Source organism: Spea bombifrons, chromosome 10, assembly GCF_027358695.1.
Source record: "Spea bombifrons isolate aSpeBom1 chromosome 10, aSpeBom1.2.pri, whole genome shotgun sequence".
NCBI lineage: Eukaryota > Metazoa > Chordata > Amphibia > Anura > Pelobatidae > Spea > Spea bombifrons.
Window position 1 is genome coordinate 24,521,905 of NC_071096.1, and position 144,179 is coordinate 24,666,083.

The 144,179-nt window shown below is 39.6% G+C and overlaps 4 protein-coding genes across 7 annotated transcripts; all 4 read right to left on the reverse strand.

Moving 5' to 3' along the window:
- Positions 1-348: 348 nt before the first annotated feature.
- On the reverse strand, positions 349-58,044 carry RASGRP2 (RAS guanyl releasing protein 2). Its single transcript, XM_053449726.1, has 17 exons — positions 57,978-58,044; positions 43,791-43,907; positions 39,749-39,851; positions 37,396-37,446; positions 37,146-37,277; positions 30,441-30,591; positions 20,081-20,254; positions 19,607-19,723; positions 18,827-19,108; positions 14,961-15,038; positions 14,616-14,723; positions 7,345-7,460; positions 6,791-6,932; positions 4,981-5,017; positions 3,823-3,981; positions 2,910-2,976; positions 349-586 (listed from the first exon to the last, which is right to left on the reverse strand). The coding sequence occupies exons 2-16, from the start codon at positions 43,858-43,860 to the stop codon at positions 2,918-2,920; spliced, it is 1,779 nt and encodes a 592-aa protein (XP_053305701.1). The 5' UTR covers positions 43,861-43,907; positions 57,978-58,044; the 3' UTR covers positions 349-586; positions 2,910-2,917.
- Positions 58,045-60,056: 2,012 nt separating this feature from the next.
- Positions 60,057-83,453, reverse strand: PYGM (glycogen phosphorylase, muscle associated). The gene is made up of 20 exons (XM_053448762.1): positions 83,104-83,453; positions 80,716-80,817; positions 79,829-79,907; positions 79,147-79,250; positions 73,480-73,611; positions 72,501-72,612; positions 71,142-71,224; positions 70,633-70,776; positions 70,463-70,555; positions 68,193-68,339; positions 67,728-67,891; positions 67,486-67,600; positions 65,340-65,441; positions 64,716-64,863; positions 64,201-64,259; positions 63,540-63,681; positions 63,030-63,237; positions 62,088-62,222; positions 61,866-61,932; positions 60,057-60,685 (listed from the first exon to the last, which is right to left on the reverse strand). The coding sequence occupies exons 1-20, from the start codon at positions 83,344-83,346 to the stop codon at positions 60,533-60,535; spliced, it is 2,532 nt and encodes an 843-aa protein (XP_053304737.1). The 5' UTR covers positions 83,347-83,453; the 3' UTR covers positions 60,057-60,532.
- A 17,345-nt stretch (positions 83,454-100,798) lies between these two features.
- On the reverse strand, positions 100,799-116,684 carry SF1 (splicing factor 1). 3 transcript variants are annotated; one of them, XM_053448572.1, is made up of 12 exons: positions 116,546-116,684; positions 114,244-114,369; positions 112,159-112,234; positions 108,940-109,092; positions 106,705-106,794; positions 106,373-106,556; positions 104,874-104,989; positions 104,681-104,788; positions 102,713-102,905; positions 102,212-102,395; positions 101,962-102,126; positions 100,799-101,736 (listed from the first exon to the last, which is right to left on the reverse strand). In XM_053448572.1, the coding sequence occupies exons 1-12, from the start codon at positions 116,547-116,549 to the stop codon at positions 101,408-101,410; spliced, it is 1,728 nt and encodes a 575-aa protein (XP_053304547.1). In that variant the 5' UTR covers positions 116,550-116,684; the 3' UTR covers positions 100,799-101,407. The 3 variants fall into 3 exon arrangements, with proteins under 3 accessions (XP_053304547.1, XP_053304548.1, XP_053304546.1); XM_053448573.1 differs by lacking the exons at positions 112,159-112,234; positions 116,546-116,684; XM_053448571.1 differs by lacking the exons at positions 114,244-114,369; positions 116,546-116,684 and having other exon boundaries at positions 112,159-112,481.
- A 10,820-nt stretch (positions 116,685-127,504) lies between these two features.
- On the reverse strand, positions 127,505-136,318 carry MEN1 (menin 1). 2 transcript variants are annotated; one of them, XM_053449178.1, is made up of 10 exons: positions 136,195-136,318; positions 133,604-134,393; positions 132,517-132,725; positions 130,178-130,306; positions 129,103-129,143; positions 128,792-128,879; positions 128,573-128,709; positions 128,298-128,406; positions 128,072-128,224; positions 127,505-127,947 (listed from the first exon to the last, which is right to left on the reverse strand). In XM_053449178.1, the coding sequence occupies exons 2-10, from the start codon at positions 134,376-134,378 to the stop codon at positions 127,588-127,590; spliced, it is 2,001 nt and encodes a 666-aa protein (XP_053305153.1). In that variant the 5' UTR covers positions 134,379-134,393; positions 136,195-136,318; the 3' UTR covers positions 127,505-127,587. The 2 variants fall into 2 exon arrangements, with proteins under 2 accessions (XP_053305153.1, XP_053305152.1); XM_053449177.1 differs by lacking the exon at positions 136,195-136,318 and having other exon boundaries at positions 133,604-134,407.
- Positions 136,319-144,179: the final 7,861 nt, after the last annotated feature.

A 144,179-nucleotide genomic window follows, 5' to 3' on the forward strand; every position in this document is an offset into this window, starting at 1 on the left:
AGAGGGTTAAAAGGCATATCCTGGGGCACAGTGGCATATAGGGGGTATAAGGCATTTCTGGGGCAGATGTGCATAACTGGGGGGTAGGTTGGAAAATAGAAGGAAATAAAACCAAAATATTTTTCTCAATCATAGCTTTTATTAAAAAAATTTTTTTAATGAATTAACATTTACTGGTAAAACTTTTTTCCTATAGGGTCGTCTTATATTCAGGCTTTTTCTTTTTTTCCTAAATTAATATTAAGATTTGGGGGGTCGTCTTATAATCAGGGTCGTCTTATAATCGAGCAAATACGGTACTTTGAACTGCAATTTATGGAACGACAATGTGCCTATATCAAAATTGTGGGTTGCAAAGTCCATTTTCAAGTAAAGATTTGATTAGATCACTATTTACACATTAAGGAGAAAATGAACGCTCTAATAAAAGGGTTTCTTTGCTATAGCACAAACATCTTTAGAGTTTAATGAAACAATTAGGAGCACAAGCAATTAAAATACATTGTCTGAGGGAGGACAGTTCTTCTCGATGAGTATCTCTTATGAAGTAATGTCATGCACTCTCCATCTTATGAGCGTTGTTGACCTGTAAGAAGCAGAGAAGGCATATTCACCCGAAATGTGAGGTAATATTTGTTAGACATTCTACCACCTTCTCCTGAGTCAGCAAAGTGGGGAGGAGCTAAGGAGGTATTGGGGTGAGGATATCCCCCCTAGAAAAAATCCTGCGGATGCCCATGCTACAAATTATATGTAGCCCATGCTACAAATAAATATGAAAGGGAGGGTGTACCAAAATTTCAAATAATACAAAAATATCAGAGTCGGCTTAAATGAGTAGATGTTTCCCTAATTGCATGATGCCATAATGTGTTTAAACTGAGAGACTGCAGGGCAGTTAACATTTCAACTCCCTAGCATCATCATTCTGGCCAAACTAAACAGGAGAAGTCGTGGAGGTTGCCCCTACAGAATGCATTGTGAAGTTGGCAAGTTTAAAATGCAACTCTCCTGCAACCCACCAATTCCCACTTTTGTAAATAAATCCAAGTCACAGAGAGACTGTAAAGCAAACAATTTATTCCTGTGCTGTCTTGTTACTTGTTAGAAATCTTCAACTATGCAGTCACAGTTTGATGCTTTGAGTGCACTTTAATGAAACTAATGATCTAAATGACTCTAAGTAGGTGAATCAGTAATTTGTGCTGCAACTATTTGCTTACATGCATTTATCATGTAACATAAAATATTATTACACAGGTGTGCAAATTCAGGATGTGGTGGGCAGATTGATATCAATTTCACTACATTGACAATCTTTATTATTGTTGATATTCATGATTACCCTGCAGTTAAGTATTTGTAATGTACATTTTTTAATTTGCCTTACAAAAAAAAACCAGAAGTGTGCTGAACTGAGTCTGGAGAATAGTTTTTGAAATCTATGGTGTCTATATCTTGTAAAATAAAACTGTAGTTTCATTGACTAGAGCTGTTTTCACATTTATGTTATCATTGTGAAAAAATATCTGCTTAACAAAAATGTTGGCTACCAGTACAGATTTAGTGAACAGTCTATTCTGTTATGTGTGGATAACTAATTTAGCAGGGTTTGTCCAAAACCACAAGCGCAGTTCAAAAAGCAGGGACAGAACCACTGTAGACATAAACACCTAGAATTTGACAGTGATAAGAACTTTTCAGCTTGGTCATTCTGCCTTTTTTCCTCTGCCTTTATTCTGCCTTTTAACCTCAAACCCTATTCAGTTCTGTTACTTGTCATCCATGGGAAGTCAATAACTGTTCTAGGAATTTTAGTGGAAACAAAGAGCAGTATCCGTTTAGTACTCTATCCTAGTTGTGCCTATGGAACCTTAAGTAGTGAAAAATATTTCTGTGACTGGGAGGGGTTCTGTAGTGAGATGAAGCTATCACTAAAACCCTCATGAAAGCATGACACCGTACTGTTGTAGACCATTAATCATATTACTATAAGGTGCACATTATCTAAAGGAGGTAAGAGGTGCTTAAAATCAACTAGGGTCCCAAGGTCCTCCTGGTCTCTATGCATACCATGCTAGCATTTCAGGTTCCCAAAACAGGACATCATTGGGGTGGAGGAGAGGTTGGAAACAAATAGAAGGCATGGTGAGAAGCAGTGCACAAAACTAAACTTACCACTTTGTGTTGCAGTGAGGCAAAACTTTGGCATATGGTGTCATATGAGTGCACAATTTTAATGTGACGCAAAGGGTCACATGATGGCTGTCATTAATCTATGATAAAGCTTGGCCAGGGAAGATCTTTTGATTATAAGCAGAACAGGTGGGCAGCTCAGTAGGACAAATCCTGAAAACTATTCCTGCCCTGCAGAAAACAGGATGGTTTGGAGGTTTGCTATATGTCTCAAAGTGTACCTGTAGCCCACTACATTTCAACAGTGCATCTGTAGAACCTTTTGTATCAGCACTTTGTACCTAGCTATTAATTTCCTTTAGATTTGTGGCATAGTATAAGTGCTATAAGCATATTTTAACTAAAGAATATTTTTATATACAAGCCATTTTACATCACACACCTTCAGGTCGCTCTGGTAATCACGAGGAGGCCCAGGTACTTAAGGGCAGCGGCCTCTTGATGACCTAAGTGTGGCCGACTGCTAGATATACATGGCCACATGCTAGGTTTTTACGCTCATGTAACATGCAGTCAGGGACTGCACAGCTTGTGTAAACTTCCCTTACATGTTTTTTCCCCATTAATTATATCTTTTGTGTTTTGTTCTATGCATGTGTCTGTTACATCTTTCTGTCACATTTCCCTACGTCTTTATTATATATTTCCTGATAAAACCCTGTCAGTACCACAATGTTGTACCTGCTCAGCATAATGCCAGAAATTGTACTTACCTTGCTGGTTATAAACGATCATCAAATACAGAATCATCTTCCACCTTTGAATCCTCCTCTTTTAAAGCTGGAAGAACAAAGGGGTGGTATGAATAAGCAATCTGTTCCTCAAAACACAGACAGGATTTGATGTAAAGGGATACCATTTTATCACAACAGAAAATAATAATTAAAACTATGTATAGCTTGTGCTATTCATCAATCAGCATAATTTTGGGGATATTTAATGTAACTCCGTTAAACACCAGACTCACATAAAACTGCTGTTTAACACCAAATGACCGGCGTACTTGTTATTCAGCGAAGTGAGCGCTACCAGACACAGCACTAATCACACCACTGGAACCACCCATAGGAAAAACCCATAGGGTCTGCACAGATGTACACAAGGTATAATCAGTACACAATAGGAAAATAGAATTGGCATGTTACCTCTCTTAAAAAAAAAGGGGAATATCATTTCTAAAACAAAAATACTAAAAATACATTTTAAAAACCTAAAGTGCCCATGATGTCACAATGATATCTTTAGGCATAAAAGCTAAAGGCAATAGAGAGCCCTGGGGTTGTCAAAGATCCTGAAAGAATCTCAAGAAAAGTCATGTTCCACAAGTGACCTTATATCCATCTAATATTGTATTCCCTGATATCACAAACTTAACCTCAAATTGCCAATTTCTTGGTGTTTTATAAAACTAAAATATAGAGAAGTACCATTTTCTCACTTGATATGTGTACATCACAATATACCATCTAAGGTTTAAGCAAAACAATACATTTTATATATTGTAAATTAGATACACATACATATATAAATGTTCTACACAACACAGAAGAGCATGTTTTTTCAAACCAATATAAGATATCTTCTAAAAATATATAGTGTCATGAGATATAAGCAGGTGCTTAATACCTGGCTGTATTGACGTCCTCTTAAACGACCGTGGCAGGGATAAAGAGAAATGCCGAGAATTGTTAGAGGACTCACGCTTTTCACTCATACTTTTAGACTTCTTCTTGCACTCTACGGAGAGATGATCTTTACAATGCTTGTGACAAGTGACTCCACAGGCTGTGGAAAATACAAATGGTATATATTAACATACCTTACATAAGTAGTGTTATCAAAATAAAATTACAAACCTTTTCCTCAAAAATCATACCCAAAAATCTGTATGCAAAAATATTTTTTCTGCTAAATTCGAGATTTGATAATAAAAAGGGACTAAGCTGGAACACAAATCCATAGGTAAAAAACTAAGATTATATACCATATTTTAACAGTAGAGATTAAACAAAATCCCCTGGAAAAAGATGAATATGCACTTCTGATTACACAGATGGCCAAGGTATCAATTGACAGAGGTTTCAAATATACATGTGCTAGCAAAATTTAAACTTGCTTAAAATCCCCAGCTATTTTGTACCAGCACAGGAGGTAAAGACTCCAAATACAGATACCTGTTGGGCTGTAAGTGCATGTGTGCACACAATCCTCTCCACTTGTATAACGTGTTATACCCACCCGTATTAGACAGTGTCTGTATTACATACTGTGTCACAAATTTGTATAGATCATTTACCATGATCCTTATTATTATTATTTATTGTTTTATATAGTGCCATCAAATTCCGTAGCGCTGTACAATGGGTGGACAGGACACAACAAGTAGTATGTAACATAACAATTTGACTTACAGAGACAACAAGTGAGGAGGGCCCTGCTCAAACGAGCTTACAATCTTATCAGACCAAACAGACTTCTTGGGAGTGTATCTAAGCTGTTTAGGGGTTTAAATCCCACTAACTAGGATAGTACATGTGACGGCCCTGGGTTAATCGGTGCCGTCTGTAGTAGTATTGTAACCATCCGGGGTGAAAATATGTTTTACAATGTGGTGTTTGTGTGTCCTTTGTTCTCCCTCATGTCCTACCCTATCCATGTGCCACAAGCCCTGCCCACGGAATAACAGAGGTTATGTTGGCATTTTTAACTATATGTCTAATATTAAAAAATGAGTTAAAAAGTTGTACTGTAAATGAAACATTCAGTGCTCCACTAAATACTCACATCGACACTTCAGTCCCTTCTTATAAATTCCAAGTATCTGAAAAAAAGACATAAGTAATTGTACCTATGTACATGTATGTGTGTTAGTGCATCTTGGTGTCTTTCAGCTTTATAAATTCAAACTACTGTACAAAAAAGTCAGATGAATATGTTGTTTTTTAACTCAATATGTAGATCTTTTTAACTCAAAGGAACTGTTTTCCAATAGGAAAGTCACTTGTTCAGATTATTTAACAAATGGGACAAGCACTGAGAGAGAGAGGGTATGTCAGTATGTGAACATGTATCTTTGGGTATGTTGGCTTGTTACCAGTAGGGTACCTCAGGGATCTGTACTTGGACCCATTCTCTTTTTAGGTAAACTGGAAACATGGTCAAAGCTGTGGCAACTGGTATTTAATGTGGATAAATGCAAAGTAATGCATCTGGGGCATACAAACCCAAGGACAGAATATAGAATATTTGATACTGTCCTAACCTCAACGTGTGAGGAAAGGGATTTAGGGGTAATTATTTCTGAGGATTTAAAGGTAGTAGACAATGAAATAGAGCAGCAGGAACTGCTAGCAGAATGCTTGGTTGTATAGGGAGAGGTATTAGCAGTAAAAGGAGGGAAGTGCTCATGCCGCTGTACAGATCACTGGTGAGACCTCACTTGGAGTGTTGTGTACAGTACTGGAGACTGTATCTCCAAAAGGATATAGATATGTTGGAGAAAGTTCAGAAAAGGGCTACTAATATGGTTCACGGATTACATGATAAAACTTATATAGCCTGGAAGAAAGACGTAAAAGAGGGGTTATGATAGAAACATTTAAATATTTAAAGGAAATCAACAAGATAAAGGAAGAGAGTTTATTTAAAAGGAGAAACACTACCACAACAAGAAGGCATAGTCTTAAGCTGGAGGGGAAAAGGTTTAAAGGTAACATCAGGAAATATACTTTACAGAAAGGGTAGGATGCATGGAATAGCCTTCCAGCAGAAATGGTAGATGTTAATACAGTGAAGACATTTAAGCAAGAATGAGATAGGCATAAGGCTAAGCTAGATGAAGGATAAGTCCAGGTACTAAGGAAAGTATTCAGAGGTTGGGTAGACTGGATGGCCCGAATGGTTCTTATCCGCCATCACTTTCTATGTTTGTATATTTCTCTACAAAAAAGGAACAATTTAAGGGCCACTTTGCCACAGGAAGGCACGTCTTTCACCTGTCAGTATCATCTCTGCAGCTGCACGAGAGACTAGAGAAGGTAAGTGAGCAGGAGGAACGGGGAGAGTTCATGGGGCACAGACAAGAGAAGGTCATGGGATACATTATAGAGAGGACTAGGTGAATAACAGAGACAGATTTATAATTGAGCAACAAATTTAGTTTCCAAAGTCTGGAGTCTGTACAATCATTTAATATTATATTTGTTTTCTTACTATTTTAAAATTGTTATATTTTTTTCCCTTTGATTCCATTTGCAGCTGATCACATAAGTCAGCAATCAGGGCTGTACAAACATAGAAACCTTTATGATGGATTTGCAGTTTCTACCTAACAAGCAAATGTTACAATCTGCAAAAAATCTGCATGATCAATAGCTTAAGTAGATGGCTTAAGATATCCATGCTCTGATTAGGGTGTTTCAACTGAGTCAGCCATATAAAAGTGGGGAGAATTTGAGTTTTTTGAGCTAAGACAAGGTGAAAGGTGAACCTATAATGCGTAGAATACATACAGTGATATATATATATACGTGTATACATACGTATATTGTTGTAGCTGGATTAATGAGGGCAATAATTGTCACATTATACCAACCAGATTTCCACACTGTTGACAAGACACAGGTCGTATGAACGTCCTCTCGGAAAAATTGTGGATAAATCCCATTTTACAATCCAAGACTGAACTTGCTCTCAGGAAATAAGATGTCATCTCTTGCTTGCTGATCTTTCCATCTCTACACAAAAGATGCAAGGAAACTGAAATAATGTTGAAGAGCTTCTTGTTTATCACAATTGACTTTGGCTTTCTCATACTTCTTTCTATATATATCGCATCCACAACTGAGAAAATGTACGCATACATATCAAAAACCACAAAATAAGCTTTTTACACAACTTGCCAGAATGTGGAACTTACTGACAAAACAGGTGTATGATAGACAGGTCTTAATAATTTAATTAAGAGGCATTTATTTAAAGGGTATAGTACTTCGGTACATCTCAGGATATATAATACACCGTGACAACATCTTAATGTTTAGCAACACTTTGTATTTTTCTCTACACAAAGCATTTAAAAATAACATTATAATATAAGTCACAGAATATTTAAGACAGCCAGCAAAATAGTGGTAAGATCATACTCACTGATTTTGATCAATCTCATCAAAAGCGCAAAGATAAGGGAAGTTACTACGAACTGTGTGGAACTCTTCTTGTGAGATGTGACCATCTCCATCTTCATCAAAAAGTCTGAAAACTGACTAGAATAAAACACAAAATAGATCATGCATGGGAATGGTGCATGAACAAGTATTTTTTGTTAATTTTGGATTTGCCAAAAGTCTTTCAGAAAACAGGTCTAAGAATTAGTACAGGATGATAAAACACGGACATGGTATTGCAATATTTCAAAACCTTAGATTCAACAAACATTACATTTGAATAGATGCCAATCTAATTAATGAATTTTCATGGATTAAAAAAATATTCAAAATGTATAGCTCATAAATGGCAAATAAATTAATTTGTAGTGACTCTGGTTATGCTGAGTATGAAATACAAAATAAAGATGTATGCCCCATTACTAGCCCAGCAATTATATCCACTAGGGATGATTGTGAGGAGCGGGCATCTTTTTCTTCTGAGTAGGCATTTGAAATATTCCACTCATTGCCAACTTGGAAATCAAGTTTAAAGTGGTAGGCTTCATACTGTTTTGGTTTATGGAGCTGTCTCCTTTTCTGCAGCTCTGCTTTTTCTCTTGCCTCTTCTTGTTCTTCTGTATTCTTTCTTCACCTACTTCTCCTTGGTATCAGCTCTGTTATCCAGGTCCTTCTGAAAAAGGACGGAGCCTCTACGCACACCCACTCCCCCATTGGAGGTACTGGGAGAGGTTGCCCCCATGGTGTATGTGACGAGAAGCCCTGTACCCCGAATAGGTACTTCCGCCAAGTTGTGTTTCCTTTTGCCGAGACACCAGCGGTTAACCCCTTGCCGCTGGGTGCCACTGCACCAGAGCTGCATTGGCACTGTGGCTAGCCGTAGATTAGCGTATTCAGCACACACACTGTGCTGAAAAGTGAGTTATTACAACAGCCAACCCCACATTGTCCCATAATAATTCCAGGCCACCAAAGTCATAGCCCTCTGGGGCACATTCTCTTGCAGAGCTCGTTATCGATTGTCCAACTCTACCTCCTGTTGGACCAGCTTGTCCAATATGGATATCCATTACTCCTGGGGTCGCTGGCCCAGGACTGACATCCGTAGATCCCGCTGGTCCCGGTGTATAACAGCCTCCTGGTGGGCCACCTCCCATAGTGATCCTTGAATCTGTTGCCTCAGTTCCAGGTATTGCTCTGTAGGCAGAGCAGTGGTGTAGCAGGGGAGGATGATCCGCAGCCAAGTCCATGTCCCCGTCAAGGTGACTGAAGTCTGCCATCCTGACTATCAATCCCGGTAGAAAGGAAGCATCCCACTGCTGCCACCAGATGTGACGGGAAGTCCTGTACCCCGACTGGGTACTCCTGCCAAGCTGCACTTCTTTATGCCAAGATACCAGGGGTTAACCCCTTGCCGCTGAATGCCATTGGCACTGTGGCTAGCCATAGCTTATTCAGCACATGCTATTACATATGCTAATCTACAGCTAGCCACAGCGCCACTGCAGCTCCGGTGCAGCGGCTTCCAACTGCAAGGTGGTTAACCGCTGGTGTCTCGGCAGAAGGCAGAGAAGCTTGGCAGGAGTACCCAGTCAGGGTTCCTGTCACAGTGTACACTGTGGCTTCACTCTATTAAGAAGTAGTGCAAGAGGCCAGAATTTTTCAGACGGATTTGCCAAGAAAGAGAAGTAGAGCTGCAGAATAGGTGACAGGGGCATGGAAGCAGCTGGCAGAGATATAGGGAGACACTGACAGACAGAGAAAGTGAATGAGAGTATGAGAGAGAGAGTGAGAGAGCGTTAGAGAGAGTAAGAGCGTGAAAGCAACTAAAGCATAAAAAGTTGTCTTTTATTCTTTTGTTTTTTTCTTTTATTAAGAGCCAAAGTTTGGGGGGCCATCTTATTATCAGAGTCATCAATTGGGCAAACACGGAAACAGCAATGCTAGTGGGTATAATTTAAAAGCTCACCACATGGCTAAACTGCGCTATAAAAGGTACCTTTCTCCTTTTTTGGAGAAAAACCCTAACCATGGCAAGAAATCTTTCCTCATTACTGTTAATATATCACCCACCCCAAGTTGTTTCTACATGCTGTTGATACACATTTAAGACACTGAATAATAAATACCAGATATCCCAAATTTGGTTAAACACATTAAAACATGGGGGGTATAAAAATAGGCAGAAAGCCTTTAAATCCAGACCTCAGCCAGACCACAAAAAAAGCTCTGTGTAAAAAAGTGAAATCCTTTCACCAATTTCTAAAGAAGACATGCCACATCCCTTCACCAAACACTGATGAAGTCAGCTAGACCTCTGAGTGAGCCAGTCAGAAGTTACTAAGAGCTTTTTAGCAAAGTACTGAATAAGTTGCTTAGGAAACTTCCACAAACTGTATAATAAGAAAGTCTGATAGCTACCACAATTTTACAGAAGGAATAGACCTTATTTCTTTGACAATGGAGGAAAAATTTTAATGGTTCTGCAAAAAAGTAATTACAGAGGGAAAGACAGGAAAAGGAGAAATGATTGTTGAATAAGGTTTCTAGACATTTTTTCCCCAGAACTGATAATGTAACTACAGATGCTTGTTGCTAAAATAGTTATGATACTTCATAAACTAATGAAAATGTATCTAGTGAGACCTGTGGTAAATTTAAGGAACTGAAGTACAGATATAGCAGAGTGTGAAGCATCATTTACATGGGCATCCACAGGATTTTTTATGGTGGGGTGAATATTGTCCCCATCTTTCCCCTGTCCTACCCCAATTCATCCTTACCTCATCTCCATTGCCTACCTTTGTTGGCTGATGAAAGGGTTTTCTTGGTGAGAGGTAAATGTTAGTTATCCATTACTAGGAAAAATGATAGGACCAGGGTAGTAGCTAACAGACCATCATGTAAAATCAAGCAAAATCACTACTGAATATTATTGTTCATGCAGTCAACAAAAGTGTTTGCACTGTAGACTTACTGTAGCCCCAGGGCCGGCCCTACAATGGAGCCGACTGGGCGGCAAGCGCTTTTTTTTGAAGCGGAGGAGAGAGAGAGGGGCACCGAGTGGTTTTTGCTTACCCGCTCGGCGCCCCTCTCTCTCCTCTGCGGCGAGTCTCCCTGTTCGGTCTCGGTGCCGGCTTGTAATGCAGAGCGCCGGAAGTGACGTCAATTTCCGGTGCTCAGCATTACAAGCCGGCACCGTGGCAGAGCAGGGAGACTCGCCGCAGGACTATTTAAAGGTAAGTACCGGGGGGGGTAGATTATGGCGTCGGCAAAGTTTAAAATGCCGCCCCCCGGCATCGGCGGGGGGGGCGGCATTTTAAACTTCGCCCCAGGCGGCGTTAAGTCTTCGGCCGGCCCTGTGTAGCCCCCAAAGCCTGATCTACAGTTACCAGCTACTATTCCTACTATTGCAGGCTCAAGCTCATGGGGGTTGTAGTCAAGAAAAGTTAATGTTGTGTTGTGTACTTCTGAAGTGTTACAAAAGGAGAGGAGTCAGATGGGAGTAAAATGGTAACATTTGGCAATCAAACTGTTGTTATTACATTTGTCATGATGTTTACCCACTAAATGGATGGCTGAGAATCATAAGCTGCGCATTCAACAGCAGCTGCAGTCACAATCCATAAATATTAATAACTAAGCTTTGACACTGCAGTTGTTTTCACTTTTCCATGATGCTTAACACACCAGACTGGCTGAGAGTCATGGGAACTTGAGTATTAACTAACCCTAACTGCAATACATGTGTGAAATAAAACTACCTTATGTCTGCATCCTACAAACTGTGCCTCTGCCCAGGAGTGAAGGGGAGGAGACCAGCTTAGATGAACAGCAAGAGGGAAGATCAAACCACTCTGACATCAGAGGGGTAACAGAATTAAAGAAAATGGTATTTTTTTCAGACTACAAGGTGTATTTTCTCTCCCTGTCTATTAGACCTACCCTAAACATCTCACTCTCTCTCTCGCTCCTGCTGCTGTTTCAGTTGGCATCTTGTTGCACCCTCCTCCCCAATGCCCATGATTATCTTGTTTGGCATCAATAGAATGATAGTCAGGGGACCAGTTGCACGCACACAATATCATTAGATCCTATTACAGGAACAAAGACAACAAAATAAGAGAAATGATTGTTGATTATGGTTCTGAAACAACAGTAAAAAATGTATATATTGTCACACTTTTTTCCTAAAAAAGTTTGAGTGATAAAGATATCATTTTGTGATTGGACACATTGATTACAAAATGTTTCAAAAGAAGCAAAAGACATTTTGCATTTCTAGAGCGTTGGCTTGGTGAAACAAAAAAGAGTGGCAGCATTAATGCAATACTTAAAGAGGGATTAGAAAGTAAAACACTGATATTGGCAAGAGGTTTCTACTTAAAGTTGTGGAGACAAAGTATTTGTGTGAGCATGGGCTGGGCTTAAGAGGGTATGGCAAAATTATAGGAAACCTAACAATGGCAATCTTCTAGGAGCCTTAAAAATGATTTAAAAAATGAATCCTTTTCCTTCAAGGACCTTTTCCTTCAAAGCAAATTAAGGGTTTTAAAAGTTTTCCCTTTGTCCTCAACAACCTTTGAAGTGATTGATTGTACAAGTTATGAAAATGTTGCTGCAAAAAAGGCATACAAGCAGCCGTTACCAAGTCACTTAACCAAGCAACATCCACGTTGACATATATCCTGGTTGCCCGTTATTCCATCCTGGACAGAGATAAAGAGATATACCAAGCAGAAACATTAGTGCTTGGTAAATCCAGAGCTCCAGTGGTAGTGTTCCTATGCCCACTTTAACCTTTCTCACATATCCTGTCAACTTTCAAGCTCCTAAGTATCTCTTTTTGACCTCTGGCTTTTTTCCAGATTACACTTCCTGCCCCTTGTCTCATCCTTTACCTTATTAATCATTATTCTTGCCGGCTGCCTCAACAATTGGACTGTTCCTACTGCTCCTTTGCCCGTTCCTTGGCACTTTGCTTCCAGAATCCAGGCCCCTATGCTTACGTTCCTGCCTGGGTTACTCTGTTTCACTTTAGACTGCTTGGATCTGAGATGTTCCATAAGCGGTGTTTTTAATTCTTCACTGGTAGTGCAGAAGCCCACACCCAACATCACATTTCTATTGTTTTCTACTATGTTGATTCAGCCTCTCAGCCTGAGCTCGTCACTGAAACCTGTTTAGAGCTCTACCTTATTTTTTTAAAATTACCATCACTCATTCCTGTAACTTAGATGAAACAAATACATCAAAAGAAAAATGCAATGTTAAATTATCCAGTGATTTCATTTGCCCCGGTACTTTGGACCTTACAGATTCTTAACAGTTTTGTGTGTGTAAGTTACACAAATAAAACACAAATAATTAGGGTTGTTTCTTGAAATTATAATTTCTGAACATGGAATCCAAAAGTCAACCAAAAGCATATGTTGAATAAAAATGCTGAATACAAATTATATTTTTTACACTGCAAAAAAGACCTGATTATTAAATTAACCAAGAAGAAAGAAAAGGTAAAGTGTAGCAAAGATAATTTGGTGCATCAATTAGTATTTGTCACGGAAGCCCCCGTGCCATAGGCCCCTGGAGGGGACTGAGTGCCAGCCTCCTTCCTACAGACTATGGGCCCTGGTATGGAGTGCCAGGTTTCCCAAAGTACCAGAGACTGTGGAGCTCAGACAGATTGGGTTTCTGCATTTTGGGAGGGGTTTTATGTGTGGTTCTTGTTTTTCCTGTTGTAGGCCCAGTGTATAACATGCCCTCTTACCTGGCCGTAATCCTCTGGAACTGTTAATCGGCTAGGACCCGAGCACTTGCCTGCGGACTTTAACCCCTCATAACCCGGACACCATCCACCGGAACGCTATTTTGTGGAGTTGGCCCACGGGTGGTGGGATGCAAACCAGGGGTGGTTCAGAGAGGGAGCCGCCTGTAGATTCCTGGCTGATGGGACTTCCAGGAGATCATTTATGCTGCTAGGATAATTTATTGTCCTTTTCAGCACAATAGCCGCACGATGTAGCTCAACTCCGGCTAGCCACAGTGGTAAAGCAGTCCTGTTGCTGTGGCATCCCTCCTTCTCTCTGCAACGCTGGTTCTGTCTGGCGGTGAAGGGGTTAATTGTTGGTGTACCGACAGGAGGAAGCAACGTTTGGCGGGAGAACCCAGCTGGGGTACAGGTCGTTCCCCTCACAGTATTATTGCATATAATTGTATATATTGAGTTTGGTGTCCAGGTATTTGATATGGTAGTTTGTCAGTATACAGTATAGTATTGCAACAACTCTCAATATATACCTTTCCCATCTATAGTTACTCACCTGTCAGTGAGCAATATTAATTCCTTTTAATTCCAATAATGAGAAAGAATAAAAAAGTGCCGGGGAAACTAGAGTAGGTACCATACTTTGATATAAACAAACAGATATGTATGTTTCTTAGTAACTGCAAAAATGCTTGTGACATCCTGCTGTTTTGTTACAAGTTTAATTATGGCAGTAATATTAATAATGAATTGTTGTACATTAATTATGTGACTAATGGTATGTTACTAGAATTCTATATTGTAGAAAAGATCCAAGGTAACATTGCGATGTTTATGCAAAATATATACATTCTATTTTCGCCACAGCTTTTGGTAAGGGCTTTATAAAAATGTGTAAATGTTTATGTAAATACTTTTTAAAAACAATTTAGTTTCATGAGGTAAATCTGAAATATGTGTTTACTATTGTGCCTCTAATAGAAACCTAAAATACAGAATCATTTTGAACATTTGCCATTCCGAAAAAAGAAAAAGCCACCTATTTACTTCCATGTTGGGATGCTAGTGAATGCTAATTAGTGTTTTTTATCTGTAGTGTTTTTAACCATACTGCAGCAGTGCAATGCCAGGGAATATGCATTGTTTATGTATAATGCATAATTCAATGTGTAAAGAGACTTTCCAGAACCTTCACTGATTTTCCTATACATTATAAAATGATAAAGGGCCAGTCAAGCTCTTCTGCAGCAGAAGCTCACAGGGGTTTGCGCTTCATAATGTATAAGGATGTCAAATAGCTGAAACCCAACTGCCCTGCAAACTCTCCTGTTAACTCTATATTTAATGAATAGACCCCTCCTTTTATGTAAAATGTAATCCTGGTTTTTAAGGTCCTATTTCATGCAAACAAAAAAAAAACATAACACAAAATAATCGTGTTTTTCTGCAATAAAAATGATATACCCGTATTCCCAAGATATACATACCTCCACCATTTTCTCTATATGTTGGCACAGCAAAGCCTGATCTGGTTTAGCTTTGAGGGAAGCCCATTCTTCCAATGGAGGTGATGGAGTGGATTTTACATTTGTTTGCTAAAGAAGAAATTGTTAAAAAGTAAATGTTTGACAGATGACAGAAATACACTCCTCTAAACCTATCAAGTTTGATACAATTTTCTCCCATGATTATCAAACATCAACACATCTTCTCTTCTATTTATGGGTCTAGTTTAAACTCATAATGGTTATTCCTGATCTGTAGCTGTGCATAGGTTCCTAACGCCTCATATTGCTCCCTATTTAACACTGCCTCTATATATATTGTCTCACCGAGGAACGCGCTCTTGGTTCTCTTTGAAGAGACAGTTGGTATATTTCTTCTTCTGACCGGTATTGGTCCAGTGATACCTGGAATCAAAAAATGACAGAAAGACTGAGCAGTGTATACAAATGCAGGAAATTAAAAATGTGTCTCTATTTTGGTTTTCACTAATTCACTTGATAGATTAAGGGGCAGCTGAAAAAGACAAATAACATTTTATTAATTTAATGTCTTCTTAATGTGGTTATTATTAATACAAGGTTGAGTACGTTGAGTATATACCCTAACAGCAACCCCTGAACCTTAACCTAAACTAATCATACAACTCTTGAAAACTACATAATCTCCAGGAATTTCCCACAAGATATACCACCCCTTACCTTGTTTCAAAAATATTTTTTTTCCAAATCTGGTCGTTCTGCCCCATGTGCTATTTCGGGTATATTTAAAGCCGACTAATTCAATTTACCCCATCAACCATATATTTTTGAAAACTAGACACCTGAAGGTATTTCAAATGATGGTATTTTAACCCTTTCCATGCAGTAATTGTACCATCAGCCTTTGTCAAAATTTGTGGTAGTAATTTGTTTTGTATTTATCACACAAATTGTACTTCAGGTGTGAATTTACAACTCCTGGTACATGTCACTGTCAAACAACACCCCAATATGTGTTCAGCAACATATTTGCGATTACAGTGATACCACCATGCTTGGGTTTGTCTGGTGTTTGGGGGCTAAAAGGTCACATTTGGGAAGTTCGCTTTCTTTTTCCATTATGGTCAGTCTGTGCCTATGCCTTATCTTTGAACCAGGCCACTCCAATCACTGCATAGTTATTTTTAAATGTTACCACATTTTTTTAGCTTTTTTTTCATATTTTTTTTTATTATTTTTTTAAATATTTTACTAATCACATCGTGATTAGAAAGCTGGGCTCCACCGACTTGCATGGTTGAATACAGTAGAGTTCTCAAGAGGATCTGGAGAGACCCTCTGATGAACTTTTACAACCTGGTTATTTTTTTAAAGGACGCGCCGCCATCTTGCGAGTCTCTGGCAGTGGCAGTTGTGACCGCTCACCAGAGCGGTCACAGCGTGTCCTGGGGTGGGTGATCGGTGTTGCTGAATGCCTCGCTATCAAGGCATTGACACCTTTGTTTTTAGCGACATTCTTTTAAAACGGACGTTGACGCCCCTGGGAGGGGCCAGACTTGGCCCCTGATGCCAATCTCGTGTGTTGCTGAATGCCTCAACATCGAGGCATTACAGCAACACTGTTTAAGTGAAGAAAGTGTTCATAGATTTAATTAAATGACGTGCCAGGCACATAATTGGTCATTACCTGACTATTTTTGTGTGACGTGCCTGGCCCATCATTGGACTTTAAGGGGCTAAGCAGCCAACACCTGAGCTCAGGTGCACAGTTTGTGTCAATACTGCAACCAAGTGATTTCTGCTGAACGTCTCCAGTTTCCTTGTCCTGCTCGCAGTTGCCACTGACTATCCACCAGTACCTTTCAGATCGTTTCTTACCTGCTGCTGACCACAGGCCTGCATAATGAGTTTGTTCAACTTCCTGCCCTCTGGTACTGACCCTGGATTAGACCCTTTGGCTTCTCCTGACTACACTTTTGTATCCATTGTTCCTTGGCTACATTATCTGCTATCAGTTCTCCTGTCATAATGGTGTGTCTGGAAGATCTGCCCTTTTGGGGAAGTGCTCTGTGAGGCCTGGTTGACAAGAGGAAAAGCAGATTAAGAAAGAAGACAAAAAAGAGGCAACAGAAGTGAGAGAGCATGAGAGAATGTGATAAAGTGTGAGAAGGTGAATGAGAAAGTGAGAGCATAAGAGAACATGAGTAAGAGTGAGCGTGCGAGAGCGTAATTGTCAAGGCTCGCGTAAGCAGGTTGGGTAGGAGCCCAGTTGCAGGGAATACCAGAGGCTCAGTTTGTAGCCCACAATGCATTATTACCAGAAGGAAGGTACAGACAGGCGAAATGAAACACACCACAGGCTGAATAGTAATAACATATGGTCTGTACTGGAGAAGCTGGCAAGACAGGTATGTACAGGCTGTAAATCTTTTGACAGAGTGCTGTGGCTGGAATGTTAACATGGAAGGAACACGAATAGGGGACAGGCGCCTCGGACTCAGATAGAGAACAGGCGTCTCGGACTCAGATAGGGGACAGGTGCCTCGGACTCAGATACCGGACAGGCGCCTCGGACTCAAATAGGGGGCAGGCGCCTCGGACACCCGACTGGAAGGTCCTTAGACAGGGAACCGGACACACAGCTGGAAGGTCCTCAGAGTCCTCAGACAGGGCACCGGACACATGACTGGGCACTGGACACATGGCTAGAGGAGCAACCTTGCCAAAAATGTTCACCCGATGAACTGCTTGATCATGAAAGTATTCATAAACTCATTCACCAAATTAACCAAATGACCAGTGGTAAATGCACCGATCAGCCATAACATGACCACCTGCCTAATATTGTGTAGGTCCCCCTTTTGCCGTGACCCGTTGAGGCATAAGTGCCACTAGACGTCTAAAGGTGTGCTGTGGTATCTGGCACAAAGACGTTAGCAGCAGATCCTTTCACTCCTGTAAGTTGCGAGGTGGGGCCTCCATGTATGCAACCTGGTGCCATGTTTTCTTCAGGTAAGCAACACACACGTACCCAGCCATTCACATGATGTAAAAGAATACGTGATTCATCACACCAGGCCACCTTCTTCCATTGCTTCATGGTCCAGTTCTTATGCTCATGTGCCCTTTGTAAGCACTTTGGGCATCCTGACTGGTCTGCTACGCAGCCCTATACACAACAAACTGTGATACACTGACACCTTTTGATCAGAAACAGTATTAACTTTTCCAGTAAATTGCGCCACAGTCACTCATCAGTTGGATTTAACCACACGGGCCAGCCTTTGCCCACCACGTGCATGTATAAGAATGTCTTGCTAAACATTGTTTGTGGTACTTAAAGTAATAGTCTTGTCCCAAAAAATATATTTGTTGAACTCCATTTTGTATAAAAACTCAATTTTCCATTGAGTTAATTGCATTTTAATGCATGCAAATAGTTGCAGGCGTTTTTAGTTAGTAGAGTTAGAAAATTTTACTTTTGAAGTCATCCCCGGCTGCCTCTACTCAATATAACTCCCAGTTTGGTCACTGAAGCAGAACATTAGTATGTTACTTGTTTGTGTTAGATATTAGTTTATCGTTGCTATCATATATATACACTAGATCCTGATCATGCAATCATATCACTGTCCCACTATCCATCTATCACATTTTCTATTTACACCTACCCATACCCGACAACAGGAAGGGAAGGGGCACCTTAGTTGGGAAGGAAGTGTGGCCATTTATGGATGGAGTGGGAAGTCCAACACTAGTATTTATATTATATCCAAGCACACATCTTGTGGGCTGGTCAGGGGAGATTAGATGGTTTCCCCTGTTTTAACCATGTATCAAAACATGTACTGGTCAGTTGTAAACTGTGTTTTTCACTTGCTTGGTCAGAAATGCTTTTGACTTAATAAAGGGAGGACTCCCGAAAGCTCGTCTATTATTTTAACTACTGTTAGTCCAATAAAAAAGGTATTACAAGATTCTGCAACATTCTGTTTTTTTGCATTCCCAACCAGACCATTATCTCCACTGCCTGCAAATTGATGTCAATTGGGCTGCTTGAAGGACAGTCCTGATTTTCTGAAAACAGAAACAGGCATGTCTACCTAAACACTCATATGCACACTCAAGTTAAGTTTTGCATCTTTCCACTACTATGTATTGCATTGAATATACCTGTATTACCATTATTCTCTTTCTTTAATGAAGTAACTCACCGTCAACAAGTTGAGTAAATCCGAGTTTGCTTTAACCGGAGGCTCCAACCTCTGAGCTTCTGTAAGCTCATGAACAACTTTGTACACCTGACGCATTTTGGAGATGTTGATGGTACGTTTGGCCTTGTCAGTCCAATCAGGTAGTGCCACATGTAGAGCCATAAGATCTTTCAGGTGAACACCCAATGCTGGGAAGCGGAAACCATCACAAACTGCAAACCTGCGCCTGTATCTTGCATAGTTATCTGAGGATGTTAGAAGCTCCAAAAGCGAATCAAATACCTTGGTACAGATATAGAAAGAGATCATTACAGTATATTAGATCTGCAGATATGTATCTGAGTTAATAAGATAGGATGTCCTTAAGACCATGACAGTATTGTGAATACTTTGTAAAGAAACTAAAATTCTTCATCTTTCAGCTTCTCAAGAATTAAAAATGATTGTATTAATATTTTTCTATCATTTTTAAAATGTTAATTTTAATGTTAGGCATATACTATATATGTAGGGTTATTATGAAATAACCAGTCATTCCAAAAAATCTTAGTAGAGAAAGCCTTATTTCCAGGTCACTTTTTTTGTGGCAAGTTGTTTTCAACAAGCTTGTCAAATGTGGATACATTGCAAAGAACATATGAGAATATGTAAATATATATATATATATATATATATATATATATATATATATATATATATATACACACACACAACGGTATATATACAGTCTTTAAATACAGTTTTTAAAACCTGTTCATTTTAAAAAAATCAAGTTCTTACCTTAGTGGTTTCTGGACTGATATAAGAGTGTGTATTCTTAAGACGAGCGATTGAGCTATGGCTGAGTCCACCCACTACAGACATAAGAGTGTTGAAGTTCTGTAGCTGCAGCAGCCTCTGTAGAAAGTATAGTATAGTTATTGACCAAGATGAATCCCAACTTTTTTCGATCCCAACTTTTTAAGATAAAGTTACATTCTCCATTATGCATTACATATTTAACACAGATGGGTTTTACAGAAGACACATTGCAACACAATTTTGACAAATCAAACTTTGTGAGCCTACTTGTACCCATGACCAATCTCTGACCTGTCTGCATCCTACTGTTCTCTCCTATAGAGACTTTTACTTATGCATTTTTATGGCATAGTGGGGCATCAACAGTCTTTAGTTTTATCACTTGCTGCAGATTATATCTTTGGGAAATATATGCTTGTGCCTAATAAAAATATGGACTTGAGAGTTGCATACCTCTGCGACATGCACAAATTGTTTAATGACAGCTGCCCTCTGTTGTGGAGTATGTTTGCTGAGCACCATGAGTTGGATCCACTGGGATACACCATTAAAAAGGGCTATGAACCTCTCAAGTACAGGATTTCCCACTGTGCAACCATGAAGGACGAAGCTGTGATAGTCTTGAAACTGAGGAACAGAAGAGCACAGTGAGTTAAACTTAATGTACAATAGGTTGAGAGTTATAAATTAAATGTACAATTATGCTGTGTGATATGAGGCAGACTAGATACTGTGACTAATTTCATTTTATATTTTAAAGTAATGTATTCAACTGTTAAGTAGTTAAGTAAAAGGATAATTAGAAGGAATGGAGTTGTGGGAAAGCATAAGAGAAACAACTATATTAAAGTCCATTTAGAATATAAACAGTTTTCGTTTGACTCTGTTAAACAATGCAAGATTGGCATTTAGGTATCATTCACTACATCAATGTAACCATCGGCACATGTAATTCTGGTAGCTCAGTTTAACAACAGTTCAGTAAGAATATTTCATTTAGTGTGTATGTAATGTTATTATTTCCTCTCTCTATCTGACTTCCGGATTGGAGCCCTTTCTTCTCTTAGTATCATGTCAGCTTCTTTCCCAACATCCCTACTTTCTCTATCAGTCGAGAAACAACCATGGTCACAGGGTTCGCAACTGCAACCGGACCCGCCATTCTAGGGGGCACGGGCACTAATGTTAGCACCCAGGGGCGGGCTGGGCTAGGGGACAGGGGGGCAATTGCCATGGCTGCCTTTAATGCGGGACAAAAGCCTGCAGCAACCGTGATCGCTTCCACAGAGGCCCTGCTGCTTGCCTGTGTGTTGCTCACTGTGCGAGCAGAGTCTCTTGTTCCACCCAGGACAAGCAGGAACACAGCGAAGTCACGTGACTTTACGTCACATGACTCCGCTCCATTCAGAAGGATGTAGCGGCAGAAGTCTGCAATCGGCACAGAGTGATCTGCAGTTCAGATAAGGGGGTGGGGGAGGATGTATGAATGAGTATGCGTGATTGAGGGAATGAATATCTGTGGATGAGTGAATGAATGAGTATCTGTAAATGATTAGTATCTGTGAATGAGGAAATGAACATATGAATGAGTGAATGAATGTTTGTGAATAATAAATGAATGAATGTGTGTGTGATTGCATCGATGTGGGGGAAAGCATTGTACAGGAAGGCTGTTTGATGATACCACAGGCAGGTTGTGTGGGGGTTGTGTGGGGGCAAAGGTGGTCATATGCTTCCAATCTAGGTGTTGGGCAGATCCTGTGAGTGCAATCTGGGTGCTAAGAGGGGACATTAATTCACGAGCGGGTGCTATCTGGGGCATCACATAAATCAATACTAAAGGGGGTGGGGGGTTAATAAATATACAATGTGGGGGCAATACACATGGGTGTGGGGGGTATTAGGGTGACCACATCGGCCATATTTTTCAGGACACATATAACATTTACATTCTGCTGACCAGCCTAGATAAAATGCTGCCCTGCAGTATGTATAGACTCATGGAAGGAACAAACTTGTCACATATACATCCCCCATACTGCAGGGCAGCATTTTATTTATGCTGGCGGCATAAATACACAAGGGTGGCAACTGGTGCAATTACACAAAAGGGGGCAAAAACACAAAAAGGGGTGTCAACAACAAAGCAGAGTGGAAAATACTTTTTTTGTTGTTGTTGTTGTAGCTTAGCCCGTCTGGTGGGTGTCAGAGCCTGTCCTGGTGTGTGTGTTTGGTTGTCGGTGTATCAGAGCCTGTCCTGGTGTGTGTGGTTTTGGGTGTCAGTGTGGCAGAGCCTGTCCTGGTGTGTGTCTGGGTGTCAGTGTGGCTGAGCCTGTCCTGGTGTGTGTCTGGGTGTCGGTGTGGCAGAGCCTGTCCTGGTGTGTGTGTCTGGGTACAGAATCTCTCCACAGTCTTTCAATTCCGAGGTCAATGCTGGTAGATTCTCCTTTTCAGTTCACCACACTGATTTTCTATGGGGTTCAAGACTGGGGTGATCATGGTAGGACATGATTTTGATGTATGTTTTGGATCATTGTCCTGCTGCAAGATCCAACCATTGCCCATTTTAGGCTTTCGGGCAGATGCAGTGAGCTGTTCATTTAATATCTGTTGATATTTGGTAGAGTCCATTATGCCATGTAGCCTAACAAAATACCCTGGTAAAACAAACAGTCCCAAAACATTAGAGCCACCACCATATTTAACTGTGGACTTGAGGTACTTTTCCCATATGGCTACCTCTCTGAGTACACCAATCCCACCTCTGGTGTTTATTGATGAAAAGCTCTATTTTGGTTTAGTCTGACCATAGAATCTGATATCATTTGACGTTCCAATAATGTCTAACAAAGTAAAGTTTGATGTTGAATGAGAGTAGAGGCTTTTTTCTTGAAAGCCTTCCAAGCAACTTGTGGTGATGTAGGTGACATTGGATTGTAGTTTTGGAGACTTTATGACCCTGAGACCTGAGACGCAGCTAACTTCTGCAATTCTCTAATACAATATAGGACAATACGCCTTCTTCCAGGTTGATTCATAAAACAATAATTTCCTGATGGTGGAAACGGGCATTTTTAATGTTTTTGCTATTTTCTCGTAGCCAATTCCCAACCTTTTGCTGCACATCACAGCTATATTCCATGGTCTCACACACTGCAACCCTCTATAGTGGAGGGCCTGGATGACCCCTGCAGACACTATTCTGCCACCTTAAAGCTGCTCTGCCAGCACACAAAAAGCACACAGCTTACAGTACCTCTCTGGTGCTTCCACAATATGCGAACAGCCTCGATTTTACTGCTAGGTCGAGTGATGTAACCCCCGCTGCATTCCTGCGGTCCAAAATTGTTCACAAGGTCTAAAATTGTTCACCTCAGTCTAACCTGCACACCCTGGCAATTCAATTCATCCCAAAGGTGTTCAATGGGGTTAAGGTCAGGGCTCTGAGTAGGCCACTCGGGTTGCTCCACACCAAACTAGTCAAACCACATATTTAAAGGACCTTGCTTTGTGTACAGGAGAACAGTCATAAGCTGGAAATGTCCTTTCCTAATACTGGTGCCACAAAGCTGGAAGCATACAATTTTCTTAATATAATAGGGCCTTGCTCAAACCATGTAAAATAGTACAGGATGATTATCCCTTTTCTACCAAACTTTAAAGTAGGCTTTATGCATTCCAGTAACGTTCTTCTGACCAGTTTAAAACTCTGTAGTGGGTGATGCCACAGAGGTCAGGTGATTTTTACATGCTATGTGCTTCAGCACTTGGCATCCCGCTCTGTGACTGTGTGTGTGGTCTAGAACCCCTGGATGGAGCAGTTAATTTTACAAACTGACCTGGGCAAAGGTGGCATCCTATGACTATGCTAGGTCTAAAGTCACTGAGCTCTTCAGTGCGACCCATTCTGCAGCCAGTGTTTGACCATGGAGATAGCATGCCTATGTGTTTGACTTTATATACTGTTAGTAACGGTTGAGGTTGAAACAGCTAAACGTAAATAGGAGGTCTGTCTGCATACTTTTGGTTATAAAGTGTATAACAGTTTGTTGGGATATTTCATAGGTACTATTGCAAGAAATTGCAATATTACCATTTTATTGAATGTTTGGGCTACTGAACATGGCATATGTGATTCTTTATTTTCCATTAACTGGCAAACAGGGAAAAAATAATCAATCCAACGCGGTCAAAAATGTATGTCCTCTATTATTTATTATCCAAGGACTGTATGTCCTTTAGTATTTATACCCCTGTAGGAACACAACCATGGACCTATAAACATAAGCATGACATCAATTGAGGTAAATTACTGAAAGCATCATTCTGGTATACGAAATTGGTAGGGCTATATGGGGGACTGTATTATCCCTTAAATCATCTGTAAGGGATAATACTGTGCCCTAACTGTTTATCAACAGTAATAAAACATTCCTTACAGTGGGTGTTCGGACGTGTTTATTCATGCAGGAGTTTGCCGGGTGTCACAGTTTCATCTCACCAGTATTCATTACGGATTATGAAACATAGAATTTGATGGCACATAAGAACTATTCAACCCATCTAGTCTGCCACTTTTCCCTTGGCAGTCCCTGATAAGGTTCTCTTACAATATGCACCAACATGGCCCTGCATAAACTATACGTTAGGTGATGCTATGAAACCTTGTTGATGGGAAGTTTACTAATGTTGTTCCTTCATAACACAGTGATAACACGGGTTAAGTCCAAAAATCTTGTAGTTTTCCTGTTGCCACATCGTAACTCTTACACAGCCATCAGCTACTGAGTCTCTGGTCAATTAGAATTGGTTAATGAGCAGCTGCTGCAGCTACACTATTGAGAATTAGCTTTTTTGTCTTGAAAAGTAGGATCATTTATTGGTGTATTTTTTAACTTAAATAGCATTGAGAGACTGATTTCACATTCCCTAGCAATATAAAATATATTCTCCCCTTTGTGGACAAATTTGGGATAATCTTAAATCTTTTCAGAAACCTAAATTGCCTGTTCCATGCATTTGTAGGAATCTCCGATAACAAGGAGGCACCCAATGAAACCAACCAAAATGCATGGCAAAAAATGCAGAAATGTCATTAAGTTATATTCGTATGCTTGCCTGCTGTAGGTGAGGAATATGGTGGTGCTGTATAAAACAATAAATAATAATAATCTACATCCGCGATATATTATATTCTATGATGCTCTTTGGTTTTAGGGCCAGTGCATCACCCTCTCCTCTGACAGTTACAGGTACCACTTGTTGCTTGTGCATGGAGCTGAGGACATAGACGTCCTTTTTAGGGAAACTTTTCAGACTGTCACACAAGCTGGGGTGCCAAAACAAAATAAAAATCTGAATAGGTTTGGGCTGCTGTAGTACTTCTCTACCCAGAGGTGGTAGCCTTTGTTCAAATGGGGCAAGAGAAGCCCCCACACTATCTTGCCACTTGTGTTTAGGGAGTCCAGGCAGCCAGGGGGATCGATAGAAATTCACTTTTTCTGTTTGAAAGGCAATCTGCCTTTGAACAAAAGAAGGGATTCGTCAATGGGTCGGGAGGTGATCAACAATTGCCTCTTAAGCTTAAACGGTGTCGCTGAAATGCCTTCATAGCGAGGCAATCAGTGACACCTAAAATCCACCCCAGGACACTGCAAGAGATTTTTCCTTTCGCAAGATGGCAGCGTCAATTGAAAAACAAAAAAATTCCAATTGTCTCTTCAGACCCTCCCAAGAACTCTTTGGACTCCATGTCCCAAAATTTAAAAACATAAAAGAAAAATGCACTCCCAAATGTGATGTTTTAGCCCCCAAACCACCCAGGAAACCTATGCATGGGTGGTATCACTGTAGGTGATCTTTCTGAATGCATATTTGGGTGTTTGCCAGTGACTTATACCAAGAGCTGTAAATCCGTACCTAAAGTACAATGTGTGAAGAAAAAAGCCACAAAATGACTACCATAAACTTTCACAAAGGCTGATGGTAGAATTGGTGCACGGAAAGAGTTAAAATACCACCATTTGTAATACCCTCAGGTGTCTGGTTTTCAAAAGATATGGTTTGAAGGGGAAATTTAAATTGGGCTGGTTCAAAGATGTCCCAAATAGGACATGGGGGCATCCTGCCTGCTGTCCAGATTTGGAAAAAATGGTTTTGAAATAGCAAAGCACTACTCAGGTCAAATAGTAGAATCTATTTAGTAGTTTTTTTCATTAGCTTTTGTAGATGAGTAAAATATTTTCAAATACAAGTGAGAAATAGTGCTTTAAACGAGCACTGCTAAAATGTTAAAACAGCCTTGGTCACAAAGGGTACAAAAAACAGCCTGTCCTTAAGGGGTTAATATCTTTAAAATTCTCAAGCTTCTTCTGCTTGAAGGATTTTTCCACATATCCACTACCCGCTCAGTAAAGTAAATCTTCCTTACATTAAGTAAGACTTTATTACATTAAATAAAAATACAAATCTCAGGAGTTAGCTGTTAGGCTAACATTTTGTATTGAATTTAGAACAGCCAGTACTTTTGGAAGGTGAGATTCCCAATTCTTACTGTGCAATTCAACTTCATCCATGTATGCGGCTGCATAGAGCACATGCGGCGTTAGTATTCTGTCCATCATTCTCCAGGGGCGTATCTAGAGTATTAGGAACCAATATGTGCCCCCCACTTTAAAATGTAAAGACACCCACAAAAAAATATTGTTGGCAAGAATATTTATTTCATAAATTTGTAAACTGTATGTGACTGGGAAAAAAACTAGAAATCTGAAAAAATAAATCATTAACTTATAAATAAATTAAATAAGTTTAAATAACTAGCATTTACTGAACAGATATGGCACAGCATAACTCCCATCACTATACACTGACCATGACATTGATGGTAGTGCAACATAACCTACATCACTATAAGATAAGCCAGACATTGATCAGGTAGGCCTCTGCCCCTAAAATAACCTGCCTGTGCCACCTCTGCCCCTTAACAGCCTATCTGTGCCACCTATGCCCCTTAACAGCCTGCCTGCACCACCTCTGTACCCCTAAACATCTGCTCGGTCAGCCCCCGGCTTTCCCCTTAGCTACGCCTCTGTCACTCTCTGAAATGTGGCAGGGGTACCATGCAAGCCGAAAGTCAAAACTGTACTAAAAAAAGCAATCGGGTAGAAAACTTTTTTTCCCTTGCTGATACTCACCAGTAGCTTTTGGTTAAATTTAGTGCAGTAAAGTACCGGGTTCTCCCAAGTCTTTCAACTAACTCCTCAACTCTAGGCATGGGGTATGTATCAAAGTTAGAAATTGCATTGAGTTTGCAATAAACATTGCAAAACTGCCCTGTACCATCAGGTTTTGATACAAGCATAATTGGGCAATTTGTGACTTCTCAGTTACCCAAATATTTTTCTTGACTTCTGCTCTGAGCCTTGGGTATTCTATATGGTTTAAAATTAATCATTATTCTCAGTTCTGTCAGAATGTCATGTTTAATCACACTAGTTCTTCATGGGACTGGAGAGAACACCTCTTTATTTAATCTAACAAACACCGTTATTTCCCTTGTCTGGTTTATAGAAGGGCCTCAGAGATATTTACTTCTGGATCACTATTGCTCTTTTCAGCTAAGGCTGAAGCCTCTGAAGTAACTTTCCTTTCTATCCATGGCTTTAGCAAATTTACATAGTGTATTTGGACTTCTTTTAATCTGCCTGGTTGCCTTACTTCATAATTGCCATGCCGAGTTGCCAGGAATTTGTTCTCTACTGTGGACCGCAGCACTAGCAGTCTGTCTCCTGGTTGAAATACGTGAATTCTAGCCTTATTATAGGTATTCTGTTAATATTGTTGAGCTTTTTGTATGCGTTACCGGACTATTGGCATGATGGTTTCCATGTGTTCTTTCATCTGGTTTATGTGTTCTATTACACTGTGATGTGGAGTAGCTTCTTGTTCCTAGGTTTTGTTCACTATGACAAGTAATCCCCTGGAGTGTCATACAATAATTTTAAAAGGTAAGAAACCAGTTGATGCTTGGGGTACTCCTCTAATGGCAAACATTAGATATGGCAATAGAAAGTAGGGCTACAACAACTAATAGAAAAAATTGATAATGAAAATTGTTGTTGACGTGGGGGTCCGTCATAGAAGCCCCAGCAGAAGTACTGGGCAGCAGTTTGGCGGGAGGCCCTTTTCTATGCCAGCATGACTGTGTCCCAGTGCACAAAGCAAGGTCCATAAAGATATGGTTAGACGAGTTTGGTGTGGTAGAACTTGACCGGCCAAGACAGAGCCCTGTCCTCAACCTCAAGCTGTTTTAGCTGCAAAGGGGGGGACCAATTACATATTAATGTCAATGTATTTAGAATGTGATGTCATAAAAATCCCTGCCGGTGTAATGGTCAGGTGTCCCAATACTTTTGTCCATATAGTGTATACATACATACACACACTATGGGTATGACGGAGTTTTAATTACTTGAAAATAATATGATTAATTAGTAAATACTTTTTCTGAATGTATTTTGTGAATTAGTGAATATGTGTGTTTTGGCATAATATATTGACTTTGGTATTTGTAAGATTCTGACATTGTCCTGAAAATTATGTACATAGGTTTCTTTTGGTAACATATAAACTGCTTATAACAATGCTGCTTAAAACAATAGCAAGATGACCAAATTGTTGTAGCCATTGTGCTTAAAACTGGAAACCACTCGTCAGATACCTAATTGTTTTTTTTTGTAAATAATTAAAGGGATAGGAATTTAATTAAATAATAATAGTTTATTCAAGCCATCTGAGTGCCAACTGTGTGAGCAAAGCTCTCTGCAGCAATTAAATACTTATAGGACATTTCTCTAATAACATAATGGTTTAACCGACACTTGGGATCAGTTGTCAGAAAAGACATTTTAAGAGACAACATATTCGGAAATTAGAACTGTCCTACAGTCACCTAGAATAAAGATTGATGCATCGTTTTTATGCAGTTCCCAGCCATACAAAAATATGCCCTTGTGTATTCCCAGGAGGCTAAAATTATAATCCCCCAAAAACCTTAACTTAAAAATAAATAAATAAATAAAAAAAAATAAAAAAAATAAAAAAAAAAATATATATATATATATATATATATATATATATATATATATACACACACACTAATTATAGTGGAGTAATATCTTAATTCTTATTCTTTTTTTATTTGGACATTATGTAGCACCCCACTCCAAAAAAACACATCACAAGCTGGAAGTCCTCCAAATGTGGAAGCTATTAGATGCCTATTAAAATCCAATCAATTTCACTAATTAGGTATTATAATGGCCAATGGCTGTATCAAGTACAACTAAGACTGGTGGGACAACTTTATTACCAGTGCCAACAAATGGTGCTGTGAAAAGTTTCTTGGTTTACATTTTTTAGTACATCTTTTTACTCAATCCCTAAACAGGTTCAAAAAGGGGAAGAGGCAGAGGTCCCATGGTGAGATGTTTTCATTCCCTGCCCATACGGAAAATTCTGAGGCATTTTTGATTCGGGAATGAAATCCGCTGCCCGGTGCCCATATTCTCTTTTTCTCACTCTCTTACACTTTTATGCTCTCTAAATGTTTCCCTACCTTCTCTGTCGACTGCTACTGCCAACCACTTCCTCTTCTTCTGTGTCTTTTTCATCCTCTATCGCCTCCCTTCTCGTCTCTCTTCTCTACTCTATCTTCAACCTTCAATCCTTAAACTGCTATTTTCTTTCTTTGTCGGCATCTCCCTGGACATAACGCAGCAGGAACTTCCGCCAACATGGCGGCGCTGCAGTGACGTCCTCTCCGATCCGCCAATCAGGAAAGGGGACATCAACCAAAGTTCCCACTGAGGGCAATATGACACGCTTGCGGTGATGTCCTCCCCCGATTCTCTGCTGCATTATGTCCATGCAGATGCAGACGAAGAAAGAAGATAGCAGATTAAGGATTGAAAATAGAATACAGAACGGAAAATATGCGGAAGAAGATACGGAAGGCAGGGAAATATTTAGAGAGTGCGAGGGAGAGTGGACAAGAATGTGAGTGTGTGACAGAGTGTCAGGGTCCGCGTACCGGACCCCGACAAAGTCACTCACCAGAGTAACCGCTATCTGCTGGTACTGGATCCAGCGTCGCACCTCCAGCTTGTTCCTCTGCATCCAGCGTGACTGCTTCTAGGAGCACGCCCTCAACAAACTTTGTGTGTCCCAGAACGGAGACGGCGGGAACGCGTTTGGTTGATGTCACGCATGGGGGCGGGGCGTCCACCGAGCGGCAAGTTTAAAAACTCTTTCTGCTGAGTACCGCTGTTTAGTTTGAGTTTCCTGATATCCTGATTTCTTGTGTACCGAACCCAGCTATTCCTTTGACTCCGCTGCCTTCCATTTTCCTGACCTTGCCTACTAAACAGCTTACCCTGATTTCTTGTGTACCGACCCCGGCTATTGATTTTTGGACTACGCTGATTTCCGTGATCCTGACCTCGGCTACGTGTACTGATCTACGCTGCATTTAGTGAATCTGGCCCTGTTTATGGTTTTGGCCTTGGGTTATCCTGCATACTGGGCTCTTCCACCTCCCACACCTTACAGAGAGTGAGTAGATGTGGACCCATCTCATTTTCGGGGCTTCATAGGAATTGGCGAATTTACCAAACTTCTGTAAATTTGCACGAATCCAAATGCACAAATCTACTATTTAGTGATTTATTTACTTTTTACACCACATATGTAAAGTGGTATATAATGGCACAAATATCATATGTAATTCCACATCTATTCTGTGTTTACTCACCAAGATCTTAGAGAACGAGTGAAACTCTAGGTGTGTTAAATGTTCTGCAAGTTCAGCTGGATCAAGGTGATCAAAGAGGAGGGATGTCTTTCGAACTCTGTCCCCACCTTGTGCTCGTTGTGTCACTTGTCGTTTCCAGCCATAGGATGGGCTATAACACAATATCACAAAGTAAGAGATAACAGATATGGGTGTAAAAGATACACGTAACACACAACAAAGTGTCTATCACATCAAAAAGTACACATACATTTCTTTGAAAGAAGTTTTGCAAATTAAAAAGGTCCATTCATGCACAAAAGGTGACATGCTAACTTATAAAAGTATCATAAACTATTTCTGGTTGTCAGTATATGTTTTGTCAAACTTATTTTCTCTGGGTGCTTAGGAATTATTTTTCTGGTTTACACTGTATACACAGCTCTCTAGCCTGCTGGAACAGAAGGAAAACAATCTAACCATCAAACTATAATTTATCTGAAAATGAAAATGCCAAAATATAAATCAAAAAATAGTATCTCCCCTCCCACTCTGGCCACCTACAGTTTTTCTAACCCTAAATATCTTATCTTCTCTTATTCATGTCTCTCTTTCCATTCTTTTAGCTTTCCACAAAACATCCCAAGCCCTCTGCAAGCCACCATCTGAAACCATGCACTGAGTGTAAAATTGGGGGAAGTACTTTTTCTATTACTATTAACATGTTGGATACTTTCCGGATTTGTTATTGTCACTCATGCTAATGCCTATCTTGTTTGGGGAAGTTCATAGCATTTTCCTAATTTGTATATATTCCTTTATTACAATTAAAGCTGTAACTTAGCTTTTTCTGTGTCTGAGAAATCTGTGTGTGGCTTGTATTAATGGTAAACAAAAAAGTTAGCACAATGTAATACACACACACATGCATACACGCACTATTACATACACTATCAACATTTTAGTTAAATTAAGAACAAGCTGCCCTATAAACAGAGATGTGTTTAATAACATGCACTTGGCACAATACACAATATTTTAGGTTCCAGAATTAGGACACCTTTGTTGGAGTGTACAGAGAATTGTCTGGGGACAGGATGATCATCTTACCTTACTCATCAAGACACCTTGTGATATATTGTAGCAGAATGTCAGGACCTGAAGTCACTTTGTACCATTCTGCTCCAATACATAGCAGATGGCCAGTACAGATCCTATGATCGCTTCAATTATACTATGATGACCTCTGCCCACAAAAGTAGGACAGTGGAGCAGCTCCGTGGGTACCATGCCCTAAACTCTGGACAATGTCCAAAACAAAAGGTTTGCCCAGGGCACCATGAGAATTAAAGACAGCCCTGATTTGAATCGCTGGTCCTTCAGACTAAATGTTGCATTAAGTTCCCAACTCTGCCCCATGCAGCTATGCCAGGCTCTGGAAAACTTCCCTCAGATTACACTCTTTGTTGCAAGTTAAGTTGTCTAATGTAAAAACAAATATGTCAATAAGGCATGATGGGATATACCCATATTAATGTTATTAAAAGAGCTTAGTGGTGTACTAGCAAGGGAAGAGTCAGGCACATAGTCAAGGGAAGAGTCAGGCACATAGAATGCTTATCAACAGTGGAACTAGTTCCACTAAGGGCAGCAAGTTTCTGAACCTGCTTAATTAACAATTTATGTTACAATTTGTAGAGACCCCAACCAGAATGGATGCCTGTCTAGATCTGGTAATAACTAACAATGAGGAACTTATCTCAAACATCAAAGTAAGAGAACACTTGGGGAAAAGTAACCATAACATGGTTTCATTTGAGATTAATTCCAAAAAGCAAATGGGTAACTACCAAAACACTTAATTTCAGAAGGGCAAACTTTGGCGGGCTAAGGTATGTATAGACTGGGATGGCTTGTTCTCTGGACTAAACACACAGGACAAATGGAATATCTTTAAGCACACATTGCAAAATTACGCATCTCAATATATACCAATGGGAAACCATTACAAAAGGAGCAAATCAAACCAATGTGGCTTACCAGGAAAGTAAAACGGGAAATAAGAAATAAACGAATGGCATTTAATCATTATAAAAGCGAGGGATCAGCAGTATCATTTATGTCATACAAAGATGCCAACAAAGCTTGCAAAAAGGGCATTAAAATTGCTAAATTAAAAATTAGAAACTAATTGCCAAGGAGAGTAAAACTAATCCCAAGAAATGTTTTAAGTATGTAAATGGAAAAAAAGTTAAAGGTAGAGAATGTGGGTCCTTTATTATCTTAAACAGGAAACTTGGTTAGTGATAACAGAGAGAAAGCTGACATCTTAAATACCTTTTTCCTTCTGTTAATACCAAGAAAGAACCAATGACAGAGCCCCATTACAGCAAACATGGGATTGGCTGAGACAAGAAAAAGTGCTCACACTATTAGATACTGTTATGGTAGACAAGGCCCCTGGACCAGATGGTATACATCCAAGGGTACACAAGGAGCTAAGCCTAATTCTGGCCCAACCATTATTATCGATCTTTAGGGATTCTTTCAGTTCAGTAATAGTTTCATTAGATTGGCGCTAGGCAAATGTGGTGCCCATATTTAAAAAGGGATCAAAATCTCAACCGGGCAATTACAGGCCAGTAACCTAAACATCAGTATACATTCAAGAACATATCTTGATCCAAAATCCAATTAGTAGAAGTAAAAATGGATTTGTGAAAGACAGGTCTTGTCAAACCAATTTATTAGCATTCTATGAAGAAGGTGTGGCTGTAGAGGTGATTTATCTGGACTTTGCTAAGGCATTTGATACGGTTACACATAAAAGGCTGAACAAATGAACAGAATTAGGCTTAGGGGCAAATGTCTGTATTTGGATCGAAAATTGGCTAAATAGAATGCAGGGGTCTGTCCTAGGTCCTCTTCTTTTTAATTTGTTTATAAACGATTCCCCAAGCTGCATTGAGAGCCATGTCACAGTTTTTGCTGATGACACAAAATTAGGCAGGGTAATTCAGACTAACCTGAGTTGGGGACTGGGCGTGCAAGTGGCAGATGCGGTTTAACATAGATAAATGCAAAGTTATGCATTATGATAAAAACAATAAAAATGCAACCTATACTATGAATGTAATATCCTTGGGGAAACTGCCAATTAGAAGGATTTAGGAATAATGGTAGACAACATACTTGGTAATACTGTGTAATGCCAATAAGAAGCTGCAAGGGCCAATAAGGTCAGGGCCGGCCCGACAATGGAGCCGAGTGGGGCAATTGCTCCAGGCAGCACTTTTGAAGGGGCGGCACTTTTGAAGCCCCAAGCCCCTTTTTTTTTTTTAAGCGGAAGAGAGAGGGGCGCCGAGTGGTTTTCGCTTACCAAGTTGTCAGTACCCGCTCGCCGCCCCTCTCTCTCTCCTCTGCGGTCTCGAACAGGGAGACTCGCCGCAGGACTGCTGAAAGGTAAGTGGGGGGGTAGATAATAGGGAGGGAGAGTAAGGGAAGATAATAGGGAGGGAGGGAGAGTAAGGATAGATAATAGGGAGGGAGGGAGGGAGAGGAAGGGTAGATAATGGGGGGGCGGCATTTTAAACTCCGCCCCAGGCAGCATTTTGTCTTGGGCTGGCCCTGAATAACGTTTTGGCATGCATAAAATGAGGTATTGATTCACGGGAGGAGGATATCATCTTGCCTCTTTACAGGTCCAAGGTAAGACCCCATCTTAAATATGCGGTACAATTCTGGGCACCAGTCCTTAAAGGACATTATGGAACTAGAAAAAGTGCAAAGGAGGGCTACAAAATTAATAAGGGGATTGGAAGATACTAGTTGTGAAGAAAGACTAAAAAAAAAAAGTTAAAATTATATACACTGGAAAAACGGCATTTTAGAGGGGATATGATAACATTATATAAATATACGCAGGGCCAATATAAAGAGCTCTTCAGTGACCAGTTCATTAACAGAAATGTACAAAGAACAAGAGGTCACCCTCTGAGACTGGAAGAGCGGAGATTTCATAGATACAGGGCTATAAATAGAAATAATATTTTAGAGCTTCTTGATCCAAGGAGAAATATGATTGCCTTTTGGAGTCAAGAATAATTTTTCCCCCTGATGGAAGAATTTGAAGTAGCTTAATTAGGGTTTTTGTCTTCTTTTGGATAAAGAGTTAGGAAGGTTTGGTAGAATGGTTGAACTTGATGGACTTAGGTCTTTTTTCAACCTTATGTACTATGTAACTATGTGCGAGGAAAGGGATTTAGGGGTACTCGTTTCAGAGAACATAAGGGTTGATACATAATGCAATAGAGGAGCAGGAAATGCTAGCAGAATGCTTTGTTGCATAGAGAGAGGATTTAGCAGAAGAAAGAAGGACGTGCTCACAGAGCACTAGAGAGCAGTGTTCCCTCTAAGCTGTGCGCTTGTGCGCGTGCACATAGCTTTTTTTAGAGAGTGCACATGTCCAAAAATTGTGCGCACAACAGTTTTTCCCAAAAAAAGAAAATAATAATAATTTTTTTGAAACTTTATGCGGCGCGGATATTGTGCGCACAAAATTTTTGCTCTGTGAAACTTTTTGCATAAGAGAAATTTTCTGCGCACACCAACTAAGAAAAATTAGATGGAACATTGCTGGTGAGACCTCACTCTGGAGAATATAGATAATTTGGAGAAAGTTCAGAGAAGGTATACTAAAATCATTAGATTTATTTAAAAGAAGAAATACTACCACAATAGTAAGACATAGTCTTAAGCTAGAGGGGCAAAGGTTTAAAAGTAATTTCAGGAAATATTATTTTACTGAAAGTGTAGTGGATGCATTAAATAGCCTTTCAGTCAAAGTGGTAGATATTAATACATTGAAGAATTTTAAGTAAGCATGGGATAGACATGAGGCTAAGCTAGATAAGATAAGGACACAGACAAAGGAAAATATTCAGAGGTTGGGCAGAATAGATGGGCCAAGGGGTTGTCTATGTTTCTATGTAATATCTCTTCTGGCACAGCAGCTCTGCCTGGCCTCTACTTGCCTTTGGAGCATTTGAGAATTTCCTCTGCACCCAACAGTCACCCTGTTCCAATCCTTTGGGTAATTAATATGGTCCTGATAGGCTCAATCAGAATTAAAGACTGGATATGTAAATCTCAACATATTCAGTCTTCCCAACAACATCATCCCACTCTATTCTTAAAAAGCTCTGCCCTAGAGACCCACATAATGTGTGATGCAAGATCACACTGTGTATGTTAATATGCACGTTGTTCCTTATATGGGTGTGGATGGAACATGATTTATATGGTGGCAATCTTTATTGTATGTATATACCAATGAACAGCCCCTTATGCTCCCCTTGGTCAATCACTCATATTATGTTGTTATAGGCCGCTTCATGCACTTTGGTGATCATGCCTTTTCCTATTTTATTCACACATTTCCTTTTGAATGCAGCTCAATAGCCTGTCCAGTGTCCACACTCCTCTACATACGAATATCCAGGGCCGGCCCGACAATGGAGCCGAGTGGGGCAACCGCTCTAAGCGGCACTTTTGAAGGGGCGGCATTTTGCCGCCCCAAGCCCTTTTTTTTTAAGCGAAAGATAGAGAAAGGGGCGCCGAGTGGTTTTCGCTTACCAAGCTGTCAGTACCCGCTCGGCTCCCTCTCTCTCTCCTCTGCGGCAAGTCTCCCTGTTCGGTCTCGGTGCCGGCTTGTAATGCTGAGTGCCGGAAGATTACCTCATTTCCGGCGGTCAGCATTACAAGCCGGCACCGAGACCGAACAGGGAGACTCGCCGCAGGACTGCTGAAAGGTAAGTACAAGGGGGGGGGGGTAAGGGTAAATAATAGGGAGGGAGGGAGGAAGGGTAGATAATGGGGGTGGGCGGCAGGGACGGAGGGAGAGGAAGGGTAGATAAGGGGGGGGGGCGGCATTTTAAAATTCGCCCCAGGCGGCATTTTGTCTTGGGCCGGCCCTGCGAATATCCCTTTTCAATTATAGATGTAAACTATTTTCCTGCTTCCTAATTATCATAAAGCTGCCATATCCCTTTGATTTCCTTTGCACCATCTTTTCAGATTGCCTCACGCCGTTAATACTGGCTTTCTAACTTACCATCTGCCGTAAGTTTTAGGCTTTGTCCCTTATTTGATTTCATCAGGGTATGTTATTAATTATTTCTGTTTTTCTTCATACTCCAGAATCTTAAGCTGATTTCACATGTGCAAACTGATGCTAGTTGTTAATGACTGTCCAAGGTCAAATGTAATCACTTTGTTTCCCTGTCCTTTAGGATGCATTGTGTCTAGAACAAATTAATCATTACCGCCCTATCCTAGGTTTCCCATGAGTATAGTTATTTCTGGAGCTAAAATGGACATTCAAGTCATAAACCTGTAGTCTTAGTTTGTTTGTATGCATACAATTAGGACCATATTAATATATTAATATTTTAATATCTACATTATCCCTCATGGACAGATAAAAAAACAACTGAGCTATACAAATACCATAAAAAGATATACTTATGTGTATGATATGTGTAGCATCAGTCACACCATGAGCACATGCAATCCCCTGATGGTGGGCCTAGTAAAATATACTTTCTGTACAAAGTACAAATTTAATGCTGGGCTAACTTTAGATGCAGCAGTTTAAAAATTTTCTGCGACACAAAAAAATAAACACTGAATTTATTTGTAATAGTAATTTAGTCAGTTCCTACGTACACACTCTCGATGTCTATTAGACTGCTCTCTCTTCGATTTCCTTTATTTTCTAATGCTCTCTTGAGGTCTCGGATTTGCTCCCCAAGTTCTGGATTCAGATCAAACTCAGCTGGGTACTCAGATATCCAAAATCTGAAAAAAAGAAACATAAAAAAAGAGTTAGTGGGCAGCAAATTGTATGGTAATAAAAAAAAGAAAATTACATGTATTCAATTACTAAATATATTACATGAGATAAAAAAACAGCTACCTGACAAGGTTGCATATCCTTTCACGCTCCAAGTTATCTCCAGCCTCTGAAGTAAAATATTGTCAAGGAAATACAACTAGAAATTACACCATATACAAAGACATAAAGTGACACTAGATACTTATGGTAAAATGCATTTTGATTGTTCTAATCAATCATTTTGTTTGCAGTGTTCAACTTGGGAAGTCCACTTTATATTCCTCTAAGATATGTCTGCACTACTGTTAACTCAAATGACCTTAGAAAGCCAGATTTAAACATAAGGTTAAAATGAAAATGTAATTGGTGACTATAGTTCATTTCACTGCAAGTTCATAGTAGACAAACGTGATACCTGAAAACAGAACCAAGAGAACTTCAGAATGCTTTGTGTCTGTTCTAGAGTGGGCTACAAACTAACAAACAAAAAGGAGGATACCCTCAACTGACCCATAATCCCCACTGCCCACAAAATAACAGTAGGGCTGTTACACATATGAATGTGGGCTATAACTGTACTTAGGTGAGGTTGTTGAATAAATATTTTTCCCAGTGATACCTATCCTGTGCAAGAAATCCTAAGAAACCTTGCAAAAAATGCAGTGATGTTTCCCCTCATGGGAATTTGAGACCACTTTTTATTTCCATAAGAAATACATAATTTGTGTGGGTACACTAAATGGAAAAAGGGAAATTAGAGTTTAAAAAAACTGGGGAAAACTTTGTATATGTAATGCTTTGGTCAAAAAGTCTATATTGTTTGTATACCTGTGTTATACACCTGCCACACTGCCTACTTCCTACACCCACACTCCTCACTCACCTATAAATATACTTGTACGCTTGCAGGATTTCTTAAGGGCTGACCCTCTCCACCCTCCCATGGGTTATCTACCTTTCCCCCCGCCTTCAGTCCTTCAAAGAAATCCCACTTCTCTGCTTACAAAGTTACACATTAACGTCCTAGTACGTCTCCTGCAATACATATACTAGTGTGGCTGGTCCATCCCCAACAGTGGCACTTTTACCTATTGTGTAGAACACCCTAAATCCCTGTAAATTGTAAACTCGTTTGAGCAGGGCCCTTCCCATTTGTTGTTTCAGTATATTGTTATGCTATATATTACTCATTATGTCTTGTTTACCCATTGTAAAGTGCTGTGGAATATGATGGTGCCAGGGAAATTTCCCGGTGGGCCGGTCAGTCCGTGGGCCAGTCTGTGCCAGACCAACCTTCAAACCAGCCGTTGAGCGGCTGCGAGCGGGATTGAAAGCGGCACCCAGGCCGCCTCCTCCCGCTGCTGGCGCCTAATGAAGTAAGAGGGGGCGGTGTGCACACACCGCACCACCCAATGGCAGTGCCTCTGCAGTTCGTCCCACGTCTTAAAAGGGGTGGGGTGAAGAGCTGAGGCACGGCCATTGGGCGGCGCAATGTGTGTACACCGTCCCCTTTAACTTTAACCCGCTGCCCTCACCAGAACCAGAAGCAGTGGTAAGTCGGGGGGTGTGTTATATGGGTGCTTAAGGCTTTTCTGGAGGCAGAGTGCCCCATGATATGCCTTTTAACTCCCTTTGTGCCACTCTGCCTCCAGATATGCCTTTTAACCCCTATATGCCACTCTGTCCCATGATAGGCCTTTTAACCCCTATTTGCCGGAGTGGCATTTAGGGGTTAAAAGGCCTATCATGGGGCAGAGTGGTATATAGGGGGTTAAAAGGCATATCATGGGGCAGAGTGGCATATACGGGGGTATAAGGCATTTCTGGGGGCAGAGTGGCAAGCCTGGGGGCAGATGTGCATAACTGGGGGGGGCAGGTTGGCAAATAAATAAAAACAAAAAAATATATATTCTTCTCAATCACAGCTTTTATTAAATATGAAAAAAAATAGTTTACATGAATTAATAAAGAAATAAAAGTTTCTTACAAGAATATCGGGAAAAATAATGTGATCACTGTTTTGTTCCACTGAATAAAATGGAACTTTTTCATCTAAAAATGTTTGCAGTAGCAAATGATTTGATTCCATCATGTCTAATGTATTTAATTTATTAGGGCATTTTAACACTTGTGCTTTCTGGCATTTTATAGTTATTTGTATGGCAAATAGTGTGACTCGGGTATGTATAAGGGGTGCGTGTGGGTATAAGAGCTCGACCGTGAGATAAACTATATGGGGCTGATCTCCAAATGTTTCCAGGGCTGCTTTTCATTCCCAGTCTGGCCCTGGATGGTGCTATATAAAATAATAACAACAATAATGTTAAATTACATATTTTTCCTGTTCCTAATTGTATAAGTCATCAGACCTTTCCACTGTGAATGCTTTCACTTATTTGATTAAGATATAGCTGTCTTTATTTAAAAAGGATATAGAATAAATAGTTTCTTTGCAAGTTCTCCAGATGGTATATACCAAGGATGCATCATCAGGAACATCTGGACGAGCTCTGGATCTTTTGGTTTCCCATCAGAGTCTAGAAGATACATCATTCATTAGGGCATTATCTTTCTACAACCGGCTGGAAAATGAGAGGTATGGCAAAAAAACACACAAAGCTTTCTCCAACTGTTTTCAGAGCAACCAAGACCCAAGACTCGTTGAGAAAAATATACAACTGTATGCGCAAAACAAGAGTATTCTTAAAACGACGTTAGATTTTATAACATATATTGAAACAGGGATATCCAATTTCCATCATCACAAACACAAGCAGTTTTCCGTCACAGAACTTGTTTTGGGCAACATAGGTGAATGGACACATTCATCTGGGGCATGCAAGTGTACCATTTTCTTTTCTTTTTTTTTACCAGGTTGTTTCCAGTCAAGTTTATAGGCATTTCCAATTGGTTGCTCATCCAGCTGGTACTCTTCTTTTCCAATGGTTTATATCGGAACATGGCTCCGATATATCTGTGTAATGATATTAGATCGCCTTTAAGATGCCTTTGTTTCTACTAATTTTACTACTCTAGCCTTTCTTCATAGCTAATGTCTAATGACAGGAATAATATCTTCAGGAATATAAGAAATAAAATACAGAGACCAGTAATATTATATTAACATTTTATTTCTGCTGGATAAAATAATTATTCACGGCAAGTTACTTAACAATTTGTCATAATAAACATCCAATTTTTGTAACTAATAATTTAGCATAACACATAATCTTGCATCACCTTAAGAATATTAACTCACCAAGTGCAAAATTAACTGGAGCATATGATAACCAACCTTGGCAGAGGGGCATATAGGGGGTTAAAAGGCATATCATGGGGCTGAGTGGCATATAGGGGGTTAAAATGCATTTCTGGAGGTATATATATATATATATATATATATATATATATATATATATATATATATAACTGCTTACAGCAATCACACCTGGGGATGATAGTAGTGTGATTACAGCCTCCCTATGCCATGCTACCACCACCACCCCCCTTACACATCCATGCTATCACACACACACTCATTCACAAACATTTAAATACTCATTCATTACATTAATCACACATACTTCACACATTAATCACAAAAACCCTCCCCCACCCTCTTACCTGAACTGCAGATCTCTCACGGGAAGACTTCTGCAGGGGCCCGGCTGTGCGAGCAACTTCTCTGGCCCCGCCCCCAGAGGAAGGAGGGGGGGTAGAGTTATGTGAGGACTTTGCTAGCTTCCTGTTCTCCTGCTGCTAATAGCAGAGACGCTGCTCATGACCAAAGCCCGGTAAGCAGCCTGGCCCCAGCAGAATGAGGTCTGATTAGAAGACGACCTCGATTATAAGACATGGGGTATTTTTCAGAGCATTTATAATCGAGCAAATACGGTAATCATGGACTGTAATTATTAAATTATATGTATATTTTACCTTTAACTACTCACACACAGGAATGTATGCAAAACAGTTATAATGTGTGATGCGTATTTGTTTTGTGAGCATTTTGTGTGAGTTTCAGTTAATATCTAAACCTATTTTTATGGATGGTTTAGATAAATTGTTCAATTACTTTGACTTAAGCTGGCAGCCCAGAGATTTTTTTCATATGTTTGAACAAATTAATTAAAAATTGTTCTGTTCACTAAACATGCTCACGAGAGTGATTAACACATTACTTAACTATGTGGGTTTTGAATCGTAACAATTTAGCATTAACCCCCCCCAGTCTAGAAACTAGATAGTTATTGAATAGGGCCCAATATAAGGATTGAGGTGATTGTCTTTTATTTTCTCTTTTCATTGGGATGGGCAGAGAATTGCAAAAAGAGTGATGGAATGGATAAAATCAAACTACTCATCCTTCCATGGTCAATTACCTGTTTACATTTTTATTATTATTATTATCCTTTTTTTATATAACACCAACAATTTACACAGCGCTTCTTACAATACATATATTCAACGGGTATGACAAGACTAGAATTGACACTAAGACCAATACATAGGTAGAGAGGGCCCTGCTCGCAGTTTTATGTTTATGTATTTTCAAGGGTAGCCAAGATATGCATACACAAATCATGATACTCTTAGTTTAACCCCTTAATGTCACCCGAAAACAAAGGGTTAAAGACAATTGACCTGACTGGACTGTCATGACTTCAACCGGGTGCAGAAATCGATCTACATTCGCTTTCTGCACCCAAACGGTGTTGCATTCAGCAAACACCACGATCTGCATCAGGGGCCGTCTGGCCCCTCCCCAGGCCGTCAACTTCCACCATACACTGTATGGTGGCAGATGCCCCTTTTAAAAGCGTTTAGGAGACGATCAATGATTGCCTCCTAAACTTCAAAGGTGTCGCTGAAATGCTTCGATCACGAGGCATTTAGCCACACCGAACTCCCACCCCAGGACGCGCCGTGACTGCTCCTGTGAGCGGTCACAACCACCACTGTGAGTGGTCACAACTGCCACTGTGAGTGATTTTGCCACTGTGAGTGATTTTGCCACTGTGAGTAACCATTAAAAAAAACAATAGAGTTGAAAAGAGTTCAATGGTTGCAGGTTGAATACAGGTACTGCATTCAACCATGCAAGTCAATGGAGCCCAGCTTTCTAATCACAATGTGATTAGTAAAATAAAAAAATAAATAAAAAAAAGAACAAGAAGAAGGAAAAAAAATAGTTAAAAAATACAGTAAAATGTAAAAATAATTTCTCGCTGATGTCACCAAAAGCCGGAAGCTGTTACGGGAGATCGGGCAGCAGAAAGCCGGCGATGCCAAGGAGTCTCCCGTGCAGCGGCAGGGATGTGTCCCTGACGCTGCACGAAGGGCTGGACGTACCGGGACGTCCATAGGGGTTTCTTTCTGGGCGTTTTTTGGATGTCCCGGTACGTCTATAGGGGAATGAAGGGGTTAAAAAAATGCTGGTGGCAAAATGTTTGCATGCAAAGAGTTAAAATATCAGCATTTAAAATACCCTGGGGTGTTTTAAAAAAATATGTGGTTTTATAGGGCACACTGAAATGGCTGGGCTCAAAGATGTACCAAATAGGGCATGGGCAGTGGATCACCAAATGCCAAAGTTCAACATTGAAAAATGCCCCAAAAATGCACATGCCCCAAACTTTTGCCCCCAAACAGCCAGGCAAACTCATGTGGGGTATCACTGTATCAGGAGATGTTGCTGAACGCATATTGGTGTGTTTTATGACAGTGACATATACCAGGACCTGTTACTTTATATCTGAAGTAAAATGTGTGTAAAAAAATAAACGCACAAAATGACTACCACAAAGTTTGACAAAGACTGGTGGTAGAATTAGTGCATGAGAAAGAGTTAAAATACTAGCATTTGAAATACCCTGGGGTGTCTAGTTTTCAAAAAGATATGATTTGATGGGGTAAATTGCATTGGCCAGCTTCAAAGGTACCTGAAATAGCACATGGGGGGGGATTACCAGATTTGGAAAAAATGGTTTTGAAATAGCAAAACGCTACTTGTACTTATTGCCCCATAACGTGCAGAAAAAAAAAACCATAAAAATATTGGGTATTTCTAAACTCAGGACGAATAGTAGAATCCATTTAACAGGTTTTTTCATTAGCTTTTATAGATGAGTAAAATATTTTCAAGCAAAATTTAGAAAAAGTCATTCTTTTCTACATTTTTCACAATATTTTATACTTTTTTTTAAATAGTAAATAATATGATAAAATCAAAACAATGTCATCTAAAGAAAGCCCTTTGTCCTGAAAAAAACAATATATAACTTGTGTGGGTTCAGTAAACGGGAAAGATGAAAATAGCTAAACACAAGCAGTGCAGAAATGTTAAAACAGCCTTTGTCACGAAGGGTACAAAAAATAAAACCAGCCTTTGTCACGAAGGGGTTAAACAAGGACACGGGATACGTTATAAAATGTATAGAAGTAGAGCACAAATCTAAATATGCTAAATATCTCACCAAAATTTTGGATGCATATTGTTAGCATGTCATCAATCGTGACTCCTTTTTCAAGATCAGCAGTGTCCATTTTACTGTTTCATTGAGTCGCAAAAGTAGAGGTATCCTTTGGTACAGCTGTAAATATATAGATCAGGGAAATGCATGATTAAAAGCAGAATTGTTAATATATCATACTACAATATGATATATGCAGCAGCAACTATGACAAAACAAAGCTTGTCTGTGTCTATATTCAGTTTTGAGACTGGTACTAATACTATTTTTCACCCCTCCCAAAGTCTGGGTAAACTGTTCTTCTGCCTGCTGATTTTGTTCTTACATGTTTACCTTCCTGTTTTCACAGCTCACTTCCTCTGCCACTGGAAAGAACTGTGTTAGATCCCCTGGCTTTCCTATACTGTTTATTCACCTTTCCAAAAATATGATCAAGGTGTCACAATATGTTGCCAGTTATAGAAGAAGATACAGTTCACTAGTTTAACATATTTAAGTAGATTTGCATATTGTCAGGAATTCAGGTGTACACCAATTCACATATCTATACATTTATAAAATGGTATAAAAAATAATCCACTCCCTACGTTTGTCACGAATAAAGGGGGCCTTGCATTTCGTCGTCCTACTGAACAAATTTAAGAGATCCAGATGGATCTTGATCGGCCATAAAAAACTGATGTTGGGTGGGCCTTGGACACATGCTTAGTATATTGCTCATGTGTCATGGTATTAAAAATGGCATAACCCCCCTAAATGTAACCCTTTGGGTGCTGGGACAGGCCAATTCTTATATTTTATAAGACAAGTAAAGCTATTCATAGATATATACCTTAAGGCAAAAATATATGCTTTACTCCATTGTTTCCCAATATATATAGCAAATTAAACAGTAAAATTATTACTAACTAATTTTCTAAAACCAGTAACCCAGTAAATATGTACAACAGAGTGAGTTATACATCCCCAGCCCTAATAAATGTATTCAATAAATGTAGGTAACAGGAACCAAGGGGTCTAACAGGATGTCCCTGGCAGTTGCTGCCAGCTTCTCTATGTTGAAAGGCAGTTACAAGATGGGTAGCCACACTAGTTCTCTGAAGTAAAGAAGCTCCACTGGGGGAAAAGGTTCCCCAAAGAACCTTACCACCAGTTAGAACTGGGACTGGGATTGTTTATATAACCACTTTACCATACAGGGTAAATTGACAAACTTAGAAAATAGGAAAGGATTAATATAATTAACACATAACACAATTGCAAGGGGAACATTGACACCTACACCAGATGAATACACAGAGGTAAGGGGATTAGGGAAGTAACACTTAACACACATTTAAATGTAAACAAGAGGATAAATATACAAATGTTACAATTTAACCCCTGAAAGACAATGTAAAATTGAAGTCTCAATATTCTTCCTAAAATATAGGAGTACTTGTACATTGCACATCCAGCTCATGTAAATGACAAAACACAATACAATACATAAGGGTTAAATCTTTAATTATGTTAAAAAGAGTGATATTGATAGAAAAATCTAGTGTCCGTGTATATATATATATATATATATATATATATATATATATATATATATATATATATATATATATATATATATATATAGACTGCTTATGGTACAATAATGGTGCTGCGGCGCACCTTTAAGAAAAGGATCACAGGGATATGATGTCATATCCTGGCATGCAGCACCTTTCAATGAAGCCTATTGAGGATGTGTTGAGCCAGAGCAGTCTCCATAGTGTACATAGGCTGGTTGTAACACCACCACTGCTGGACTTGCTGCCATAGGTTTAGTCGACCAAGGCCAGAATACATCTCTGAGGGAAGCTCTCAAGTATGCCTATATGGGCAAATAGGGTCCACTCTGACATATTCAAAAATCAGGTATGGTGGGTCATGGAAATATAGCCCAGTAGGATATATAACCAGTTATCCCATCATAGGGTGCTGCTTGGTTTAGAGCAGAATCCACAAACTCAGGAAGGCCCTGGGAGTTCAAGGTCAGGACAGAGTCCATCATTTAAGGAAGTAGTATTGAAATGTAAAACAAATCCTTATTTTTCATATTCCTATAAATTATATTCTTCAATGGCCCATAGAGAAAATATAAACCTACCAATGTGAGTTTTATATGTTTTTGAGAAAATAGTCAAGACTGTATACATCAGTAAAAAATAGCAGTTTGTAATAGGCCACTAACTTTATAATCACTTTACATTTGGTTGTTACTTTCAGACATACAAAAACAAACATAACTGCTACAAAGCATCAGCATATGTACTAAGATATGTATTCACTACAAATTCAGGCTACGCTCCTATAACTCTTTTTCTTGTTAAACAACTATATTTCTCCACTCTCATATCCTCCCTTTCTTTTATTTATTTTTTTCCACCTTCAACTCCCGTCTCTGTCCCTCTATTCCCACACCACAAACCTCTCTCACTGCCCAATACTACCCACTTCAAAGACAAGATCAAAATTATCAACCTCCCTTCTGTGAAGGTCTCTCTCTCTCCTTCCCTTTGTCCATCACTTATCCAACTATTTAACCTTTTCTCTGGAACTGTACGTACAATCTTTAAGCACGCTCTAATCACACCTATTCTAAAAAATCCTTCTTAAGATCTCACCTTTTTGACTACCCTTCAATTCATGATACAATAATACAATTCTAGTGCTTTTTTTTTCTCAATGTGACCTTATCGGCAAAGCTGATACAGTCAGCAAGAACTTTAAGGGAAGGCAGTATGTATGTGAGCATGGATGTCTCCGTATAAATGTATGTGAGCAAGTGTAGAATGAGTTAGTACGTGTATGTGTTAGTGAGTATGAGTGCGTGTGTGCTAGCATATTTACATTTCTAAGTGTGAATACATATGTGTGCCATAATGTATTTTGTGGGCAAGGGGCAATTATGTCACATACAAACTGTTTGGGGGCAAGGATGGCACAAGTGGGTTGTTTGGGGGTTAGGATGACACTGATAAGCTTTTTGAGTACAAGGTGGCACTTACAAGCTATTTGGGAGCACTGTGAACATGTAGCTTGGTGAAGCTGGGAGGCCCCGGGGCAATTTTCACACCAGGGCCCTCTGGTTTCTATTTACACCACTGGAAGGTGGGTATATCATGTGCATGACCAAGTGTCCAACATATCTTGTACATGGAAAATACCGTATTGGCTCGATTATAGGCCGCACCCTAAAAGTTAGGTGCTTTTTTAAAGAAAAAATTATATTTTTAGAAAAAATCAGTAGAATAGTAAAACAGTATTCTTACAAACATACAGTATTTTAACATTTTTGGTATCTATTATGCAGTTAGCCAACATATATTAAATTCAAACAGAAAACCAATAACCATTTTAATGCCCCTCTGCCTCTTCTATGACAGAGAAGCACCTGTGGAAGTGCCGGCTGCGGAGGTTGTTTAAGCACATTGCCACCGGTGAACGCGTATCTGGCTGCCGGAGAGTAGGATACAGTTCCCCTGCAGCGCTGAGGGGGATCTAGATTCTAACCTTGCTGCCTGCCCAGCACCCAGAACTGTAGGCCGCACGCCCACTTTAAAGACTTTAAAGTGGGGGGGGGGTGCGGCCTATATTCGGGCAAATACGGTAGCTGGAGGAGGGGGACAGAGGGAACTACAGGATGGAGGACTGTGAGGAACAGCATCTTTGGTCATAATTATTTTCATACATTGCATTTATCGGGAAGATCAACAATGAGTTACTTTTCAGAAAGATTATGCAATGTTACTCATTTTGCCAAAGCTCTGGTAGCATAAACTAAAACAGCTGGTCATATCCATTAATCAGAAAGTTAGGTATTTGCTACTCCTTAATAATTTGTTAAGTCACTTGTTTCCTGAACCCTTTATTGTTCACTTAATAAAAATGGTTAACTTGTTGCATGTTATATAATATTAGGGACACATTTTATACAAACTGATAAAATATATCATTGCTGGAGCTGACTGGCAGTGAGTCCACCACATGGAAACAGACAGCAGGAGGCAGTGGCGACTCTAGAAACAATATATAGGGGGGGCACACAAGATACCACAGTCAAACTGGGGGGGCATTAATAATTTCCACCATTAAATCATACCACTGAAAAAACACACACACACATATATATATATATATATATACCGTATTTGCTCGATTATAAGACGACCCTGATTATAAGACGACCCCCCAAAATCAAAATATTAATTTAGGAAAAAAACAAAAAGCCTGAATATAAGACTACCCTATAGGAAAAAAGTTTTACTAGTAAATATTAATTCATGTAAACTAATTATATATAATAAACTATAATTATTGTATAGATCAACACATTAACACACAAACCCAGCTTTGCATGTATAGATCAATTGAAATTCACTTGTGATCTCAGCACTGAAGGTATATATCAAATAAACAGAATCAGACATACAAATCCTGTATTTGCAGGTATACAATAATAATATATGAAACGTAGCATCGCAGGTATAGATCAAATAAATACATGGAAACAGCATTGCAGGTATTAATCAACTGAACAAGACATACAAACCCTGTATTTGCAGGTATACATAAATAATGTATGGAAACATAGCATAGCAGATATGGATCTACAGAATAACACAGAAACCCAGCTTTGCAGGTATAGATCAATTGGAATTCACATAAAAACACGGCATTAATGGTATATTTAAAACCCCCTAAATTACAGGGATAGATCACAGGTTGCACACCCAGATAACACACATACGATTTGCCATCTTTGTCCCATATACACCCTGCCTGTGCCATCTTGGTCCCCAAGGCTCAAACATCCTGGTAGTGCCATCTTTGCCCTTCCACAATTATACATCTATGATACGCACAATCACATTAACTCATGCTCTCCCTCATTCAGACAAATCATCCACATATTAACGCATGCTCTTCCTCATTCAGACAATTCATCCACATATTAACTCATGCTCTCCCTCATTCAGACAATTCATCCACATATTAACTCATGCTCTCCCTCATTCAGACAATTCATCCACATATTAACTCATGCTCTCCCTCATTCAGACAATTCATCCATTTTAAGAAACTACACCCCTTGGAGCTTCAAATGAGGGGCTACATGTATTTCTAGGACAAAAGTTGAGTGCACAAATAATGATGGAATATGTCGCTTTGGCTAGAAAATATGTTTTTTCTATCCATAGCGACATGTTCATTTGTGTCTTGCGCACTCCAGGTTTGTACTAGAAACACATGCAGCCCCTAATTTGATGCGCCAAGGGATGTCGTTTTTGCAAATGTGTACTTTTTGTGCCATAATTTAACTTCCTACGTGAGCAGTAATGCCACGTCAAGGCTTCAACCCTAATTACTGACCATTCACACGCCTTTCATATCTCCATTCACTCGCAGAAGCACACACCATACTTTAAATACATTCACTCACAGACGCACACACCATTCTTTCCCCTTACAATCCCAAAGAAATGATGGTAAAGGGAGAAAAAAAATCACTTTTACAGCAAAAATAAGTTTTGCAGTAAAAATGCAAGGCGCTCCAGGGATGATATGGTTACTCACGTACCGCACAGGCTAAATGGCTGATTTTAATAATATTTGCAGTTCATCAGGATTTCAAAAATTGCCTCCCTCTACCGTTGGCTAAATTTAACCCCATGATCAAAGGGATCATAGGATTAAAAATTAGTATCGGCCATTTTTAAAAAGGGAATGTGACTTTTTATAGCTATATGATCGCTGTGGTAACATTGGCTACCACAGTGATCATTTAGCTAGAATACTTAAACTTTTTTTTTTTTTTAAAGGTTAAACTACTTTGTTTAAATAAATTATTTTGGGGGTCTCTAGGCAATTTTGATCTTTTTTATCTGCCTTTAGAGACCCCCAAATCATTTTTTTTACATTTTTATTTTTTTAACTTAATATTTTTTATTCTTTTTTTACAATCTATATACCGTTGGAAAGGTGAGTCGATTACCTTTCCAACGGTATATGTTGGGGGTATGTAGCTGCTTAGATGCCTGAGATACAGGCATCTAAGCAGCATGCCCCCCATACCTCTTTAACTGACAATTGTCAGTTGTTAATAAAGTTGCGCGGTGACGTCATCGCGTCATTGCGCGAGACGTCACCGGGCAGATCAGGTGGCTCCGGTGATGCCCTTCAGTTTGAGGGGCAGATCGCCGGGGTAGGTGGTGATGGAGGTCCACAGACCTCCATCAAGGTAAGGTAGTGCTAGTGACGGCATGGTGCCGTCGTTAGCACCTGACTGGGACTGCTAGCGACGGCACCATGCCGTCGTTAGCAGTCAAGGGGGTTACAAATTCGGCGGGGGGGCAAGGAATAACCTAGGGGGGGCAATTGCCCCCCTGTAGCGACGCCACTGGCAGGAGGTGTCTTCAGCAGGGGTAGGGGATGGTGAAATAAGCAAATGCATAGGTTGGATTTTACAAGGGGACCACATGAAAATATAAAGGGACAACTGAGCTATCATATGTACTAATGAGCATTTGATAGCTGGAGTGTTAGTTTAAGTATGCACAAAGAAGGGAAGAGTGATGAGCAGAGCTTACCTTCTTAACTTCTAATTAAGACATTGGCATAAATGTTTCATCCTTTTTTAACTCATTTGAAATCTTTCTTTTCACATTCTGCTAAAGTGTAACCAGCAAAAATACAGCAGTAAAGGCTGAAAAAAAAGACTAGAAAAAAATGACTAGAAAAAAATTCTTTTTTAAATAAGTTGTTTTAAACTTAATTAAAAGAACAAAAAGACAAATCAGATTGATATTGCAGATGCAACATCTACAATCTAATATTAAATTGAGTAAACACTACTGCACAACAAAATTATGCTTCATGCAAGCATTTTACTTGTGTCCTGGGACAGACAGAGTTAACACAAGACTAGCAGCTGATAAATGCACGTGGCCACATGCTCCTACATTCTTGTAGCATTCAGACACACACAACAAATCTGCATCCCATGCAACAGTAAAAGTAACTGTGTGGTGCCCCCGGCCAATGGCACTTACCCAGTTGGCCAAATAACCAGACTGGGTTTGTCTGTGACCATATTGTTAAGAAGTGCAAAACAGAATCCTAATTAACCCCTTAAAGACAATGGGCGGTCCCTAAACCCATTGAAAACAATGCATTTTGAGCCCGTACATGTATGGGCTTTGTCATTAAGGGGTTAAAAAAAATTGCAAACACAAGCTAAATGGAAGATCATGCCAACAATTAAGCCTTCAGGTTTTTGTGAAGGTTTACCTGATAAGGTAATTGCTTATACTCATAATCAATTGCTTATATATAGCAGAAATGTTGTTTGCAAAAGTCTTTATGTCATTAAAAAGCCAGAGAAACCCGTAGAGAGCAAAGACCATCTTTTAAATGTACAAACAACAGGCTGCACTAAAATACAGGTGAAAGAAATGTTAAATAGTTAAAATCAAAAGTGAACACAAAACATGGTATAAAGATGCCTCTTTGAAAACATAGCATAACCTAATAAATAGCACTAAGGCAAAATGAAAATATGTAATGTGATACTGTAATCATCTTGTTAATAGCACTAAAGAGGAAGTATCATTTAGATAGCTAAAAAAGTATGGAGCTGTCTCAGTTTTTGCAATGTCTCTCAGTGTCTCTTTGCATTAAGATATTGTAGGATATTTAACTCTTTACACATCAGTTGCAGAGCTACATGAATTATGTACTGTGTGGAATGCAAACACCACTGTCTCATGAGCTGGATACAGCTCAAATGATATATATATATGGGTGCAGATTAAGCAACAAATTAGCACTGAAGTGCAAGTCCTTTACTTTTCCAGGAGTGTTCATCATTAAAGTGGCAGCCATGGTCTAAATTTTGAAGAAATAAAATCACTGTGCCAGTCTCAGTGAAATTTGTGCAGCATTCCCATGCAATGCTGTGCTCAGTTACTTACCCAGCAAATATTCCCTTGTGTAACTTGTTCAGAGAATAAAATTGTTCAGTCTAAAGCACCAGAAATATGTGCACAGCCACTGGGAGAACATTCAAACGAACTCCAAATTTATTTTACCCTAGTAAGGAAGTTTAGCACTGAACACTGAAGTACACTGGCACCAAGACCTGTTAGATTGGGTAGGGTGCGGATTTAAAAGAATTGTATTGGCTTAGCAGTGTTTCTCATAAAAACACAGTGAATACAGGAACAGAGTGTGAAAAGCTTTTTAAGCCTGTAAATTGGATCTCCTACAATTGCTACATCCTGGTAATGATGCTTACAGATTGGGGGAAATGTGTATTAAAAACCCACTTTATGTGTGTATATCAGTGGGATGAAACATTTGACTTGCTGTTCTGGATTAGAGTGATTATTCCTCCCACTAAATTACTCCACTACCAGTCCAATATGTTTATTCTGGTGGGAACAGATTGCAAATGGATGGACACAGGGAACCACATATAATAGTAAGACTGATTTTACCCTGAAGTGGCTCAGGAGGTGTACCTCTCTGTTCACTACTGTTCACAACTGGAAGTGGGAAAAGCCCTGAAAGTAATTCATACTCCCAAAGAAACAAGCTGTAAGGAGACAGCCACTGTGTGAGCAGCATTTAACACCCACTACTCTGTTCTTACAATTTAACCCCTACGTATTCTCCATTTTGTAACCCCCTCTTCTTTCCCTTTCCCATTTTGAACTCTCAGCTTTTAACTCAATCCCTCTTAACTTGCATTAACATTAAATTAATTAATATGTGTCTGATAGCATGGATGTGTAAGTGGGGAGGAAGAAGCATGGTGCAGGAAGACTGTTTGATGCTAGGATGCCTCATGGATGCTGTTTGAGGCTAAAATGCCACAGGCAGGCTGTTTGGGGACAAAGATGGCAAGTCCTATGCTTCAAATCTGGACCTTGGACAGGTCCTGTGAATGCTATCTGGTGGGATAAATATGCAATGTGGGCCTAGCTGGGGGCAATACACAAGGGTGTGGGGGTCATTAGTGAGACCACAACCGCCATGTTTTCAAGGACACATATAATGGTGTGGCAGAGCCTGTCCTGGTGTGTGTGTTTGTGTGTCGCTGTGGAAGAGCCTGTCCTGGTGTGTGTGTGTATAGGTGTCGGTATGGCAGAGCCTGTCCTGGTGTGTGTGTTTGGGTGTCGGTGTGGCAGAGCCTGTCCTGGTGTGTGTGTTTGTGTGTCGCTGTGGAAGAGCCTGTCCTGGTGTGTGTGTGTATAGGTGTCGGTATGGCAGAGCCTGTCCTGGTGTGTGTGTTTGGGTGTCGGTGTGGCAGAGCCTGTCCTGGTGTGTCGTTGGTCGTCTGTTTCCTGGCACTTTAGGAATAAATTGAACTATTTAATATTTACTTATCTACAGATATTCTATTAAAAGGGATTAGTGGCACTAAATTGTGGCTTCAGGCATCCCATGTATAATGACTTTTTTTTAGTCTATTGATGTAATCCCAATCCTATCCCATAGGATTCTATCCTATATTATCTGCCTAGCACTGATGTCATCTGTATCAAGTAAACATGGATGGCGAGGAGTTAAGATTCTGTCTATTATATTTATTTCCATAAAAAGGCTCACCAAAATCCTTAGCACCAGGCCTATGATGCTCTTAATCCGGCCCAGCCTATGAGTGCCAAAATATCTTTACAGCAGTATACAGCCTTCTGTAACTGAAAGGGTTGTAAGCAGGTCTTCACTGGGACTGGTTATGCTCAGTACCACCTTTTGGAAACACACAGTATACTATACTTTTACATCAACTATATAGAGAAATTGAGCATGAGTATCCACAAGACAGCTGTATGACACACTAATACATTCAATATAAATGTCATTTCTCATGAATGTGCCATACTATGGCAGTGTCAAATTTCCCCTTAACTGAAAACATATTATGTCAGACTACATTAGAATTATTGCTGCCCTGTCAGATTCCCATTATATAAATGCCATCAGTGTTCTCACTCCATTATTAGAGAGCTGCCTTAGATGATAATCTGATAAACTGAGCACATAGATGCATTTTCTGCCATATACAGATCATGTTGAACAGTATACATTTTTATTTGTTTTACAACATATTGAAGTACAGTTTAAAGCTAGGTTTGTGGTATGTTCTGCTAGAAGATAAGCATTGCAAAATGTGTCACATGGAGACAATAAAACAGTCAAAAATGCTCATTGCATGCAAATTGCAGTTGCATGAAACTGAAAGCTACACTACGCAGACTTTGTCCACCATACTGTAAGCAGATTTTACACTAAGAAAAATTAGATATACTATATACCATCAATAATTTCTTTATATTTGTGATCACTGTTGTTGATGCATAGCTTTTCTTTTTAAAGGGGCCGTATCACAGTAACCCCCTGAGGCTGAGGAAATACGGGGGAAGGTTTAAGTTAGGGAGGGGTACCATGATGAATTCATGAGAGACTCCTTACCTGCCTGTCCAATCCTCATTAGGGGCACAGGGTGGCCAGGAAACCCCATCTGGTCTGCCTTACCAGACTTCCATGTACTAGCCGGCTATGGGGGCTTTACATGGCCGGAAATGCTCCATGTGCCTGACCGGGACCTAGCCACAAATCCATGGAACTGTGCGGCACCTAGGAAGGTGTTAGGAAATGTATTTGGCCAAACAGAAAATAGCTGAGGGTAGGGAAAAGGGCAAGGGAGGCATCATGTAAACGTAAAGAGAACAGGCAGGCTGTTTGGGGACAAAGATGGCAAGTCATATGCTTCAAATCTGGGTGTTGGGCAGATCATGTGGATGCAATCAGGGTACCAGGGCTGACATGATACTAAAGTGTGTGGGGGGGCATTAATTTGCAAGGGGCTGCTGGCTGGGTGCATTCATTCACAAGGGGGTGCTGGCTGGGGGCATCACATAAATCAATACTTAAGGGGGGCAGGGTGTGGGATAAATATACAATGTGGGGCTAGCTGGGGGCAATACACAAGGTTTGGGGGCATTAGGGTGACCACATCGGCCATGTTTTCCAGGACACATGTAAGTTTTACATATTGCTGGCCAGCCCAGATAAAATGCTGCCCTGCAGTATGGGGGATGTATAGACTCATGGAAGGATCCAACTAGTCAGATATACATCCACCATACTGCAGGGCAGCATCGTATCTTTGCTGGTGGCATTAATACACAAGGGGGCAGTTGGGAACATTATATAAATCAATACTAAAGCGAGAGGCAGGCTGGGGGTATAAACAGACATAGTGCTGGCTGGGGGAGATTTACAAGGGGCAAAAACACAAAAGGGGGGTCGAAGCAGTGTGGCTTTTTTTTTTTATTGTTGTAGCTTAGCCTATCCGGATGTGGGTGTCAGGGAGACAGAGCCTGTCCTGGTGTATGTGTCTGTCTGGCTGTCTGTGTATGTATGTTTAGGTATCGGTGTGGCAGAGCCTGTCCTGGTGTGTATGTGTTTGGATGTCGGTGTGGCAGAGCCTGTTCTGGTGTGTGTGTTTGGGTGTCGGTGTGGTAGAGCCTGTCCTGGTGTGTGTATGTTTGGGTGTCGGTGTGGTAGAGCCTGTCCTGGTGTGTGTATGTTTGGGTATCGAAGTGGCAGAGCCTGTCCTGGTGTGTGTTTGGGTGTCGGTGTGTCAGAGCCTGTCCTGGTGTGTGTGTTTGGGTGTCAGTGTGGTAGAGCCTGTCCTGGTGTGTGTATGTTTGGGTATCGGTGTGGCAGAGCCTGTCCTGGTGTGTGCATGTTTGGGTATCGGTGTGGCAGAGCCTGTCCTGGTGTGTGTGTTTGGGTGTCGGTGTGGTAGAGCATGTCCTGATGTGTGTTTGGGTTATCTGTGTGGCAGAGCCTGTCCTTGTGTGTATTTGGTCATCTGTTTCCTGGCAATTTGCTTACTGTAGGAATAAATCGAACTATTTACTTTTTATTTATCCAGAGGACAAAACTTTCTAGGCCCAGAAATCAGTGAGAGAAAAAGTAAAGATTTTGTGTTATTTACTCCATTTCAATCTGCATATCTTATTAAAAAGGATTACTGGCAGTAAATTGTGTCTTCAGGTGTCCTGTGTATGATGACTTTTTTTAGTGTACTGATGTACTCCCAAGATGGGCATGGATGGTGGGCTGATTCGGTGGCGCAATGAGCCACTTGACTAGACTTGCCCCCCTAGGCCTTAGGCTGCCAGCCCTTCCCTGTATATGCTTTTATTTATTAAGTGTTTGGTGATTATGGTTTGGTAGGTTTCATATATCCCTTACAACCACGTGTATTTATACGCCCATTAGTGGTTTCAGTGTGGTAATGTTAGTACTTAGTATTTTAATTCAGCAAAATTGTGCAAAGTTGAGACCAACCCTATAAGACTTCACTCACTTGTTTTCAATTTTCTTAAAGTAGATGTCAAGACAAAATCAGCTACAACCAGGTACAAATGGAAGGTACCATTAAAAAACAAGAACTTGGAAACATGACGGGTGTGCTTCAAGTCAATAGATAACTAGCAATAGACTTGAGTATACAACTGACAAAGTGTTTTTTAGCAGATGCTGCCACTGATCTAATGTATGGACTAGGACTGGACTGGCCATCTGGCACACCAGGTAAATGCCTGGTAGGCCGCTGGCCAACATAGCCAGACACTCAACTGTTCTCCCACTCCAGTGGCAGATCAGGTGCTGTAGCGTGCGGCCAGGAGCTGGATATGCCCAGCCACATGCTACGCAAACATATGTGGTCATGCCTATAAAGTGTCAGGGCCGTCTTGTGATCACCAGTCCGGCTCTGATATACAAAATATGTGTATATTATAACCACTAGAAACAAATCACACATTTCAAATCTAAATAAACCGATTACTTCTAATGCCCAAAAATAACCAACCATGATGCTTCTCAGATTTTGTACTGATAAATATATAATGAAACCTGTACACTTTTAACCATTTACTTTTGTCAAGGCCAGGGTAAGTGGTGTTGCACTCAAAGGTTGTGCAAGAAGTCATAAATGAATCCCTTTAATAGTTCCACAGCAATATGAACTGTGAGTTAATACGTTTGCCTTAATATTTTTTATGTCTCTGCCATGACTGGGCTGGCCACATGAAAATTGCCTGTATGATTGCTTTGTCTGTGTCTTGATTTCCAACTACCGAGTGCATTTAATAACTTAGCCAGTGGCTTTGTGTTCTTTAAATGTAAGGACCACATATTGGTCTCAGTCCATCTGTGATTTGTACATAAAGCAGTTACAACATATTTCCTAGCATGGTGCAATGGCATTGGTCCTGCTGCAATAAAGAACCTGATGCAGAAACTGAAGCTACCCTCTCATGAAAGGACATCCAGCCCTCACTCACAGCTCCACTTCAAATGAAACTTGGCCCTAGTATGAGTTAACTAATTAGTAACATTTATTATCAGCATATATAATATAATATTAGAACGTATCATATCAGTACAAACCTATTTAGTACAGGACACCACTATTCTTATTTCTACTGTGTAGGGTTTAGTGGTAAATGTTAATTCCCTAGTCCAGACAACAAAATTTGACAAGAACATAAGAAATTACAAAATACACATTTTACAAAACTTTTAGAGCATTCCGTGTTACCTTTTCCACTAGAAATTCACTACCACAAAAAGTCACTCAAACATAACCTATATAGTGGAAGGACCGTTCTGGTTATATGAATATCAAACTCAGGTACTTTTTCACACAGATGCAACACTAAACGACTTAATAAATTATGTTTCGTCACAAAAAAGGACAAATGTTACACACAGGATATATATATATCACACGTCACCATTTCGTAATGTGAAACAATGCATTTATGTATCTCTCTAGATCCACTTCATACACTGACTCCAAGCTGCGTATTAACGCGCGTCTTCCCACCTCAATCTGTTTCAATTTCTGAAACAGCTCTTACACCATGTGGACAGATACTTCTCTACTTTTCAAAGAAAAAAATGTATATATCTACTGATACACTGCATGGTATGACCCAAACAGCATGGCGTTAATGCATAATTCCTTATCCAAGACACAGGGGCTCAGCAAACACACTGCACCGCGAAAACACTACATAATAAGAACGGGTGCCCATCCCCGGAACAGCAGAGGAACATGCTTCCTACCTCTCTCCAGCGGTTGTGACAAGACACCGTCCCTCCCTGCCACTTTTCCGCTGATCAAAACAGCCCCCCCCCGCTACATTTTTGTTACACTTCCTTCCAGTACATCTGGGCAGGAAACATTGTAACAGATAATCAACATGCTGCGTTTAACTCTAACAGCCTGCGTTTTTCTGAAGACGTTTTTCTGTCACTCACGAAACTCGCTCTGCCGTTTGACACGGTAGATTGCATAATGCCGTCACCCCATTGCGTGCTACCAACAGTCATTCCGCTGGCACCGATCTGTTCCCGCTTTTCTTTACTGACCCTTTAGTCCTCACCCACTCCTGAGTCTCCTGGGCATCTCTGCAGCATGTCACTGCCCCAGTATCAAAATTCTAATTATACTTTAATTATAAAAGAATAATTTCTCTCATATGCAGACAGCTTCATGTGCCAATGATACCGCTGGTAAAGCAAAACTTTATTTATCAGGTATATATGAAATGCTTTCAGAACTCAATATGTTATGCAATGTGCACCACTTTGAGGCCAAGGTTTTTGTGGAGGGCAACATCCTTTGATGAAACCACTAATGACCTGGCTAATAAACCAAATTCTGTGAATTCTTGCTTTTCTGTACCTGGCACCTGGATTCATTTAAAATTACCTCAGAGTAGAGATTACTGATAGTGGACCAACTGTTCATAATGTCCATTGTATAATGTGGCCGCACATAACTTTTGCCAAACAATTGTAATAACACAATATCAATATCAATGTGAGCGTCCATCAAACTCGACTATTTACAGCTAACAAAAACATGAGCTGGAACAAAAGTTATGCTTAACACACTTGGAAAACTCACAAGTTTTTCATTCACACACAATACCATTTTAGTTTTTATTCCTAATTATTTTAATTCACCTGCTTATTTTACCCCCTGCTTCTATATGTGTTATGTTACAGTATATAATCCTCCATGCCATTCAATGGGCCTTGAAAACCAATCGAGTAATTTATTCCATTATTATGCTCAATCAAATGTTCGGGCATTTTCAAATCCTTTATCAATATGTCTTTATAAAGGTCAGCTATGGCAGGACCAGAGCTTTGCTTGAATATAATTGCAGAATAATTTACTGAGTGCCAGGTAGTGCTTTTTTCTGGATATTTAACTGCCTTTTGAGCACTGTGTTGCTAATACTTACTGTAAGATGAAACTGTAAATATACATCACTTTCCATCCATATAGGAATATCCGCAAACATTCACATGCTTCACAAAAATGCTTCAACAAGCGCTATCCCGCATACCTCAGTCTTGGCAAGTCAAATTTCACTTGTATTACTTATCCTATGAGTTTTCGTCTGTTGACTTTGTTATTCAATCTTGATTTATTACCATATCACTTTTATAAATATCCACCCTTTAAATAAAATGAAGGGTGTATAGCTCCCAGTTGACAATTATTCCATTTTAAGTATAAAAAGGGGGGGTAAACAATCCCCGCTTCTTCCATGTGTGGGAAGTGACTGTATTAATAGCGCATGGGAAAGGTCACAGCTGGAATCTGATTTTTTTTTTTGCTCCCAAGCTTGTCTCGTCATTAAACCCACTACATGGCTCTGACTGGATAGGGGTCTCATGATACTGTACAGGGATCGGGCAGGAAAAGTGTTAATGGAAACATGAAATGGTCCTGGGAGAAGACATGTTAAGTATATCCTGGTTTTAGAGGAATCTCTTATTGATATAGCCGAAAAGGGTGTTAAAGGATGTGGTGAAAACCCCCAATGTGGGTCACTAGTGACTGAATGACATTCAATAAAAGTCTGCACAGAGAAGATATAAGTGATGGTGTGCTGGCTTTGGCAGTAAGGAAATTGAGCAGTGCATGGAAGATAGAGAAAAACAACTGGAACCACAATCGGATGTTCACATTTGTCCTAAGAGGAAAAGAAGAGGAAGTCAGAGGGATAGAGATAAAAAAGAGAGGGAAAGGAGGAGGTTAAGGAATGGAAAAAATAGTAAGAAAAGTAAACAGTGAAAATGAGGTAGCAATTGGTGTTTTTTTGCAAATATATAGAGCTGAAACAATTAGTACTGATATGGCTTTATTAAATACCACATTAGAAATAACATATCTGGTTTATAAATAATATACCCTTGGTTAAAAATAGATATTCATACTGTTTGATAAGAGAGATATGGTGAACACATTTTCCTCTTATACAATTGGAACTTAAAGAACTGCAAATTAATAGCATGGGGATAAGTTGTCAGATGATGAATGCCTTATGACTTTGTTTATAAGTAAAACAAATTATCCTACTCAGGATGAACAAGGCAAAAACAAATTCTGTATGTTCGGTTGTGGAAATGGTATTAAATTGAAATTAGCGATGGGGTGTAGAAAAGTCTCCAGTGTTGGAACAGAAAGTAGAAGATAATTAGAGCATGAGTATAAATGACATTTGGACACCTCCTGGTCAGAACTTTTGAGCGCCATTTCAAAGGGTTCAAAGGTTTATTTGTTATTTTTGGTAGGCATCCATCAATGATGAGTGGAGGAGTCACTCGCGGGGGACATCAGGAGGGGGGATTTTCAAGGTGCTTGGCTCTACTCCCCAAATCTCACGAGCATACTGGGAAATAGTCCGGTCACTGGAGAACTTCCCAGAACCAGCAATGTTGTAGATAACCTTGCGAGTCCATTCTTTTGGATTCTGGAATTAAAACAAATGTAAGTAGACAAAGACTTTATGAATGGGAAAGATATAAGAGTGCACAAATATATATGAAAAAAAATGTGCTACCCATATAGTGAAGCTATAATAATGTTATGTCTGTAGCACTATGTTATGATATACACAAAATGGAACATAAGAATACACAAATGAATCTCAACAAGTACAGAAGATGATAGGACTTAAGCTGCCCTGAGTATTATTTACATTTTTTGCTGTCACCACTTGCACTTATGTCTCTCTTCTGCCAGCTGAAGGAGTTATTTTAAGCCTTTACCTTTAAGGCTCCTGTTTCTAAAAAAATGTTTGATTTTGCTAGCTTAGTGACGCAGAATAGTGATTTTATTAAAGACAGGAGTTAATATAATATGAAGCCTCCTGTCTTACAAATGATCTTCTTAATTGTTTCTACTGATCATTGTGTACATGTGGGCTCTGCTAAACACTTTAGACCGAATCACTTGATTTATAACTATGTTTCTGTGCCCAGGGGTACTTGAGCTCTTTGATGACAGACATCATGTAACTGTGCTTGGTGTGAAGCCCATTTTACTGACACTGTTTAAACAGAAGGGGTTCTTAACAAAAAATCTTTACAAGTGCATGCTGCACTGCTCCCAGAGGAGGGCTATGCAAAAAAGTGAGAAAAATTAAAACAGTTACCCCTCCCAGTAGAATTATGAAATTAAACTTTTGTTGACCATAACCCAAAAAGGTTAAAATAAACAAAAATACTGTTGTGTGTAACTGAGCATTTTCACCCTCTAAAAAAACATGCATGCTAGGCATTGCTGTACACTGTGGATGTTTACATAAATTGGGTATTTTTTAACATCGGAACCTTGTGAAATAAATCCTAAGAAAAGTTAAGAATATATACAATTTTGCTCAATGTTTCATAGAATAGGGCTGTCAAATATAGTTCTGATAAGTATTAATATGGTCTTTCCCCTGAAAAAAAAAATTAGATATAATTTATATGAGTGAGAGGTAAATCACGGTTGAACATTGACATGGCAAAAATGCTAAAATGTTTTGGTTTGTAAGTGTAAAAGCATGGTCCTTAAGGAATTAATGTGCCGCTCAGGGTGGACTTAACTATAAGTTTTTTTTATTTGCATCTTTGTGTCTTTTGGCAGACTACGCTGTAGCTACTCACCTTGTACAGAGCACTGACAGAATCCTGACATCTGATATAATCTTCATAATCTGCAAACACTTTAAATCTGAAAAATATAATAAATATATGAGAAAATGGAGAAAGTGAAAATAGTGTTAGGATGAGAAAATGTATGAATAAAGTTGATAAGCAGAAAAAAAGCAGGACAGCGAAGGAGATGAATAGACAGAACAATGGAAGGTTGCATGGAGACATTCTGACCTGTCATGATTCATCAGCATATTGACAACGTCCTTGAAGAGGTCAGGCTGTTTGGGGGAGAAATATCCTGAATTCAACTGATCAATTACTTGTTTGAGCTCAGGAATTCTCTCATAATATGATCGAGCATTATACCTGTGGCAAAAAAATACATAAGTCACACATGTTGGTATATATTATTACTCTGGTGCACAGTTATCTGTATATATATATATATATATATATATATATATATATATATATATATATATATATATATGTAGATTTGTGTATGTATTAACAGTATATATATATATATATATATATATATATATATATATATATATATATATACACACATATACATACTCACAGGCTAAATTGTAACAGTGAAGACTTATTATTACAAATAAAAATTGATTTGCTGCATAACATAAATTAGATATTGGATTAACACAATGATAAGAAAGCTTCAAAAGTCAAACTGAGCTTTGATGCACCAAACTAATATTTATATGCTGGTATGTTTTGACTTGATTTTGATTTGTAGATTAGATGGATTAGGTATTATTGATGTGATTAAAACGGCAACATCTAACATTATAGCAAACTTAACCCATAAAACTCATCAATGGCACCTTTACTGCTCTTGTGAACTATTTATTATTTATACATTTTGGTGACTATGTATTCTCCAATGTGAATAATTTAATTGTAAAATAGTACTGTGACACCTTAAGAAAAGGAGGTCTGGTATTTTTTTTCTACACAAAATATAATTCACAAAATGAACAAATGGGAGATTCCTGAAGTATTTTTGTTTGCAAATTAAGTCATCAGTGATTCTTGAGACTCTTCCTTTTCTGTGGCTGATGGAGAGACACAGCACAACGGCATGTTTGTCAAGCAAGAAATCTCTTTGCCCAATATCTGTCCTGTTCTAAATATAATTTTATTCCCTACCCCTCACGATCAAGTCGCTCTACATCAGGCACTCTCATGCCAAAAATGAAGAGGTTCCCTTCTCCAGCTTCTTCAGCCATCTCAACATTTGCTCCATCCATGGTGCCAATGGTCAGGGCTCCATTCAACATAAACTTCATATTTCCTGTGCCAGATGCCTCGGTACCGGCAGTGGAGATCTGCTCAGAGAGGTCTGCGGCAGGGGTTACTGAGAAATAACAGATTTCACAAAATTACCCATTGGAAATTAACTGCTTAGGAACAAGCACATTATAGCTTAAAAAACAAAACAAAAATAAAATAGGATGTGGGATTTGTCATGGTAACAGAAAGTGAAAAAATGTAAATTAAAGGGAAGGAAGAAGAATAGAGACTACACTATTAAAGGACACTTTTTTGCTAATCATGTCTATTTTCTAACACGGAGGATATCCTTTTACACAGACATACCTATTCACAACATTATAATAATAAAGAAAACTGTATCAAATAAAACTAAATTAAACACACTTTTCTCTGCCAGAGAAACACGGTAGTTCTCCAAAAATATGAGCTTTAGACGATCTCCGACAACTGGATCATTATTGATTACTTCTCCCACAGATGTGATTAGTTTGATAATCATCTTGGCCATATGATACCCAGGAGCTGCCTGTAATGGAAAAGAGGAGAAAAAAGGAAACGCATAAAGGTGATAAAAAAAGAATTGAGGAAGGAGATCATGAAGTCAGCAAGTGGATACGATAACAAGGGAAGGAAAACAAGAAAATATATAGATTTGGAACCTGTATTTCTTTGTATTACCAAACCTTTGCAATGCAGGTACTACTGTGCTTTTTATATGCTATTTAAGTCCTGAATCATCTAACTCCACCTCATATGATATTTTTGACTGTATTTTATGTGATTTTGGAGAATGTCTAAAGACAATTACACCAAGCATAAAACTGGTATGTTATAACATTTATATTATTCTTAAAACCTCTTATTTCGCGCACGCCATTATATTAATAATTTTTAGATTTTCACTATATATTATGAAATATATATTTTACTATATATTATATATAGATATTTCACATAACATAAAAATGTGCATTGCTGCATATGGTCTGTCAAATATGCCAAGAAAACGCAAGGAAATGCTATGTGAAGAGGTAGTTGCACTCACCTTTCCTCCAATCATCACTGTTCGGGGCACATAGTGTTTGCTGGGGTCTTTCTTTATGCCTGAGATACAAACATAAGCATATGATTTAGACCATCCCATGGATTCATACAACCAAAAAGTGAGCCATCTCTTGTGCATACAACCAGTAATGAGCTACAGTGGGAAATCTTCCAAGAAATCATTGATGCTGTCCCAGTCCATCTGCTCAGTTCAGATGAGATTTGTGTGGGTTTTACATGTGGCATCATCCACTAATTTACCATATTGCACTGGCAACCCAGTGAATAACAGGTGTTCTGCAAACCAATTGCCCACCCAGGTCAACCTACAAGGTTTCAGAAGAATGTACTCCAAGTTGGGGTTTGACAAACAAGTTAACTTATGTTGATCCTGTAGTCAAAAGGTTAGCTTCACAGGCACTTTTACAGCCATGAAGTTGTGATCACACTCTAGTTGTGACTCTACTAAGTTTGTAACATTCATCAGCATCTCTAGCGGCCCTGCATCTTACTCACGATTGTAAAGGGTGATCACATGTAGACAGTTCAGTATCTGTCGCTTGTATTCATGGATTCTCTTAACGTGGACATCAAACATGGAGTTTGGGTTGATCTTTACTTTGTATTCATTCTCCAGATACCGTGAAAACTTCAACTTGTTTTCCTGTAGGTGACAAACACATGGATCTTAGACCTTGACAGATTGTAGTCACTGGACAAGATATGAATGTCAATTTTAAATTAGGTGTAATCTGTATTCCATTGGAAAACTCTAAGCCAACAGGCTAAAACAGCCTAAAAAGCAATAGCTAAAAAGAATTACCTACAAACATTCCCTATTTTTTATGTTTGTAAATATTGCTAAAAACATAATTACTCCATTGTCCCACTAAGCTTGCCTTCCTTACATTTAGAATTCCTTTAAATACAAAAAGTATTAATATATTACATTACATGTTTTTTTATAGCGCCAGCAGATTCCATAGTTACAATCAGTGGATAATTTAAAGTTACACACAATAACAAACTAGTACAAAAGCAGAAGAGGACCCTGCTCTGGCGAGCTTACAATCTATTATTAATAGACATACTGAAAAAAAGTATACGCCACAATATTACTCCATGTCATATGTGTTATACCTGTTTCACTTTTGCAATGTCTCGGATTAATCCTTCATCATTAACAAAGTCAAGAAGCTTCTTCAGCTGGTCCATATGAGTGATGTAATCATCTCCTATACGCTAGAGGGGCAAAAAGGCATGTTAACAAAAAATGCATATATATATATATATATATATATATATATGTATATATATATATATATATATACATACAGGTCCAACACAAGACACAAAACAGGCAAGGTTATTGAATGAGTGTGTGTGGATATTAGAGTGTGTGTCACTTTAAGTGTGTGTTAGTGCACAAAAATAAAAAGTGTATATATCTATGTAGATATATACATACAAATATTATATACACATAGATTATACATACATCATTGCACACCAAGCAGGCACCTACTGCATTAAGCTGAGTGTAACTTTTGAAAAAAATATTTGGTATCAAAATTAAAGTCAAAGTTGATTGATTACCTCCAGGAAAGGAAACCAATTAGATGCCACATATCATCTCAAATACTTTTAAACGTAATATTTCAAAAACAATTCACGTTATAGGCACGAATGATTATTGAGTTTAGTTATTGTCTCTTTAAGACCACGAAGTCCAACATTTCACAAGTTCAAGTTGAAAAAGGATGATACTTTGTCATCAGTCTATACCTTAGTATGGTGTCCAACCTAATACCACTAAAACCCAGTCATCCTATTATTGTTCAGAAAGTACTCACAAAAGCAAATGTTCCCTAACAACCATAAATAATCATGATATTGTAAACTAGTACTGCGTCCAGAGCTGGATTTCCAGATGGATCCCCAGTCACCACAGATGCGTCACCATCCAGCCATAGAAGCAATCATATTTGAAAGATTCGGGGGTCTACCTAAACTCATCTATCATGTACAATGTGCCTTCAAACTGGACATGCCAGGATATGATATCATAACCTATTTATTTACATTACCTGAGGACACAGAAGCATATTATAGAGGCAAGACAACGTTTTGCCTATAAATGTAGGTTCCTTATGTTTTAAGAAATGGGTAACATGAACTTGGACCCTGTGAAACCATAAAGGGAAACTCCAAACATTTTGATTATTACTGGTATCAGATTAAAAATATTCTATTTTGTATTTTACAGATCAAGTTCTGTATAATATATTATTTTCCAGCACCTGTATATTAGCCATTTGTATGTATATTAGCTCTGTTATCTTAGCCCAATCTACTAGACAAACATACTGACTTCTTATCACATTGCCTGGTGGTAAACAATATAACAGCGCATTATTAATCATCCAGCAGGAAAGTCTGACTAAAATTTATGGAAAAACAGACTTCATTAGAAGAATCTGCTCAGTATGGTGTTTTAGCAGGGAAAGTCACCAAAAACACACAAGTGACAACAATGGCACACTCCAGCTCTCCAAATAAAGTTAGGCTTTTGTCAATGCAAGGAGAAATATTTCTCCATTGGACTTCCTCTTTAATCCAGCTCTCATTGAAGCAGTCATTGGCATGGCTTTGTCAGTAATCCATATATAGGTACTATGAAAATAAGCCATTCAATGTGCCTTATCTTGTTGTCACTGGTACTGTCATGTTTGTCGGTCTTTGACAAACATATTGTTTCATACTGCCTTACTGCTGTATCATGCCTGCGGTGGAGTATTACATTGTGATCAATCAGAAAGCAGGCAGTGAGTATATCACGCGCACATACTTGCAAGTACATATCCTGCAAGGAATTTAGCTGGGGAGCGGGTAAAGGCAAATACATTTGGGGATATTCTGCAGAATCCACGTCATGCATTTGCAAAACACAAAAAGGAACCATCCAGCTATCATATGCATTAAAGTGCGTCTCACAAATAGTTGATGCAATTATATTTTTTTAAGATGAATTGTTTAAAAATATACAGAATCTTGTCTATCATGACATTAGCTTTAAAAATGTATTCTAGTACCAACAGTCCACTCTAAACTTTTTGCTGCATTCTTTATTGTTATTTTGAGCTAAAATTAAACATTGTATTATACATGCAAGATAATGTTGCTAATCAAGCATATTTTCGGTCAAGCTACGTCAAAACACATTTGGTTAGTAAGCAAACAAACTGAGCCCTTTCTTATTGTTATGTTACGTATGCATTCCTCTAACCTCTGCTATGACTTCCGCCAAGCCTGGGTTACACAGCACTAACCAGCGCCTTGGTGTGATTCCATTAGTCTTATTCTGGAACTTGTGGGGGTCCATTTCATAAAAATCACGGAAACTGGGATATATTGAAAATTAGAGAAAATGATGGAGAAATACAGGAGTGAGAAGGACCTTAATATTAAGAAAATGAGAATAATGTGGAAGAGGAAGAAGAAAATAGTAAAAGCAGTATTGATACTCACACAGTGTCTTTTATGATATCAGAATGGATTTGAGCAACTCCATTAATTGCATGTGATCCCACAATGCACAAATGAGCCATGTTAATACGTTTTACTGAGCCTTCCTCTACCAGAGACATTCTGCTGAGACGATCCATATCTCCAGGAAACATGGCAGCAACACGCTGTAAGCGAAAGAAACAAGAAAAAATGAAAAATTACAGTCTTTTTTATGAAATGGAGGGACATTGAGGGTAATGAAATGAAAAGTAAAAGCAGGCCAAACAGAAGTTACTAAACAAAATCATATGCTTAACTGAGTAAGAAGAAAAACCTCAAACAGGAAGAAAAGAGAGAAGAAAGAGAAATGACTGGAACCAGATAAAGAATCCAAACAAACAAATAATACGATAAAAGAGGAATACAAAACACAGTCAACAGAGAAATAAAAATGAAGGGCAAAGAGGCATGGATGTTTAGCTGTACATTGAGATGTCTCTGGTTGATTTCATAGATGATTTCCAAATGTCTTGGGAGCAAATTCTGTAGGAGATGAACCGGCCAGCGTTCTAAGGCCTCTGGTAATACTGTGTGATTAGTGTAAGCACAAGTGCGGACTGTTATGTCCCAGGCCTGAAAAAAAAGAAGAGAGAGACTCATTAAAATCTGCTATTGGTCTTGTTGTTTTATGTCTGGAAGCTTATAGCAAAAACTGGGTAAACAAACCTAAACATGATTTGGCTAACACTTATCTAATAGGAAATAGGTTTCTGGTTTCCAGAATGTTTGGGGCATCAGATATTCATAGTTGCCAACTTCCATAAAATATTCACATCTACACAGAATGATGCACTACACAGCTCCACTCACATTATCACATGCCAACATCACAACACATTCACCCACGTGTGTGGACGTTGTGATGTTATATAATACTTCACATAAATAACATCCTAGTTCTGTCCATTTTGCTATGTGGACATACACAGTTGTCAAAGGTAATAAACTTTGAACAGTGATACTGTATGGAATGTTCTAATAAAATCAGCTGAAAGACTATCCATACCTCACCCTGCATAACAAGGTGAGTTAATGAATGCATACCTCTTTTGGCCACATGATTCTAATAATTAAATTCAATTGCCAGAAAGAGCATAAAACTACACGAATGATTCATAAGAGCTCTCTCCAAAACAAATGTGCCTTTTTCCAAATGTTCCAATTTTTTACGAATGGCTTCTGAATTGAGTTCTTAAATGTATATGCAAGGTGTTTATTATATTATTGGCTTAAAACATAGGTGAGAGCATAGCAATTTGTGATATGCCACTAGGGGGAAAGCCATTAAAACAGATGCAGCTATCAATCTCTTGTAAAACACACGTTAGGAGAACTCTGAGCTAGTCATGCATGATGCATAGTTAAATTACTGATCACCTTTATGAGTAGTTGTAATACTCATTTGTAAAAACCCAAACAAGTCTAAGCCTCACAGATACCTTGAAAATCAACAAGCGCCACAAAAGAGTTTCAATGTAGTGCTGTCTATTTGTTATGAGGCTTTACTTTTTCTTTTAATGTGTTTCCTTCCATTATTTATCATCATTGTTTCATGATTGTGTCCAAATAAATAAGTTATATAATGTGGAAGTAACCTTTTTATATTGAATATCTTAGCACAATGGGTCCCACCATAACACAACTACCAACAGTCCCCACAACCAGACATATGTCTCGGCTGTATGTTGTCCCAGCAAATATCACGATTTACATGTACTTTGCGTGTAAGCAAGCGGCAATGTAAGCAAGGCAACATAAGTTTAACATGATGAAATACCACAATGACAACCACATATTGCTGGTCGAGCAACATACAATGTCTCACGGGCTGGAATGTGAAACTTTGCGAGGAACTGGGAAGTTGGTATGTCATAACACTGCAGATTAACTACTTCAGTTATTACAGAATTGTCTATTAAAAAATGGCACTGAGAGCGCAAGGCAGGAAGAAGTGATACTTGCAACACAAGTTTTATCACGCAGGAGGCTAGACCACTAGACTGGGTGTCCCATTGACAAGCAAGGGTCCTAAGGTTGCAACCATCGTTATTAATTGTTAACGGGTGTGTAAAGGTTAAAAATCAATGTATAATTAGTGTAGTTTACAAGTATGAAGTATACTAGATTATTAAGAGACTGGTTGAATATTACATCCTCAAAGCATTTTGTATTTTAGAATTATTACTGGCATCAGCTAGAACTTTTCTTTAGTTTGGAAACTGCACTAGTCTCTAAAGAAACAGAAACTGAATTTCAGTTGTGGTTCTTTTTAATAAAAGCAAAAAGTATTCAATGGATTTACTTGCTCGCAAACCATTTTGTGAACAGCTATTCAACGGTATTTTTACCATAAACCGGTATTTTTTTTTATAACGAGTCATCTATTGATAATAAATGATAATACCAGTAACCTGATGTATATTTCTATTGTTGAGGGCGGAATATTACAAGCAAATACAAATAATTTCTAGTTCAATATATAAAACCGCATTTGACGTTTAAGGGGAACTAAGGATGTTAACACAGCTGGAAAATAGTGAATAAACCAAACAATAGTAAAGCTGCCCCTTTACTGATATTTGTAGACAAGTAGAAAATAAGAGGGCAGGAACAAAGAAACTACTAAAACACAATTTTGGTTACATACAGTTATAGTTAAAATACAGAACAAGCAAAAGAAATAATAAATACCATACCTTCTCCCAATCCATTTTTTCAATATCCACAAAGATTCTCATGAGTTCAGGAATAGCAAGGGATGGGTGAGTATCATTAAGCTGTATAGCCACCTAAAAAACAGAAAGAAACACGGAAATTTAAAACAGGCAAAAAAATGTCAAGAAGCTGCATCTGGAAGGCAGGTTACCTTTTCAGGGAAGGCTTCAAAGGATGTACGGACTGCATCACGGCACCCAAACTTGGAAGACTTGAAACGCCTGATTATATCCTGAAGGGTGGCAGCTACAACGAAGTACTCCTGCTTCAGACGTAACTCCTTTCCTTCAAAGAACTGGAAAGTGAAGGTTGGAGGTTAATAAAATTGAAATAGACGTAAGTTTAAATGAATGTATGGGGTGGAAGAGAGGTTTGGAGCTGCTGGGGGTCTGTAAAACACTTTATATATGCAAGTAAAATAAATCTACAAAAAAAAGTTTATGCTGTATTGTTGTACACTCCTAAAGAATAATAAAAAAACATTTCAAGGTAGTAGTTTTGGCAGGTTTTAGGCTTTTTGTATTATCCTATAATTATGTTATTAGAAGACTTTATGGATGTGAATGATTTACTTTAGTAAATGGATATTTAAAACTGATTGATATGTCACTCCGATTTTAACATTTGCAAGCTTTTATTTAATCTGCTTTGTATACTCACATTGTCATTGGGGTATAAGACACGTGAGATGTTTTCAGCAATGTTACGGTCTAGTACAGCCTGAATATAACCACCCACATTGACTATAGAAAAGGAAAGAGAGAGTTGATGACAGAAAAATTAAATAACAAACACATAAGCCATGTAAACATGAAAGATAGACAGTATAATATAGTAAAATGCAAAAGTGGTCCCAATATAGATCAACCTCATGTATCTTCACAATGTTTATTCATAATATAGCCATTAGTCAGGACAAAAGAATTAGGGAAGTATATATAAGTATATATAATTTGAGCACAACAAAACTGCCTAAGCCACTCAGTAGTATGTTGTCAGAGGGATTTCCAACTATCCATAGTTTGGAAGCATATAGTGAGACAGTCGCGTTCCTACTAGACTTGTGCATTCGTATTTGGGTGAACATGAAAATGAACACAAAGAGTGCGTTTTCGCTGTTCAGCTCTGTTGGTTGCCTGCAGGTGCACTTCATTGGTTGATGGTAGAGGAGGCCCCTGCCGCCAACCAATAAAGTTGCTCGTATGGACATTTAAAATCCTGGTGCCAAAGTGCGTACCCCGTAATAACCCCTTTTACAAAAAAATGGCAAAATGCGAAGAAAAAAAAAACGAACACGAAGAATGTACACGAATATTCGCCCAAAGCGAACATAGGAACGGGCGAGTATTGGTGGAATACAAAGATTTCTTCCAACAAGAAGACGAACACGAAGTTGGCCGATGCCCAAGTCTAGCTCCTTCTATAATTATAAAATCAATTACGGTACATAATTTGGTTGGGGAATTAATTTTAATTGTTATAGGTTTAATGAATTACTCGTATGCTTTTGAAATAATGGATATTCAGATATAAATAATCGCAATAATTCTGCAGAACCCCCCCATGTGCATTTTCCCTTTTTTCCACTCCTCCAGTTATATGCCTTGCAGGGGAATTATTTGGCCAGCACTGGCTTGGGGAACACTGCGAGAGACCTTTTGCACATGTGTGGAAAGTCCTCCCATTGATTTTAAGCCAATCAGTTGCAAGAATAGTCAGATAGAGAAGGAGGCCAGCTACTTCTGCAAGGCAGCATCCTCTGTATCAGTTAAATGCTTAATTTTTTTCATTTTGGAAGAATGCATATTGAAGTACTCACAGAGTGAGACATTATACTTATACATGTGTTGAAGCAACTGTGCCAGAAGGTAGTTTTGAGGAGTTAATCAACTACAACTCATATTCTTAGTCAAACTTTGACTATGAATAAGGTGGCTGGAAGTGGGAGGAATTGTAGTTCAATAAATGTCTACCCGGTTGTGAGGCAATCAGAGGCGCATGATAGCTGGAAAAACTCACAGTCCTTCAAGTTGAATTCAACAGGGGCTTTTGCTGACCACAGTCTCATGGTGTTTACAGTATTATTCTTGTATCCTGGAACTGGGGTGTCATATGGAAGAGCGAGGACAGCCTGCAGATGGTATAAACAAAATGAGTGAGGGAGGAGGGGAAAAAAGCAAAGAGGAAGAATGAGTGGATGAGAAGAGGGAGGAATAAAGGAAAGGTGAAGAAGAGAGAAAGGATCCCAGTTATGTGTCATAAATACAAGTGCATACTCATTATAGATCTTTTGCACAACAAAATATGTATTTTACATACATAATCCTGATCACCTATTGCCTATTGTGTATACTGTTCTTATGATGTTACATTAAATGTTTGTTGTATGTTCATTGATTCAGATTTGTTTTTCAGGCTCATCCTGTGGATGCCTGAGGACAATCCGTGCAGTCGGGGTCTAGAAGTATCAGTGCTACAAAATGACAGTAGTGTTGCTGAGAATACTGCAATACTATTTGACTTTACTGAAAAAGCACCTGTTGCCTGCCTAGCAAAATGTACAAAATATATCTGTAAAGTGCCTGCAAGCAGGTAGTTATCCAGAACAACATAAAGTATAGAGTGCATCACCTACTGGTGATGCACTCAACATTCAACATTTTAGATACGTGAAAATTGTCTCATGCACAGTATCTATGTGTTATGTGGAAGGCTGTGTTTCTTACCCTTGCTTTAACCTTATGGCAATCAAAGTCATGCTAGGCTTTACCGAGATAATCCCTGGTTCTTATGACACATTTCTAGCTTAACTAGTATAATTTATTTCCATTGGTTGTAACTCAGTTGTTAAATTCTCTATAGAAACTATATTTGCATAATGTAATTCCCCAGGTAATCAGGGACACAGCCCTAAAGCCCCAAATAAACTTGTTTTTATCATAACATAACTTAAATATTTTCTATTACATTGAATGTCACTGATGTTCTATATCCTTACCTGAGTATCTACCCACTCAGCTCCCTGTGGGGTGTGTTGTACTTTGCCATAAAAGTGAACAGGAATCATATATTCAGGACGAGCCTTTTCCCAGGGGTTCCCATATCTCAACCAGTCATCTGCCTCTTCAACCTGTTGAGAAATAGGGTTAGCAGAAGCATAATAATCAATTGAAGGAGTAAGTAGTTACATTTCTGATCAATGGCTTGTATATCTTAAAATAAAATGTCTCCTAATATTGGTACACCTTGAGGAAAGGTATTTTCACTTAATTTTCCCAATATCTGCTTGGTTATTACCCTCATCTTTTCTGTGCCCGGCTGTTCGCACGCTGATAGATGTTGAGAAAGACATTCCAAGGGTGGGTGAGGAGAAGTGAGAGAACTTAGGGGCAGAATAGATAATACAACCAGTATTTAGGTGACCTTTAAATCTAGTTAAAATAAAAGCATACAGCACTGGTATTTTTAATGTAAGAATTTAATTATGCTAAGTTGTAGTAGCAGTACATTTTTAATGATTTAGACTAGAAATGTGATATTACCCCTGCCAAATGCAGTATTTGTCTAAGTGAGAGAGGTGATACAAAAATATCTGAAGTCCCAAAGCAACCACTTATATTTGTTGTTTCCCTGTGTGGTTGCACCTTTCTGTATAAGAAATACATTTTCATAATAAAAAGGTAGTTTTCAGGTAACAAAATAGTAATTTTCATATTTCCCTAGGACAGCATTCAAAGGGTGTATAATTATGCAATACTTTGCTGTCTTGGCAAGTCTAGGAGCACAGTAAAGGTTCTGTTCCTATTGTCACAGTGTAAGATTTGTTTGCCAGCCTGTCTCCATAAGGCCTGAAAATGAGGCCAAGAAGTAGAAAATAAGTCTTGGGAATATTACACAGTGGAGAAGAATCCCTGTTTATATGTGTCTCCTGTTACCTAATGTTCTCTTCACTTAGTTTAGATATTCTCCATGTCTCCCAGAAAAAAAAGATGTGCATCCTCCCAAGACAGAAACATGCATGATTTTGCTTTCCAAGTGGGTAGGTTAACTGTTATTAAAATACAGCAAATATGATCCATCATAACTTAGTACATACAAATATATACAAATTTTTAATATATATCTGTAAAATATAGTAATTAATTTCCTTATAATACCACTTCAGCTTGTCTTGAAAACAGTAAGCATTAATAATGATATATTAGTGCAACATTATTTACTGATGTAGAAATTTGTAATTAATTACCAAGGCAGGAAACATAAGAGAGTTGGCATCTTTTACTGTCACACAAAATGAGTGGCACTTAAACCAGCTCAATTACAAGCAGCGCATAAGGAATGGGGTGGCTTTCTACAAGCAGATGATGAAATTGCATCATCCCTCTGGATGGAATATGAGAAAATTGGCTGGTAGCTGTACAGCAACAATAGTTTGATGAAGACCACCAATGGCTCCAAAAATTGCATCTGATACCCGCATCCAGTAGTCAAAACTTAGTAAAGATGATTATTATTATCGATGTATATTTTGTACGTTTTTACCTAACTTTCTCAGGAGCACATATGTAAGAGGCATTCACACAAAAGACAGAGCCACACCAAATAAATAAATTATTATTTAAATTTAAATTAAGTTTTTATTATTTACCTGATTTGGTTATCAGATGCTGTTTCTGTGTAAGCCATTGATAGTGTTCCTCAAGCTATTGTTGCTGTACAGCTACCAGCCTATTTTCTCCCATCTAGTGGCATGGTGGAATTTAATCACCTGCCTGCATTTGGACTTGAGCTGGTCTCAATGCCATTCATTTTGTAAGTGCATTTTAATGAATGTACCAATTGCTTTTTATTGAAGATAGATTATATGCCTTTCTTCTCCTCAATCATATGTGTATGTGTGTCTTCTAAGAGAAAACCAGCCTCAGTATTTCATTTGAAGAACCATTTTGAGTGACAGTAGAAGATGCCAACTCTCTTATGTCTTTGGAGAATATTGTACATTTTTCATATATATTCTATATTTTGTAGATTGCATTCATTACCAAGGCAGGAATACACATATATACACTCACTGGCCATTGTATTAGGTACAATTGCTTGTTAACACAAAAAGCTAATCAGCCAATCACATGGCAGCAACTCAATACATTTGAACGTGGCATGGTTGCTGGTGCTAGATGGGCTGGTCTGAGTATTTCAGAAACTTCTGATCTACTGTGATTTTCATACACAACCATCTCTAGGGTTTACAGAGAATGGTCCAACAAAGAGAAAATATTCAGTGAGTGGCAGTTGTGTGGACGAAAATGTTGATTTCAGAGGACAGAGGAGAATGGGCAGACTGGTTCGAGATGACAGAAAGTCAACAGTAACCTCATAACCATTCGTTACAACCAAGGTATACAGGATACCATCTCTGAATATACAACACGTTGAACCTTGAAGCAGATGGGCTACAGCAGCAGAAGACCACACCAGATGCCACTCCTGTCAGCTAAGAACTGGAAACTGAGGCTCCAATTTGCACAGGCTCGCCAAAATTGAACGATGGAAAACTGGAAGAACGTTGCCTGGTCTGATGAGTCTTGATTCCAGCTACAACATTCAGATGGAAGGGTCAGACTTTGGTGTAAACAACATGAAACCATTGATCCATCTTGCCTTGTATCAATGGTCCAGGCTGCTGCTGGTGGTGTAATGGTGTGGGGGGACATTTTCTTGGCACACTTTGGACCCCTTAGTACCAATTAAAAATCGTTTAAACACGACAGCCTTGTTACTGACAATGTTGATCCCTTTATGACCACAGCGTACCAATCTTCTGACGGCACCATGTCATAAAGCTCACATCATCTCAAACTGGTTTCTGTACTCCAATGGCCTCCACAGTCACCAGATCTCAATCCAATAGAGCGCCTTTGGGATGTGGTGAAATTGGAGAATCACTTCATGGATGTGCAGTCAACAAATCTGTAGCAACTGCAGGATGCCATCATGTCCATATGGACCAAAAATCTGAGGAATGTTCCCAACACCTTGTGGAAAGTATGAAAGAATGAAGGCAGTTCTGAAGACAAAAGGGGGTCCAACGCGGTACTAGCAAGGTGTACCTCATAAAGTGGCCAGCCAGTGTTCTGGCAAAATATGTATCCGGTCACTGAATACTGAGCGTGTTACCCTTGTTATTTTGTTTTCTACTCACGATTATAAGTACTTTACAAACATGTTCAACGCTAAGTTGTTTTAATTGTAATAGTATGGAGAAAAGTTTAAGCTACCATTTCTACTTCTTAATTAATTAACAGGGAGATCTAGATTTTTTATAGGGAGCCGTTTCATAGACAATGATTGGTAATCATTTGTAGCTATTCCTGATACTAGAGATACAATGTAAACAATTAGCTACATAGTACATTTATCTAGACTAGTATAAAAATGGAGCCTAAGGATCAGTACTTGGCAGCATGAGACTTTTAATATTTTAATGAAAATTTCAAAAATATACATATTAACCATATTTTACCTGCCTTACTAATTAGTTATATGCATATTGTATTGGGTTACTCTCTTAGGAAGGAAAAAAATAAAGATCAGGATATATTTCTTAGAACTTATATTATGGATCCGCTTAGGCTCTCTGCACTAAAGGTGATGTTTCTCTGAATATACAGTCGTGGCCAAAAGTTTTGAGAATGACACAAGTATTGGTCTTCACAAAGTTTGCTCCTTCAGTGTTCTTACATATTTTTTGTCAGATGTTACTATGGCATACTGAAGTATAATTACATTATTTATGCTTTTTTACAACATTTTTTCTACAACATAAAGTGTCAAAGGTTTTTATTGACAATTACATTACGTTTATGCAAAGAGTCAATATTTGCAGTGTTGACCCCTCTTTTTCAAGACCTCTGCAATCCGCCCTGGCATGCTGTCAATTAGCTTTTGGGCCACATGCTGACTGATGGCAGCCCATTTTTGCATAATCAATGCTTGGAGTTTGTCAGAATTGCCTCTTGAGGATTGACCACAAATTCTCAATGGGATTAAGGTATGGGGTGTTTCCTGGCCGTGAACCCAAAATTTGGATGTTTTGTTCTCCAACCCATTTAGAGAAGCTGAGAAGCGACCCCACACAGGGATGGCCTTAGGATGCTTTACTGTTGGCCTAACACAGGATTGATGGTAGCGCTCACCTTGTCTTCTCTGGATACGCTTTTTTCCGGATGCCCCAAACAATCCAAAAGGGGATTCATCAGAGAAAATGACTTTACCCCAGTCCTCAGCAGTCCATCAGTCTGTCCTGATGTTTTTCCTGGAGAGAAGAGGCTTCTTTGCTGCTCTTCTTGACACCAGGCCATCCTCCAAAATGATTCGCCACACTGTGTTTGCAGATGCACTCACACCTGCCTGTTGCCATTCCTGAGCAAGATCTGCACTGGTGGTGCCCCGATCCCGCAGCTAAATCAACTTTAAGAGATGGTCCTGACGCTTGCTGGACTTTCTTGGGTGCCATGGTGCATTCTTCACAACAACTGAATTGCTTTCCTAGAAGTTCTTGATGATCCGATAAATGGTTGATTTAGGTACATGTTTACTTGCAGGTGACTATGGTTAACAGAGGAAGAACAATGATTTCAAGCACCACCATCCTTTTAAAGCTTCCAGTCTGTTATTCTAACTCAATCAGCATAACAGAGTGATCTCCAGCCTTGTCCACGTCAACACTCTCACCTGTGTTAACAAGAGAGTCACTGGCATGATGTCAGCTGGTGCTTTTAGGGCTGTGCCGACATGCAGTGGAAATGTATTTTGGGATTAAGTTCATTTTCATGGTAAAGATGGACTTTGCAATTGATTGCAATTCATCTGATCACTCTTCATAACAGTTTCATGTGTGTCATTCTCAATACTTTTGGCCACGACTGTACATATACAATGGTGTATGTTTCTTTAGTACATGCTAGCTTTGAAATAATTCTAGTCTAAGTAGTTATTTTTGTAATTTCAAGTATGTTGTTATTGGAAACCTTAGTGGCCTGTGATACTGTGTTTTTATTGCATGGCTCCCATTTTTCAAAGCTCTTGGGATGTTACCTAAAAAGCCACACTATTTATGTCCAAGGTTCAAAATGTTACACCTGCTTCAAGGGAAAAAAAACATACTTATGCATTACTTTATACATTCAAGACATACCTTATGGCAATGTAGACAATTTACAGTGTGTATAGATATATTGAGTACAATATGGTATTGCTTTCTCTATTGCAAACTAAACCTTTTAATAGCAAATACAGCATTTAGCATTTCAATATTTGTTAGCATTGTGTAAATAAATATTTGTTCATTCACATTATAATAACGTTATGTTTTTACTGTTTTCTTATCGTAAGAAAAATTATATTTAATATTTACCACAAAGGAAAACGCAATAGCTCCATGTGAATTTTTGCTACTCTGAGAGAAACCTCAAAAATTCTAGTATATAGGCTTTGGTGGTCCTTACCTCATCCCCAAGTGATACAGTATGTTATATCATGAATGCTGCTACTAAATTTTCTTTGTGGTGTTGGTCACTGTTATTCTTCACAGTTCCAACAACTATTCCCCAGGTTGTGTTTACTCAGATCTCCATGTTTATAAACCTATATAAATATATCTTACCTGCCAGCCATTTGAAATCTTTTGGTTGAAGATTCCAAATTCATATCGGATTCCATAACCATATGCGGCAAGACCAAGAGTAGCCATAGAGTCCAGAAAACAGGCTGACAATGACAGAAAATGTTGTAAACAAAGAAGTATTAGGCGAAACAGGGTAGGTTTAGAATAAATTATAGGTATCTTACTTTCACATACTCCAGTGCATTTAGTTTAGCCAAAAAAACATTCTGAATGCTGTTGAACAATGAACAATGATATCAACACTTTCTGTATTGTCACTTTAAATTGTTGAGTACTAACTAAATAAATAGCCTAGTGGTCACTTTCTATTTAAATAACACACAATGCAACCTTTTGGAATAGTATATTTAGTCACTAAACCTAGCAATGCTTGTGGTTTAATAAGTATGGTCGATTCGGGAAAGCTAAACAGAGTAAAACAGAAATGTGATAGAGAATATAAGGGCTGGATTCCCCATGAGACAGAGCAGACATGTCTATTTTGGTTAGTATCTCAACCTACTTCTATTGTGCCATCCCCAGTTCCTGGATGTGTTGTGTTGACATAGCTTTTGTTTTTGTTTACATTTATTTATAGAGATGTAGAAAACAAGCGTCATTGCCTAGACTCAGAGATTCAGTTAACACGTAATACTAATCACTGAAATTTGAAGAAATGTACCTGCCAGTCTGCCAAGACCACCGTTCCCCAGGCCAGCATCTTCTTCAATCTCTTCCAAATCTTCCATATCTAAGCCGAGCTGGAGACACATATTAAAACTGAGAGGCCCATGCAAAACTCTGTAGCCTTTTCTGTCTATATAAATGCTATACACATATGCAGGTACACATCCCTATCAGAATATGTCTAGATTATTACCACATACAATGTCGATCATTACCAGTCTGTATATATGGTGATACATATGTACTAACACATCAGTGTGTAACTATATCTAACCATCATAACCTTTATTTAAATTGATATGTATACTGATCTCACGTAAACTGTCTCAACATAACAGCAGCTATAGGTTTACACAATGACTAAGGAAGTGAGAGATATTTGATGTTTGTATAAGAGCTTATAGAAACTGATAAATGAATATCAGATGACTACAACATTAACAATTTAAAATCTTAGATGTCTAAAAGTATAACTGATGTGACTTCAATTCAATGTCGAGTTTTTCATGATAATTACTGCGACCATTTGATTTTCAATGGAGTTGTAGACAAAAAAAATGGAGTATTGCAATTGGAATATCCTTAACTTTCAAACCTGGTTTGTAGCTGTCTTGTGCAATTGAAAATATCGCCAATAATCTTGTACTGGCAACACTATGTAGTCTTGCTTCCTTTGAGATGCAACAGTAATCTTGTACTAATGTTTAAACATTTTAAGTTGTAGGCAAATGTGCAAAAACAGGTGAAACCTACCAATCACGGAAAGGGTTAATAAAAGTGTGGGAAGCCTGTAGCCCTCCAACTTCATAACTACCGTCACCCTCAAACTATCTATGAAAATTAAGATTTAGATAAACAGCCCTGTTGAACGTCGATTCTTACCTGGTATGTTGCTTCATCACATGCATTTTCAAGACCTAGATTGACCATGGTGTTCTGAAGAGTGCGTCCCATGTAGAACTCAAGGGAGATGTAATAAATTCGCTGAAGGCCAGAAAAGAAAATTCATCAAGATAAGCCAGGTTATTAGCTCATGTGTACAAATAGTGCCATCAGCCATACCTTATACCGAATACTCCTTCAACCTTACTCAATAATCACCTACTATGATATTTTTACGTTCAAGATCTAAGTCTGATCACATATGCTAAGCATGTTGCTACATTTAGGTATTTTTTTTTTTTTTTTTTTACAAAATTGCAAGTATTTATTGTGCCCAATGTTTTTCCAGCACTACATTATCTGGAGTGACCAAGATAGGCTTGGGATTGACAAACATGTTTAGAATTTCGATGAACTGATATATTTAGAAGCCAACCAAAGTTCAGTGGCAGCCACTATAAAATTATATCAGAAGACATTTAGACAAAAAACCTACAAAAACATTAATATCTTTTTTTTAGTAATTATGGCTGACTTTTTCTTGGTGTTTCTCAAGTCTGTCCTAGAAGAGTAAAATATCCGTCAATGTAAAAGAGTAGTATTCCCATATTTAGTTTTGCACACAGTAATATTCTTAAAGATATTTTTTTCTCTTGAAGCACTATTCTTTAAAAAATAGTTTGGGCTTTTTGATGGCCTTTTACAATACCTCGATTATTTGGAAAAAGCAGCTCGGACATAGAATTTACAAGTTGCTTTCTCGGAACAGCTGGCTCTATATGCATGCAGTTAACGTTCAGGTTGCCAAAAGGCATTTGCTAAGCGATCTGATTACACCAGAAATTGCTAGAGGCGATACTGATTATATTCATTTCGTCAACTTTATGTAAAAGATTGGCAATTGGATCAGTGTATACAGTGCCAGTCCTTAAGAAAAAGTAGTTTATAATTCCTAAAGCTTACAGTAAGAAACAAATGATCACTAAATAGCTGCCGGTGAGCCTGGGGGCACAGTGATAGTATCAATGAGCTCCTTCAGATGATCAGCCACAAGTTGGTAGGCAGATGCACCGTGTTTTCCTAAAATAAATGTCTTTCTTGCAGAAAAGCCAGTTATATTTGAAACTTTAACTTCCTGGATAAGTAATATGTAGACAAAATGGACCCGAAAAAACACCAAACACTAGTAAGCTGTGTAAAACGATTGTATCTCTCCAAATACACAAATATGTACACTTCCACAGAAAATAGATTGGAAAGATAATATGATGCTAAGGAAAAGTCCCAGTAGGTAATAATTCTAGTGGTGGTTATAGATTATCTGCAAAGCCTTATTGAAAAATATGGAAACAAATAAGCTAATAGCAGAATGAGATATCAGATTTATCGTTTATTTAAGAGTACATTCCAGATATATTTTTAATGCATTTAGAATTCCTGCTGTTCCTCGTAGACAAAACAATTCCATTCTGCAGTAGGCTAAGCAAATAAAGCAGATCTGTCTGTTTCTGGGTTTCTCTGATTAATGGTCTGTATTTGTTGTTGGTGTATCCTTTACTGCACCTGATGTGGGACTTCTCTATTACTAGAAGGAAATCAGGACTGGGAATGTTAACCTAGTTGAGTAGCTGTCCAACAGACACATGGTTGGGTGCAGACCCTGGCATTTCACCCAACCAGCTGACAATGGATGCCTACCATCTACTCTCACATCTCCTGAAGAGAGATGGCTAGTGGCTCACAAAAGGTAGGAAGGAACTAATTAATATCCCCTCTACTGATCTTGATAGGCATCCCAGGCAGTTGTTGAATGGATCAGTGTCTGCAAGCTCCCAGTGCCAACCACCCTGAGAAAACAGCTTATAAAGTACAAGATTTTGGAGAAACTGGAAAAGTAACTTTGACTTCTTCAAAGGACTGTTTATTAATAACAATCCAGGAATATTTTAATGAAAATATAAAGAAAAGGGAAGTTCCTGCTCTTCACAGGAAACTATGGCCACTTTCAGCAAACTTTTGATAGCTGAATAAAACATGCTTGCTGCCAGCTAAACTATTGTGTATACCAGAAGAACGACTAGATGGTTTGGTGGTTTCATCTTTATCTCCCATACGATAAACAAACGTATGGAAAAAGTAAAACATGAAATAAATAAACCAACAGACGCAAGTGATGGATTTTGTTACATAGCAACAAAGAAATCCGATACATGTTTAATGATTTATATAAAAAGCAACTTATTAATGTATTATAGTATATGATGGCACCACTTCTGAAACCATCATTGATCCCCACAGTCATTTCGCAATATACCTTTCTCTGGAAGAAGAACGGACCATGTATTATACCTCCAAACCTCAAGCAATGTTCTCCTCCATGAAACTCACCTTTGGATCATGTTCGTAATAATGCTGCTGTGTCCGGATCCAGCGACCGACCAGGTGATCCCGCACCGTGTGAGCGAGAGCAAAGTAGTAGTCACGGGGATTGGCAACGTTACGATCCTTCACAAGAGTGAAGTGGAGATGGCGATTGAAGTTCTTTTTAAGATCAGAGACGTTCTCTGCTCCGGCTAAACCTCGCACACTAATCTGTTTCCGCTTCTCTTGGTCGGTGAGAGGTCGAGACATGATTAGGGTGGAAGAGAGCAGAAGGCGCGGGTGAGGTTATGTCAGTTTGAAGCAGAGCGGAGATAACGAAGCTCTGAAGGTCTCACTGTCTCAACTCATCTTTAGGAGGCAGCACACCCTTTTTCCGCCCCTCCTACAAATTGAAATAGCCACAGGGCATGGCCAAAGGGGGCGAATTATTCATAAGGGCTGATGGTATGAGGGGAGTGTGGTACCTTTGTAAACTGAGAAACTTAATTTAACTACTTAGCCCAGTTATTTATGGATGATCTATAGGGGCCAGATGCATGGAATCATTTCAGTCATGTTCTGCAGCAAAGACTTTCCCAAACACAGAGGTGGCTTTATTGAAGGTATCTGGATAGACTGAAGAAACATGACACTTAATGTGTTTTATGGTAGGGTATGGTAAGGGTTAACTGAGATGCTGCAGATCGGATTTAGTATTCCCTTTTGGGCTTTATAAATAGTTGTGACCTTCAAATGTTAGGTTATGTGTATCAGAAGACCAGGAGCCACCAGGCCAGTTAATCACAAACCTCTAAGCAAACTCCCAAACTCTCAGGCATTTGGGTTAAGTATCACTCTTATAAATCTAGGAAAAGCATCACTTAGGTTTCTACATAGGCATAAAGGTTCTTAGAATGACCTCACAGAGACTTGCATGGTATTCTTTTTATATGTTTTTTTCTTTTCCTTTTTTAATATATTTTTTGCAAAATCCTCTATTTTTTTTTAAATGTATTTATAAAGCGCTATCATATTCCTCAGCGCTGTATAATGAGTAAACGGAACGTGGCATATTGTGCATAAAAATGTGATCTTACAGAAACAAAAGGTGAAGAGGGTCCTGTTCAATCTCACAATCGAAATCGTAAACTTGCAAGCAGGGCCCTCGTTGTATTGGTTTGTCTTAGTCTGTCAGTTCCAGTTCAGTCATTCATTTGTACATATGTGCTGCAACAAGCGCTGCGTAAATTGCTGGCGGTATATAGATAAAATATAATCATTTTTAAAAATCCAATATTCCTTCTCTTTAATAATGCCTCCAGACATTTAACCCTTCTTCTGCTGAAAGTCATAATTACTGCAAATAATGTATTTTTCTGCCTATAATTAAGTTGTGTTTAACCCTTCCGCAGCCACGTAGAGCAGGTTTCTTTTTAATGCAAAAGGGTACGGTGACTCCTTTGGTATGCAGAACATTTGGCTTTTGAAAGGTCATAGGGATGAGAGGGGAGAAGTGACACCTTGGGGTGTGGGGAGGGGAGTAGGCAGGAGAGTTGAGAGAACATAGCTGGTAGGCAGGAAAACAGAAAACACTGAGAGGAATATGATGCCAAGTATTTATTGAAGTTTAGCGTAGTGAGGTAGACAAATGATATAAAAAGTTATAAAAAACCAAAAAGAAAAGGAAATTTATATTTGAGGAAACAGATTGATGTAAAGAGATGTTCTGAGACTGTAGTAGTAACATATGACAAGTGACAGCTGCTCTGGCCTACGTGGAGCAGTCTATAAATATCTGCCATAGATGAGGGCAAGAGGTTGAGGAGATGAGATTGACAGGTGGGTCTGCTGGAAGAGAAAGGTCAAAGGGGATACCTGGGACAAAGCAACTCCTCTAAAACCTTAGTATGTGTTATCTGCAAATAGATTGCCAGCTTATTAGTCAAACAACATATATATATATATATATAAAGAGTGCAGGACATTGTTGAATGCCAGGCATGTGCATACCACACAATTATCATTTATTTAAACCTGTAAATTTACCCTATTAATATACTATAAATATACAGATAGCTTTTACAATGCCTTCAGGTGATATCACTATTCTCTAGTGTCCTAGGAAAAGGACAGTTAATGGTTTGATATTTTTTCTGAAGCTTGACTGAGCAAGACCCTCTTCACCTTTTGTTTCTGTACATCCATATTGTTATGCACTACTTGTTATGTCCTGTTTACCCAATGAAAATATTTGCATAATGTAATGGTGGTGTTTAAATCAATAAATAATAATTTTATCAATGAAACATTGGACTAGTAAACACATGACTGGAAGTAAAAACACACCTTGTTGGCAATATACTCCTGCAATATAAAAAATATATTTTCAGCAGGGTTATACCAGGTTCCCAACTTAATTCCCTTCATGTACAGTCTGACAAAGGTTGCAGTTCAACTAAGGCTGATAAGCAATGATAATATCATATTATGTGTGACATCATTGATCAAGTAAGAACATAACACTATGCAACACTGAAAAACTAATTAGCCCACTGATGGAGGAGCAGGGTCTTTTGGGGAGATCATTGATTTCCGTTTCATTCAGTCCCCTTTTGAAGGTATCTAATGTATTTGATGGCTCCACCTCCCTTGGCACTGAATTCCATACCTACCGTATATTGTCCTTACTGTAAAGAATCCCTTCCTTTGTTTGTTGTCTTCCTTTGAAATCTCCTCTCTTCCAGTGTCAGAGGGTGACCTCTTGTTCTTTTTACATTTCTGTTAATGAACTGAAGAGCTTGTTCTATTGGCCCTCCATAGTTTCTCTTCATAACTAATATCTTCCAATCCCCTTATTAATTGTGTAGCCCTCCTTTGCACTTCTTCTAGTTCCATAATGTCCCTTTTTAGGATCAGTGCCCAGAATTCTACCGCATATTCAAGGTGAGGTCTTACCATTGACGTGTAAAGAGGCGTAAAGAGGCGAGATTATATCCTCCCCCCATGAATCAATACCCTGTTTTATACATGCCAAAACCTTATTGGCCCTTGCAGCTACTTGCCGACATTGCGCACTGTTACCAGGTCTGTTGTCTGCCATTATTTCTTCTCATTGGTAGTTTACCCCAGGGATATTCCATTCATAGTATAGGTTGCATTGTTATAATTTTACCATAATGCATAACTTAGCATTTATCAATGTTGAACCTCATCTGCCATTTCCCCACCCAGTCCCCAACTCTGTCTAAATCCTCTCGCAAAGAAGAAACATCAAGATTAGTCTGAATTACCGTGCCTAATTTTGTGTCATCAGCAAAAACTGTGACATGGCTCTCAATGTAGCTAGGGAGATCATTAATAAACAAAAAAAAAGAAGAGGACCCAGGACAGACCACTGAGGCACTCCATTTAATACCTGTGTGCAGTTTGAGAAACATCCATAATCCAAATACCGACATTTGGCCCTATGCCTATTTCTGTTAATTTGTTGAGTAACATTTTTACGTGAAACTGTATCAAATGCCTTAGCAAAGTCTAGATAAATCACATCTATGGCCACATCCAGGCCTACATTTTTACTAACTTCTTCATAGAATGCTAATAGGTTGGTTTGACAAGACCTATCTTTCACAAATCCATTTTGCTTTCAACTAATTGGATTCTGGATCAAGATATGTTCTTGAATGTAAACATTTAGCAACCCTTCAAATAATTTCCCCATTACCAATGTTAAGCTTACTGACCTGTAACTGCCCAGTTTTGAAGAGCAATTTAATACACTGAAGACTAAACACATGACTTATTACACCATGTCATGATTAATTCAACAAAAATGTTACTTCAGTTCATTGACGGTTACAGGCATTTGTTTACAGTGCTCTTAAGGTCTGGCCACAGCATTTCAATCAGGTTGAGGTATGACTTTGACTAGGCCATTACACTGATTCTTTTCTTTTTCAGCCATTCTGTTGTAGATCTGCTTGTGTGCTTGGGATCATTGTCCTTTTGTATGACCCAATTTCGGCCAAGCTTTAGCTGTCGGACAGACGGCATCACATTTGACTCTAGAATACTTTGGTACACAGAGGAGTTCATGGTCCCACTCTGGTCTCATTTGTCCTAAGAACATTGTTCCAGAAGACAACAGGCTTTCTCGTGGCAACCCATCCAAACAAACCATACTTGTTCAGTCTTTTTCTACATAGCATCAACTTTAACATGCTAAGGCCTGTAGAGTCTGAGATGTAACTCTTGAGTTTTTTGCAATTTCTCTGACCATTGCACAGTCTGACCCTAGGGTTAATTTGCTGGGACATCAACTCCTGGGAAAACTGGCAAATGTATTGAATGTTTTCCACTTTTGAATATTCTTTCTCACTGTATAATGATGGACTTTAAACTGTTTGGAAATGGCTGTATAACCCTTTCCAGATTGATGGGAAGCAACAATTGCTTCTCTAATATAATTGCTGATGTCTTTCCTCCTTGGCATTGTGATAACACACACACGAATGCTGCAGACAAGCAATTTGATCCATTTTGGCTTTTATAGAGGTGGTCACACTTGCTGATGGTCAATTAATCTAGGACATTTCATTGGAAGCACCTGTCTGCTACTTAGCATCCTAATTCCTATGGAAGTAGTGAGAGTGCGTTTCAGGCAAGGCTTCTCCACTTTGGCTTTATTTTTGTTGAACAAATCTTGACACAGTGTCATATGCCATGCATTGCTGTTCATCTGAAGTTATATGGACCTAATTTTTTTACCTGCTAAGGGACAGATGATTGTTATTATGTCCTGGTATCTAAAACCATAAAATTCAAAGATGTGTAAGAAATTATGACCCTCTTACATGTTTTTTTTTTTTTTGTTAGGGAATGTGTGAGGAATAAAACACAGATACGTGTTCTAAGTGTATAGAAAAAAGATATATTGAAATTGAATTAGGTCATTGTTACAGGTTATAAAATATATAACATACACAAAACATTTGATAATAATACAAAACATATATACTTAAGCATTAAAGTGATGGTGCAGTTCTTTTAATCTCTCCTTCATCCTTGGGAAACCTCTCTCGGCTCCCAGTATTCTCCTGACACTTCTGTTCACTGTGCTCTTGTTTCATAAACTGACTATTGCAGCCCTTAACTAGTTATCCCATAATCCCTTGTACCATCCAGAAATTGGCTCATTCAACCCCTCTTTCCAGAGATTTCCGGTATGACTCAGTTATGGAGAAGATAGAAAACCCTAGAGAGTATCCATTCCTCTTTTTATCTCTGCCTTTTTTTTTGTTTACTTCCATCCTCCTCTTATGTGTCTCCCTCTCTTTCTCCTCTCCCATTTTTCTTCTTTTCTCTCTTCTCCCTCTTACTTTTTAAGCCCTCCTTTCTCGGTTACTCTCTCTCTCCTACTTTTTGCTGTCCCTTCTTCTCTCCCTTCTTTCTTTCCACTTTTATGTCTATTTTATAACTCTAACTCTCTCATAACACCCCCTGCACACATTTTCCCAGTAAGGAGAGGATGGTGGATAAATTGAACAGACTCCCAGCAGAAGTGATGGAGGCTAATACAGAGAGTGTAGAATAAATGACATGAAAAAATGACAAGAAAAAAAAATAATAGTGCACTCTGTATGATAAAATATAGCATTTAAAAAAAATGTATAAAAAACTCACATTCTGATGCGTCAGACAAGGACTGACTCAAATCATCAACGCCTGGTGTGATTAGGGATCACACACCCAACTGTATTTGAATGGAGATATCTACAAATGGATAAAATCACATAGAGCAGTATTGTAACACATCCAAAATGGACCAGAAAAATGTGGCTACAGTTAGCCTCTCACCTTGCCTAGAGCCTGTAACCTGGCTCTAGGGATGACTTAGGGCAGTACTCCCCTTTAAGGTGATGGACAGCAGAGTGGATCCAGCAGAGTGTATGGCGTATATGTATATAAATATATAATATAAAAGATACTCTATTTAAGCGTCTCTGTGAATCCTCCGATACGCGTTTCGCCCGTAGGCTTCCTCAAGTCGGTTTACGCTATGTGATTTTATCCATTTGTAGATATCTCCATTCAAATACCTGATCCCTAATCACACCAAGCGTTGATGATTTGAGTAAGTCTGTGTCTGACACTCATCAGAATGTGAGTTTTTTTTATACATTTATTTTAAAAAATTGCTATATTTTATCATACAGAGTGCACTGTAATATTATTATTATTATTTTTTTCTTGTAATTTTTTCATGTCATTTATTCTACATAACCCATTGGGGTGAGGGTGAGTTACGTTTATATTTACTTCTGTTGCTCCACTCACTGTTGGTGGGTTACACCACCAATACCTGTCTTTTATCTTGTTGAAGAGTGGGAGAGTGGGATTCACAGAGTGTTGTAGCGCATGTACACTTTAACCTATTGTTTTTTCAATTTTAGGCATGGGATAGACATAAAGCTAAAGGACCTGACCAAAGATTGGCAGGGTTTAAACTTGTATAGTGGGTGGCATAAAAAGGAGCACCCTAGACATCATGGGATCACATCCTCTGTGGCAAGCTAGTTAGCCCACTGCCAGAGGAGCGATAGGGAGATCATTGATTTCCATTTCATTGCTTCCTTGCAATGCTGCCAGCAAGTAGTGCTGAGCGTTGGAATATGACATCATATTCCGGTGCTCAACAGTGAGGTCAGGAGCACCATTATGAAGAACTGCAAGAAAAGTGAAACATAAGTGATGAGGAGGAACAGTATAGAAAGACAGAAAAAAGGAGAGATACAGAGAAAGAGATAGGGGAGGAATAATGGTGGATTGTGAGAAAAGGGGGATCAAAGAAAAAGGGTAGAGATAAAAAGAAAGATGAGGTGTGAAAGAAATAAAGAGGAGAGATAGAAAGTAGAGGAGAGATAAACCGAAGGGGAGGGGAGATAGATAAGGGAGACATAGAGGGAAAAGGGACAAGGTGAAATAAAATGAAAGGTGAGAAAATGGAGAAAGAAAGGAAGAGATAAAGAAAAAGGGTGGAAGATAAAGAGAACAAAGATAGTCAAAAAATAAATTGGAGAGATGGAGACAAAGGGGAGAAATAGAAATGAGAGATAAAGAGGGGGAGTGATAATGGGAGAAAGGGGGGAAGAGAAGGGATAAAAAAGGGAGAGAGGGGAAAAATGAGAGACAAAAATGGAAAGAGGATGAGATAAAAAGAAAGGGATGGAACAAATGGTAGAGTATGGGTAGAGTATATTCTATTCATTACTGTTCGTCTGAGTTCCTATGAGTGCAATATGAGGGCCATGTAGTTTAAGTAAAGATTAAATATACACCACATGGAAACAAAGCATTACAGGTATAGCTGTAACTGAAAAATCACAAGCAGAAGACAAGGAGAAAGGGCTCTGTCAACACAGGGAGAGAAGCAGGGGGACAGAGATGGCAATGGGAAGCTGTGGACAAAGATGACACTGGTAAGTGACAAAAGATTGGGCACTTTGGCGGCAAAGGTGGCACTTTTTGCCACAAATACACAGTGCTGTGCACAAGCTGGATTGAGTTTAAACTACGTATGTTTACATGTGGAAGGATCCACACCGATCTTGATAAAGGCACATTGATGCCCGCTATGCTGTAAGGGGCTTCGTTTACCTTTAGTTGTCATTGCCATATTTTGGTACATACTGCACTATATTGATTTTATTTGTTTTTTGCCTTTCATATATCTTTGTGAATGATCATAGATATCTACCTGATTGTTCTGAACCATCATACAAGGTTACTATATTAGTTTATCATTATTTTGATTTTTCACAATATATTAGATGCGCATACACTATTGTATACCGTAGTTTAATTTTGATACAATTGTGATGTTTGACTTTTGTGCACCATCTGGCCCCTCTTGCACACATTGGTGGTTGTAGTCATACCAATTTATGGATCACCCAAAAGTTTTTTTGCTTACACATCTATGCCCGCACACAAAAATGTGAATATACACATGTATGCTGACACATATACATTCATGCTTGCACACTTACACATCCATGCCCATGCTATCTCAACAGCAGCCCTCATTCCGACTGTGAGCAGCCTCGCGCTTAACTGCGGTGTCATGTAACCTTGCGTTACATGACCATGTTAAGTTTCTGCCTCCTTGGTTCCTCCCACATAATGCCTTTACTCCAGGTGCACTTCAGCAAAAGGGTGGCATCTTTGGGCACACTCTCGTCTCTTTGGAAGTACGGGGGGGGGAGAACTGTCCCCATGGCTACGCCTTTTTTCCCAGAAGTGCACGATAGGTCATCATAATTCAGATAAATTCATGCAGATAGAGAGGTGTAAAAATGCTTCTTTTTCCCCACAAATCTACCATGCATGTGTTTGTAAATATGAGAGGAAATATCTTGCTAGTCATTTAGCTTGGTTTGGCTTCAGTGTGATGCCTTATCTTTATAAGCTTTCCGATAAAAAGTGGTGGGTGCTTCATGGGAAGCAACACAAAGCTGAATAAAATATAAATTAGTAATTGTTCTTATTTGAAACAACAAATGAAAAAACACTTTGGTAGCAGTTCTTTGAAAAACTAAAATCTAACAGCTTCCGCAGAAGGTTCTAACATAAGGTGATGTCAGGAACCGGGCAAGCAGGTCGGATAGGAGCCCAGTAGCAGGGGATTCTTGGGGGTCTGTCTGGATACAGACAGGCGCAACGGAAGACACCAGAGGCAGAATACTAGGAAATGGTCTATGTTGAGGAAACTGGCAGGACAAGTAAATACAGGTAATAAAGTCACTTTGGCAGGAATCCTAATGGCGGGGTACACGGTGAGAAGGTATATATATATATATATATATATATATATATATATATATATATATATATATATATATATATATATATAAAATCAAATGACATGCCTCTGAGTAACCTTAATCAACCCAGAATGAATTGAGTACAAAGTTCCAGCTCTTGGGTGAAGGAACAGTGAATGCATACTGGGAAAGTCCTATAGGCCTGTAATGCAAAAAAAGACCATAAGATGGTGCCTGAACATAACAAACAGCAAAGGACTGGATAAGAGTTAAATTCAGAAACACCCTGAAAAATTGGGAGACTAAGAAAAATTGCATAAGAAAAAAAGAAATGTAAACTAATAAAAAATGACATATTTAATTTAAAACAATCATATATAAACTGTCCACACTATTATTGTTATACAGGTACAGTGTATAACTCCAAAAGACTGCTTGCAACTACTGTTACATTTCAGACTCATTGTGGGTTTTCATTTCCCAATGACATAACTATAGTCTTAAAAGCTTGCAATCTATTGCACTTTAGTTAGCCAATCATAATATGTTTACCAACTTTGTTCATAGAAAGAAAATACTCAGTTCTGACACGTCAAAATAATGTCTTTAATGCAGGAAGGCATGGGAGTAGGAACCCCTAAAAATCCCCTCTCCCCCCTTCTCACACTATCTAAGCCCCCCTCTCCCCCCCTTCTCACACTATCTACCCTCTCCCTACCCCCTTCTCACTAGCTACCCTCCCCCCACCCCCCCCCTCTCACTAGCTACCCTCTCCCTACCCCCCTTTGTAGTTCACTTACCCTGCAGTCCTGTGATGGGAGCGCAAGGCCTCTGTCTCGCTGCTCTGACAAGATACGTGCGGCTTCACTACTGAGCGCCAACATATGATGTCATATGCCGGCGCTCAGCATGAAGGGCCGGCACTGAGACAGACACCTCACGCTCCCACCACTGCAGTCGGGGCAGCGTTGAGGCGCGTGGCGGCAGGGAGCAGAGGAGACAGAAGGATGCCGAGCGGTTGCTGAAAAGGACTGATCGGTACCCCTCTCTCTCCTCCTGTGGCGTTTCTATTGGGGGGGTATCTTCATTATCGATCCCCCCCGCATGAGTTACTGGGGGGGGGATCAGTCCCCCCCCCCGGTTCCTACGCCCATGCAGGAAGGGAATTCCATGTCCTGCGACTGGATTAGCAAGGAAAAGGAATCATAGCTAAGAATGAAGGCTTTCTTGTCATTCCATTTTGGACAATGCTATGCTTCCAACTTGGTGGGAACAGTTTGTGTATGTGGTATGTTGCGAGCTGCACCGCAATAGGGCGAGAAAAACAAAAACTGCTAAACAAAAGTATATATTTGTTGAAAGATGACATCCCAAAGTATTTTACTAGAGACATTTTAACACTTTTTTTCCTGGGTATATGAAATTATTGAAATAACTTGTGCTTTGTATTTTGAAACACTCCACCCGAGTACAGGAATACCCCATATACATGGGTAGGGCATGTCTCTTTGGCACTCAGTTTGCTGGGTCTAGGTCTCATTTGAGACACAGTAGACATCTCATATTTCATATTAACTCCCTAAAACTATATATTTCCAAAAACTAGGGTGTATTGGCATGTCCCCTGCAGCTGATTACAGTGCAGGTGACATGCCAACAGATAAGTCATGTTTCTCAGACATTGCGGAGTCAAAACTGGAACGTGCGCATTTCAATTTTTTTACTTTAAAAAAAAAAAAATTTAACAGTGGATAACTCACAGGTGTTAAGTCACAATCAATGAACCAGCTGGGATAGCACTGGTAAAATGCCCAGACACTTCCCCTCTGCTTATTAGCTTCTCACAATGTTTGCACTTTCCATAGCGCTCTTCTTCAACATTTTCAAAGTGCTCCCAAATTGGGGCGCGGAGAGCCTTGGCTTGTGCCTTGGGTGCTGCTTCTACTGCTCGGGGTGGATGAACAGAGGCAGAACTAGTGGTTGGTCTTATTGACACAGTTACAGTACTGGTGGTGGCACTGGTGGTACCAGTACTGGCCATAGTGGGACTGCTAATTGCTTTAACTCTAGCAGATTTGGTAGATTTCGTAGCGGAGAAGGTGGAGGCTCAGGGGAAAATTATGCACTAGTCATTTGTACACTGCTCCCTGAGGAATCTGATTCCTGACCACTCATCTCCTCTACTTCCTCTGGCTCATAGTCAAGTTCTTCATTAGCCAGATCAAATGGAATTCCTGCTAGGCTGGAGCTAAGACTGATATCGTGACTAGTAGTAGTACGACCAGGAAGAACAGACCCTAACCCTGCACTTGGCCTCTCAGTCTCAGGCTCCTATGGTACCTCGCTAGGTGGAGTTCCACTATGTGCAGCCCTCTCTCTAACTGTCTTTACAAAAATATTGTAAGGACTTGGTGGCTTGCTAGAGGTGCTAGGAGGACATGGCGTGGCGGTACCGGTGGGAACAGTAGGTGCAGCACTAGTGGTGGTAGAGGTGGTGGTTTTCCCTACGAAGGAATGAGATCGCTTTGGTTTGGGAAAACCCCTCTGAGTCTTGCTGCTGATTTTGCTCTGCTTGGTGCAATCTATTGCACTTTAGTTAGCCAATCATAATATGTTTACCAACTTTGTTCATAGAAAAAAAAATACTCAGTTCTGACACGTCAAAATAATGTCTTTAATGCAGGAAGGCGTGGGAGTAGGAACCCCTAAAAATCCCCTCTCCCCCCTTCTCACACTATCTAAGGCCCCCTCTCCCCCCCTTCTCACACTATCTACCCTCCCCCCACCCCCCCCCTCACTAGCTACCCTCTCCCTACCCCCCTTTGTAGTTCACTTACCCTGCAGTCCTGTGATGGGAGCGCGAAGCCTCTGTCTCGCTGCTCTGACAAGATACGTGCGGCTTCACTACTGAGCGCCAACATATGATGTCATATGCCGGCGCTCAGCATGAAGGGCCGGCACTGAGACAGACACCTCACGCTCCCACCACTGCAGTCGGGGCAGCGTTGAGGCGCGTGGCGGCAGGGAGCAGAGGAGACAGAAGGATGCCGAGCGGTTGCTGAAAAGGACTGATCGGTACCCCTCTCTCTCCTCCTGTGGCGTTTCTATTGGGGGGGTATCTTCATTATCGATCCCCCCCGCATGAGTTACTGGGGGGGGGATCAGTCCCCCCCCCCCGGTTCCTACGCCCATGCAGGAAGGGAATTCCATGTCCTGCGACTGGATTAGCAAGGAAAAGGAATCATAGCTAAGAATGAAGGCTTTCTTGTCATTCCATTTTGGACAATGCTATGCTTCCAACTTGGTGGGAACAGTTTGTGTATGTGGTATGTTGCGAGCTGCACCGCAATAGGGCGAGAAAAACAAAAACTGCTAAACAAAAGTATATATTTGTTGAAAGATGACATCCCAAAGTATTTTACTAGAGACATTTTAACACTTTTTTTCCTGGGTATATGAAATTATTGAAATAACTTGTGCTTTGTATTTTGAAACACTCCACCCGAGTACAGGAATACCCCATATACATGGGTAGGGCATGTCTCTTTGGCACTCAGTTTGCTGGGTCTAGGTCTCATTTGAGACCCCCCCCGGTTCCTACGCCCATGCAGGAAGGGCATCCTTCTCCATGATTGAAGGGGAGCCTTTCAAACAATTGATGGCGGTCAGTGTGTTCATCTCACAACAGATTTGTGGAGTGCACCTAGCGGGCAGCATGCCTTTCTTTCTTTGACAGCACACTGGTGGCAGCCCGGTGTGTCTTTCTCCATGCAGAAGTGATGGATGAAAAGCACACTTCCCAAAATATTCTGCATGCAATGAGGAAAATGTTTAGCCTTTGGGTGGGAGCAGAGGCGGGCACCAATGTTGAAGTTGGTTTTGTGGTAACTGACGGACGTGCCAATATGGTAAAAGCGCTCCAAGATGGTCATATTGTTGGTGTGCGCTGTGCAGCCCACATCATCCATCTTTTAGTCAAGGCAGCAATGTCAGAAGAAACTAATGTAGCAGCAGTAGTTCTGTCACGCTGCAGAAAGATCGGTGGGCACTTTCACCAGTGTTAGGCTAGCCAACTTTTGAGGGAAGAGCAAGAGTGGGCAGGTATTCCCGTACACTGCCTACGACAGGATGTCAGTACGCAGTGGAACTCCACTTTAGAGATGCTGGAGAGGATTTTGGAGCAGCAGAGGGCAATCCATAATCTTGCCTCAGAGCATATTGGGATTACATCTCCATTGAATAGGGAGGATTGGACAGTGATCACCCAGCTAGTGGCAGTCCTTAAACCATTCAGGGATGCCACAAAACATTTAAACTCCAACACTGCCAGACTGGCCCAGGTAATCCCAGTGTTCTCCCATCTAGGCAGCAAGATGGATGTGTTCCTTGAAAACCGTGAGGCTGTTCAAGGTGGCACTCTACATCCTGACGTAGCAGCCATAGTCAGGAAGCTGAAGGATCTGCTGAAAGTACTCCTTCGCAAACGCATGGAAGAAAGTCCGGAAATGATGCTAGCGTGTCTTTGCGATCCAAGGATTAAGGGAAAGCTAGCAATCAAATTCAATGTTCTCAGTAGCTATCGGGAGCAATTGGTTCAAAAGGTACTTGACTGGCAGCGTAAAATGGGAATGCTGTCCGAGGAGGGAGAAGTGCAGGAGGAGGAAGAGATGATGTTGTCTGCTACTCCTAGCAGCAGCAGCAGTGCCACAAGCAGTTGAGTGGAGCAGCTGCGTTTTGGGAAAAGGCACTTGGGGGTATAATTGGACCATCTGACAGAGCTAGCAGCAGAAAGGAAAGTAGTGCTGCCGAAATGGTCAAACTTTACCTCTGTGAGGTTCCTTCTGTGGCTAATGTTGATCCTCTTAGCTACTGGGATGAAAAGAAGAGTGTGTGGCCTGCACTCTCATAGGTTGCGCAGCAGCTACTATCATGGCCGCCAACCACTGTTCAAAGTGAACGCGTGTTTTCTATGACTGGAAACATACTGAGTCCACAGCGCTCACGCATGGCACCTCATCTGATGGAGCAGATTGCCTTTTTTAAATTCAATCTGCCCAAGTTGGAGTACCCAGCTCTTAGCTTGGAAAGTTAATTTTCCCTAAAGGTAAGGGTAGTTTCTCCCCCTGGTTGCACTTGTTTGCGGTGTGGCAACGTCTGCTACCTCCGCTGGTGTAGCCAATTCACACTAGGGCATAGTGTCCGCGTTCTGGAAGTCAAATCGCTCCCGAACGTCAAAGACTGACCGTGTTTGGATGCTTTGTTCTGGGATGAAACAGGCGAGCGGGTCATCAATTGCCCACTCATTCGCCTTTCCCAATGCTGCTGCTGCCAGCATCTCTTCTCCGCCAGCTTGCTTCCTGGCTAGAGTCATGCCCAAAATGTCCCTAATGGCAAGGGTAGTTTCTCCCCCTGGCTGCGTTTGTTTGCAGTGTGGCAACGCCTGCTACCTCTGCCGGAGTAGCCAGCTTACGCTAGGGCCTAGTGTCTGAGCTCTGGAAGTCCACTGCCAAACGTCTAGGAATGACAGCGTTTGGATGCTTTGCCCTGGGGTGAAACAGGTGAGTGGGTCGCCAATTGCCTACTCATTCACCTTTTCCATTTTTTAATCATCTTTCATTTCATTTTTTAACGCCTGATACACAACCAAACATAAAACACACACACACACTTCACAAATCACAAGGACCTTTCCTCCTGTTATTTGCCCTGGCCTTCACTTCTACACTCACTAGCATTAGTGCTATAACTCACACTGCACTCTATAACATTTTTCCATCCACATACCTGCCAACAGACCCAACTTTTTCAGGGACAGTCCTGCTTTTTTCCAGTACTGTCCCGTAAATTGGGTTGTTGGAAAGTATGCCATTGTAAATAGGTAGCAAATGTTAGGCATGTATTTAAAAGTGGTCTAAAAGATTTAAAAATGTAAAATCCCTATTCTTTTATTAAACATCTATGGATGTGTGTATGATAAATAAGCCCCGTTTCTCCCAGGCCAAGTTCCTCAGAGCGTTTTTCTACTTCTCAGACAACTGCTTGGAGGAACTTGACTCTCAGTTTAGGGCGATGTGTGTGTATTTATGTATTGTACACCTCGGATAGCACCATAAAGGTACGTATGTGCAACTGCATTCTGCAGTTGATGCCAGACGCGCCCCCTTCACAGCGCCAAAGCATCTGCTGCTCCGATGTGTTCTTAACCCCGTAATAACCCCCGCTAGGCAACCGGGAGAAAACAAAGAAAAAACTAACAAAGAATGTCCACGAATATTCACCCGAAGAGAAGACAGGAACGGGCGAATATTCGCGGAATACAAAGATTTTGGTTTTTCCCGAAGACGAGCACAAAGAGGAACACGTAAAAGTTTACCATTTATCTGCATACAAATTTCCTGCCAACTAAAAAAAGAGGAATGGGTCCTCTTAGTTTTGTAGCCCTCTGAACTTTCTCAAGTTCCATAACGTCTAAGAAAAGGTGCCCAGAATTGAACTGCATATTCATGGTGGGGTCTTAGCATAGACGTGTAAAGCAGAATATCTTGCTCCTATGAGTCAATACTCCTTTTAATACATGCCAATATCTTATTTGCCTTTGCATCTGCTAGCTGGCACTGTGCACTACTGCTAAGTCTATTGTTTACAGTTATTCCCAGATTTTTCCAAATTTTATGAATCAAATTTTTATTACTATGTAACCTTTGTTAGTGCCAGTTTAGGTCATTGATTAGTCTCTCCAAAGAGCTTCCGGTGGGCGTCAGCCATGGCACCTACGAGAAGGAAAGTGCTAATTGGGCATTCCTTATGCAAGTGTACAAGCTGCTGACAGTGGGAAGTCCAGGCTGTAAATAGCCAGCGTCACATACCTGCCACTAAGAAAAAACATACCGGTACATCATATGGGTAATCTTGCTGTAACTTATGTGGGAGTACCTGTATGGCTTTAAGGTAATGAAGAGGTTGAGGAGATTGCTCAGATCACTCTGTGGGAATTGGCTGTCAGCCACCCAAACACTTTCTCTGGCAGACTGTCTTGCATGTTTAAAACTACATGCAAAGCTTCTACTAAAAGCAGACGCCTTGCATTCATTGTTAAATACAAAGCACTGTTTGGTCAATGGCTCACTTTTAGTGTACTGTTCGCTAATTTGATAGTCTATGCAATAACATGGCCCTTGCTTTTCCCACACCAGGTGTGCGCATCCCCAGTGCTCCAGGGTTCTAACAAGGCAGTTTTAGAATACTTAATTGAGAACTAGCATACTTTCTCAGTTAAGGATACACAAAATTATTGCCTGAACAAGTAAACACACACTTAAGAGCAAAGTGTTTTGGGACATGGTGACAGTGTAACTTGCATACTAGTCAGTTGCATGGCATCAAAGCCCACCCTACACGAGATGTCCAAGGAGATACATCTATATAGTTTAAGCTTGTGTAATTTAGAACAAGACTTTTTTGTAAAAGGCAATTTTTAATGTAAGACTGACCATAACAGTAACCAGACAAAATGGCAAAATACTTGACCCACAATGTTCTTGAAGGCAGTCTTAACACAATATGTCCCAAAGCAAATCACATTAATACCAGGGAATAGAGGCTTCTCAGAAATGTGCGACTTTGGGACCTGAAATTGGTATAGATCAAGCAAGAGGTTACCTAGAACAAGTAACTGGGTAACACAGGCACCTCAGACATTTGTACAGTTGTATGCACCCCTAGGAAAAATCATCAAATCTTTAAGACAGATTTCTCTACTGGTGGATTAAACTAAAGGAACAGTAAAGACAACTAAAGTCTATAAATACCAAATTGTTTAAGACCATGTGTCATTAAAACATACCCATTCTTCTAGCATCGGTGTTTGAATATGCACACTTTAAACCAATTTAAAACTTTATGATTTAACAAAATATATACTGTAACAAAAACTGCTCATACACTCCTGTTTATTGTTCCTTTAGAGAATCAACACATTTAATAAATTAATGAAAATACGCTATGTAGTGAAGTCTCTAGACGAAACTTCAAGGGATCAAGGACACCAGTTCTCAGAAAGCCGGTCACACGAACATAAACGCAGCAAGTCCAGCTACAAGTATAATTTTCATTTACACTTTATGTAGGTAGTAGTAAAAAACGGAAAAGCTGTTTGAGCTAAAGGATATAACAAAAGTTGTGCAGTGCACATTGAGACCTTCCATAGCCCGTATAAATCACACCCCACATGATCAAACCTACCTGAAGTACCAGGTAAAATTTTGCTACACAAAAAAACACTTAATCTTAATTTCTGGGAACAAGTGTATATATGGATTTTGCATTTATTTTGTGAGGGATGAAAAACTGCTGTCCAGGGAGGATGTACTGTTCTCTATGAAGTGGAGAATTCAATAGGATACACGCGAGTTGTCTTAAAAACAGGTTTGCACATGCAAACAAATCGGACGAAGTCCAACTTGTAGACTTATATGGCTTCAACCGACTACAGGACCTCAAAGTTGAGTTGGAAAAAGGTATCCAAACTCATTTTACCCTGCATACCTAGAGGCGGCAAGTAAGCCCCATTCCAGATATAACAAAACACATTGGGGACCCAATGCGTTAAGGTGGCAGCAATGAACAGTCCTCAAGCCTCGCATGGTGGGGTAACATCATCCTGTGACCAGTGAAATATGGGGAGAGTTTAAAAATAAACCCTTGGGAGCCTATGCTGCCCTGGTCAAGCTTATGCCTACTGGTGAGTAGGGTTAAAGATCTTCCCCGGAGTAGCAATGATTACATTCTATCCATCACTCCCTGCCCTGTAGGATGGAGGGCGAGCGCCTGTAATAAAATAACCGCAAGCTCAAAAATAGGCAGTTTTACAATATGCTCCTGCCAAGTAAAAAAAAAAAAAAAAAAAAAAAAGGCTGTTTCGCAATTTTTATTTTGAGGCCTCTGGTCAAAAGTAAGGTTCAAAGGCCATACCGACTGCTGGATGTCCCATAAGATGCCCTGCCAGGCACACAAAAGGTGCTTGGATAGACCTCAAACTAACTCCTCCCCCATCCAAACATACCTAGGGGACTTAAATGCTGGGGGTAGGTAGGGTTAAAAAAATTAACTCCCCCTTCACTTAAAGCATGGGTTGAAAGACGGAAAGGTATATAGTGTGAATGTCTGATGTCCAATGGTAATTCATCCAATAGTCTATTTCAATTTAAATTAACCCCACTAAAGGATGGGGTGGGAAAATATAACTGAGGAATAAAAGATTTTATTACCCTTTGTTAAGTCCTTAAAACACCCCATTAACTTTTTTAAATTTTAGCCTATTGCATGGGGAGGTTAACCAAATTTTGCAGAAGGACACGCATGTTTTTACTCAACTTGTACCCATGAAGGCATTCATAAACTGACATAAGCAAAATGAGATGGAGCCTCAGTTGAGTCTGGTCAACGGTGTAAACCATAGGGAAATCTTTACATATTAACATACTAAGATAAGATCTTTGGAGTTATAACCTCTAATTTTGGGGGGGTGGTGGAGGAGGAGCGGGGGGCATTGAGAACGGGGGGATTCCAGGGACACCCATACCCATCATAGTTACAAAGTTTGAAGGGTCTAGAGGAGGAGGTGGTGGGGGAGGGGGAGCATAAAGTAGACCAGATGTTCCAGGTGGAGGAGGGGGAGGTGGTGGAGGAGCACCAGGGGGCAGTGGTGGCTGGACTCCTGGTGGTGGTGGCACCAAAGAGGCTGTTGTCTGGATGGTGGTGCTAGATGAAGTAGTGCCCCCTCCTTGCTGCTGCTGCCAGGGTGGAAGAGATGCAGAGCTAGATGGTGTGGTAGCCGAGTCTGGAGGGAAAAGAGAAGTTTACATCAATAGGTTTATTGGAGGTACCTAAAGTTTGTGATATATCTCTTCAATTAATATGGAGGAATTATTCAAATAGTGATAGCACCAATATACAATTATATACAATATGGGCTTCTGATACATATCGTATTTAATTTACAGCCATTGTACTAAGTTTAGGGGCTATAACACTTAAGTTACTAGCGATTTAATTAAAGCCTTACTCTGTTGCCAAGGAAGGGGAGCAGCAGGCTGAGGTGGAGCACCTGCTTGCTGCTGCTGCCAGGGTGGCAAGGATGGTGCAGAGGGTGGTGGTGGAGGTGGTGCTGGACCACTTGGGGGAGGCGGCGGCGGGGGCATCATTCCCATGGGGTGAGAGTGCAAAAGACCTGAATACAAAAATAAAAATTATGTTAACATAATAGGACGGTATCTACAGGTCTGTTAAATGTTAAGTTGCCTTAATCAACCTACCCATGGGATGGTGGCTAGGTGGATGGGCCCCAGGGTGTGGCTGCATCCAGTGGTGATGATGACCTGCAGGATTGTGCTGGAGAGGTGGTCCGTTACCAGCTCCACCCATTGGATGAGGAAATGAGTGGGGAGCTCCATGAATAGAAGGATAAGGACGTTCTGAAGCCATCCATGGGGGTCTGTTCTGTCGGAGGGGAGCAGCAAAACAAAAGAATCTTAGACACAGAACCTAAGTAAACTTATAGTTTACTTTAAGTAAGCTTATAGTCCACTTTATAGTAGCGTAGTAATACGTGAAACCAATCATACTTTCTCAGACAGACTAGCACCTGCTATGATTAGAAAACATTGTTACCATACAAGCACATTGAATCTTGGCTTGCAAAAACAAAGCACTAAATAAGCATTTTTCCTCATCAGAGCTATATCAACTACGTAGGTAAACACCATTATAATTTTAGGAGTTATTTGTGAAAAGCAAAGTAACAGGTGAATATGTACCATTGGGGGTTGGTTTGCTCCCATTGAAGTGGGACGAGGTCCTCCCTGAATGGGGCTATGAGATGGGGCACTAGCTTGTCCCATAGATGTAGGTACAGGGGCTTCTCCCAGCTCAGCCATGAGAGAGAGGTATTCTTTATCCATCCTTGCTTTGTCCTGTGCAGATTGGGGTTCTCCAGGTCGAACAGGAACACTACAGGAAAATTAAGCCGTGTGAAGCTCGCAATACAACCAGACTTAAAATGTAACCAAACACGCTATGCATAACTTGTGATGAATATAAAGTCTGCTAACCATAATCTCCAATATGCAGTGTCATAGGAAATCAAAATGTTTTACAAATTAAGACCTATTTTCTGAGACTGCAATATTTATTTAGCCAACTGAAGGTCAAATAAATCTCCATAGCTTAATTTGTTTTAAAATCCAAAGAAATTCAAAATTCAGAGAAAAGCTGTAGATAAACACTGGAAATACTGCATGCAGCAGATGACCCTGAAATGAATTTCAGTGACTCATTTTAATCAGAAATTGATTTTTGTGCAAACAGATTCCACAGCACTATAAAAGTGAGATTTAAAAATTGATTTTAATGTTTACATTAATACATGGTAAGACATTGATGTAAAAGAGGGTTCTGTTCTTGTGTGCTTACAGTATTAGGTTGAGTGAAAATTAGAATGTGAGCAACTGCTCATGGAAGAAATTTGTAGGTGGAGGGAATATTTCAGAATATTGTGGGTGTTGGGGTAGATTGTATAGTTTAATGTTAAAGTAGAGGACAATGTGAGAACATTGTGGGGGTGGAAGAAAGCAAGTAGAACACTGGCAAAATTGAAAAAAAAAATGAATGGGAAGAGAAATCAGATTCAAGTAGTGGACAGATCAAAGGTAAGAGCAGAGACTTAGAGGAGCACAATTGTTAGGGATCATGTAGGTAAGGGCCATGAGTTTAATTCTGGAGGAAATGGAGAGCCAGTGGCACAGAGGAGCAGCAGATGGTATGAGAGAGAGTTGGTTTGGTACAGCAATAGGTCAGTTAGGAAGTTGCAATCGTTAAGAATTCGTATTTTAGTTGGGTATTGTGTGGAAAGGACACACTTGACATTTTACAGGCAAATGACTAGATGAGAGGGGTGAAGGAGAAGCAGGAAGACCAAGGTAGCCAACTTGTTTAGATGTGCAATTGTGAAGTGCTAAAAAAAAATAAACCAGGAATTACAGAGACATGGGAATACCAGATGCTCATTCTTGGAGATTTTGAATTCAGTGAGATGTCACCCAGGATGAAATTTCAAAGATACAGGAAGACAGGTGTGTAAGAAGTCAGGATTGCTAAAAAATTGCTAAAAAAATGAGTCTGAATTGAGGCAAGTATTTCACATGCACAGGGATGTGCGCATCTCCTACATGGAAAATATCTGTAAGGGGCAAATCCTTAGCAGAAATGCAATGGATGCAGTACAAAAGACACCTTTGACAATTAAGGAAAGGTTGGGGTGGAAATGGCCACATAAAAGACAACATAATGACCCTTAAGAGCCTAGGTTGTCTGCGAGTGCTATTAAGGATATGGTCTCCAGATATAATTTAAAATGTAAAATCAAATGAGAATAGTTGGCATTCAAGTCACTTACAACCTTAAGTATATTTAGGGTGATTTTATTTGAACTAACTGTGCACAAAATGTAATTCGATTTTCACTCACCTTAATTTTCATTCCTAAGGACATAAACTACCATTGATTCTAAAAAATGTGCTACTGGGGGAGGGGGGGGGATCAAGCAGTATTATGTCCAAAGCTCCAATGAAGAGTTGGTAAAAATGCTAAAACAGTTAGCGTAAGACAGCTAGCATCCTTGAGCGGAGTTCAGTGATTTATGCTTTTCATGTGTCTAAGGCACAAATACATCTCTAAATGCCAAGGAACAAACATTTCTTATGTCTACTGTGTAAGCTGCACCTCACCTGTTAAACTTGCAGTCAGAAGCAATGTGTCCGGCACCTCCACATTTTGTACACAAAGTTGTATTAGTAATACTGCGCGTCTCTGAGCTCTGCCAAGGTCGCAAGATCCTAAAAGCAAATTGATGCCATGTTAAATAGGGACCAGTTTTATTGAAAGCGGTGACTGATACATTTTATGCATAATGGAACCAACCTATTGTCATCTTCACGTAAAGTTCCATTGAGTCTTGCCAGCTCTCGCAGCTGCATTTTACGCAGGTCATTCTGATCCTCTGGAGTCTCTATTCCCTGTTTCAATATATTACGGATCTGGAAAAAAATTAAAATGTTAACTGCCAAAACAGTCCATACTCGCGACAAAGTAGACTATACATATTTCATGTAAAATGTGAAAGTCCTGTATCATGTTAGTGCAGAGGTTACACACATTGGTATGCCTAGTCACATTGGAAACATCTACAATTATAGGGCCACATGTCACTGGGTGGGATATATTAGGCAGCAAGTGAACATTTAGTCCTCAAAGTTGGCATCTCAGAAGCAGAAAAAAAAGTGTCTGGCCCTTGTCAAAGTCGCTCAGAGCCTGATGGCTAGATGACTGGGTCAGATCATCTCTTGTGGGACATCCCTGGTCTGCAGCTGTCAGTACCTATCAAAAGTGTTCCAAGGAAGGAAAAGTGGTGAAGCAGCAAAGGGGTTATGGGTGGCCAAGGCTCTTGATGCACGTGGGGGGGAGAAGGCTGGCCCATGTGGTTGAATACAACAGACAAGCTACTGAAGTTCAAATTGCTGAAAAAAAATCAAGGCTGGTTCCGATGGAAATGTGCCCATGCTGACCCATGTCCACTGCCGAAAATGCTTACAATGGGCATGTCAGAATAAGAACGGGTCCACGGATCAATGGAAGGTGGCCTGGTCTGATGAATCACGTTTTCTTTTACATCACGTGGATGACCAGGTCGCACTATGAGAAAAAGACAAGCACCCAGAGGCAGTGTGATGCTTTGGGCAAAGTTCTGCTGGAAAATCTTGGGTCCTGACATTCATGTGGATGTTACTTTGACAAGTACCACCTACCTAAGCATTCTTGCAGACAATGTACACTCTTTCGTGTATAGCTTAAGTTATTTATTTATTGTTCTTTTTATGTTTATTTTTTCTTTTTTTTTGTAAAAACAATATCTAAAAACCTTTGTATAATAATTTTTGTTAAACTCTATTGTAAAACATTTTTAGTACCCTGATGGCATTAGCCTCTTTCCACAGGATAATCCACCCTGCCACTAAGCAAAAACTGTTCAGGAATGGTTTGAGGAACACAACAAGTTCAAGGTGTTGACCACCAAATTCCCCAGACCTCAAACTAATTGAGCATCCGTGGGATGTGCTGGACAAATAAGTGTGATCCATGAACTCTTCCACCTTGTAACTTACAGGACTTAAAAGGATCTGCTACTAACATATTGGTGCCAGATACCACAGCACACCTTCAGAGGTCTACTGGAGCCCATACCTGAAAGGGTCAGGGCTATTTTGGCAGCAAAAGGGGGACCTACATGATATTAGACAGGTAGTCAATGTTATGTCTGATCGGTATACATTATATTACACACAGATATACACAGATTAAGATTCTGTAACGCCTCATTTGTAACTTTCAACACAGGAAAAAAAAAAAAAAAGCTTGTTTACCTGATCCACTGCTTTCTTGACATTTTCCATGGTGTTTGCTGTGACTAAAGCATGCAATGGTTCATCTTCACCAGGTAGCATCTGACCATCCTTGCGACCCACCTTCCCCTCTTTTACAGAACCCTTTCCTCTAATCATGATCTTTGCATTACATTCCTTCTCTATGTTTTTTAGCGTGTTGCCCCTGGAAGAAAATTTTAAACAGCATTGGACTTTCCAGTCAAGATCTAATGTGAGCTGTAAAAGCTTAAAATGAGCCAAAAAAAAGAACAAAAAAAAACAAGGACAAACCAAAGGTTTGCATGCTAGAGAATTTGGCATAGTTTTCACACCTGGGTCCTATAAGTAATCCCACAAAGTTTATCTCTGGGTATTCATCCTGAGGGATCATGACCTTGTCACTGACACGTGTGGCGGGTGGCCTGCAACATAAAAAAAGGTGAGGGGACATTAGAGAAGGAATCCAGAATACACCTAACGAGCAATGCGCATACTAACTAGTATGATAAACACTGGTAGAGTGAGAAGGAAGTGGTAGCTGAGTAGCGAAAATATTTGACATGTTTGGTAGTACTCAAATGGAAGGAAAATAACCGAAGGGTAGTAAAAACTAGATATTTACAACTATAGTGAATATAACATTTAACCCCTTAAGGACAATAGGGGTTTTTACTCGTAGTATATTGTGGGACAATGGCTCTTTTAACGTTTTTCAGTGTTACTGTTTAGCTGTGATTTTCTTCTCTCTCATTTCATGCTCCCACACATATTATATATTGTTTTTTTCAGGACAAACAGGGCTTTCTTTAGATACCATTAATTTTATCATATCATCTAATTTACTATAAAAAAAATGATAAAATATGGGGATTTTTTGTTAAAAAATTACTTTTTCTCACTTTTTAAACAGAAAACTTTTACTCATCTGCAAAAACGAATGAAAAAACCTGCTAAATAGATTCTACTATTTGTCCTGAGTTTAGAAATACCCAATGTTTTTATGTTTTTTTGCTTTTTTCTGCACGTTATGGGGCAATAAGTACAGGTAGCGTTTTGCTATTTCAAAACCTTTTTTTCCAAATCTGGTAATTCTTCCCCCCATGTGCCATTTCGGGTATCTTTGAAGCCGGCCAATGAAATTTACCCCATCAAATCATATATTTTTAAAAACTAGACACCCCAAGGTATTTGAAATGCTGGTATTTTAACCCTTTCAATGCACTAATTTTACCACTACCCTTTGTGAAACTTTATGGTAGTAATTCTTTTTGTATTTTTTTCACACATGTTGTATAAATTTATCGCTCCTGGTGTATGTCCGTGTCACACAACACCCCAATATGTGTTCAGTAACCTCTCCTGAGCGCAGCGATACCCCACATGCATGGGTTTGTAGGGTTATTTGGGAGGTAAAAGGCCGCCTTTGTGAGGTGTGTATTTTTTTGCCATTTAGACATCTGCCCCATGTCCCATATTTGGGACATCTTTGAACCCGGCCAATTCAATTTACCCCATCAAATCATATATTTTTTAATACTAGACACCCTATGGGCATTTGTAATGCCAATATTTTAACTCTTTCCATAATGGAATTTTTGTAAAGATATTAGGACATATTTTGTAAAAATTTTAGGACTTGCTTATTAAAAACTTTTTTTTTTTTTTGGTGACAGTGGGGATTTTTACATGTTACCATATTTTTGACATTTTTTTGAAACATTTTTTTAAATTTTTTTAAATTTTTTTTTTTTTTTTTTTTTACTAGTCACTCTCACTAGTGAGCTGGGCTCCATTGACCTTGCATGGTTGGATGCAGTACCTGCATTCAACCTGCAGGAGGAGCTCGAGAGTTCTCAAGAGGGTCTGGATAGACCCTCTGTGAACTCATATCTATTGTTAATGCCATCCTGTGAATGACGGCAACGTCATTCACAGGATGGCACTTGTGGTTGCTCCTCGGAGCAATCACAAGGCGATCGGGGGTCGGGGGGTAGTGTTGCTGACATGCTTCGATATCGAGGCATGTCAGTAACACCGTTTATGCTTAGGAAGCGATTCATATCGCTTCCTAAGCAGTTTTAGCCGGGCGCCGCCGCGATCTTTGATGATCGATGCGGCGGCGGCCATTTTTCTTCCGGGGAGGGCTGCCCTCCCCGGATCCACGGTCAGCCTCACTTGTGAGGCTTCCGTGGATGCTGCAAAGCCGCCGATCGCGGCGAAAACGCCGCGATCGCGGCGCTGCAGCTATTTAACGGCAGCCCGTACATGTACGGGCATTGTCGTTAACCCGTTGCACGGCAACCCCGTACATGTACGGGGATTGTCGTTAAGGGGTTAAAATGAGTGATGTGAGTAGTATGTAGTGCTGCATCTACTGCCCATTTGTTATAACCATGTTGTGTCACCCTACAAGCGTAACCCCAAGAAACAAGTATGTTTTAAGGGCTGGTGAAGAACGTTGCTTTTCATGCAGACTGTCGCAAAGGCATTAGAGAAAAGATGCAATGATAGCGGAAAGTTAATTTAAAGGCTGGTTAGAACTGACAAGACATAGCCCACTCCATTACTTGTAATCTGCTGGAGGCTTGAAATCCGGATTCAATCCAACCATTTCGGTTATTAAGTTATGACGTTCCTCTTCTAACTTTTTTCGAGTCCTGAACTCCCGGGTGTTCAGACGTTTTCCCTCACTGTTATAGATGGGCTCGGGAGAAGGAGATCTGCATGGAGGAGGGAGTCAGCCATAAGAACAGATGCTAGAAATTAAACGCTCAAAAGATCATATATATTCAAATCTTCTCATTTCAAGTTCGATACACAAACTGATTGTTTAAACAAAACTGAATCAACATACAATAGGTATAAATCTCCATTTTTTTAAAGTTAGCATTCAATTTGTGCTTAATGCCATATATACTGCTTGATCTTAAAACTAGGAATTGCAATTCCCTATTATGCAAGTATACCAGTTTTATTTTAACACCTGGGCCCTTTCATAAAATTGGAATACATTGAGTATGCTAACATGTAACAGTAAAGTATTTCATATCATAATATAGTATATTCAGACCCTGAATTCATACATCTGAAAACTGCACCGGGTCTTAATTTACAAAAATCTATTCTTGTCATCCTATGCTTTAGCAAATCATGTCACTGCCTATTGATAAAGTGCTAAAATTGCTGATGAAGCCATTGTCAATCTCATGTATTCTACTTTTAATGCCATCAAGTGTAAAACTCAGATCTGAAATGATTTGCCCAGCAAATTTAAAACCTGTTTAGTGAAAGCCCTGCAGAACCTTGTAACTTTGAGGTTAGGCTATTTTGAACTTCAAAGAAAACAATGAGACCTGCAAGGAAACTGCCAATTCGGTACATTAACTGGAAATAACTAAACCATTTAAAATATGCAAGAAAAAAACATGTCTTCCAGGCTACATCAGTAACTGCAGAGAGATATCAAAAAAGATATCAAAAAGTAATTTAAGTTATCTTCACTAGGTGCTAGACTATGAATGCTGAAATTCCATGAAGATGAGGGAATGAGGACATAAAAGGCAAAGGTGGGAAAAAACCCACACTTGCTATTAAAGAAAGAAAGTCAGCTGGTTAACGCTGCAAAATGTTAATTACACGTCTGGAAATTCAATTTGAGGGTTGCTATGAAAAAAAACAGGCATTAGGGTTATTGAGACTTGCTGAGAAACCTTTTTAAAGGGTGCCCAATGGCTTTAAACCTGTTTAAAAAGGTGCAAAGATTATTAACCATAAAAAGGAAAATGGGTAAACTTTTCAAACCTGCTTTTCCTCCAAAAAGTAATTGTTAAACACAGGAGCAGAGAAAAAGTTTACGGTTAGGGACATATGATCAGATTTAATTTGCATAAAGCGCCGATTGACGCTACAGGTGTGACGAGTCAAACAAAATAGCTGTTGATGCATTTGAGAGAAATGGGATTGTTAATATTTGGTAAAAAAAACCCTGTTTATGGTTTTCTGGCACTCTATAGAAGAATATGGAACAAGTGTTAGATATATCCTTAAGTTACAATTGGGCACACGAACCTGTTATATACAGTTTGCAAATTACTCTTGATACAGACCTAGATTTAAAACACCTAAGCAACCATCTAATTTATGAAAAGGAAGCTAACTGGGTTGCACAGTACCTTAAATAAGCTATAGATCAGGTCAGAACATTAAAAACATCTTCTATACTAAGGGAAAGAAACATGTGCACATATTACAAATTATTAAAACTGTTTTACAAAAGATTGCAAAGTGACATTTATGTAAGGCAATACCAAAGACGATCAGACCATAAAGCACTAAGTCAACCTGTGATAAAAGCTCACTATCTGTTAAACTACAGCTTTAATGATTTCCATAAACACGGGCTTAATGATTGAAACCGTGCAGCAACCAAAAGTTTTGGTATAGTAAACACACTGAACTCTGCATTGCGATAAAAACATGTATTGTATTTTGCATTGTATTCTAAAAGAAAAAAAACCTTTGGAAAAGGCCAAAATGAGTCATTGCCTTGCAGATAAAACTTTAAAAACCTAAGTTTTTTGCCACAAAAACCTCCCTTTGAATTTCAACATAGCTTAAAGGCAAACACCAGCACAGCTTTCAACCAGAACTTAATTTAAAACTACTTCTAGCTGGTGCTTCACAGTGCTATTGTCCAATGACCTGGCCTACCGTTAACTCTCATTCATCTGCTACACGATTACCAAAAGGCAAGCAGAACAAGTCAGTCACACATTTAAACCGAGAACTAAATGGGCAGGGATAGTGAATACAGCAATAATTGGGCATTTAAGTGAATAGGATGGCTGCACACTAGTATCCAGTGGGTACCTTTCTCAAAAAAACAAAAAAAAAGCACTGAACCATAACTTGTCAGTGACAGATTAGCTTTAACTTCGGGAAGAATATAACTAACGGCCATCTAGCAAAAAACAGATAGCATCACCTGAACACACATTCAGAAGGCAGCCATCCTGCATCGAGAAGCCTTTCATTCTGCTGCTATATCATGTGTCCTGTAATGGGAGCTTTCATTGCAACAGCCGTTTCTAAGCAGCTAGAGCTAAAGTGTAACAGTAAGATAAAAACAAACTTCCAAGGATACTGTGGTCCTCAGATAAAGGCTTTGCTTCAGTAGGACATGTTATCAGACTTAGTGACTTTATAACAAGTGTTTTAGGACCAGAAATAAGACATCAGAAAATCAAACTGGAATTAAGGCCATTGGGAAAACAGCAAAGTGGTGAGGTTCTGTTTTACAACTCCAGCACCGTATATTTGTTCTTATATTTCCCATATTACTATCAGAAAAACTGTTTCATTTAAAAATGTCTCTAATATACAATAAAATTATATATATATATATATATATATATATATATATATATATATATATATATATATATATATATGACAGGCTATCCGCTGCCATTACAGATCAATTTCTGTTACCGCTAGAAAGTAGGGTGCCTTCTAGAAATCGTTGCAACAGATTACACCCATTGAAATTCTCTATTTAGTTCAGTTTTACAATGTTGCATCAAAATGTGTGTACTACCTTCATTCTGTAATACTAGGTAAAATTTGTTATGACCGTAAAAGAATCGAGAGTAAATTACTTTTCTGATGTGTAATGCTGGTACAAAAAAACACCAAAAGCAAAAAAAAAAATACAGAAACAAAATAGCCCGAGAGAAGATGAAACTGTTACTGTCAGCTTTATGAGCAAGTGGAGGGTGTTTCCCAACCTGTCTTCTGGGTTAGGGGGTATTCCCAGGTCTCCCGTGCGAAGCTTGCGAGTCAGATCCTCAATTTGCAGTTGAACTGGAAGAAAGCAGGTTAGAAAACAAAGGAACGGGAGAAAATTGTTATAAACCCAAACAGGAAAAATTAAACCCAAAACATTTTGCATTGACAGCAATAGTTGAGCAGGAAGAGAACAAGTCAAAATTAATTTAAGAGGATACATTTTACATTGTTAAAGTATGTAACAATACTAAGCATACAAATTCAGCCAAAATTCATGCAGGCACTTGAGTAAAAACTGTCCCCCCTAGAGCATCTGCAGTTGGTACAGGGGATGTGTCAATACTTTGATTTTTATCTATCATATAGATATAGTTTTTAAAGGGGAAACTGACAAAGTTTTTAAAGCACATTTGTTTTTTTTCTCTAAACTACCTATAGTTTGTGCCAGCATAACCGTGCTGGAGTCTAGGTTTAAATGTAATCAACTTTTATCTCAAGTGCATTATTATTGAGCTGTAAAATAAGATTTGGTAAAAGTGACAGCCACTTGTATATAAATATGAACATTAATAGTTTCAAAATATTGAGGAAGGTTTGGCCTCTGCACTTTGAAACTCAATAGCTCACCTTAATGGCAACACATTAATGAAGCCCTTTTGGTCTATATTTACCAATGTTGCCAAAACTAAGTCATGTTAATCTAAATAAAAATATACAGAAGGGGTAAAGACATTGACATAAGACTCAAGACTGAACCAATTAGTGCCTTTATCAATTCATAAATTTGGAATCTTCAGATTACTAAAATCATTTAAAGTAAGCATAGTTTGAACAGAAATTCAAAAACTTTACACTTCACAATAAGTAGCAACCAGTTATTTGAAGGACTTAAAACTTCAGTCTGAACAGTGAATCTAAAATTAATGGATGCCAACACCAGAAGGAAACACGCAGATTCATACATAAGGGCATTTAAAATCTATTCTGGAACAAAATTAACTGATTACATTTATGTACGTCAGCGTAACCTTGTTATTGTACTACGTATGTTTACATACACGCCTAAAACACTGTGTAATTACATTTAACGACTGTTGTATTATTAATATGTATTAATACTTATGTTTGATGGATGGAGACTACAGGACCCTTTCCCTTCCCCTCCCCTGTTTAGTCTGATATATCCCCTTATTTTATTCTTGTATATTGTAAACTGTAATTAAACATTTGAAAGAGTTACCATTGATGTTTAGTTTAAAAAAAATAACCAGGGAGCTGTACTAGGCGTCATCTGTTGGAAATCAAAATGTTCCTTCTCATGCCTTACAGCACCTACAGCAATCACCAACCTGATAGGCCTATAACTCATGTACCATAAATCACCGTAACGTATATCAAAGTGAGGTTGGTGGGTCGAGGCCGTTTTCAGTTGACAATGCAACTAAAAACTCAGCTTTGATATCACAATCCAGAAAAGGAGCAGCAGAATCCTATCGGACAGTGCTATAAACTGCCTGCTCAATGCTTTGCGAACATTGTACTGGGTAAATAAAACAAATGTGCAAATTGTTTGACCTCAGGAATCTCCATATACATAGTAGCTGTGCACACCAAAGGTGTTCAGAAGGAGAGATGAAGTAAACATGTTTAGGTCTGTTCTATAAAACAAAGGTAGCACAAGTTGCCGACAATTACAAGAGTCTTGAAAACCTTAAGTATACTTTAACATTCTGCTCTGATAACCATGCAATGATCTAAGATTAGGTACAATTTAAGACTTCTGGTGTTAGCGTCCATCAAAAATTCAGCTTCAGACTTCCAATAACTTATGGCGAAAAAGTTTAATCATACTACTGATTTTATCAACTTTCTCAGGCTAGCCATAAGGTAGACTGTCACAAATTTGATAAATTTGTGCCATTAAACCCGAGTGTGCAAAGTTATTAACCTAAAATGGAAATAATGCGTTAAATGCAGTTTCAATTTAACATTAGCATTTACATATTGATAGAAAAAGGAACATTTAAAAACTTTAGCCACTAGTTAAGAAAGAGGTACCCAGGGAGATTCATTAAGGAAATTACCTATATATGCTCTCTCTTGCTCACGGCTGAGACCTGGCGGTATTACTGTCGGCATCCCCGGAATAATGGTCTTCTGGTCCGGAGTTTCATCATTCCAGCGACTACGCTTACGTTTCCGAGAAAAATCTGCATAAAGCAGGACGTACTTGCATTATTATTGTGACAGTTTAGAAGTTACGCGTTTTCAATGGTCACATGTCAATAAACAGTAGCAATATGCAATCATATAATAAGAACCATCCAGAATTTAGGTAGTTAACAAAAGTCATGTTACACTCCAAGTCTGCCAACCACAAATATTATGTATTTATTTTTTATTCATTATACTACAACTCCAAACTAGTAAGATTAAATATTGACGTGCATTAGCCAAGGGAAGTTTGTGTTTGTGACGGCAAATAAATTCTGCCCGGCACGGTTTAAGAATTCATATAACCTTGGTATAAAACGTTAATGGGGCTTACGCACAGAACAAATAAAGGTGCTCACTGTCAAGTGAAACAAGTAAAATAGGGAGGCTATTCTTTGCTCTAAATGATTTCCAAACTTTTCAGAATGTTTTTAGATTCTACTGCTATTCGCACTATTATAGGTCATGTTTCGTTAAAAACGGCGTTCTGGCAACAATGTTCAGATTGGGGGAAAAAGCAACGCGTAACTGTTGCGCATATCATGCTGAAAAGCATGCACACTTTACATGGTAGCGTTGGTAAGTAGGACAGACGGGAATTTAAGCTTGGAAACTGTTAGTGTAACCATCTGGTTTCTCCCAAATTTCAAGGCTCACGCGGCAAAACAATCCCAACACAAGCTACTGGAGGGTTTAATGTGTAAATTAAGCAGGAACATTTCCGACAGGTAAGCACTTAGTTTACAGGCTACTGATCTCAAACGACAACTTCCAAGCACCGTTTGGGACAAAACTTCATCTATTACCTTTGGGAAGAAATAAATTACATTAAAAAGAGTAATAAAAGAATGTTTCCTTTCTTCCCTGGAATTTGTATGAGATTATATATATATATATATATATATATATATATATATATATATATATATATATACACACACTACCAGAACTTCATATGACATTCATCTTAATGTCCAACATATGTCTAATTGCTGTTACGTCTGATGTGTTGGTGCCTATTTATGACACCCCACTCAACCCCCACCCTTCTCTAATACCATCACTGGTTTTAAGTTGAAACCTGTCATGTTGATCAGTATTGCTTCAGACCTGATGGAGAGGATAACTATCAAAAGCTTGTCTTTTAAATATTATGTTAGTCTAATAAACAAATGTATCACCTCATACTCTGCAATATTCTGTTTTTTTTGACATCATATAAAATATGCATATATCACAGCTGGCACTGGACAGATTGATTGAGTGAAGAGACTGGGAACAAGTTATTTGGAGATAGGAATAAGAGTGTAGGAGAGTTACAGTAGGGGAGATAAGGGTATAAATAAGCTTTAGTGGCATCTTGTATTAGGAAGGGGTGAATGTGGGTGATATTAAGATGTAGACAGGGGTGAATGCAAGTTTGAAGTCAAGGGGGCCACCAAAGCAGTGAGCTTCAGGGGGCAGGGAAGAAGATCACACAATTGATATTGAGGTAAAGTGTTCATTGGATTAAGAGAAGATCCGTTTGGTTTAGGATAAGGTCACAAAGTCTTTATCCTACCATAATAGTGGAACAAATGATACATTTAAAGCAAAAATAACAATAGGCCATCTCCAGGGCAGTGTTCTACATTTACATACTGCATTAATGTACAAGGTGCACTGTACATTCATCTATTAAAAACGTACACTTGGAATACAAGCAAGGCCAAAAAGCTAGAAATATACAAATATTTAAAAGCTTGTCACATACGGAGTAAACATGTGATTGGCATCTGCATTAATATTTAAAAAGCCATGCACACATGATTTCAAAGGGCATCTATTGGAGAACAGGCCCCATTGCTTAATTACTGGTCAACACCGATTCCTAAACAATCACTTTTTTTAGCATGAGCCACTATGAATACCAAATACAAAATCCAATGCGAGATAAAATAAAATAAAAAAAGATTTACATAGAAACACGCATATATATCATTAAACAATCGGCTCATAGGCATGCTAGCAGCGGGAAATGAACGAACACCGCCACTAGCCGCGTCTTTAATGATCGCTTTGACTTGTTCACACGCATTAGGAAAACATTAACAATTATACTTAAATATTACAATAACGCCGCCGCGAACACCGCACAGGAAAGATTACACGTTTAAAAGGCCTACTCCTTACCCATCACGCGGTCCTCCCTGAACACTCAACGTCGATTCCGTAAAGCAAAACGTAAGCGGAAAAATCCGCATTGAGCTCCCTTTATAGACTTTTAGCACCCGCCTACTACACGAAGGTGAACATCCCCTATTCGCAGAAATACGGAAAAGGCTATTGGATCAAATTATCGTCATCCTCATTGAGCGAGCCCAAGGCGCGAGGATTGATGGGAAATAGCTTGGAGTGATTGGCACAAGTAGCATGCCAATCAAGCAAAAAAGCGCGCGTAGGTTAAACGACAATGAATTTACGTAGAGTTCTAAATGTAGAGATAGTCGACGGAAGTGACGGCGTTTCAATAATAACAACACGATAGTATAGCAGTCTGAGGATCGAAGCACGATAAATCACTATGGTCTAGGAAACTGTCTACTCAAAGCGGCTTTTAACAGAGGCATACTGGCTTTTGAAAGACAATGTGTGTTCTCTTGTGCTTAGTACTTAAAAAACGTCAGGGTAATTAGAAGAGCGCTGTTTTTTTTTTGGCAGACGTTTACGAACTGATTGGGTAACGCGCACATTGAAACAAAGATGGAAAGAAGAGCGTGTCGTTTTGTGAGTGTAGTTTAGTCATCTGAATACGAAAAGCTCCACCTTTTACGTGAACGACTTTTGCATAAACACAATTTCCGTTTTCGTTACCGCTCGCGCCTCCTGCAAGTTTCGTGACAAACTAGATGTTGTTACTTGTGGATGCCCTTAAAGCAAACCTTCAGCGGCCATCTTGTGATTTGTGCTTGGGTTGCAAGTAAATAAAATGGCGGTAAATGAAACGTAAATATATCGTCAACGAGTACCTTACCTAATAATCGAATTAGGACCACGTGTATAATATGATCTTGAGCTCTGCTTGGTATCTATAAGCAATTTAGAAGTAGGATATTTAAAACCTTTTATTTTTCGTACCCTTTGGGACCAAGGATCTGTTAACCCTTTTGCGGTGCTCGTGTTTAGATGTAATTTTCTCCTCGCCCATTTGATGTGCCCACACAAGTTATGTATTTTTTTCTTTCCAGGATAAGAAGGGCTTTTGTCATATACCATTTTTTGATCATATCATCCAATTTCCTATAAAATAGAATGAAAAATTGGAAAAAAACCTTTTCTCACTTTTATTTGAAAAAAGCCTGCTAAATAGATTCTACTATTGGCCCTCAGTTTAGAAATACCCAATATTTTTTTGCTTCTTTCTGCACGTTATTGGGCAATAAGTACAAGTAGCATTTTGCTATTTCAAAACCGAATCTGGTCATTCTGCCCCATGTGCCATTTCGGGTATCTTTGAAGCTGGCCAATGCAGTTTACCCCATCAAACCATATATTTTTGAAAACTAGACACCTCAAGGTTTCTACAAATGCTAGTATTTTAACCCTTTCCATGCATGAGATTCTACCACCAATTATTACACAAATTGTACTTCAGGTATGAATTTACAGCTCCTGACACACAACACCCTAAAATGTGTTCAGCAACATCTTTTGATTACAGTAATACCACCCATGCATGGGTTTGTCTGTTTGAGGGCTAAAAGGCCACATGTGGGAAGTGTGCTCCCCCCCCCCATTTTGGTCAGTCTGTGCCTATGCCCTATCTTTGAACCTGGCTACTGCAATTTATCCAATCAAACCATTTATTTTATTTGAAATGCTTTTATTATGTCAAGAATTTTGAGAAGATACAGCACTAATTTTAGCACTTGCTCATAATAATAAACTTTATTTTTTTTATTCTTTTGGGACTTGTTTTTTTACATTTTGCTGGAACTGGATGGTTCCTCTGATGGTGACATCACTGCATAATTATTTTTAAATGTTACCACATTTAAAAAAAACTTAGCTATTTTTTTCCATATTTTTTTATTGTTTTTTTTTTAAATATTTTACTTTCTGATTAGAAAGTTAGGCTCCATTGATTTGCATGGTTGAATGCAGTACCTGGAATTCTCTAGCGAACTTTCCCAACTTTGTTATTTTTTTAATGGACAAGCGAGTGGCAATGTCTCTCGCAGTGGCGGTTGTGACCGCTCTCCAGAGCAGTCACAGCCCGTCCTGGGGTGGGTGTTCGGTGTCCATTGAAGTTTAGGAGGCAATCTCTTTTAAAATGGGCATCCATCGACATTGAGGCATTACAGCGTCTAAGCGAAGCTTGTTTAATGAAATGACATGCCAGGCATGTTGTGACGGATCGACCAGGGACCTCAGGTTATCCCTCTCTGCCAAGAGATGACTTCTCCCGCTAGGAGAGAGGAGGAGGACTGATTTATTTTAGACACAGACGGCTGGATATATCCAACAAAACACACATTAACATAAAACAAGATATTGGGATACAAACCGCCCCCTTAATCTGCATCACAGAGACAACAAGGGCAGTAAAGGAATTAACAATACAAAAGGATACAGAGGCCACTAAGATAAATAATACACATTGTCTTGATTAGATTATCTCCCAGACCTTAGTGTGCTGTGTGTAAACGGTTAGGAAATAAGGAAATAATAAAATACACTTTTATTAATAACACACAAAAGGATAACATCAACTGAGGGGTAGGGTGACTAGGAACCGTCATATTCCCAAAATGCAGGAACCCCAAATCAGTTTCCGAGCTCCACAGTCTTTAGAGTCTCTTATGATTTGGATAATGTGGCACTCCTTACCAGGGCCCATAGTCTGTAGTAAGGAGGCTGGCACTCAGTCCCCTCCAGGAGCCCATGGCATGGACGCTTCCATGACGTGTCATTGGTCGTTACCTGACCGTTTGTGTCTGAGGTGCCTGGCCTGTCATTGGGCATTAAGGCAGGGGTGTACCCTAGAGTATTTGGCACCTGGGGCAGATCCTGTGTGTGGCACCCACCCCACACACACACTTTAAAACTGCATAGCTTCTAATATTAGGCAGACATTGACGGGGATACAGCATAACTGCTATCAAATACTGATGCAAACATTAACGGTGGTACAGCAAAACTGTTATTATATACTGAGGCAAACATTGACGGTGGTACAGCATAACACCTATCACTATATTCTGAGGCACACATTGACGGTGGTACAGCGTAATCCCTATCACTATACATTGAGCCAGACATTGACAATAATTCAGCATAACCCCTATCATAGCCAAACATTGGTTTGGCCTACCACTTCAGTGTCTGGCTTAGTATAGTAGTAGGGATGCACTGAAATGAAAATTCTGGACTGAAAATGACTCCCCCACCTTTAAAAACAAAAAAACACTTATTAAAAGTAACACACCAAAATTAGACAAAATCAACAACAATATATATATGTATATACACACACATAAGTTATGTTGGGTAAAGGTAATGGAAACCCTTCCATTTAAATTTAAGGGGTCCTAGAATTATTATTAAACACTCATCTACAGACACCAGACATGGCAGCACCATGAGATTTCTGAGGGAAAAACAAGCCTTCAGGCTTGTCTGGTGTCTGTAGATGAGTGTTTAATAATACTTCTACTACCCCTTATATATATATAAATACACACCATAATTGGACAGAAACATTCAATAACAATATTAATATATATATATATATATGATTGTTAACAGCAATCACAATCCTATCATGCACAGGCATACACAGATTCCAGCATATACTGGCTGACTTAGCATGATATGAGTGTGATTGCTAACAGCAATCACACTCCTATCATGCCCAGGTTCTAGCATGTACTGGCTGCCTGTTATTAAATATTTCTGTCCAATTTTGGTATGTTACTTACTTTTAATAAAAGCGTGTCTGGGCCAAAATTGGACAAAAAAATCAACAACAAAAAAAAAACTATATATATATATATATATATATATATATATATATATATATATATATACTGGAACCTGGGCATGATAGGAATGTGATTACAGCCTCCCTATGCCATGGTACCCCCCACACACACACTTACACATCCATGCTATCACACACTCATTCACAAACATTCAGCATAAACTACAGCATAACACCCATCACTCTCACACACTAATCCACTCTCTCTGAATGCTTTCCTACCTTTTCTCTATCACTGTCACTTTTCCTCCTCCTCCTCTTCGTTCTTCCTCTTGGCTCTTCTTCTTCTGTGTCCTATCCTTCCGGTGCAGTGAACGTTGTAGGTGTTGGGCGTGGCTTCAGTGTTGTGTGCGGGATATGACATAAAATCCCGACGCACAGCATTAGTTGCCAGGCGTGTCGCAGGATCGGAGAACAAACCTCCCGCTTCCTTGATTGACTTTAAGCCGGTTGCAGGGAGACTTTGATCTCCCCAAACGAGCCTGCTCCTCTAGAGACAGACATTACCGTCCGCCTCTGGAGGGGTGGTGGTGCCCCCCTGATGAGCGGCACCCGGAGCGGACCTCCCCCCGCTACTGCAATAAGGGATTAAAGACCAAGGCTGTTATTTTTATTTTTCACTTTGTAAAGTGTTAAGCTTTTGTAATCGTAATTTCCTCCCTTCTCATTTAATTTAACAAGTTGTATATTGTCTTTTTTCAGTACAAGTACAAACCATACGTTCATATAAAAAACATAATTTACTATGAACAAAAAATACGGTAACAACAAAAGCCACATTTTCCCTGGCTTCATTGTTTTATCTATGTTGATAGTGACAAGGTTAAATATGAAAGATGTTTATCAGTGTTTGCAAACATGATTTTTTTTTTGTTACATGATGTGATATTTGTGTGGGCTAATAGTGTAATGTTGTGAGTACTGCTGTGCCTAAAGAGACAAACTCCTCAGTTGTCTCTTAAAACAGTGACATATAAAGAATGCGTACATTGCAGATCGCTTTCAGAAAGAGAAAGTATTAGTTTCATATTTCTAAAAAAAAAAAAAAAAAAAACGTTTATGCTATATACCATATTTGTCAAGGTTTTTTCAGCAATGCTCTGAAAATACCCCTCGTCTTATATTTGAGGCCGTCTTATAATCAGAGGTGTAACTAGAAGACTAAGATCCAGATCACCTGGATCCTCCTCTCTCGCAGCCAGTGACATGATCTTCCGTTGCTCCACCATAGAAGGGCCGGAAGCAGCAGAGGTTGTCAGACGTTCACTGGCTGCCAGAGAGGAGGATCCTCCGCAGCGCTGCAGGGGACCTGGATCCTCATCTCTGGCAGCTGCTAGGCGTCTGCACGATGCGCACAGACAACCTCTGCTGCTACCTGACACTTCCGCAGGGGCTTCTACAATGGAGCACCAGCGTGACGTGGCTTACGATGCTCAGTCATAGAAACCCCAGCGTAAGTGTTGGGTAGTATCTGAGGTTCCGCGCAGACGTCCACTGGCTGCCCCCACTTGACACCAGGGAGTCTGGAGCACAGGAGACAAGTCTAGGGATACATCAGGGGAGGCATATAGGGGGGATTATGCATATCGGGGGCGCAGAGTGGCATATAGGGTGTATAAGGCATGTTAAAAATAGTTGTTCATTTTTTTCTTTATTTCCTAAATTAATATTACAATTTTGGGGGGTCTTCTTATAATCAGGGTCATCTTATAATCGAGCAAATACAGTAATTACATTATAATTATATTTATTTATATTTATTTGCTCTTGCTGCCAATTTGTTACCTTGCGTCTATTTCCGTGATAGAAGCTGCGTCTACTTGTATGTTTCTGTAGCTTCAAATCTCTGTATCAGGGAGTTGTGACCGAAACCTCCATCACTAGGACCACTGGAGAGGCCTGACTGCCAGCCTCCTCCCTATTGACTATGGGCCCTGGGTTTGTAAGGATTCCTATGGCTCCCCCCAGCAGTATATCATGTCATCACTTGCTGAGGGGATTATCTCTGGCAGACAGCCAGGATCTGCCACCAGACCACCCCACCCCATGGGGCATTATTATGTTGCCCCCCCTTCCCCCCAGTTCCACTACTACAGACATTTACCCTGGCCATCCCTGGAACTGGTTTCGGCTAGTAATAGATAGTGGAGGTTGGGACCCTACTGTATTGTTAATCCCTTTACTGCCCCTGTTGTCTCTAGGAGGCAGATTAAGGGGGCGGTTTGTGTCCCAATATCTTGTTTTACGTAAATGTGTGTTTTGCTGGATATATCCAGCCTTGTGTGTAAGAAATAAATCAGTCTTTGTTTTGGTTTTACCCTACACTGAGTCTGGGCTAGTGACTGGATAACCTGGAAAAGTGTGGTGTCCCAGGCTAAGGGAGCACAAGTCAGCGGAGGTAGTCGTTCGGACTAGCTAGCTCTGTGACAGGAGTCATATCAGTTAGACTTGTACATTCGGATTTGGTATGAATCGCCGATTTACAAATTATGGTAAATTTGGTGATTTGTACGTAGCCCAGAAAACAATGCCAGACCTCCCCTCGAATCAGATGTGAAAATGAAGCAAAAAGCTTAGAACTTCATGAGTCGACATTCACTCGTTCACTCTCTCTTTTACTCTCTCCAAATGTTTCCTACCTTCTCTGCCGACTGCTTCCACATCTTCTTCCGCAACTTCTTCTTTATCTTCTATCTTCAATCCTTAATCTGCTATCTTCTTTCTTCACGCACATCTTCAGGACATAACCCGTCAGGAACTTCCACCAATGCAACGCTGGAGCATTAGGGAGAGCACGCCACTTCAAGTGCCTGCCATATTGCCTTCAGTAACGTCATTTTGCCCGATTCACCGACATTACCACAGTGCCACCATTTTTTCATGGAAGTTCCCCCCAGGTTATGTCTGCGGAGATGCGAACAAAGAAAGAAGATAGTAGATTAAGATTGAAGGGAGAAGACAGAAGATTCAGAAGTGGTTGGTAGAGAATGTATTTGATTTAGAGAGGGTGAGAGAGTAAGGGTGGGGCACTGGACAAGGAATTTTGTTCCTGAATCAAAGGTGCCCCCCGAATTTTCAGCTGAAACGAATGGCCAGTGAACGAAACTTGTTGCCCCAAAAACAAACGGGCCAAAAACTAGCCAAAGAATTAGTCCAAATTGTTTTTGGACCATCTGGCAGAGATGGTTGTGGGTCCATTGCGTTCTTGATTTATTAGTGTTGTCAGTCTCCTCTGTGTATCGTGGGGTATGTACAAACCGGACATTTTGTGCTGGTGTGATACTTCAGGTTGTGAATTAGAGTTGACCGTGATCAGTCTCGATAACCCCATCAACACAGTTATTTGGTTCACGATCAGCAAGGTTAGTTTATTACCGTTTTCAGTGGTGTTTTTTTTCTCTCCCACAGGTCGTTTATCTTTGAAAGCACAATAAATGTGATACATTAACCTCTTCATTCCCCTATGGGCGTACCTGTAAGTCCTATAAAAGTATTCAGTTATGCCCTTTAGGACGTACAGGTACATCATGACTTTCTTGCAGCGGCAGGGACATAGATTTCTGTTGCCCGATCGCAAGCGCAAGTGCCAGAAAGCCATTACATGTAGAATTCCCTTCGAGGTCACATCTTCCGGGTGCTGACGTCACACGGAAGGTAATCAGAGCGCAGGATATCCCCTGCAGGGTATGTCTAGACTGCTCATTGCCAGGATTAACTCCTAGATATTATCAGGCCAATAGCCACGTTTCAGAATATACTAAAATAAGTAACTCTGCTAAAGGTCCTTTTTGCCTGCTGGGAAATACTAGCTAATGGAAGGGAGATACTCTCTCCTTCTTCATCTTGACCTTCAGTTGGCACAGTTATCCAATAACCTGGTCCATCTGCCCAGGGTAATCTCTTAAAAGATTCTTTTGTAAAAGAGTTGGGGAAATATGTGAATACATTTACATCTTTTGATAAAGCTAAAAGCTTTTTTTCCCAAAATGTTTTCAACAGGGCCAGGAAAGGACAAAGCCACTTTTCTGGTCACTTAATGTCGCATACCATAGCTTTGGACAGAAACTAAATGCAGTCCAAATAAGTGGATTCATGAAACAGACCCACTTTCTTTCCATTAAGAGGACATTTTTGGAGGTCCAGGGGATATCAGAGATCCAAGTCTTCCTCAGGTAAGATTAACCCCTTAATGACAATAGACAGTCCGGGCACGTCACCCGAAAATAAAGGGTTAACGACAACTGACATGCCAGGACCGTCATGACTTTAAACGGGCTCAGAAAGCGACCTACGTTTGCTTTCTGCACCCAAACGGTGTTGTTGTAATGCCTTGACGTCGAGGCATTCAGCAACACCGCGATCGGCATCAGGGGCCGTGTCTGGCCCCTCCCCGGGGTGTCAACGTCCGCCATACACTGTATGGCGGCGGATGCCCGTTTTAAAAGTGTTTACGAGGCGATCAATGATCACCTCCTAAACTTCAATGGTGTTGCTGAAATGCCTCGATCACGAGGCAAAAAAAAAAAGTATATGTATATAAAAAATATTTTTGTGAGCAAGTCCTAAAATTAGCACATTAGCTTAAAAAATTGTCGCATGGAAAGATTTAAAATACCGTATTGGCTCGATTATAGGCCGCACCCTAAAAGTTAGGTGCTTTTTTAAAGAAAATTTAGATTCTTAGAAAAAAAAAACAACTTAGTGGAATAGATATGCTGCCACTCTGCCCCCCACGGCAGAAGTGCCGGCACCGGAAATTGTCTACACGTATCGCGTGCCGTTTTGGGTATGTTTGAAGCCGGCCAATGCAATTTACCCCATCAAATCATATATTTTTGACAACTAGACACCCCAGGGTATTTCAAATGTTAGTATTTTAACTCTTTCCATGCACTAATTCTACCACTAGTCTTGGTCAAACTTTGTGGTAGTCATTTTTGTTTCACACACGTTTTACTTCAGGTATGAATTAACAGGTTCTGGTATATATCACTGTCATAAAACACCCCAATATGTGTTCAGCAACATCTCCTGAGTACAGTGATACAAAAATAAAGTGAATAACGGCGCTTCTAATAGATATTTAGATATATAAAGTGAATATATATAGCTGCCAGCACTTAACCCCTATGTGACAGTAAAACAAACAAAAGATACAAAGATACATCTGAGTACAGTGATACCCCACATGAATGGGTTTGCCTGGGGGGGGCAAAAGGGCCACATTTGGGACATGCGCATTTTTCAATGTTGAATTTTGGCATTTGGTGATCCACGGCCCATGCCCTATTTGATACATCTTTGAGCTTGGCCATTTCAGTGTGCTCAATAAAACCATATATTTTGAAAACTAGACACCCCAGGGTATTTCAAATGCTGGTATTTTACCTCTTTGCATGCACACATTTTACCATCAGCGGTTTTTCAAAGTTTGCAATATTATTTTTTGTGTGTATTTTTACCCCCACACACCCACTTTATGTACCAATTTACAGCTCCTGGTATATGTCGCTGTCACACGACACCCCAATATGTGTTGAGCAACATCTCCTGAGTACAGTGATACCAACCATGCATGGGCTTGTCAGATTGTTTGGGAGGTAAAAGGCCACCTTTGAGAAGTGTGCATTTTTTGGAGTTTGGTCGGTCTGTGCCCATGTCCTATTTTTGGGACATCTTTAAACGGGGACAATTCGATTTACCCCATCAAATCATAGACACCCCATGGGCATTTATCATGCCAGTATTTTAACTCTTTCCATGCAAGGTTTGTGAAGATATAGGACCTACTCATAAAAAGAAACATCTAAATATATTAATATAATTTGTTTTTTGACTTTTCTCTTTTTACATTTGTTTTGGAACTGGAAGGTTCCCTGACATTTATTTTAACTTTTTTTATTATTATTTTACTAATCACATTGTGATTAGAAAGCTGGGCTCCATTGACTTGGTTGAATGCAGTACCTATCTGGGGGAGCCAGAGTTCTCATGAAGGTTTTGAGATCCTCTCTTGGAAACTTGCTTATTTCTTTTCTCTCACAGTGGCGCTTGTGACTACTCTCCGCAGCGGTCACAGTGGCTCCTGGGGTGGGTTGAGGGGTGAGGCTGAATGCCTCACTAGCGATCGTTGATTCCTACTTCCTCTTACCCGTGACTAAGGGAGAGACCTCATGAAACACAAGCAGTTTCTGATTGTTATAGCACATTTGAGGTAGTTTACGGTAGGCTCTTGGATGAATTTCTGGCATCTGAGCCGACTCTGTGCACCCTCTCAACTAGCAGAGGGACAGCCATGTTGGCGTAGAGCTAGGTACGAGGTAGCCAGTCAGACACTAGTTGTTGAAGTGCTGACCCCTTCACTGACTCTGGTATTTCAGACGTATGTTATTGTGCCTGCTCCTACTTCCCAGGTCTTCAACCTGATCTATAAGTAGTGCTATAACCTCTTCATGAGCCGTTTGTTTTTAACATACTGTTTTATTAAATTATTTTAAATAAATGAAAAATGTACATTTATTTTTTTTATCCGATTAATCGAAAAAATTATCGGCCAACTAATCGATTATGAAAATAATAGTTAGCTGCAGCTCTAGGGTAGTGCTCTGACTCTTGCTTAGATCGCACAGTCAATACACTAAACTGAAGGGGGATAATAGTATTGTGTCCCGAAAAGTCAGCCTATAAAAGAAAGAAATACCCCGGAGTGGTAAGTGGAGGGCCATATGGCAACCATGTGCTGCCCCCAAACTGATGTCCGTGACTGATGAGAGTAGTGCTCTGATTCACCAGGGCAAGGCCCTTTTAGGGAGCAGGAGAGTTCTAGCACTTGTATAATTTAATGGGCTACAAGGTGCCAAATATTAATGGCTGTCTGGTGCAAACAACGGACTTATCCCGCCTAAAAGGACTTGTGGTTTTTCGACCCTCGTGCACGCAGAAAAGAGGGGGGGTCTTGACACCCAGACAGTGAATCTCTAGGGACCGCAGGGAAGCTGCACGTCGGGTGGACTGGAGACTGGTTGGCGGTTACACAGAGACGCAGACAGGGCTTTCCCAATCTCCATGCCAGGCCTCGCTGCTGAAGTAGTATCCTGGAGTCAGGAATACATAGACAACATAGAATATACCTTTTATTTAAAAAATAAACACAGAATATAAAAAATACAACAAACGCCACTACTATCATTTTTTATACTCCTTTGCGTTGCCTCTTTAGATAACCCAATGTGTAGTCCCTTGATGTTGTCCCCCGAGCTCTCTTTGGCTGCACTTGTGACTGAGCAGTGAGCTGAAGCTTAATAGCACTGGAATTTACTTTTGCTGCTACTAACAACTCCTTCATTCCTTTCATCTTCTGGCTCTGGAAGGTGAGCGTTAGTTCCTGTGCAAGCTTGGCTTCCTTCCCCTGTTGCTCAGGGGAAGGGACAGAACATGGCTGGACAGTTTCTTCATGTTTTGACTCCCGTCTTGGACCTCTTCTTCTGGTGTCTTCAATGTCATCATCTTCATTAGACGGTTCTAAGTTGACTATTGTAACCTGTTGCCTGACCTGAATAAACAAAGATGGCAGGTCATATTTTGCATCCATTTCTCACATCCACAGTGAGCTGGCATTTACTACCCTACTTCAAAGTTCTTTTTTCCTGTTACAAGTTATTATTAGTTATTATTACCTGTGCATCATATCTCCCAAGTGACTGGACAAGGAATGTGGCCCATCCCACATGCAATACAGGAGTGGGACTGTCCTCCTCCCATTTACAGATCCCGTCATAAAAACGCAAAAGGTTTGCAAAACAGGAAGGGTCTTGAAGAGCAGAGCCACACTACAAAAAGTAGAAGAATCATTAGTCTCTTAATATCATAAACGCCCCATTTTGTACCTCACTTGTCACTTACCAAACTATCTGATAACACTGATTCCTCTTTCAACAGATTAGGCAGAAGATCATTTGCAATGTCAAACAGATCTTTATAGATCTCCTCATCCTCACGACAGTAATTATACCTAGAGATAAAAAAAAGTGCGTGAAAAAGCACAAAATCTAAAAAATACATTATGTGAGAAAGTTAAATTTGAAGCTGGATATAGAAAAAAAGTATAAGAATAGACTCTTAAAGATGCCAGTAGGCAGGGAAAGAGAGGGATAGATTGTGCAAGAAACAAGTCTCACTCCTGTATAACCGCAGATGTCTCAGCCCAGGCTTTCAGCGCTTCACGCACATTTTTATTCCGACAGTGGTACGCAGCCAAGTAAATGTGCGGATACAGGTGTTGATTTTCATAATGTACTCGGGAGGAATGAATAGCCTGACAGACAAAGAGGAAGAAATGAGAGAGATTTAAAAAATCATTAAAGTAAAAAAAAAAAAAAAAGACTAACCGTGCTCACCTTATTATATAATTCAAGAGGCTTGGGGCGCCCAGAGGTTGAGGAAAGGTCTTCAAGATCTGCCAGATTACCCAGGGCCATAGGATACCTTAAAAATAGTGTAATGTACAGTGGTGGAATAATAATCTGAAATGCAGAGGACTGCATTGGCAAGAGAAGAAAACTTTTACTGAAGAGTCAATCAATACAGAAAAGTATGAGGGAAAGAAAGATGCGCCTTAAGAGGCAGCGAAACACAATGGAATTGGGACAATAAAAAATTACAGCAGAACAAGTGTTATAGTAACAGAAGGTCAGAAAATATGTCTTACTTGTTTAGGTGTCCTCCATCATACAGCACCCACAGCAAACTCTAAAAAGATATGATAAACTATTAGCTTTTCAGAAGTATGTTGACATCCACAGGAGTCATTATGTAATTTAAAAAAAAAACTATTCATTATTCAAAATAATTTCTTCTCATTGAGTTACAGAATTATCTGGTCTTTGCAGTTACACTGTTAGGAACATATCCAGCTTTAGGGGAACTGCCACCTTTATAGCCTTTAGCTTAATTAAATTAATTTAGCAAAACTATCTATAAGCTTGTACTTTTTGTTTTCAAATACTGGTGGATTGATTTTTTATTTTTTTTTCGGCGTAGGCTATGAATCTATGAAAATTTTCCCGGCCTCCTACAGTCATGTGCAATGACTCCTGGCACTCAGAGGTAAGGACAAGTAATTTTTTTAATTGTTTTAAAAACGTAGGTTGAGAGGCAGCATTGCATATGTTGCTAGTGGGATGTGTTACAAATGTGTGGAGATTTGTTTTCTTATGACACCTCAATGTACAGCAAGTCAGCATGACAAATTATTTAATTAAATGTATTAAAAGCTTATAGAAATAAAAAAATTGTGCCAAGAATTTACTATTTTTCCAGTGAGGCAGATCACACCATCATATACACTTTAATGCATTTGATTGCTTATCATTTTCTCCACCTTGAAAATGGATATGCATTTGGCACCCCAAAATCCAGCTCTTGGGCTTTCATGCGATGGACTCTGGCAACCACATCTCTTGTTTGCCAAACAGATCCAGAGTTGACTTGCATAAGAGTTCCAGGAGGTCTAATGAGAACCCCTACACACACACACACACACAGAGAAGGTGGACCCATTGATTTCAGTTTCCTGCGAGACTTGTTGCTTTAAGGAGCCAACAGCGGTTGAAGGAGCAACATGACTCTGAATTGTTTAAAAAGCTAAGTATATTATTCTTCTATAACTAAGGAATGTGTATTTAAGTATTTTGTAAGCAGTTTAATATGCCTTCTTCGTTGTTGGAGTTTAAACATCAGAAGGATAATGCAAATATGACCACATCACCAGGTTGAATTATTACCTGTTGTAACTGCAGTAACTCCAAACTATCCGTATGAGCATCAATTGAAGGGTTAATGGCACAAACCATGAAAGCCACTTCCATGTGGCGGTCACAGCGCAGGTATCTTCCATTTAAATATAACCAACTCTGAAAAAGAAGAGTTGCACTTGTATATGGAGAAAAAGTATAATAACACATAAAATTAATTATCTGTAAGTCAAACGGTCACTTTAACAATTGTTAATATGACTAAATTGTCAGTTCTCTCTCTCCTTCCCACGCCACAGTTACATAAGCTGCCTGAATAAACAGCCTTCTGCTTATAACAACTGGGGGTAAATACCTTATCAGGGATGAATATTTAAGCACATTCTGATATAATGTGAAAATTGGAGTGATGTAGGAACTGATCTAGATATATAATCCAATAAGAGCTGGAAATTAAGAAAGTGGCTCTTATAATTAACACAAAGTGGGTTTCTAATACATATATATTGCTCATCTGCCGACTCCATGGATTTATTGCACTAAATTGTAATTGTAAGAACTGTGAAAATCTGATATAATTATACACACACATACACACAGTTGTGTGAAAAAGAAAGTACACGGTCTTTGAATTCTAATTCTTTGAATTATGTCAGGACATAATTACAATCATCTGCTCCTTAGCAGGTCTAAAATTAGGTATGTTCAACCTCAGATGAACAACAACACATATCAAACTGTGTCATGATTTATTTAAAAAAATGGATAAAACGGAGGTCAACAGCCTCTACAGATCATCCTTGATTTAATCAACTCATTCCTACCCTTCTCCTACTGTTACACTTCACTCTAAACCACCAAGTAAATCGTAAGCTTGCAAGAGCAGGGCCCTCTTTTGTAACAGCGCTATGAAATCTGCTGGCACTATATGAAATAAATGTAATTTCGACATGATGGATGCTTAGATTTAGATGTAGCCTTTCTGGGGAATGAAGCATCCTCCAATAGCTCAGGTATGTCTGTGTAGATCCCATAAAATATATGCTTACCTGGACTACTACATTAATTTATAAAATACAATTGCGGGCACGGCCAGCCAAACCTGCTTACAACATAAAAGAGTCTACAAATCAGAGCAGGTCTAGTGCATTTCCTTATGCTCCAACTCAGAAGCGAAAGACAGGAGTCACGCACTCTGATGTTATCATGCTGCTGTGGTCCCCACTGCAACTGCTACCCGAAGCCCTGTAAATCTGCCATTGTTCGCAAGTATCTAGCCCCAGTGCTGATAGCTCCTGAAGAAAACACCTGTTAGGTGTCTGGTCCTCCCCATGACCCAACCAGGGCTGTTTACAAGGCTTCCCCTGTGCGTAGTACAGTGCCAGAAAGACAGTGCTCCGAAAACAAACGGAAGAGAGGATAATGCATGTACCAAGGATCAGCCAGGAAAACAAAAAGAAAACACACTGGAGCAGGGGAGGTTGCAAGGATTTTATAATGTCCTACCCTACCTGGAAGTGGAAACAATGTATCAGCAATTACATACAGTGTCCTGCATACCAAGTATTGTTTTCACAGCTGCGCTTCCACATTCACTGCTGCGCTTCCACATTCACTGCAGAGGACAGGAGCTGCTGCCAAAGATCTCTAGTGTTTTTCCAAATGGAACAACCAAAAAGCAAAAGATCTTGCACACGAGGAACCAAAACAAGTAGGCATATTTAGGTATATGCCGGTACTAGTATACACATTTAGTCTCTTATTTTCCATATACAGTAGTAATAGCATATCAAATATACCTACCAGCATTTGACTCTCGTGTGCAAGACCTTTTCCTTTCTGAATGACATGGAAACAAAACTCTCTTTAATAAATAAACCAATCTGACTAATAGAAGTCTAGGGAGGAACTGACTTTATAAAAAAATGCCACATATTAGCTTAGGGTGGATTCTAGCACTGGAATATTAATAAATATACCTACCTGCATTGGACCCCTGTGTGCGAGAACTTCGTTTGCTTTCCAAACATGGAAACACAACTCTCCCTTTAATAAATAAACCCCTCTGACTAATAAAAGTCTAGAGAGGAACTTACTTTATTAAAATTGCCACGAAGAATTAGTTTAGTGTGGTGTTTAAGTCTCTAAAATATCACATGACTGACAATGGCACCATCCAGATCTGCAGATAATTTAAGTTTATTAAAACAAAATGAGATAAACATGAGGCGTTTGTCAATGGTAACCCATACTATGAGCATACAATGCAGTAATGTACACAAGTCATTTTGTTACCACAGGACTTCCCCTTTAAATGATTTAGTCATGTTGTGGACAGACTGCAGTCTTACAAAAACCTGCAACCTCACCTTCTCAGAGACACCAGAGTTCACAGATTGTCCCCTTCTGTCCTCATTGCCCTTCCCATGCCAAGTTACTTCAGCTGTCTGCTCACCATCCTTACCAAACACCACCCATGCATGGTCCTCTGAAAGAGCCAGGTGAACATCAGAAAGTCCTAGTACCTGGCATGCTGCCACCACAGCAAAGGCCACACCAGGTGAGTCCAGCTTTGTGCCTATAAGATTAAGGTAGAAACGAAAGAGGTCAACTATTTTAAAAGTGGAAGTCTCTGGAGAAAGGGCCTGGAAAATGCTTGCCCGTTACATTTCGTACAAATAAAATAACAATCAAATTAAAAAACAAACAAACAATAACCCCTTCATCTTTTCTGTTCTGCCAACCAACTCAAGATACGTTGCAACCTGGGGGTCTGTCCGGAGTTTTTGTGCACATGTGCAGAAAGTGCGCCAACTGTCAAAGCACAGCTTCAAACCTCGGATAACTGTCCCTTTTGGTGCGTATTCATGCCCACTGTAATCAATGGGAGACACAGCAGCCAATCACACTGATGCATTGCTAGCAATTATGTGATTGACTCCTGCTTTAGCAACTGCAACAGGGGTCTACTGTGCATGTTCACGAAGTTTACATACTAATATTTCCTGGTTTTAGTAAAAGCAGCCAGAGAAATACGTAAACGAAACCGAAGTTTTGTTTTCTAACTCCAGCAACTAAACAAAAACACACTCTAAATTACATGCAGTACAATACATTAAAGTCCATGCATCTAGGGAGGGGTTCTAAGCTTTACAAAAAGGGACAGTCCAATTGTCCCTGATCTACGGTGTTCCCGGTGGCAGTAATACAAGACTACTAACAGAGGGAATGGGGAAAGGGGCAAATGCATATGGGAGGATTATACAGAATTATGTATTTGCAAAAGGGACAAAAATTAAAAAGGACCATGCATCTATATCACCACATGCATTATAACACTTACGAGGGCTGGCATCTTCCCTTAAAAAAACTGTATTAATCAGCGAAGTGCCCTCTCGCACTACGCACACACAAACATTTAAATACAGTGTAGTTTGCCTAAACCAAAGTTCTCACCTGTCACAAAACTGAAAAGTGATTGTATGTGGGCCCTGTCTTTAAAATAGGAGCGACTCAGGCCATTCCAGATAACATCTGAAACTCTTCGAATGAGCTCACGACTTGATGCACCATCTTCCCGAGGGTAGCAAGACAGATCCACTGCACCACGAGTCTGCGCTGTGAAACGAGCATGCAGGGCCTGCACAACAGACAGATCCAGTGTTGGAAAGTATGGGATAACCTTCTGGCTTTGATCTGTTTTAGGATTCTCTATATTTTCTGTTATACTCTCCTTCCCAGGCCCCATCTTTGAAGTCTGGCTTGCATTGTTGTTCAGTCCAATTTCATAGTCTTTTTCCTTTCTGCCCTCTGAACCATCTCTTCCTGCATTTATTATCTCCTTGGATTGCAATGTTCTAGAGGCATCTAATGCCCCACTATCCTTTTCTTTTCTAGAGTTCCCTCCAGAGCTTGTTTTTCTAGTTTGGTCACCTCTTGTTCCTCTCTTTCCTTGATCAGCCTTAGCACCATCTCGGGTTTTATTCTCCACACTTTTTGGCTTTTCCCCTTCTGAAACTGTCTTGGTGACCGCAGCAACTCCATCCTGTACACTTGTTATATTAGTGGGAACCACACGATTTACTGCGAGGAAGTGTTCAACGTATCCAATTATCAGGGACAGTAGAGTCAAGTCAGGCTCAGGGCGTGATAACTCCCACCGGAAAAGACATATAAGCGAATCCAAGGAGCGCAAGGGAAAGAAGGCCTTCTGGGCTGGTAGAAGGCCCATAGTGTGAGGTGCAAGCTAGTGCAAAGGATTTCACATACAAGGAGAAGTGCGGCAGAAGGGGGGGTGACAAAAACGGAGCAACTGAAGAAGGAAGTAAAAGTGAGAAGATACACGTTAAACATAATATTAAAAAAACATTGCATACACAAGTATAAAGCGCAGAAGTAACTATACTCTCCTTTTAACCGAGAATAACACAACGCATTGGTTTTTTCTTGCCTATTTATGTTACTGTCACTTTTAAAAAAATAAAAAAAAAAGATTCCTGTTATTATTATTATCATCTTTTATTTACCATATTTGCTCGATTATAAGACGACCCTGATTATAAGACGACCCCCCAAAATCTGAATATTAACTTAGGAAAAAAAGAAAAAGCCTGAATATAAGACGACCCCAAAGGAAAAAAGCTTTACCAGTAAATGTTAATTCATGTTAACTATTTTTTTTTTTAATAAAAGCTATGATTGAGAAAAATATTTTTTTGTTTTTATTTCTTGTATTTTCCAACCTGTCCCCCAGTTACGCACATCTGCCCCCAGGCTTGCCACTCCAATATGGCACTGTGGCCCATGATATGCCTTTTAACCCTCTATATGCCACTGTGCCCCATGGTATGCCTTTTGACCCCCTATGTGCCACTCTGCCTCCAGAAATGCCTTATACCCCTATATCCCATTCTGGCATTTAGGGGGTTAAAATGCATATTATGGGGCAGAGTGGCATATAGGGAGGTATAAGGCATTTCAGGAGGCAGAGTGGCATTAAGGGAGTTAAAAGGCATTGTATAGAGCACTCTGCCTCCAGAAATGCCTTATACCCCTATATGCCACTCTGGCATTTAGGGGGTTAAAAGGCATATTATGGGGCAGAGTGGCATATAGGGAGGTATAAGGCATTTCAGGAGGCAGAGTGCTCTATTAAATGCCCCCTTAACGCCACTCCAGAAATGCCCTATGCCCCCATTTAACACACACACACACACACACACCCTATACCCCCATTTAACTAACACACACACACACACACACACACACACACACACTCTCTCTCTCTCTCCCCCCCTTCCCCCTCTCTTACCGGTGCTTCCAGCAGGGGCAGCGGGTTGACGTCGCCTTCCGCTGCAGCCCCAAGGAGGTGGAGTTGGCGGCGGGGGTTTGTATGCGTCCGTCGCGTATACTTTCCCCCGGCTGTCAGAGATCAGAGTTCCCCACACCGATGCGGGGAACTCTGATCTCTGACAGTCGGGGAAGGTCTACGCGACGGACGCAGACAACCCCCGCTGCTAGCCACACCTCCTTCCGGCTGCAGCGGACGTCAACCCTGCAGCGGTGCGGGGGATCTGGATCTTAGTCTCCTAATCAGACCTCTATTTGAGGTCTGATTAGAAGACGACCCCGATTAGAAGACGAGGGGTATTTTTCAGAGCATTTGCTCTGAAAAAAACCTTGTCTTATAATCGAGCAAATACGGTTTATAGCACCAACAGTTTACGCAGCGCTTAATACAATACATAAATTCAAGGGATATGACAAGACAAGAATTGACAGACTAAGATAAACCGATACATTTGGTGGAGAGAGCCCTGCTCGCAAGCTTATTAGCCAATTAAGTAACCAACAGGCTAAGCGATTCTGGGGATACCCACATTATTGGAATATACTTTCAATTTGTTTAAATGTCGAATAAATAATCATGATATTTAATAACATTATAAACGATATATATATAAATATATATAGTATGTCGATAGCAATTCCACCGAAATGCATGCAGGGACCTATAATTTTGTTTTTACCGTTAATTAATCACCTACCTGCTACACAATACGGACACTACTTCCTCCCTACGCTCCAAAGCAAGATTAGAAGTGTTTCCGCCCGCGTTCAGCGACGGTTGCACGTTGGATTCACTTCCTCTTCCGTGCGTTCCAAGCTTTGTTGATGACGAGTCGATGCACAGTAAACGCCTCTTCATCCGTTTAGATGCGAACGAAGTGAAAGTCGCACGATACAGCTCGTGTCCGTTTGTTTTCGCAGATGGTCCGCCTTTTGTAACTGCTATTCTCGGTCCTATGAGCCAAGCGTCCTTAGAAGTGGCCGGTTGCTACTTAATAGTAAAGCCACAAATATACGCAAATGACCGCCTAAAAAGAAACGTTTAAGCGAAACCGTTATTATTACGGGGCCAGTGTCTACCTCATGAACTACCCGGACAGGTTTTCCGAGCCCACCATATAAATCTCGGTACCGCTTCCTCTGTTTTCGCAATAGCAAATTGGCAAGTTTTATTTTTTTCACATTTTTTTAAATAACATATTTCTTCTCAGAGCTGCTGTCTTACAAACATGACATTCTAAGTTGCTACTCCACTTTAAAGCAAAAGATAACATTTCAGGGGACTTGCAGTTCTACAGTCAGGTCACTGCATATACAGTATATACCACAGCGGTTTAAAAACTTGCATATTACGTTAAAAGCAGATTCTCTAGCATTGTTAATGGGAAAGAGTAAATATTAAAAGGGGAAGATCCAAAATTCATTATAACGGCAACACAAGTTAAGACTTAAGACAGAACATATTCAGAAAGAAGAGAGAACTCAGCTCTTTAGAGCAGTCTACCAAGAGGTTGCAGTTGAGTGACTGCTTACTTGGGCAAAGGTTATTTGATGGAAGCAAAGGACATGTGGACAAGTCAGTGGCTTGGAGGTTGCAATGGTGGGGAGAACAAAATGAGAGAGAAGGAAGTAGTGGGCAGAGAAAAAGTTGAATCCCAGGAGAGTACTTGGATGCCTTGATGTCGCGGAGATCAGCATCTGAATGCCTTGTCAACGAGGCATTACAGCAACAATGTAATGTAACAAGTCATGATGTGCCAGGCACATCAGTTGTCGCCAAAGGGATCTTTTTCGATGAGGTTCCTGGCATTTCAGTTGTCGTGAAGAGGTCAAGTGGTAACATATATGGGAGATGTAACGCTTTACTTTCCCCTAATAAAGTGATTTTGGGAAGAAAACGAGTAGGGAGCATATACCAATAAATACAAATAACGGCATATTAACTTCCGATAGACCTATATAATCTAAGGAAGTAATATGTCGATAAAATGAATTTCAATAAATACAGAAATCAGAATATGTTTTACTGTGAGATTAAAAACAATGCCCCACATCCCATTCCGGATTGAGTCTACCTGGTCTGTGGGTGACCAATCGGAAAATCCAAAAAACCTCTTGTTGACACAGTACATAATGTCTATGAACCCCCTTGGTGACAATCTTAAATTTTTATTTATTAAACAACAGCCCTAGTGCCTTCTTGAGATGTTTACCAATACGAAAAGTTGGTTCGTCTACCCTAACCCAGATGTTGCTATAAGCTACACTTAAGAGAGCAGCTTGTGCAACCCACATATTGATTGGGACACTGCTTCTGAAATTGTCAGAATTGCAATTTGAATATGTTTTTAAATCATATTTTATGCCTGAAGCTGTGGAGACACAAGACCTTGTAATCTTCATATGATCACAGCACATACAGACTTTGTGACCACATTTGAAATTGCCAATAGCCCTAAGTCAAGGCAGATCTTTTTTGTGTTCTTTGATGTGGAGAACATACTAAGAGTTAAAATATTCCCCAGTGTGCTGGCTTGTCTAACTGAAAAATTGTCAGTTGCCCTTGGCCACAGATGCCAAACCTGTAGTTGTAAAGAGCAATGGGCAAATGTGTCTTGAGAGTAGGTGATGGGAGAGAGAGGGTCTTTTCTTGGGTAGGATTATGTTTCTGCTGCCTCAAAACACTAAAGATGTGGCTTCTGTATGCACAGTAAAACAAATATAGAAACTAATTGGTGGGAGAGCTTAAGGAGTTATACATTTAAACACAGACAGTAGAACAATCGTACATATACAAATATAAAAAGTACAAGGCAGGATCTATAAAACTAAAACAATTTAATGATTAAAAAATCTTCCTGACGCGTTTTGCCATACACACAGCTTCCTCAGAGCTGTAGTTGAGAAACATTGATTTCAATGGATCTTGCCAAGGACATAATGTAATAAAGTCTTATTTTACAATCACTCTTATACAGCATTTAAAAAGATCCTTTTTGGGAAACCAAAACAACCCATATAAATATCTGTGGAGCTGGTCTCAAATGTAGCATCAAATCATCCAAGATTCCCACAAGGTTCAAGGTTTTTAAATTAGTTGCCCAGCTCTTTTCTATAGAGAAAATCTTATAACATCGGATGCAAAAATGGATGTTGCAACAATATATGGTTGTTTGTGACAAAGGTTTTAATACAAAAACATATAAACATTATGTTTTTATGCCCATCTGTCTTTTTCACATAACACTTTTGCATTTGGGCTGTTAAGTTCATTATATGAGCATCAGAAATGCTTGCCATTTTGCACTTAAAACACCTTTTTTTCCAGGGTTTTATATATATATCAAGAGGAAAGCATATTGCAAACAGATTCCGTAAAAGTCAATTTCACTTACTGCAGAAAACATTATTGTGGCTAATTATTAAGTTATGACTAATTAATTTCAGTTTTAAATTTAGAATACTTAATTAGGTGAGAGTGGTTGCCTTACTAATAGATATTCGGGTAAACAAAAAGAGAAAATGGTGAACATACTGTGGTCCCTAGAAAATAAAGAAAAAGATTACAATATTTAAAAAAAACACTCTGTGCCAGATTTTTAACTATGGCACAGGCAGGGTGTTCATGGGACAAGGATGGCATAGGACAGACTGTTTGGGGACAAAGTTGGCTCATGCTGGGCTGTTTGGGGACAAAGATGGCAAGTCCTATGTGTGAAATTTGAGTGCTAGTCAGGTTGTGTGGGCAGTGTGGACGCCAGGGCTGGCTTTGCGGTGTACAACCTGTGATGCATACCTGTAATTTAGTGGGTTTTATCTATACCTTTATTGCTGAGTTTTGTAGTACTGTTTTCATGTGTTTTTGATCTATATCCTCAGTGCTGAGCTTACATGTGATTTCCAGTTGATCTATACCTGCAATGCTGGGTTTGTGTGTTCTGTTGATCTATACCTGCAATGCTATGTTTCCATACATTTTTATTGTATACCTGCAAATACAGTATTTGTTTGTCTGATTCTATACCTTCAGTGCTGAGTTCACATGAATTTCAATTTATCTATACATGTGTGTTGATCTATCCCTGCTATGCGATGTTTCCATACATTATTTATGTATGTAGTTATGTAGGTTTGTATGTCTGATTCAGTTGATCTATACATGCAAGTGCTGTTTTATGTGTTGTTTATTTGATCTGTACCTATTTTGTGGTACAGGAGCGGAGGAAGTGATTGCATGCTAGGGAGAGTGGAGCGGAGCCTAAGGAAATGCAGCGTCTAATATTTATATATATTGACAGCAGGGGCTAATATTTATATATATTGACAGCAGGGGCTAATATTTATATATATATATTGGCAGCAGGGGCTAATATTAAAGAAACTGCCAGTTCAGCTGTTATTTTGAAGTCGTATTTCAATCATAGCCTTTACTTCAAAGAAATAAGTACATATTATGTAGTTAAAAATGCATGTCTAACGCATATATATATGCGTTGCTTCTGCATTGAGATAGTCTCTTTTTCAAGTAGGCTATTTTAAGTAGGAGTTAAAAAGAAACAGGAGTTCCCTTGGAGGAGTACAACTGGTGGAAAAAGCTTTATTTGGTTGCATTCAATTACTCAGTCATCTGTTTTGGGTGCTTTATTTTTGGTGTTTTTTTCTTGTGTGCTGCAGCTCAGTTAATTGAGGGGAGTGGTTACCTAGCTTCACCTGTGTGGGGTTATCTATATAAAGCCCCAAGTAACTCACAGAGCTTGCTCACTTGAGTTGCTTCTGCATTGAGAGTCTCTTTTTCAAGTAGGCTATTTTAAGTAGGAGTTAAAAAGAAACAGGAGTTGGAAAGAGAAACAGGGGTTCCACAAGGTACTGTATTTATACTGCTTTATATTTTTACTTTTAACTGTTTATTTTGACGGGTGTTCTTGTTTAACTGTTATTTTGTAGGTTCTCATTTATTTTATTTTTTTTCTTATACTTGATTATGAGTATGGTTATGGGAGTTAGCAAGATTGATGATCTGACTCAATGCACATCTTGTTTCATGTATGCATTCCTGGATGAATCCGTCCAGGGTCCATACCTCTGTGGCAGGTGTGAGCAAGTGGCTTCTCTGGAATCTCATATTAGAGATCTGGAGAAGCAAATTGCAACTTTGAGAGAGATAGACAATCTTGAAAGGAGTCTGCTGCTCACTGAGCAGAGTTTAGTGGGTGCAGGTACTGAAGAGGGAGGAGATAAGTCAGCTGGGGAACAGGCATGTAGCTGGGTCACAGTTACACGTGGTGGTAGAGGGGGAGGAAAGAGGAAAGGTTTAGCTAGTCCTGACCTTGTGCAGCCTAACAGATTTGCCCGCTTGAGTGAAGATGTTGGGTGCATCAGTTCAGGAGTAGCTATACTGGAGGAAGCTGTTCCTTCTAACAGCCGAGGGAACAGCCCCTCTAGTATGAGTGGGGTTGAGAGCGTAGGAAAGGCTAGACAGGTTGTGGTGGTAGGGGACTCTATTATTAAGAGAGTAGATAGGGTAATCTGCCGCTCTGATAAGCTCAACCGGACAGTTTGCTGTCTCCCGGGTGCTCGGGTCCGGCATGTTGCTGACAGAGTGGATGGATTATTGGGAGGGGCTGGGGAAGACCCGGCTGTCATGGTCCATATTGGTACCAATGACAAAGTCAGTGGAAAATGGAAGGTCCTAAATAATGATTTCAGGGAATTAGGAGATAAATTGAAGAAAAGGACCTCCAAGGTAGTATTTTCAGAAATATTACCTGTGCCACGCGCAACAGTAGAAAGGCAGCGGGAGATCAGGGAGGTAAATGCGTGGCTAAAGTCATGGTGTAGGAAGGAGGGTTTTGGCTTTCTAGAGCACTGGGCTGATTTTGCGCTTGGGTACAATCTTTATAGCAGTGATGGATTGCACCTAAACGGAATAGGGTCTGTTGTGCTAGGGGAGAGGGTGGCTAGAAGGCTGGAGGAGTTTTTAAACTAGTGGTAGGGGGGGAGGGACACAGAGATCTTGAAAATGGAGATAGTGCAGAAAGGAGTGGGGCTTCAGATCAGAACAAGGGGGGTGGAGATGGGGGGAGGGGCAAGATCAGAACAGAGGTATGTATTAATAAAAATTCTCATAAAATTCAAGAGACTCAGGGTAATATTAAATGTATGCTTGCTAATGCAAGGAGCCTAAATAACAAAATGGGAGAACTAGAGGCAATAGCATACACTAACCAATATGATATAATAGGCATAACAGAAACATGGTGGGATGAGAGCCATGACTGGGCAGTTAACTTAAAAGGTTATACATTATATAGGAAGGACAGAAAAAGCAGGAAGGGAGGAGGAGTATGCTTGTATGTTAGCAACGAGCTAAAGTCAAATATTAAGCATCTTGAAGGCGACAAGGGATTTGTGGAAGCTTTATGGGTAGATATCAACTTGGGGCAAAAAAAAAGGAAAAGAACTACTGGTTGGGATATGTTATAAACCACCTAATGTTAATACTGATGAGGAAGAGCAGCTGTTAGAACAAATTGAGAAAGCTGCACATCTGGGTAACGCGTTAATTATTGGAGATTTTAATTACCCGGACATAAATTGGGATAGAGAGACTAGTAGTTCTGCAAGGGGATCCAGGTTTTTGAACCTGTTAAATGACTCCTTCATGTCACAACTGGTACAAGCACCAACTAGAAAGGATACTTGTTTGGATCTGGTGATAACAAACAATGTTGATCTTGTGTCTAACATTCAAGTGGGGGAGCACTTGGGTAATAGTGATCACAATATGGTCTCTTTTGAAATAAACTCAAAAAAGAAATTGCCCATGGGGAATACTAAAACGTATAATTTTAAGTAGGCCAATTTCAATAAGATAAGAGCAGCTTTACAACTTATTGACTGGCAAAAACTCTTCATGGATAAAAATACTGAGGAAAAATGGAGTATTTTCAAACAAATATTAGCAGGGTACACTTCTCAGTATGTACCACTAGGAAACAAATATAAAAGAAACAAATTGAAACCGATGTGGCTTAGTGGGGTCGTTAAGCAGGAAATTAAAAATAAGAAAATGGCTTTTACAGCATTTAAATCAGACGAATCAGAGGCATCCTATATAAGATAAGGAAGCCAATAAAGCATGCAAAAAAGTGATTAGATGGGCTAAACTAGAAAATGAGAGGGTGATTGCCAAAGAGAGCAAAACTAACCCCAAAAAATTCTTTAAGTACATAAATTCTAAAAAAACGAAGAATGAAAACGTAGGTTCATTAATAACAGAGAGGGGAGTGTTGGTTAAGGAGGACCAGGAAAAAGCAGAAACTTTAAATAAGTATTTTTCCTCAGTATATGTTATGGAGGAACCTATGGCAATGGAGATACATAGGACCACTGAGAAAAATTTTCAGTCAAACTGTGAGTGGATGGCCCAGGACAAGGTGCTGCAGCAACTAAAGAAAATTAATGTTAACAAGGCTCCAGGGCCTGACGGTATTCACCCACGAGTACATAAGGAGCTGTGTCAGGAAATAAGTGAACCTCTGTTTCTAATCTTTCGGGATTCTTTTCTTTCAGGAATTGTACCAGAGGATTGGAGGAAGGCAGATGTGGTTCCTATTTTCAAAAAGGGTTCCAACTCTGTGCCCGGAAATTATAGACCTGTGAGCCTAACTTCCGTTGCTGGGAAAGTATTTGAAGGGCTGTTTAGGGATAATATTCAAGAATTCCTTGGGAAGAATAGTATTATTAGCATAAATCAGCATGGTTTTATGAAACATAGGTCATGTCAAACTAATTTAATTGTATTCTACGAAGAAGTAAGTAGAAGTGTAGATCAGGGTGTTGCAGTGGATGTAATCTACTTGGATTTTGCCAAGGCGTTTGACACGGTTCCACACAATAGGTTAGTATTCAAACTGAAAGAAATTGGCCTAGATGCAAATTCTTGTTCTTGGGTAGAACATTGGCTTAGAGGTAGAGAACAGAGAGTTGTTATAAATGGTAAATTTTCAAGCTGGTCAAAAGTGGTAAGTGGTGTCCCTCAGGGTTCTGTTCTGGGACCAATTTTATTCAACATATTTATAAATGACCTGGCAGGAGGCATTGAAAGTCATGTTTCTGTGTTTGCAGATGACACTAAACTAGGTAAAGTTATACAGGGCGAGCAGGATATTACTGTGCTGCAGAGGGATCTAGATAGACTGGGGGACTGGGCACTCAAATGGCAGATGAAATTCAATGTAGATAAATGTAAAGTTATGCACTTCGGGGTAGGGAATGCACAAGCAACCTACACCCTAAACGGTAGTGAATTAGGGGTAATGACAAATGAGAAGGATTTGGGAATTGTTATAGACAACAAACTAGGCAACAATGTGCAGTGTCAGTCTGCGGTTGCTAAGGCCAGTAAGGTATTGTCGTGTATAAAAAGGGGCATCAAGTCGCGGAATAAAGATATAATTTTGCCTCTGTATAAATCAATGGTAAGGCCGCACCTTGAGTATGCTGTGCAATTTTGGGCACCTTTTCTAAAGAAGGATATCATAGCACTAGAAAGGGTGCAGAGGCGGGCTACAAAATTAATAAAAGGAATGGAGCACTATAGTTATGAAGAAAGGTTAACTAATTTAAATCTGTTTAGTTTAGAAAAACATCGCCTCAGAGGGGATATGATAACGTTATATAA

Excerpts from the sequence above, each read along its gene's own strand:
- RASGRP2 (XM_053449726.1), bottom strand. The coding sequence starts at position 43,860 with ATGGACACTGCTGATCTTGAAAAAGGAGTCACGATTGATGACATGCTA. Across the intron at positions 30,592-37,145 it reads CTAATAGACATCGAGAGTGT|CCCATCCTATGGCTGGAAAC; the intron begins GTACGTAGGAAC and ends ATTGTGTTATAG. Across the intron at positions 14,724-14,960 it reads AACCAAGAGCGCGTTCCTCG|CAAACAAATGTAAAATCCAC; the intron begins GTGAGACAATAT and ends TTTCTTCTTTAG.
- PYGM (XM_053448762.1), bottom strand. The coding sequence starts at position 83,346 with ATGTCTCGACCTCTCACCGACCAAGAGAAGCGGAAACAGATTAGTGTG. Across the intron at positions 70,556-70,632 it reads TTGAAGCCTTCCCTGAAAAG|GTGGCTATACAGCTTAATGA; the intron begins GTAACCTGCCTT and ends TCTGTTTTTTAG. Across the intron at positions 63,682-64,200 it reads CAGTGATGATTGGAGGAAAG|GCAGCTCCTGGGTATCATAT; the intron begins GTGAGTGCAACT and ends TTTCCATTACAG.
- SF1 (XM_053448571.1), bottom strand. The coding sequence starts at position 112,379 with ATGTATCCTCTTAAATTAATTTTGACTTGTTCTCTTCCTGCTCAACTA. Across the intron at positions 106,795-108,939 it reads AAGCCTCCAGCAGATTACAA|GCCACCCGCCACACGTGTCA; the intron begins GTAATGGAGTGG and ends TTTATGTTGCAG. Across the intron at positions 102,906-104,680 it reads TCTGACTGCAAGTTTAACAG|TGTTCCTGTTCGACCTGGAG; the intron begins GTGAGGTGCAGC and ends ATTTTCCTGTAG.
- MEN1 (XM_053449178.1), bottom strand. The coding sequence starts at position 134,378 with ATGGGCCTTCTACCAGCCCAGAAGGCCTTCTTTCCCTTGCGCTCCTTG. Across the intron at positions 129,144-130,177 it reads AGTTACTGCAGTTACAACAG|AGTTTGCTGTGGGTGCTGTA; the intron begins GTAATAATTCAA and ends ATATCTTTTTAG. Across the intron at positions 127,948-128,071 it reads TTGGGAGATATGATGCACAG|GTCAGGCAACAGGTTACAAT; the intron begins GTAATAATAACT and ends TTGTTTATTCAG.